Below are 144,179 nucleotides of genomic sequence, written 5' to 3'. Positions count from 1 at the left end.
CGCTGTTCTCCTAAGGCCACCGGTTGGTGGTGAGCCCGGGTGCGAGGGCCCTTTCATCGCTGCTTGCAGCTTTAATGATTATTATTATTCTCCAAAATGAATCACATTTTTGAGGGCCTAAACATGCTCGAAAAGTCACGAAACTTTGCACACACCTCAGAACTGGTGAAAATTTACATGTGATATAGGTTTCAGAAGAGGGTGTGGCAAAATGGCACAACAGTGACACCTATTCTAAAAAAAATCAGCAGCCCTCGAGCTATGTTTCACGTACATGCACAAAAATTGGCACACATATGTAAAGCATCAGTACCTACAAAAAAGACTCTTGGAGCAATATCTGAAACCCAACAGGAAGTCAGTTATTTTAAATTTTATGAGCTAATTTTGCATTATTTTTGCCCTTTGCATGCCTTGTATTTTAACGAACTCCTCCTAGCGATTTATTCAGATCAACACCAAATTTGGTATGCCTAGTCTAAAGGCCTTTGCGATGATCTTGAGTTTTAATTAAAGGGTGTGTCCATGGCGCCGTGGCAAATTTCGATGTCTCGGCATGGGAATAGGAGTTGTTGTAATTCATGCATAAAATGTCCGATCTTCCCCAAACTTCACATGTTGGAAAAGAGTCTTGGCCTGAACACATCTGAAGGTCAGTATTCCACTATAATCATAGCGCCACCTGCTGGCAACAAGAAATGGCTTGTTTTACACTAACTTAAACATGCAATGTCCAATGTGCACCAAACTTCACATATTTGGAAAGAGTCATGGCATGAAGACATCTAAAGGCCAATTTTCAGTTATAATCATAGCACCACCTGTTGGCAAACATCATGCTTTATACTAACTCAAACATTCCATGTTCAATCTGCACTAAATTTCATATGCTTGATAAAAGTGCTGGACTGAAGAAATCTACATGCCAAAATCCAGTTATAGTCATAGCGCCACCAGCTGGCAGCAGGAAGATTGGCACATATAAATGACTTTGACATATTCCTCTTATATTTACCACATTATACGCATATTTCTTGCTGTTCGCTGTTTTACTAAAGCCACCCGCTGGCGGTGAGCCCGGGTGTGAGGGCCCGTTCATCGCTGCTTGCAGCTTTAATTGTATTTGTATTTAATACTAGGCCTACCTTTTATTTTTAATAATATTATCACACATTATTATTTAGTTTATTCTATTTATAAAAAAATAAATAAATAAAAATAAAGTGCAATAATATTATAACTATTATTAATTTGTTATAGTTATATTTAATGGGTCACGCTACAGTAGGTGGCCATCCAAAACATTGGTTCTACCGCCGCACGCACCGCCGCCGCGGTGTCTGCCAAGTACATTTGCAGCTTTCGACCACTGAGTGGCGCTTTAATCACAAGTTTTCAAACAAGCGCATCAAAGTACATTTTCGCAAATAGACGTCATCTTTGCCTCACTAAAGTGTTATATTTGGCTGCAGTAGGGGGAAATGAAAGAAACAATATTTAATATTCACAGATGAAAGTTTAGTCCTTATGAAGATTTGTGCGTTTCTTAAAACGAATTCAAGCAGGATAAATATCAAGCCTATGAGCCTGTGCTTATATTTTCTCTACACCATATTTTAGATTTGACACATTTAAATAGTGTGCAGTATTATTTATATAATATGAATTATGTGTTATATTATTCAAAAGAAATTGTGGTTTACTTTGCATTGGAGCATTAAAAGTGGTAGCATAGTGAGCTAGGCTTGTGTGTTTTATAAATTATTGAGTGGAATCACTTGCAATGCAGAGGGCTTTGCGAGTGAGACGGGTTCCATAAATGTCCTGGAGGGAAGGGAGAGAGACACCAATGATCTTCTCAGCTGCTCTCACTATGCGTTGCAGAGTCTTCCGGCAGGACGCGTTGCAGGCGCCATACCACACAATGATGCAGCTAGTCAGAATGCTCTCGATGGTGCCTCTGTAGAAGGTGTACATGATCGGGGGTGGGGCTCTGGCTCTCCTCAGTTTGCGGAGGAAGTAGAGACGCTGCTGTGATTTCTTGGCCAGTGCTGCAGTGTTGTCAGTCCAGGAGAGGTCCTCTGTGATGTGCACACCCAGGAACTTGGTGCTGCTCACTCTCTCCACAGTTGCACCATTGATGGTCAGAAGAACATGCTGAGTGTGCGCTCTCCTGAAGTCAATAACAATCTCCATCGTCTTCTCCACGTTCAGAGAGAGATTGTTGTCACTGCACCACCTGGCCAGGTGGCTCACCTCGCTCCTGTAGTTTGTCTCATCTCTGTTGCTAATGAGACCCACCGCAGTCATGTCATCCGCAAACTTAATGAAGAGGTTGGAGTTGTGTGAAGGTGTGCAGTCGTGGGTCAGCAGAGTGAAGAGGAGGGGGCTCAGCACCCATCCTTGTGGGGCCCCAGTGTTCAGTGTGATGGTGCTGGATGTGGTGCTGCCGACACGTACTGCCTGAGGTCTTCCAGTCAGAAAGTCCAACAGCCAGTTGCACAGCGAAGTGTTGAGCCCCAGCTATAAAACATCTTCACGTATAAACTCAAGTTCTCTCATTATAATCAACAAAATACACACAATGTAAAAAAAGAGCTTCATTAATTGACAACTTCAGTCTTCTTTACATGCTTTCATGTAATTTAAGTAAAAAAAAAAAAAAAAAAAAAAATTGTAGACGCATTTAAATGCAGGATTGTATAATTTTCCTTAAAATATCAGTGCAAGATTTGCTTGGCGCGCATGATGCTGAGTGCACGTGCAGCATTTATTCTTATTTGTCTACATATTTAATCTTCATTACAAATCTTGTTTGGTTTTATTTAGGATAATTGCATGTAAAAAAAATAAAAATAAATAATAATTGCTTTGTAATGCATATGCAAAATGTGAATTATTATTCATATTCAAGTGTTTGTGCGGAAATTATTACGCATGCATGACAGGGAGGCGCCCTCTCGGTCACGTGATTTTTTTCCTAATAATGAAATAACTGAAAATTGTGGTGTCTCACATACATGAGAAATATATCTACAGAAAGCTTGAAATGTCTTTTAAACGAATCAATTCAAAACAAAAGCATTATGTAATCTGAGAAGGTTGTATTTCTCTCTAAAGGCGCGTCCATGTGGAGAGAATCAGCACTGTGAATTTCATCTTGCAACCAACAAGAAAACATTTGTTTATTAATAAATAATTAAAATGTCTCCTTTTTCTCAATTATTAGGCTACTTCTTCCTGTGCTTTGTGGCAAACTTAATGCATGTGCTTGAGCATGGAATATATTAAGGCTCATTATGGATTATAGATGTAAATTTAATATAAACCTGCGATTAGTTGAATAATGACAAATGAACGACTAGTAACTAGAAAAATCTTATGTGGGGGCAGACCTAATAAATACCATCTAGACATCTCTGTTAAAGTTTTTAAAGCATTTTATACGCATTTGCATAAATTCTTCTTTCAGAACCGTCTGTAATGGAGAGATGTCTTAACACTGATTTTTTTCCTCTGAAACACAAAAACGAAAATTGAAATAAAATTGATATTTTATGTTTTGAGAATGGCCAACCCTTCTCTGCAGATATTGTGCTTCTGGTTTGTGCATTTTAAATCACATAAAGTCTACACAATATATAAAAACTCTTGTGTCACGTCTGTAAAAAAAAAAAAAGCCTACAAAACATGTTCATAAACGGATACTTTACTGATGTCTGGACTCTGTTTGGGATTTAGAAAAACTTCAATATATTGTTCATGAATAGGCTACATTCTGTGAAAATTTATATTTCACACTCTAAAAAATATTGTATGGACGCAACAAAATAAAACGGCCGATGCTCCACTCAGGGCTCGTAGTTCTGATTGGGCTCAACCCTCCCCCGTGCGTTTGAGACATGCTGTAGAGCAGAGTATGAGCGGAGCGGAGTTCTGACTGGAGCGAGGAGCGGATCTTCCAGCACCGCTCCATGACGAGTACAATTCATGCCAACAGCCCGTAATATAACTGCATATTTAGCAAGAATTCATATGATAAACATATTTAGATATAGCTTGATATACATAATCTCTCCGATCAGAAGGTTATAATGAAGGCAATAGTCGAGCGGGATGTTACAGGCTAGTTCTCAAGGAGTTTGTCTTCCTTTTACTGATTTTTTTCAGGTTAAAGCATGAAACAGATACAATCGCAATCACTGTCGCAATAATGCATTCAAACAAATGTAATTTTACAGTGCTGCTTCATCTGTAACTGATTTTGAAATCTGTAAGAAATGCGTCGATCTGTAGATAAAATAACTGACTAAATGTACTGTTATTTTCAGCAATTATACCTTTTAATGCTGACAATGTTATTAGTTTGGCGTTTGGTAGGAAAAAAAGTTTGCACACAATAGCCTAATCCCCTTTGAAACTCTCCTGTTATTTTTTATTTTTTTTATTTAATTTTTATAGGCTACGTTATGAACATAACATTTCAACTTTAGCCAGGAGTGAAGGCGGATTGGTGTTTCTGGTATCAGTGAGCATGGAGCAGAGTGATTAATAACCTTTTCAGTGGTGAGTTTAAAATATTCTAGCGGTCCTCGCAGAGTGAGTTTTTTTAAGACGACCATTATTTTAGAACGTTCCCCTTACTGTTTCCATGGCGACGCGTCAGGCTTGTCACGTGACACACTGCGTCTACAATAACGCTGTATGACAGATGGATCGCTTTTATTTAGTTTTTCCTTTTTTAATTTAAAATATAACAAACTTGCATACCATTTCATGAACAATCTGATATTCCGATTCATAAATATGTGTAAATGAGTGTGTTTGGTCGTTTAAAAGCCTTTCTAAATGATCTTGATCGTAATCTGTAATGTGAGATGGGCGCCGCCATGTTTTTTCGCGCTGCAGTGCAGAGTCCTGTCAGTCGCATTTACAGCACGTGAAGAATAGAGTGAACTTTATAGTTACATACACTATGTATATCTGATATGAATAAAAAACATCTGCAAATTAAATTAGAATGGATTATTATTGTTGATTCCATAGACATATGCGTGTATTTTTCAAACTCTAAATGTATTGTTTTACTAGTATTTGTGTTTTTTTAATGTCTGAAACCTAAAATATGCATTATGTGGTTAATAATACTGCATAGTTGTGATAATATGACAAGTGCAGTGCACGTCTGTCTACGCGCGAAAACGCAGTACGCTCGGCGGAAAAACGCAGTTTGAATTTGGCAGTTATGCGACATCACCGAACATTCTAAATCCCATATGTGGGCCTATATGCCCAGGGGCACGGAAATAAGAATCCCATATGTGGGACCGTACCGCTCAAAAGGTTAAATGATTGGAGCGCGGAGGTAAATTGTTGCTGCTCCACTCACATACTGTGCTACAGAGTGAGAGAGATGTTTCCCCCACGAAATGAACAAGACACGGTTAGACAGTGTCTGCTATATTTACAAATATTTGATATAAGAAATAAAAAATAAATACATAACCTAAACCAGCGGCATAACGAGATGAAAATATAGACTAGAAAATTGATTTACACTTGCTCTGTCCTATGACGTCCATGACACTGACTCACTGCGGAGCTGCCAGTTTCTTTCTGAACACCTCTTATCGCAGAATGGATGGTTAGATGCATGATGGGCTAGTATTAAAAAATAAATAAATAAATAAATAAATAAAATAAAGGTCTTTCCAGCATTAAGGTAATAACATTACTGTTTTTTTTTAATCATCTTGTTTCAGTTATAAATTTGACTGGTAAATGATAAAGAATTATATTAAAACTTGTTTTGAACAATTTATTTGTCATTTGAATATTGATTTTAAGTAGGGAGGCAAAAAAAATAGATTTAAATCATAAATCGAATTTTTTGTGAATCTGGGATTTTTTTAGGCCATCGCCCAGCCCTAATGCAACAGTTATTTTTTTTATTTTTTTTTTTTAGTTAAGGCAACTTCCTCTGAAATTAAGTTATAATAACTAATACACTTTATTGCGCTATACAGTAGTCAACATTTGAAGTGGATCAAACCTTTCTTTAAAGTTGTTTTAAAACCAATATGTCCTAAAAACCTGTTCTGCAAGTTTGAAACCCTCATAAGACACTGTCCATATGAAAGACCAAGAGATTCACACCTTTATATCGACCCCCACAAGATATACATAACTACCCCAAAACCCCCAACCCCCTCCAGCTGAACTATATTTGGTCTGTTTTTTGGGCTGCGAGGAACGGTGTGTTGTCATGTTACTGGGTTGAAACATGCCTGCACTCACAGCAGCCCTACTCTTTTTATTAATTATTTTCTCACAGCCCATATTATTATTTTCACAAGACCATAATAATAACAAATTATCAATTGATAATTAATCATTATTTTTGAGAAAATCGTAGACGTTTGTGAATGTAGACGTTTGAGGCAGGCTTTAAGACCAAGCGCAGTCCTCCGTCAGCTGCTCCCGCTTCACAGCGCGTCTCGGGCTAACAGCAGCCTGCTTCACCGTCCGCGGTTTGATTTCACAAAATCAGTTTGAGCAAATACAACTTACTGATCATGAGCCCAACATTTAGCAAGGCGGGAAAACATTCAGTCTACCTGAAGAAAGAAGTATTTAATTGAGCTTATGCTGTTAAATAGAGAGTAAAAAAAAAAAAAGTGTAGGCTAGCCTATTCTTAAACTTGGAGCTCATTATACAAATAGTACAAGTACAAATCCAAACACCAGAAGCAACCTACACTCTCTAAGTGTTCTTTCATTGAAAAGTATGCATTTTATTTATTCACAGGCTATATGGTTGAAATAATATTTTAGTTGAAAACTTTAAGTGCCATTGTTTAAAAAAATGCATCATAGAAATGTTTCATATACCTTCAGTTGTTATGCTTTAACATCCAATGGACAGACATAGGCCTATTTTATTGTACATTACAAATATTTGGATCGTCCCTTATTTTCTTAAAGAGTAAATACTTATTTTCTTCAAGAATAAACATTATAAATAAAGAATAAAAGATAGAACATCTATTACCCCTTATTTTCCATTTCTGAAGTTAATTTGCAAATCTAATGATGATGTGACTCCCCTGACAGTGGCACGTTCCTCAAAAAAAAAAAAAAAAAAAAAAAAAAAAAACCCTTTTTAGAGCTATGTGAGTGATTAATAGATTTAAAAAAGAAAAAAAAATGTGTACTTGGTTTCTGAAATGGAAAACGAATAGAGCTCGTAAAAAATGCTATGATGAAAAAGTCATGATAACATATTATTCATTCATAGAAATAATTTAAGCAATTAAAACCTTTTTTTTAAAAAAATACCATATTCAACTTGAATTTCAATACTATTAAACTGACTTTAAAATCTTAAGAAGTTTATAAGCTGAAATGGTAAAATGTCACAGTGCATGTTAAATAGTCTAAATGAACTTGTATCTTATATAGTATCTGAAGACCTTTATTGCATGTTAGCATAAAAATAACAATATAATTTGACTTTTTTTTTTTAATGAACAATTCCTGTATATAATATGTGACAGCAACTTTTATATCAAACATTTTAAAATCGTCCAGAGCTGAGCATCGCGGGAGGCAGCTTGAGTGAATGCGCATGCACAAGTCATTTTTGGATTCAAAAAAAAAAAAATCATAATGAGCAAAAATATGCCAAAGTGGACCGCTGAAAGCGCGCATGGCTCGGTGAACGACTGCTGTTTTCAGAGGCACAAGCACGATCGAAGTCACAATTCACAGTTTTTTGGTCACACAGTAAAAGCATAATTCAAAAATGCAAAGTGTTAGCAGTTTGAAAAGTCAAGAATAATAACAGAGTGAATAAGAATTATTTGTAAATGCTGCACCGTTCTCATTTCGCTCTGCATATGGAACCTGAAGAATTTTTTTTTTTTTTTTTTTAAACCAAGAATGAACCGAAATGAAAGCATTTAGCTTTTAATCCATATATAATCCATATATAATAAACTTGGGAAAGCATAACTGACATCTCCAGATTCAATTTAGGCCTTGCGGCAGCGCAGCTGAGTCTTCCTTTTCAGAGAGCTCTCCCTCCGATGCAGTGATCGACATCTGGTAGTTGGGAGAAGCACCGAAAGATACCACTGGTACTCTCTTTAAAGAGCCCAGTGCATTCCTTTGCCGGCTCAACTGGTTGTGGAGTGCAAGAGGAGCGATGGTCCTCTGAGGGTTGGTTCCCTGGAGTGTTTGCCATCACTGTTTCCCTCAGACCGCCAGTACTACTGCTTGAAGTAGCCACCACCTAACTGCTGCCATGACGAGAACTAGATCGAGGCAGAGGCAATGGAGCACCGCCCCTTTGAGGAAACGGAACTTGGCCCGCGACTCCGAAATGATCTTCTTCCCGCAATGAGAACATGACTCATCCGCAAACGGCACCTCAGCGTGCTAAATGCCCAGGCATGTGAGGCAGCAATCATGACCAGCACCAGGTAATGACCACATGCAGAAATACTCAGGTGATATGTTGTCTATAGCAAGATCCACATCGTCTTTACAAAGACGTGACATTGAGTTTGCTCTTTAAGCATGCTGAAGCACACAGGGGAGATGGCCGCCTGCAACACAAACAGGGGGTAGTGCAGCCTGATGTGTGCAACCCACTCGACACGGGAAACCACCACCGCTGAAGCCCTGTACCGCCAACACACAGAGCTCTCAAAGAGCGCGCTGAACTCATTCAGTCTTCTTCTCTCAGTAGAATAGCCAGGAGCAGAACAATGTGATCACTCAGCTCCAAAGCGAAAAGCTGGTATGCATTGCATCTGCTACATTTTTATGCTCACACTGTGATCAGCGGCAGCTGGACGCAATAATTGCAAACCAGTGTGCATTGGTTCATTTAGTTACACTCAGAGTAGATTGGTCTCTCGAAGCGAGATCCCAATTCGTCGGTCACCGATGTGCCGTCGAGAGTGACCGACTGACAGGGAACTGAGATGTTTCACCTAAAAATCTTGGTAGAAAAATTAGGCAAAAATTGACATATAAGAAAAGTGCTGAGGGAAATTGTCTTGGGTTACATATGTAACCCGGGTTCCCTGAGATACTTTGTCAGCTGCTGACGCTATGGGGATGCATCCCAGTGTCTGGGACACGTGTCAAGTCACCTTTATTTATATAGAGCAGTGGTTCCCAAACCTGTCCTGAAGGACCCCCTGCCCTACACATTTTGTATGTCTCCCTAATCAGACACACCCAATTTAGTTCTTGCAGTCTCTACTAACGAGCTGATGAGTGGAATCAGGTGTGTTAGGTAAGGGAGACATACAAAATGTGCAGGGCAGGGATTCCTCCATGACAAGTTTGGGAACCACTGATATAGCACTTTTAACAATACAGATTGTGTCAAAGCAACTTTACAATAATAAATAGGAAAATAGTGTGTCGATGCAAAATGACAATAGAAAACATAAAATTTTCAGTTGAAGGTGCTCCATGATTTAATTCAGTGATGTCATCGTCCTGCTCAGTTCAGTTTAAATAGTATCTATGCAATCAAGTCGATGATATTGCTGGAAATTACGTGTCCCCAATTAAGCAAGCCAGAGACCACAGCGGCAAGGAGCCAAAACTCCATCGGTGTCAGAATGGAGGAAAAAAAACCTTAGGAGAAACCAGACTCAGTTGAGGGACCAGTTCTTCTCTGGCCAGACAAAACAGCAGGTTGATCCATGCTGCAGCAAAGTTAGATTGTGCAGAGGTCTCATCTAGTTCCATGGTCCCGATGGCCATCTAGGAGACAAGGTATTCACTGGGGATCCATCTCTGGGGCTCATCTACTGTCCTGGTCTCCGCTGAAATTCAGGGCTGTAGAGGTCATCTCTAGGTGCTGATCCACCATCTGGGCTTTAGATCTGGTGGCTACGGTGACCTCGGAATAAGAAAGAAACAGACTAATATTAGTGTAGATGACATTCTTCTTAGGGTGTAACAAGAACATTGTGTATTATTGGAAGTGTTCCCAGTTCCGGTTAATCAAATTAATGCAGCCTAAGAATCCTTTAATGGATTTGAGTAATAGAAATGTGTAAAAATTGAGATAAGTGGCTGGAACCCCTCTTATTCACCATGTGGGAGGTCCCGCAAGCCTCCACGGGGTTTTCTCCCTTCGAGCTTCTCTATGGATGGCAGCCCCGCGGGGTGCTGAATGTCCTGCGAAAAACTTGGGAGGACGGACTTTCAGAAAGCCGAAATGAAATAAAATAAGTGCTGAACCTGAGAACAAAACTCCACACCTTGGGCTAGCTGTCGATGGAGAATTTGTTCCAGGCCCAGGATAGACAAAGCCGGCTATATAACAGGGGAGCCAGACTACGTAAATTTGCACCGGGAGAGAAAGTTCTTGTATTGCTTCCTACGTCTAGCTCTAAATTACTCACCAAGTGGCAAGGACCCTTTGAGGTCACACGGCGAATTGGAGATCTTAATTATGAGGTAGTTCGTACAGACAGGGGCGGAACACATCAGACAGGCAGAGTCAGTGATACTAGATGCTAGTGCTGAGGAGGGCCGGGCTGACAGCCAACACAAAGAAGTGTGCGATTGGGCGCGTGGAGGTCCGGTATCTGGGCTTCCACTTGGGCCACAGGCAGGTGCGTCCCCAAATAAATAAGACTGCAGCGGTTGCAACTTGCCCGAGACCCAAGACCAAAAAGGAGATTAGGCAGTTCCTGGGGCTGGTGGGATATTATAGAAGGTTTGTACACAATTATTCGGACCTCACCAGCCCACTGACTGACCTCACTAAAAAGGAACTGCCAGATCCGGTCCAGTGGACAGAGCTGTGTCAGCAGGCTTTCACCCAGGTAAAGGCTGCCCTGTGTGGCGGACCACTGTTACACTCTCCTGACTTCTCTCTCCCCTCTCACTCCACCCTCTGCTATCATCTCCTGGGCCGGGAATTCACCCTCTGTTCGGACCATGTGCCCCTGCAGTAGCTCCACTGCATGAAGGATACCAATGCCCGGCTCAACCGTTGGTATCTGGCCCTCCAGCCTTTTAAGTTCAAGGTGATCCACAGGCTGGGGGCGCAGATGGCTACAGTAGACTTCCTCTCCAGTAATGGGGGGGCTACAGGCCAGACGGGTCCCCGGCCTGAGTCAGGTGGTGGGGGTATATGGCAAGGGGGCGTGGTTTAGCGGGGTCTGCAGCTGGAGGGAGCGGTCAGAGATGAGCGGTGAGTAAGCAGGTAAAGTGCAGAATGTCATTCACTTGCTTCTAATTACAGTAATTGGCGTGGGGAACTCGATGCTGTCATGGACAAGTATACAGCGAGTTTATGTTATTTGATGTGTGTGATCATGCTTATGTTTATTGTTTTGTCGAACTGAATAAATTGCCACGAGCCTCAGTCACGCTGACTCCGAATTCTTCCTTCTCCTTGAATGAACTGTATCACAGTCATGTAAAAAAAAATGTAAAGTGTGAAAAGCAATGGTCCTAGTACTGAGCCTTGAGGTACTCCATGCTGTACTTGTGATCAATATGATACCTCTTCATTCACTGCTATGAATTGTTGGCGGTCAGATAAGTACGATTTGTACCATGCTAATGCACTTCCACTAATGCCAACAAAGTTTTCTAGCTTATTCAAAATAAGCTTGTGGTCAATAGTGTTGAACGCAGCGCTAAGATCCATTAGCACTGATAGAAAGATAAAACCATGATCAGATGATAAGAGCATGTAATTTGTTACTCTAATGAGAGCGCTCTCAGTACTATAATACGGTCTAAATCCTGACTGAAAATCTTCATAGATACCATTTTTCTATATAATTTTGAGGATACTATCTCTTCTAGTATTTTTGACTGAAAAGGGAGATTCGAGATCGGTCTGTAATTAACTAGATCGTTGGGGTCAAGTTTTTTTTTTTTTTTTTTTTAAATGAGAGGCTTAATAGCAGCCAATTTGAAAGTACTGGGGACATATCCTAATTGACAATGATGAATTAATAATAGTCAGAAGAGGATCTATGACTTCTAGAAGCACCTCTTTTAGGAGCTTAGATGGAATAGGGTCTAGCATATATGTTGTTGGTTTAGATGATTTATGGTTGAAGTTTATAAAATTATTCATCTCCTATAGTAGAGAATGAGTGGAATTGTTCCTCAGGGGATCTATAGCACTATCTGATGCAATACTGTAGCTGACGGCTGCATGGTTACAATTTTATCTCTAATAGTATCAATCTTGGAATTAAAGTAGTTCATAAAGTCATAACTGCTGTGCTGTTGGGAAATATCATGTATTTAAGTTAATTTAGCCACTGTATTGAATAAATACCTGGGGTTATGTTTGTTTTCTTTATCAACATGGATATTAAAATCACCAACAAATAAAACTTTATTTGCAACAAGCACTAACTCGGATATAAAATCAGCACATTCTTAAATAAAGTCTGTATGGTGCCCTGGTGGCCTGTATACAGTAGACAGTACAAACATAACAGGGGATTTATCATTTACACTTGTTTCTCTGGACAATGTTATATGAAGCACCATTACTTCAAACAAGTTATACTTGAACTGATTTTCAACAAGCCAAGCTTTATCAATTGTTTATCCATATTGCATCTGTTTTTATTTGTTGAACATCAATTAAATTGTTACTGTTAAATTGGTTTGGACTCTTTTTGTATTTTCTAGTTCAGGGGACAGACACTGTCTCTATAATGTGATATCTAGGTGAAAGAGTCTCTGTGTGCTGAGAATTAACTGATTTCTGTGACATGAAGCGGCTAGCAGATGGTCGGTTTAGCAAGTCTGTCTGCTTCCTGACCTGGGCCCCAGTTAGTCAAGTACAAACTCTAAGACTATGTGCCATATTTCTAGACAGAAGAATAGCACCACCCCAGGAGGGATGAAGACCATCTCTTTTCAACAGGTCAGGTCTGCCCCAAAAACTCGTCCAATTGTCTATGAAACCTATATTATTCTGCGGGCACCATTTAGACATCCAGCCATTGAGTGACGACAGTCTGCTTTGTATCTCATCACCACGGTAAGCAGGGAGGGGAACAGACCACATTACAGTGTCTGACATCATGCTTGCAAGTTCACACGCCTCTTTAATGTTATTTTTAGTGATCTCCGACTGGCGAAGTCGAACATCATTAGCATCAGTGTGAATAACATTCTTACTGTATTTACATTTAGCATTAGCCAGCACTTTTAAATTTGCCAAGATTTCAGGTGCTCTGGCTCCCGGTAAACATTGGACTACAGTGGCTGGTGTCTCTATTTTCACGTTCCGTACAATAGAATCACCAATAACTAGAGCACTTTGATGAGGTTTCTCAGTGGGTGCGTCACTGAGTGGAGAGAACCTGTTTAATGTTTTGATTGGAATGGAAGAGCGGTGTTTTGACCCACGACTATGCTGCCTCACAGTCACCCAGTTGCCCTGCTGCAGAGGCGCTGTTACCGGAACCGAACAGTGTACAGGACTCCCTGAGCTAGTTGCCCTCACATTATGCCCAACAACATATATGCTAGACCCTATTCCATAGCCCTCACATTCTTACCTCAATTAAAGTTTGGATGCGTGTCTCTAATTCTGAAATCTTCTTTGTCTGCTTAACTATTTCCCTGCATTTATCACATGTGAATCCCTCGTCGCCAACAGAGAGAGAAAAACTATACATGTGACAAGTGGTGCAAACAACAATAGCAGGAGAAGCCATCACTCACCATGATTGATGAATGATTCTTACCACAGTTGTTTGATGAACTCTCGGAGAGAGAGAGAAAAGAAACAGACTGAGAGAGAGAAAGAAGAAAGCAAAAAAGAAATCAGCAAATCAGCTATCAAATGCAAACGTGCTGCAGGTGCGCTGCACTCGCGGATTTAGAATAAAAGCGAACAATCAAATTAATCAGATTAGGTTGATAGGTAATATCAGAAATATGGTGGGAATTAAGTTATATTTTATCACTTTAAACAACAGAGACTGATAGTAAAATAGAGATTTTACGGGAAAACAAAGCTACGCAGAGCTACAATCAACAAACCAGCAGCACGGTAAACAGGAAGCAGGAATAACATTGTCCAACAGCGACACCCTCAGGCAAATCGCGATATGGACTAGTATCTCACAAGGCAGCGAGACTTTTCCTCAAGTTCATCTCGGCTACTGTTCGTTTTTGGAAGGAGATGCGCTGAGTTAGACTATTTAGACTTTTTCCAAACCATAATTCCTGACTAAATGTATAATCAAGTGAAATATTATGAAGATGCATTCACTGCATCTAATGTCTCACGACAATTGGAGTTTATATATATATATATATATATATATATGTAAAATAGATAGCAAGATATAAAAGTTACATGCGTTATAATATTAATAATGTTAGAGTAAGAATGTTTAGACAAAACTTTACTCTAGGCTCTGTTCATGAAAATCTTTATAACGTGCTTAAAAATAATAGCCTAATTTATTTTCCCAGATATAAAATGTTTTTGTATTGTATAATAGGCCTACTAAGCATGCTTGTGTTTATGACTTACTAAGCTTCTGTTAGCCAATATCTGGTTGGATGTAAATGTTTTGAATGTGTTATACTCCTTCATTGGTATTTGCGATCATCTCTGGTCCTTTCTTATCAGTGATGCAATTTATTATCAGCTATGCATCTTCTCGTAATTTGCTAACAACTGTTTTAATTTTCATTTAGGACTGTGGCTGCATCACCGGCGTCTTGCACATGAAAAGCACGTTCAGTTTTGAATTAAGTAAGTGCACATTATAGTCATTGTACTTTTATTATGCCTAGACTACATGGTAATATTATTTGTGGTTGAAAGTGTTAAAATGTAGTTTATTTGTTATTGGCATTCTGTTTTCTCATGAAGTATGCATACTATAATGTACTGTGGAAAAAATGCTAACAATTGTTTATAAAATTCTTTTAAGACTGAGTACACCAGTCTTGCCTTCACCTGCATCTCACATGGGAAGGGGACGCAGGTCTCCTTCAGTTTTCATCTCCATTCAGAATCTTATAGTAAGTGTGCACTCACTATTTTGCAGATGATACTTTCAATTGATTCATTTACTGTATGCTAAAATATGTTTGCTATGTGGTAATTGTGTTCTTTGTTTCGATAAATCAGTACTAGTATCAGTGAACATCACAATAATGTTAATAATGTAGTTTGTGTAAACAGCATGCTTGCTTTTTCATTTCAGATGTGAGAATAACAGTGTAAAATAATCTGTTGCAAAGGGACCCAAATCAAAGCAGCCCACTTGGTCATGGAAAACAGAGACCGATGTTGACATGTACCACAAGCTCTGGGACCTCCCCGCACAGGAACCAGAACCACAGCTAAGACCATTTGATGTGCACACTCCCATGAGTCTCTTCAAAATGTTGTTCAAGTTTCCTGCCACTGTTTTGCATATTGCACACATGACGTCTTGACTCCTGTGTAGTTTTTTTGTTTGTTCCTAATAAACTGTTTAACTGCACTCACAAGTGAATATTGAATTATTTTATGTGATAGTTACATATATATATATAATATATATATAGGATATCTATATATATATATATTATATATATATATATATATATATATATATATATATAAATTTCTTTTTTCCTCACAATCTTTCTTGTAGCAATTCCCTCTCAGTCACTTACCTGAATGAAATGCTCATTATACAGCTCATTATGTGCGCCTTTGTCTTCTCAGGTGTGAATCACAGCATTATGCATGATCATTGACCCCCTCTCGCATATACCTTTTAAACACAATCACGTACATACATGCTGCTCACATATTATTGTAGCCCAGTTTGTGCTGCTTATAGTGCTATTAAACTTTAGGCATTAAAATGTTTATAAGCAACTGAAAAAAAGCACAAATATCAGGGCATGTCAAAACTTCTCTAGGGCCCCAAAACACCCTCTGACCCCAGAGGGTTAATACTCACTGCACCATGCTGACAAGTGCCTGTCTGTGTGCTGTGAAGATCACCAAGCACAGTTTCGTCAGACTTAAGTCATAGTAACCTAAATGCATTTGCAACAAATCAGGAAACATCCTGTGGCACCACAGCCTTGCTCCCTAGAAAGCTCAGAGTTACAAATGCTTGTAAAATAACCCTTGAAGCTTCCATAACAGATTCCAATATGGGGGATATAGACTAGATTAGTCCGAGACAAAGCTTCAGACTTTTCTTTAAATATTATCATACTGGTCCATAACACAAAACTTAAGGGAGCGGTTTACACAAGGCAACTTGTGTGGGTAAAATCCATCAGCTTCTATAATTGTCCAATGACTGGTTTTGACTGGTTTTGTGGTCCGTGGTCACATATAGAAAGTAGTTACAAAAGTAAAGATATGTAAACAACATATAGTCATGGATTTGAAATGGTGAAAGAAATTCACAAACTTGATCAGAAGGTTTGTGCCAACACACTTTTTTCCATTAATGGTTCTTTATTGTCCTGTATGGACAAAGCTGTACTTGGAAATGTGGACTGCAACCCTTTGGGCTGTCAAATGATTATGCATTATTAAATAAATTATTACAATTATCCTGACCAGTCCTCAAAACTATACAAAAAATTAAAATATCAAATAAATTCAGAGACATTACATACATGAAAAGGAACAAAATGTATTCAAATAATTTCAGTTCATACATCATACAGTAAGTTGACAACCAAAATGGGTAATACCGCCGCGTGTACCGCCGCCGCAGGGCCTCGGCGTTAACTGCAAGTCAGTCACATGTTAAAATCATTCGCAAAACTACCGCCAGGCGGCGCAAGGGGACGGATTTCGAACTAAATTGTAAAATGAAAGGAAGACGTAAAACAACAATAACATTATAATATACATTATAACATTCTTAAAAGCCATTAAAAAATAAGATAGTCTTAGGCTACAGTCTACTCATCAAAAAATTAAATAAAGACCTTTACACAAAGGCTCTTATGCATGCTATTGTTATTAAATAGTCATTACACACACACACACACATACATACATATATATATATATATATATATATATATATATATATATATATATATATATATATACGGATTAAAAGCTAAATGTTTTCATTTCGGTTCATTCTTGGTTAAAATAATAAATAATCTTCAGGTTCCATTTGCAGAGCTAAATGAGAACGGTCCAACATTTACAAATAATTCTTGATTGATTTTTCAAACTGCTAACACTTTGCATTTTTGAATTATGCCTTTACTGTGTGACCAAAAATTGTGAATTGTGACTTTGATCGAGCTGGTGCCTCACGTGCACATATTCATTGGAAACAGCAGTCGTTCACCGAGCCCATGCGGCAAGAGCAGCGGGCCACTTTGGCATAATTTTTGCTAATTATGATTTTATTTATTTTTTTCGTCGATACTGAAACAAGCCTATGCCTATTTTACCTAATGAATAAGAGTTTAGCTTCAAATGGGCAACATGTTTGGATTTGTCCCGAATGAGAGAGATATAAGCCCAACCTTATGTATCGCTTTAAAATTATTTTTAATTATTATTTTTGTTTTGTTTATAAGCCTATATTATTATATACTGCAATTATATTTATCCATTAGAATTATATATTTGTAATTCTTGCTCTGTTCTGATCAAATTGTTAAATTTAAAGGATTTGTTGTAAAGTGAAGGGAACTAAAAAATATCCTGTTGGTACATTAGCCTACAGCATTATTAGGCCTGCCGTTATTATTTCTGAATGTAATAAAATGCAACTATCACAAACGTAATTTATTTTTTAGCGTGTTTAAAAAAAAAAAAAAAAATTCAGTAAACGAAAATAGGCGATTAATCGGTTAAAATGTGTTATTGTGGGTTAGCAAATTTACATTATATACTTAGGAACAGAGTATGGGCCTAATCTAGGCTATGTTGTTAACTATTTACAAGTTTTGTGTAGCTATAATTTTATCCAGCTTTATTTTTCCATTGCATCCGAAAATGACTTTGTGCATGCGCATTCACTCCGCGCGCTCAAGCCTAATAGTATTGAAATTCAAGTTGAATATGGTATTTAAAAAAAATGTTTTAATTGCTTAAATTATTTCTATGAATTAATAATATGTTATCATGACTTTTTCATCATATTTTTTACAAGCTGTATTCGTTTTCCATTTCAGAAAACAGGTGTAACGCAGGTTAGAATTCAGCTATATAAGAAACAAAAAGGAAATAATATAATTTTCTAATAATTTTTCTAATAAAATACTGAAAGTATTAAACAAAAAGCTGAATAAAGTCATTGCAGTTTTAAATAATAAATTGATAAAATGACTAAATGCCTAAGTAACATATTCAGTTTTGACGGAAACTGTGAGTGACGTCATTAAGACGAGACGCGGAAGCAACGAGAGAATGATTGCTCATTGCATTGCTGATCGCGAGAGAAAAAAGCAAAGATGAATCTGAGGCAAATATCTAAATAATCCTTTCTAATATTCGAATAATATGATGTATAATATGTTGCAGACCTATTATTTAACTATATTGGGTTATTTTTAGAACGTGATTGTTGACTGAGAACCCCTGTGAAATCCAATGTGGGTTAAAAGCATACGAACCCTGGATTTGGTGAGTTTCTAAGTAATATTGGTTCAACTTACTGAAAACTGAATGTTATAATTGTTTATTGAAGTTTTGAAGTGTTTTATGGTTGTAATAGTTTCTGAAGGAGTGTGAAATGTGATGTAATATTCCAAGTAAGCACTTACATGCTATATTGCACATGATTATATATTCTTGTATGTTTTATATATGTTGAATATGAGAGACTTTTCCTTAAGTGATTATTTTGCACTATTGACTTTTGAAACAAAGCTTTCGTCTACACCAAGAGACTTTTGCACACACTAACATATTTTTCCACTTTGGATGACAAAGAAATATTCATTTATACACAGACTGAGAAGTTATTGACTGTTACATTGTTGGAATTGTTTTCAAATTGTTTCAAATTGAACTATTGTGATATTGTACTTTTCTTTTCATATTTCAATTGTTTTAATTTGGGTTAATCTTTTCTATGATCTTTTATATAAAGCGTTGAAAAGAAATTAAAAACCTAAAGATAAGAAAAGCTTTTATTAAACTAAAATGTAATAAAACTAAATATCTATAAACCAAAATAGAAACTAAACAACTGAAATATAAATCAAATAATTAGAAGCAAATAGAAAAAAGGCTATTTAAATAGTGAACAGAGCTCAAAGATACCAAAAAGAACAACAAGGGATTGAAAAGAACAATTATTTTATTTGTGTTCATTTATTTTTCTTCAATTGTTGTTGTGGTTGTATTACATTTGTTTTTTATTTATAATTTTTGCACCAACAAAATACATTGAGTCATTTCCAGCTATTATCTGTGTCCTTGTGTGCCTTGATCACTTACCCTCCTGTAACGAACCTAATCACTGGTCCAATATCAGGTGCTTAGAATGACCTGTCCCTGTGTCAAGTAAATTCTTGCTACAGAAGTGGCGAGCCAGCAGCCAGGAGTGGTATAGTTTGTAAATGTAAAAATTTTGAAGGGCGAAAAAGAAAAATCAAACTAAGTGGTGCAAATAGAGTCAAAATGGAAGTAATTGAGCTTGAAAACGTTGTAATTGGAAACTCTGTAATAATTAGTGGACTGACCGACACTGAAACTGAAGAAGAATAGGATAGCGAAGCTTAGTGGCAAAACTTTCGACGATCTCTTGAAAGAGCAGCTTCTTGCAAGCGCGACTGATGTTGCTGATAATCCGGCTGATGCCAGTGATCTTGAGTCATCTCTAATGACTGGTCATTCTTCCTCTGACATTCCGCTTCCAACCAAGCGAACTGAGCATTCGGATGAGAGACGGAACTCAGATACAGTCCGAAGAGCTAGTACAGGCAGTTTTTCACCCACACTTGAGAAAAAAGATGTGAACCCACCTGATGTCCAAAGGATGATCATTGAGCATATTGTGAAAAGTGATGGTGCTTCAACCTCAAGTGCATCATTAAGGCTAAGAGTGTTCTCAGGCAAAGTTCCCCGACCTGTTGGCGAAGTTGATTATGACACCTGGCGGAACAGTGTGGAGTTAATTCTCCAAGATTCTTCACTGTCTGACTTACATTGTTCCAGGAAGATCTTAGACAGCCTGCTGCCGCCAGCATCAGAGATTAAGCAGTTAGGTGCAAAAGCTTTACCTGCTGCTTACCTTGATGTCCTAGATTCTGCTTTTGACACCGTAGAAGATGGTGATGATCTCTTTGCTAAGTTTCTGAACACGCTGCAGAATGCAGGGGAAAAACCTTCTTTGTACTTGCAACGATTGTACACCAACCTTCTCAAAGTGATGAAAAGAGGCGGTATTCCTGTTGATGAAGCTGACCGACAGCTCCTGAAACAATTCTGTCGGGGCTGTTGGGATGACACGCTAATAGCCAACCTTCAGCTTGAACATAAAAGGAACAAACCACCTCCATTTCCTGAGCTACTTCTGCAGTTGCGCAGTGAAGAAAACAAATACTTCACACAAAAGAAAGTCGCATGAAGCAGCACTTAGGAGTGCAGAGACAAAGAGCCAGTTCCCATGTCGTCACTGCTAATCATCTTGATCTGGACCACAATGAAGTGTCAGAACATACAGAAGTGGCCGAATTAAAGAAACAAATCGCTGAGCTTCAGAGCCAGCTTGCTAAGCAGAAGAGCAAACTGACAAGACAAAGTGAATTGCCATCAAATGATGCTGTTCTTGAACTAAAGCAGCAAGTTTCAGAGCTCCAGAGCCAGATGACAAAGCTCAGAGTACAAAAGAACTCAGAGTCGAAGAGCAATTTAAGTAAATCAAAGCAAACACACACACAAGTTCGCAAAGACCCTCCTACAGCTGACCATAGGCAACCTCACAGGCCTAAGCCAGGCTATTGCTTTCGATGTGGCGAGGATGGACATGTTGTTTCAATTTGTGAAAATGATCCAAACCCGTCTCTTGTAACTGATAAGAGAAAGCAGTTGAAAGAACGTCAAGTCCTATGGGATAGTCAGTATGATCCAAGTGCCTCAGGAACTTTAAACGCCGCCCAGCCCTGGTAGCGAGACGTACGAGGGCTGTCACTTGTCAGAATAGTCTCAAGAAACCAGTGAACATCAGCAACTTGAAGTCCCATGGTAAAAACCGTCTAGTTGGTCTACCCAAAGGATACAAATTATTAATAATTGGTACAAAATGCACTGCTCAAGTGAACATTGAGGGAAAACCTTGTCCTTGTCTGCTTGACACAGGGTCGCAAGTGACCACCATTTCCCATTCGTTTTATGAGCAGAATTTGCCTGGACTAAGCATAACTTCTCTAGACAACCTGCTGGAAATAGAAGCAGCCAATGGTCAAGCAGTACCCTACCTGTGGTTTGTTGAAGTAAAAATTGTGTTCCCCAGAGACTTTCTTGGATCTGACGTTGAAGTGTCTACTCTCGCCCTGGTTATTCCAGAAACTGGAGGCACTGCTCAACCGAAGGTGCTAATAGGGACAAACACCTTGGATCTCGCATATGACAAACATCTTGAAACAAATGATTCAGTCTGTCGAGCTGTTCCATTTGGTTACCAAGCTGTAATCCAGACCATCGAGCACAGACGCCAGCAGAAAGTAGACAGCAGCATAGGAATCGTTAGGCTTCCCGATGTGACCCCTACTGTTGTTCCTGCGGGTCAAAATGTTTTTCTTGAAGGAGTGGTGAGTTTAAAGGGACAAGTAGCCGAAAAATGGGCTGTGATGGAACCTCCTTCGTATTCACTTTTTCCAGGAGGACTGCTAGTTGCCAGTTGTTTACTCAACCTACCTCAGCATCCATCGCATAAAGTCCCAGTAGTGTTGAAGAACGAGACAGAGCATGATATCATCATCCCTGGAAAAAGTGTGATTGCAGATATTCATGCACTGCAGAAAGTGATGTCGGACAATGTTGTGCAAGCTGATTGTTCAGAGTCAAGTATCCATGCAAAATCCACCAAAGAACTTTGCTTTGACTTTGGTGATTCCAGTTTGCCAGGAGAGTGGAAAAGAAGAATCACTCAGAAACTGCGCGCCATGGCCGGGGTCTTTGCATTGCACGACATGGATGTTGGACAAACGAGCAAAGTTAAACACACCATCAAATTACATGACGAAACCCCCTTCAAGCACAAAGCAAGACCGATCCATCCCAATGATCTTTAAGCTGTCCGCAGACATTTAGAAGAATTACTAGATGCCGGTATCATCCGTGAATCAGAGTCATCCTTCTCTTCCCCTATTGTCGTAGTAAGGAAGAAGAACGGCGATATAAGACTTTGCATCGACTACCGCAAGTTAAATACACAGACCATCAAGGATGCATATGCATATCAAGGATTGCGTACGCCAGTCGAGGGTTGTCGAGAAGTGAAGCCCGGTATCCTGCTCACAAGCTGGAATTCCTAGCCTTGAAGTGGGCAGTGACTGAAAAGTTTTGCGATTACCTCTATGGAAACATTTTCAAGGTGATCACGGATAGCAACCCCCTTACTTATGTTTTAACTTCAGCCAAGTTGGATGCAACAAGCTATAGGTGGTTGTCTGCTTTGTCTACCTTTTCCTTTACTCTCCATTATCGACCTGGAAAGAACAATCTTGATGCGGATGCACTTTCCAGACGACTTCATGGTGATCTGGTAAATGATCCTACATCTCAAAAGGAACAAGATCGAATATGGCAGTTTACTTTGTACCATTCACCTGAAATGGCCAATTCCATCTCAGTTTCCATGGATACAATCCAAGCAGTCTGTGAAAAACATTCCTTACAGCAAGCAGGTGGCAGTAATTGTATCACTCTCGTTGAGTCACTTTCCATGAGTCCAGACGCAATTCCTGAAGATTACGAGCAAATGGAAGGATCTTCCGTTGTTCCCTGCATGTCGGAACAGGAATTGAAAGAAAAGCAGAGAAATGATCCAGCCATGTGGGAAATAATCATTCAGTTGGAATCAGGATATACTGTCTTACCTGTACTTAGACGTGAGCTTCCAGAACTTCCTTTCCTGTTGAGGGAATGGAAAAGACTTGAGTTAAAGGATGGTATTCTCTATCGCAAAAGAGCCAATGGAGACTGTACAACTTACCAGCTTGTTCTACCACTTGACTTAAGAGCCATGATCATGGAGAGTCTACACGATAATATGGGTCACATGGGAGTAGAACGGACCCTTGATCTCATCCGGTCCCGATTCTATTGGCCCGGAATGGCCATGGATGTCGGAAATAAAGTCAAGACCTGTAATCGCTGTGTGTGTAGAAAAACCTTACCGGAAAGAGCCGCACCTCTAGTGAACATCCAAGTTACCCGGCCACTAGAGTTAGTGTGCATGGACTTTTTGTCATTGGAACCCGACCGTAGCAACACCAAAGACATCTTGGTAATAACAGACTTCTTCACCAGGTATGCTGTTGCAATTCCCACCCCGAACCAAAAAGCCTGAACGGTTGCTAAAACTCTGTGGGAACACTTCATAGTGCATTATGGTGTGCCGGAAAAACTCCACAGTGATCAAGGACCCGACTTTGAATCCAAAACGATCAAAGAACTCTGTGAAATTGCTGGTATTAGAAAGGTTAGAACTACACCAACCGTACCATCCTAGAGGGAACCCGGTTGAGCGTTTCAACCACACGCTGCTAGGAATGCTCGGTACATTGAAAACTCAAGAGAAAACCCAATGGAAAGACTTTGTGAAACCACTTGTACATGCCTACAATTGTACAAAGCATGAAACGACAGGATTCACACCGTATGAGCTAATGTTCGGACTACAGCCAAGATTGCCAGTTGATTTGATTTTCAACACTACAGTGAGTCAAGACAATCCTAAGTTCCATTCACAGTATGTGCAATCACTGAAAACTCATCTTCAAGAGAGCTACAAATTAGCTCAGAAGAATGCAGCCAAATATGCAGAGAGAAACAAAATCCGCTTTGACCGTAAAGTAACGGAGTCATCTCTCGAGGAAGGTGACCGTGTCCTGGTCAGAAATGTGAGAGTACGCGGAAAACACAAATTAGCTGACAGATGGGATCCCGTGGTACACATTGTAGTGAGTCGTGCTGGTGAATTACCTGTCTATACAGTGAAACCCGAAAGACAAGATGGTCCCTTACGGACGTTACACAGAGATTTGTTGTTACCTTGTGGATTCTTATCTCCGCTGATGGAAGACGAAACTGATGTAACAAAACCTCAGAAAAAACGGGTAACCAGACAAAACAGAGATGAGGAAACTGATGAATGTCAGGAAAACTATCAAAGTTCTGATGAAGATGACTATGTACCCCAATTCTCTGAAGTTCCAGCCAATCCTACACAAAGGTTCATCAGAGAGTACAATGCGGTCAGAGGACCTCAAGACGTTTCTTCTAACTCTGATGCTGGAATTCAATCATCTGTCCCAAGTCATGGTACAGAGACTGTGAATGTAAGAAACGTACCCAGAAGAGATGATTCATCTGAAATGGAACACTTACCTGATATTCAGTACTTACCTGAAACCCAGTCTTCATCCTGTGGAATAGGACCTGTAAAGGAAAACCTGAAAGAGAGAAGCCACTTACCTCAAGTAGAGCAGCAAACACTGGATGTACCTGGTGGAAACGAGAAGGACAATGACACACAAGCTGTGCAAGTTGAGGAAAGTGTGCCTGATGTTCCATTGAGGAGAAGCAGAGCAGAATCTGCTGAACTTACTGAACCTGTGGAAGAAACAGATCAAAGTGCAAGTGAGGATGAAATGCAGTTAAGAAGGTCCAAAAGAGTGAAGCAGAAGTCAAAAAGACTGACTTACCCGGAAATGGGAAACCCAATGATATCCATTATCCAATCCCTGCTTCAAGGACTGAACACTGCTTTTGTAGAAACTAGGGATGTCAACGATTAATCGATGATCGATTAATTGTCAATAATAGATGCTATCGATTAAGGCTGTCGATGGTCGGTTAACCGATTTAATGTTGGGCTGCGTGCGACTCATGCGCAGAACACGTGAGAGCGGCTGTGAGTGACGGTGACGGTATATAAAAGCATCATCATTCATTCACAATGTACAAATTAAGCTTTTAATGTGATTTAAACTTTAAAGTACATTAAAATAAAAACAACATAAAAGTTCTTAAGCATAAAAAGCAATAGAAATGTAGTAACTAAGTCATTTCATCAGATAATTGTTTCATATCGTGTGCTTTGCAGGGCCATGATTTAAGTGAATAAGGGAACAAATTAATCAATCGAACGAATTCTTAATTCATGAAATCTTTAATTTCCCTTCCCATGTTTACCACAATAAGAGATGCGAAAACAGTGATTAAAAGTGAAATATAATAAAATAAACCTGCGAAATTAGAGGGTTAGACTGTGACGATAAAGAAAAGAAACAATGCCTCAATGTTACTGAATTTGTGGAAATTCGTGACTAAGTGGCAAACCAGAACAAAGCCGCGTAAATGAAGGCTATGGGCTCGAACGCATCCAGATACATGGTCACTATCTAACATTTTCCTATTATTCCTCTAATAAACAAAGCTTTTATACCACACTTGTCATAATCAGAGCTTAAAATTTGTAAATAAATAATTGCTGGATTCAAAACAGCGATTAATAGGCGCTGTGACCGACACTGACAATACGTTTTCCCATGCGCATTCAGTGATGTCACTAAACGGTGACGCCATCGTTCACAAGTCTCTGCATGGACCTAACTAGTGCAGGTTCTCATGCCCTGGGACAAAATGGGATGCTTTAAGGAAAATGTATAGCCTATATAAGTAATAGGCCCAACATAAAAATAACATTGTGCAAATAATTTGTTTTCTCGATTGTTTTGTATTTTTTTAAATATGCGAAATATATCCGACTTAAATAATTAAAATAACGGATTTAAAACAGAAGTGTGGTGGTGCTCCATAAGTTCACGGGGAAAAAAAGGATGACAACGCATTCTGTTTGTTTGCTTTATTTTATTTTTATTGTGAGTGTGCACAAATGAAAGTAAACACTTTTGGGAATATTTTTTTTTATGTCTCAGCTGTTTCGATCGCACCGGAGCCTGCTGCATACGTGTAGCCTATTCTAGCGATTCAAACTTACATCGCAGTCTGTTCATTATCAAAATAAAAAAGTCAACTAAACATATAAAAGGTTACACTGGTCAGTTTAAATAGACCGTAGTATACCGGTTCACTCTGCTGTTATGCCAAGGACGGTTTTGCTCATATGAAGAGGATGATCTTTTCCGTCTCTATATGCGAATGCGTGTAAAATACAAGCCTAGTTTACAATATAAATAATAACATTCAAATAAATTGCGAATATGGAAACATTTGGATTTGTGCCGAATGAGACATGATTAATAACCTCCAAATAAATCTAGCCAAAGCCGCGCTCGCTCGTCCTCGTCTGCACGCATGCACTGTCACGAACTAATGCACTGTATGACGGATTTTTAAAAACAAATAGGCGTACCGGAACGCAAAAATTACAAATCTGACATTTTCTAGAACAGAATCCAGCCGGATCAAATTAATGTGAGCAAGTTTTGCTGCAGCAGCGCCGATGTAGTTCACTTAATGTGCAGCGCAGTCACACGCGCGCCACAGTTGCGTTTGGGATAATTTTATTTTAAATACCATAATGTCAGTTGAAAACATTGCAATTATGTTTTAAAATACAACAACGATAACCACAAAACCATTTAAAGAGGCGTGTTTAACTGTCTCCGTGCGGGATAGGAAACAGTCTACAAAGTAAAACTACCTCAAAAGTATGGCGCGCTCTCTTCATTTTATGAAATCATCATAATCACATCTATTCATTTTAGAATCCTGCTACTAGCATTTTATTCAGACTAAAACCTCTTTAATTCAAGTGAGAAATCGTTTTGTGTGTATGTGTGTGGCTTTTGCGCATCCTCTCATACCGGTGACTGCGTGCCTGCAACAGACGCATTTTGCAGCATTATGGTTAACGATTAATCGATTAATTGATCGTTAATTTAAACGACGATCGATCATGGAATTAATCGAAATTTGACATCCCTAGTAGAAACACTTGCAGAACATCCCAAACCAATAAGAAACCCAAGCTCTAAAGTCTTAGGTTTTAGCTATGCAAAGGGACTTGCATAGATTTAAGAGGGGAGGGTGTAACGCAGGTTAGAATTCAGCTATATAAGAAACAGAAAGAAAATAATATAATTTTCTAATAATTATTCTAATAAAATACTAAAAGTATTAAACAAAAAGCTGAATAAAGTCATTTCAGTTTAAAATAATAAAATAATAAATTGATAAAATGACTAAATGCCTAAGTAACATATTCAGTCTTGACGGAAACTGTGAGTGACGTCATTAAGACGAGACGCGGAAGCAACGAGAGACTGATTGCTCATTGCACTGCTGATTGCGAGAGAAAAAGCAAAGATGAATCTGAGGCAAATATCTAAATAATCCTTTCTAATATTCAAATAATATGATGTATAATATGTTGCAAACCTATTATTTAACTATATTGGGTTATTTTTAGAACGTGATTGTTGATATTGCCGCTGTTGATTGTTGATTGAGAACCCCTGTGAAATCCAATGTGGGTTAAAAGCATACAAACCCTGGATTTGGTGAGTTTCTAAGTAATATTGGTTCAACTTACTGAAAACTGAATGTTATAATTGTTTATTGAAGTTTTGAAGTGTTTTATGGTTGTAATAGTTTCTGAAGGAGTGTGAAGTGTGATGTAATATTCAAATTAAGCACTTACATGATATATTGCACATGATTATATATTCTTGTATGTTTTATATATGTTGGATATGAGAGAGAAGAGTTTTTGAATACTATTTTCATATAGATTGATGGTTGATTGATGAATGTGTAGTGTGTATATTGTGTTGCTCTAAAGGAAATGGTGTGTAAATGCTTTTGAAACTTAAGACGCTGTTTGTCTAAACAGGTCAGGTTTTTTTTTTTTTTTGTGGATTGGATCAAACCCTTCAGACAATGAGATGGCGAGCCTCCCAACCGAACTTCTGTGGATTTGAGAGATGCAGACGGAGTAATCCTGAGCGTTCCAATGGATTATTGCTTCTACTGATCAGGTGGAATCCAATTCATTGCATATATTCTGATCGGTAGTATCTGACTTTTCCTTAAGCGATTATTTTGCACTATTGACTTTTGAAACAAAGCTTTCGTCTACACCAAGAGACTTTTGCACACACTAACATATTTTTCCACTTTGGATGACAAAGAAATATTCATTTATACACAGACTGAGAAGTTATTGACTGTTACATTGTTGGAATTGTTTTCAAATTGTTTCAAATTGAACTATTGTGATATTGTACTTTTCTTTTCATATTTCAATTGTTTTAATTTGGGTTAATCTTTTCTATGATCTTTTATATAAAGCGTTGAAAAGAAATTAAAAACCTAAAGATAAGAAAAGCTCTTATTAAACTAAAATTTAATAAAACTAAATATCTATAAACAAAATAGAAACTAAACAACTGAAATATAAATCAAATAATTAGAACCAAATAGAAAAAGGGCTATTTAAATAGTGAACAGAGCTCAAAGATATCAAAAAGAACAACAAGGGATTGAAACGAACAATTATTTTATTTGTGTTCATTTATTTTTCTTCAATTGTTGTTGTGGTTGTATTACATTTGTTTTTTATTTATAATTTTTGCACCAACAAAATACATTGAGTCATTTCCAGCTATTATCTGTGTCCTTGTGTGCCTTGATCACTTACCCTCCTGTAACGAACCTAATCACTGGTCCAATATCAGGTGCTTAGAATGACCTGTCCCTGTGTCAAGTAAATTCTTGCTACAGAAGCACACACTTTTTTTCTTTTTTAAATCTATTAATCGCTCACATAGCTCAAACAAGTTTTTTTTTTTTGTCTTTTTTTGAGGAACGTGCCACTGTCAGGGGAGTTACATCATCATTAGAGTTGCAAATTAACTTCAGAAATGGAAAATAAGGACTTATAGAGGTTCTTTCTTTTATTCTTTATTTATAATGTTTATTCTTGAAGAAAATAAGTATTTACTCTTTAAGAAAATAAGGGAAAGAATAAGGGACGATCCAAATATTTGTAATGTACAATAATATAGGCCTATGTCTGTACATTGGATTTTAAAGCATAACAACTGAAGGTCTATGAAACAGCCTATAAAGCATTTTTTAAACAATGGCACTTAAAGTTTTCAACTAAAATATTATTTCAACCATATAGCCTGTGAATAAATAAAATGCATACTTTTCAATGAAAGAACACTTAAAGAGTGTAGGTTGCCTCTGGTGTTTGGATTTGTACTTCAGTATAATGAGCTCCAAGTTTAAGAATAGGCTAAAGGTTTTTTTTTTTTTTTTTTTTACTCTTTATTTAACAGCATTAGCTCAATGAAATATGTCTTTCTTCAGGTAGACTGAATGTTTTCCCGCTTTGCTAAATGTTGGGCTCATGATCAATAAGTTGTATTCGCCTCAAACTGATTTTATAAAATCAAACCGCGGACGGTGAAGCTGGGTCATTTAGAGCTCGCGCTCGCTGTAAAGCGTGAGCAGCTGACGGAGGATTCCGCTTGGTCTTAAAGCCTGCCACAAACGCCTACGTTCACAAATAACAATGATTTTCTCAAAAACAAAAATTAATTATCAATTGATAATTTGTTATTGTTTTGGTCTAGTGATAATAATAATATGGGCTGTGGGAAAATAATGAATAAAAAGAGTAAGGCTGCTGTGAGTGCAGGCATGTTTCAACCCAGTAACATGTGAATGTGCTGTATCTGTTTAAATCATGCTTTAACCCGAAAATAATCAGTAAAAGGAAGACAAACTCCTTGAGAACTAGCCTGTAACGCTCGACTATTGCCGTCATTATAATCTTCTGATCGGAGAGATTATGTGTATCAATAGCTAAATATATTTATCAAGTGAATTATTGCTAAATATGCAGTTATATTACGGGCTGTTGGCATGAATTGTATTCGTGATGGAGCGGTGCTGGAGCGAGTGAAAACCACGACGCTCGGACTTTTAAAAAATCTGCTCCTTGCTCCAGTCAGAATCACTCTGCTCCGCTCATACTCTGCTCGGCTGCATGTCTCAAACGCACGGGGGAGGGTTGAGCCCAATCACAACTACGAGCCCTGAGTGGAGCGTCGGCCGTTTTATTTTGTTGCGTCTATACAATATTTTTTAGCGTGTGAAATATACATTTTTACAGAATGTAGCCTATTCATGAACAATATATTGAAGTTTTTTTTTTAAATCCCAAACAGAGTCCAGACATCAGTAAAGTATCCTTTTATGAACATGTTTTATAGGCTTTTTTTTGCAGACGTGACAAAAAACACAAGTTTTTATATATTTTGTAGACTTTATGTGATTTAAAATGCACAAACCAGAAGCACAATGTCTGCAGAGAAGGGTTGGCCATTCTCAAAACATAAAATATAAATTTTATTTAAATTTTCGTTTTTGTGTTTCAGAGGAAAAATCAGTGTTAAGACATCTCTCCATTACGGACCGTTCTGAAAGAAGAATTTATGCAAACATGTATAAAATGTTTTAAAAACTTTAACAGATGTCTGGAGGGTATTTAATAGATCTGCCTCCCATGTAAGATTTTTCTATTTACTAGTCGTTCATTTGTCATTATTCGTTGCATAAATCAACTAATCGCAGGATTATAAAAATTTACATCTATAATCCATAATGAGCCTTATATATTCCGCACTGAAGCACATGCATTAAGTTTGCCTCAAAGGACAGGCAGAAGTAGCCCAATAATTGTGAAAAAGGAGACATTTTAATTATTTATTAATAAACAAATGTTTTCTTGTTGGCTGCAAGATGAAATTCACAGTGCTGACTCTCTCCACATGGACTCGCCTTTAGAGAGAAATGCAACATTCACATTACATAATGCTTTCGTTTTTAATTGATTCGTTTAAAATACATTTCAAGCTTTCTGTAGATATATTTTTCATGTATGTGAGACACCACAACTTTTAAGTAAATTCATTATCAGGAAAAAATCCAAGTGATCGAGAGGGCGCCTCCCTGTCATGCATGCGTATTAATAATTTTCGCACAAACACTTGAATATGAATAATAATTCACATTTTTCATATGCATTACAAAGCAAATATATATATATATATATATATATTTTTTTTTTTTTTACCTGAAATTATTCAAAATAAAACCAAACAAGATTTATAATGAAGATAAAATATGTAGACAAATAAGAATAAATGCTGCAAGCACTCAGCATCATGCGCGCCGAGCAAATCTTGCACTGATATTTTACGGAATATTATAAACCTGCATTTAATGCAGCTACAATTTATTTATTTATTTTTTATTTTATTATTTTTTTTTTACTTAAATTAAATGAAAGCAAGTAAAGACTGAAATTGTCAATTAATGAAGCTCTTTTTACATCATGTGTATTTTGTTGATTATAATGAGAGAACTTGAGTTTAATCATGAGGACTTTTATTAATCAGTCCATTCTTTAGAGTTTCAATGATTTAGTTAAATCGTGCAGGTTTAATTTATTCTGTTCTTGTTTTAATTAGGCCTAAATAATTCTTTATTTTACTAAAATAAAGAAAATAATTTATAAAACAGCAAGCCTAGCTCACAATAGGCTACCACTTTTAATGCTCCGATGCAAAGTAAACCACAATTTCTTTTGAATAATATAACACATAATTCATATTATATAAATAATACTGCACACTGTTTAAATGTGTCAAATCTAAAATATGGTGTAGAGTAAATATAAGCACAGGCTCACAGGCTCACAGGCTTGATATTTATCCTGCTTGAATTCCTTCTAAGAAACGCACATATCTTCATAAGGAATAAACTTTCATCTGTGAATATTAAATATTTTTTCTTTCATTTTCCCCCACTGCAGTCAAATATATCCCTTCGGTTAGGCAAAGCTGACATCTATTCGCGAAAATGTGCTTTGATGCACTTGTTTGTAAACTTGTGATTTAAAGCGCCACTCAGCGGTCAAAAGCTCCAAATGCACTTTGCAAACGCCGCGGCAGCGGTACGAGCGGCGGTAGAACCAACGTTTTGGATGGCCACCTACTGTACATCATACATACTGCCATCAAACCGCCAAAACATTTTGCATGTTACATTATCATCTCTGCAGTGCATTGAGAGTTGAAGCTTGCAGAGACAATAGGCAGAGATGTTACAGATTGTTTTATTCCTTCTGCATGCGCTAAAACATAAACAGTACGTTCACATTCTTCCACCAATTAATGGAACCGTCTGTGTTTTAGTGCATGTACAAGAATAAAACTAATGTTATGCTGGTTTATCCAATTGTTTCCTTCAGCGTTAATGACAGATCATGTGAGGTAAAAGGGAAGCAAAACATTCTGTAGATGATATTTGATGTTGTGCACTTTGCACAACGCACATTCATTTTCCATACAGGCCATTTCACGTTTATTTCCATGCACCGCTTATTGCGCCTATATTAAGACTTTTCCGCAATTCGCAGTCTTTAAGTCCATATAATTTGTGCTGTCATTGATGGAAAAAAAACTGTTTACATATATTAGAAGGCTTTTTGTTACAGTATAGAAAGACTACAAAGTAACAGTTTATCACAGCGCATGTCTGCTTTGGTGGCACATCTGGTAAAGTGAGTGCACATGTGTGGCAGCAACCCATGTTTGAATCCAGTCTGCGGTGTTTCCTTCAGCCAATGTTCAAATGTCTGAGTCCAATGTTCTACTGATGTTCTCTGGATACACCACTGAAAAGGTTAACTAGTCCGAACTGTCCTCTGCAGCCTTCTAAGGTCTGATTTTGTAGCTGAGCCAAACCACACAGTTCTTGAAGTGCACATGTCAGACTCACTGATGTCTGAGTAGAACTGTGTGAGCAGCTCTTGTGGCAAGTTGAACTTTCTCATCTGGCAAAAGAAGGACAATCTCTGTTGGGCCTTTTAACAATGGAGTCAATGTGATTGTCCCACTTCAGGTCCTGAGAGGTGGTAGTGTAACATTCAGCTAAACGTTCAAAATTCATATTAGACTTAAAATAACACAAAAAAACTAGGAAACCATACCCTAAATCAGTCCAAATGAGTCCCAGTGTGTTGACTGTCCCAATACAACTGTCCAACAGTGCATTTACAATCCAAGTGAAAGTCCAAAAGCTTGTATCTGGAAAGGTGAGTCAGAATAAAACTCTACAGTCCAGGATGGATGATCACCAGCGCATTTTTAAGTAAGAGATTGTTTGCTTTCCATGCTGCCTCCTTTATGCGTCTTTACTGCCTGTTTCCTGTCAGTGGCAGCAGCTTCAAAAACACTCCAATCAGTGCAGTCAAGGCAGGCTTGTAAATCCCGCTTTGCTTAATTAGTCCATCTTTTTTACAGTCTTTATTACAGGTTTAGCTGATTTCAGTTTCTACCTGTAGGTTGGTATAAAATGAACCAAAGAATGATCAGAGAGTCCCAAAGCTGCCCATGGGACAGAGTGATATGCATCCCTTAATGTGGTGTGACAGTGATCCAGTATATTACTACCTCTGTTAGGACATGTAACATGCTGTCTGTATGTATACAGGAGATATTTGCTTTATTAAAGTCACCAAGCACAATTATAACAGAATTGTTAACCATAGATACTCATTTCAGACATAATTGCTACTGTATATCATTACTGCAATCTTTACACTCTGGTCCGCAACTGAAGCATCGTTCCATAAAATGGCAAGACACAGCAGGGCCTGTCAGGTTCCAAAAAGAACAAACAGCAGCGGTGGACAAAGTTCACAAATCTGTTACTTGAGTAAAAGTACAGATGCTGTCACGGTCACTAGCTGTGTCACCTACTCTGCACTACACTTCCCATCATCCCTCCTGCTACTCACCTGCACTCCCTATGCAATCACCCACACCTGACACTTATCCAGCTCCTTATCAGCCACTATACTTAAGCACACAACCCGAGGCTCATAGTTGTCTGGTCTTGTTTGAGTAAAGACTGCTTACCTGTATTCCTAGTTCCAACAATGATATTCCTACGTATTCTCCAAGTTTTCCCATTGTGTGCATGTACCAAGTGTTCTACTTACCTCCTTACTTACCAAAATCCACTTGAGGTGTGTGTTCGATTCTTTGTCCAGAAGTCCACAATCTCAATTGCACCTGCAAAGAAAATAATGTCCATTACCATTCCATCTTCCCACTGATCCATAAAAAAGTTCTATTTACTCACCTGCATCTGTTTACCCTGCCTTGCTGCAATAAATTTGTTATTGTTGAACTGCCATCATCTCTCTAAGTCATTACATGACAGAAGACCAGACCGCAACATACAACACAGCATCATGAGCTCCATTTTATTTGATCCAGCCACTCTAATTTTCTCCACAACCCAAGATGGCCGCCCAGATCGAGTTCAATGTAAGAGATCCTCCAGCTCACCCACCAGATACCTTGGAATAATGGGACATTAAAGTCTGTCTTCTGGAGTGGTCTGGATGACCAGCTCTTCCTCCAAGCACCAGCAGCTACAGCTCCTGGTACTCTGGCACAATATATTTATTATGTGCTATTGCTTGATGGTTCATCCTTCACTGTTGGTGTGGTCAATGAAGACGCCAGTGATACTCAGTTGCTGCCACCCCAATCCCAGTGTCGGTTATTCTATCACGGTAGGTCCAATGAAGGCAAGGAAGATGAAGGTAATTCACATAAAAGCTTTTAATTATAACCCACACAATACTCGAAAGGTAAATAATTCAGGTAAAACAAACACATGAGACATCTAACAAAAACCGACAGCAAATTGAACAGACAGGAGACCATTAATAGGGCAGATAATAAGGGGCAGACAGGTGAACACAATTAAGGAGAGTAACTAATAATGAGAACTAATAGGATCAGGAACAGAACCATATAAGGGCAAAACGGGAACTGGAAGGTATCAACAAAAAAAGAGCAAAACTCAAGTCCATAACTGTGACAGCAACATAGTATCGATTTTCTAATTTAAGGATCTTGATAGAAGTGTACTGGAGTGAAAAGTACAATATTTGTCTTTCAAATGTAGTAAAGTTATAGTCATAAGTTTCCAGAATAAAATAATACTCAAGTAAAGTACACCCAGGTAGCAAAGGCTTCTGGTCCTGATTCGGCATGAAGCCATAACACCTGGCATTCAGTCGGCACTGGCATAAGGCATGTGAACTGAACATGGCCCGGTTATGGTGGAGATGGAGTCTTTAAGGTGATAAGATATGGGCCAGTTGTTAAGTGTATTATTTGGCCCACATATAGAACTGTGGGCCACAAAAGAGAGAGAAATATACTACACCAAATGTCAAAATTTGATTGATGACTTTGACCTTTTTGACCCCATCCCTCCTCCACACACATGGCTTTGACCTTTTGACCTTGAAACGGTTGCAACTGTTATGACGTGCTATGACATCTGTTTGTAATAAATCATGCTTATATGTCATCAGCCATGAAATGACTCAATATTTACAACATCGGTGAATGATCGGCAGCTGTGATATGACATCTGTTTTATAATATATCGTGTCATTAGGGATTAACCTTATGACAAGTGTTACGGTCACCTGTTTGTAATATAGATACCAGATCTCTGGTATGTGACGCGACATCTGTTTGCCATATTGGTTATGTCGTCTGTTATGGAGGACAAATGTTGTCTGTGCATGACCATCTGGCAACAGGTGTCCTCAGGGTGAAAGACAAATCTTGTCTGTGCATGACCATCCTGTGACAAGCGAACTTAGGGTGAAAGATTTTGTGGACATCCGGGGGTTTGTCTCATCTGGGGCCCAGTATGTCCGGTTGCATTCCAAGGTGCGGGGTATTTGCTCCCTCTCTCTCTTACTCTATGGTGATGTTAGAAAGATATTGGTTTAAGGACAATTTGAAAAATAAGTAAAATATGAATTTTAAGAGATAAAAATTAATGTTAATTTATTGTTATGGACATTGACAGTGTTGTCAATTCATTTTGATGTTTAAAATAAAATTACATCACCAAAGGCATCAATAAATGAGTAATAATAAGAGTAAAATACTGCAATAAAATTGAGCACTGTGCTACGTCCGAACTGGTCGTACTGTATCTTATATATAACCATTTTCTATTCTTAACTGTTTTAATTCATTTTAAATCATTTAAAAAGTTTCTACTTCCATTTATGTAATTATTTTTTTTTTTTAATTCCTTGTTTTACTGATGTGATTATTATATTTTTTATGATTATTCTACTTCCATTTATGTAAAGCACTCTGAATTATCATTTTGTATGAAATGTGCTATACAAATAAACTAGCCTTGCCTTGCCTAACAGTCCTGGTCACCCTAAATACCGGTCACGTTCAATGAGATGAAGACATACCTCTTTGGGTCATGAAGCACCCTGTCTAACACAACACACATTCTCCAGAATGGATTCGTAATTCATGGAACGAGCCGTGTACTGAAGCGGATGGGCGCTCACTGATCTTCTCGCCCCTCTGTGTTGTTGCTGACTGGATCTCCTGTACGCTGGTAGAACGGAATCTCGGATTCTGCAGTGTCAACGCTCACGAACCCCCAATTGAAGGGAAGTGATTCTTTCTTTTTCCCACGCTGATGCACGCGTGTGTGTGTGCTTAGCATTGTGTTAAAGGAGTCGTTCTTAGTTGTTCATCTCTGTAAATGTGACAGATTCTGGGGAGCCGACGGCAGATTGGCAGACACGATAGTATTGCTGATGTGTCCATTTGAAGTATAGGAAAGGAAAGTTGTTATTCCATTCATCTGAGTTTTGGCAGTTGTCGGCTACGTGCAAACTACCCAATGACTTTTCCGATTTCCCACTGACAGACGTGGGGCGGCGCTGTGGAGATCCTGGTCCTGGATTCGGTTGAAGCCGGTCATTTGAGATCCTACTGAAACAGACATTTTTTTTACCAGTGGCAGGGGAATCACTGGGCTGATTTCAGACCGGACTTTGGTATTACCCTGGGCAGAATATTGGACAAGTTATGGTTTTATTGTCTCCGCTGGGTTGAGGAGGAGATTGTGATTTGGATATTTGTTTTTTTAAAGCTTAGCTTTAAATGTAATAAAACGATTACTTGTGTCTTTCTCTCTGTCTTGGTGTGGCTGGGAAACTAAATTTGCAATTTAATAGATTTTTAATCTGTTACATGTTTTGAAGAGAAAGTCAGATATGTATATAAATTAAGTTATATATATAACTGGTTGCCGTATACATATTCAAGAGAAATGTATAAACTCAATTGTTTTAATCTAAAGCTTTTAGTCTGTAATTACAAATATCTTAGAGAAAAATATTTCATACATTCTATTTTCATTTGTCTAAGGATTTGAGTGTGGACATTAAAGCAAAAAAGATTACATTTTAAACAATTTGAACAGTAATATTGAACTTAACACATATTAAAGTTAACATCTTAACACGTCTGTATCAGTAAGATATTTATATCATCACAAGCCATCAGACAAATCAGGTGGGGGTGATAAGTTTGACTTATTGATTATCTGATTATTTCTTAGCAATTATTTGATCAAAGCTTAGTAATATAATACTGTATAGACCCTCTTGTTTTTATTTTAATAAAATAAAACATAGTATGAAAATAAATATGGTGCATTTAAACATCATGGTTAATGATACCATTTTTAGTGAGAAAGAAAGTGTAATCTGTTGTAAAGTTTCTGTGAGACATTCGTAGCGCCTTTCTAAAAACTACTAACCCCTAAATCAAACCAACAACAACTGATTTTCAGTCTAGGTCTAATTCATAAAGAAAACTCTCTGTAAGTGCCTTGCATTCACCAGAGGCTCATTTGACTACTTCTAACCTCCTGCATTAGAGCATCATGGTTTTAGGTTTGAAAAATCTACAAAATGTAATTTATTTGTTAAAGCAAAATTTATGTCACATGTTTACGTGCTTATTCTTATTTTTAATAATCATACTGCTTTTCATCATCTTGTAGAGATACACGGTGTGATGGTAAACATTTTTATTTATAAAAGGTTTGTATGAAACATCGTAAAAGTTTCAATGTGATTACTTCCACATGGGTAAAACATAGCATTCTGTTTACAAACAGAGCCTGAAGTCTGTGAAAATAACCAGGACTGTGTATTTTACAACCATGTCGTTATGGTTAAATCCGAAACATGCTCTAAGCTACCTTGATGTTATTTAAACAAGAGTGTATTCTTAAAACAGAGTGTAAGATTACGGTGGTAAAGATCGCCGCATGATATCTGTCAATAAACATTCCAACAATGTTCTCTGGACCACTTTTCTGAAAATTAGATATACTGTATAGGACGAACCGTGTCTGCACCATAGCTAAAAACACTATCAAATAAATGGACCCAACGCCAAATTCCGAGAATAAAAGCTGATTAATATTTAAAATAGATGTAATTTTAGCTAAACAATTAAAAATGTTTTGAACAACCTTTGATACGGAATTAGATACGATGAACAAAACTATCTATTGCTCCACATTCTAGAATCTAGATCATGTAAGAATACCATGATTAAAATAAGAAACTTAGTTAAAATATAAACAAGAACCACCGGACAGCAGATGTAAAGGGAGTATGTTTATTTAAACATTAAAGTGATATCGCTCTTTGAGATAGATGTAGTGCATTTAAAACGTTTTTGCCAGCTTGACGGGAGAGCGCTCTCACACAGGTGGAGAGAGAGAGAGAGAGAGAGAGAACGCACAAAGTTTAAACACAACAGATTTTTGTAAACCTCTCATTTGAAGAATTGTGACGCCTGGACGAGGAAGACTTTCTCTCGCGAAAATAATGTAAGGGGAATTTATATTTTTTTTATTGTTGAGATATTTTAATATGTTGAGATTCTTTTTATACCGTAGTCATATTAAATGCAAACACACACACGCACGCATTGTGATACGATCTCATGATCTGTTAAAATTGTTTATTCTGTTTATTCTTCATCAACACGTCCTTGTTTTTATCACAGCCCCCATACAGAGAGTGGGAGAGTGAGAGCGAGAGCAAGAGAGAGAGAGAGAGAGAGATTTTTTTGATTTTGAAAAAAGCTTTATTTACAAATACTCAAAACACGCTGCACAAATGACTTAAAACATACAGCAAACACATTAAAGAAAAGAGAACACTATGGGATTATAAGAAAAACACCAACTCATCTTCGGATATTGTGCACAAAGCACCATGACTACACCAAATTTGTTCAAACGTTAAAAGATCTTCCATGGCTCTGAAAATTGAAGTCAATCAATACCCTTGATTTGACCAAAGTCAGAAAACACAAGTAAACATCATTGCCAGACCTTTGCTGAATCTTATTTTTCCGGCTAATATACACAGCCAGCTTTGCTTGTCCTAAAATGAAATTCAACAATTGACAAACAAAATGTTTTTTCTGGAAATATTTAAAACCCAAAATAAAAGTCTCAGTTGAAAAAATTTCATTGAACCTACCAAACAATTCCTTTAGCTTCACAAATAAAGGCTGTAATCTAAAACAGTGCATGAACGCATGAAAAATAGTCTCTCTTTGGAGACAAAAAGGGCATCCAGGATCAACTTCTGGGTTCATCACTGAGATAAAAGAATTAACAGCAATGGCACCCTGCAAAACCCTCCATTGTGTATCACCTACCCTCTTTGACAATGGTGGCTTATACAAAGATCTCCATTCGGGTTTTACATCATTTTTCAACCTGAAAACCGAACGCCATGGTGTATCGATTCTGCTAACCAAAGACTTCTTGTTAAATACCAAAACACAAGTTCTATACAGTTTTTTACCTTTACATGATAAGAAATCTAAAACCAAAGATTCATGTGATTTTAAAAGAAAACTAAAGCCTATATTCTCATCAAGAATGGGTTGCACAAATAAACAGGGAAAGGGATCCTCTAGATCAGGAACACTAACCCCTGCAAAAAAATCCTTCAACATCTGGTCTTCTTCAAACGTAAAACAGAGTCTTAACTTTGTTAAAAACTGTGCGAGCAAGCGGATAGATCTAATTCCCAACCGCTTGGAAGTTGCCTCCACCTGTTCAAAGTGAGGCCCAGTTATAGTCAATAAGTGTCCCAAAGTGAAAATCCTGGATTGCCGAAGAGAGGTGCTAAATCCTTGCAGGTTACATCGTGCAGTAATGTCCAAACGGGCCCCAAGAATCAATGGCTCCAGTAATAACCAGTGAAGAGAGAAAAAATTCTCAGTCTGACGGACACGAAAAAAACTCCACACTTTGAAGAGATTCTGATAAAAAATAGGCAGTTCCAATAAATCCAACTTTGTGGGATCCATTAAAAAGAGTGATTTATCCAGTCCAAAACCTCCAACGGTATGCAGAATTGTGCAGGTAGCAGAACACCAGCTACAATTTATTGAACCATCCAAAAATCTTTGTACAAACTGTAAACGAAAAACAGCGACTCTACTTTGTAAATGAATTAAACCTTGTCCACCTTCTTCTTTGGGGAGGTATAAAATACTCTGGGGAACCCAATGTAGTTTATCCCAATAAAAATTCACATGAGTGGCTTAAACTTCAGATAAAAACTGTGAAGAAGGGTCTACACAAGCCAATCTATGCCAAACTGAGGAAGCGACTAGATTGTTGACAATAAGAGTGTGCCCTCTGTAGGACATACTTGGTAGCAACCACTTCCATTTATCCAAGCGCCCTTCGACTTTTTCCAACACCCCCTCACACTTTTTTCTGTAAAACACTATCATCTCCCAAATAGATTCCTAAATATTTTAGTCTACCCTGCCCCAACACAACCCATCAGGAAGAAAAGTTATCCCATTAGACCATTGACCTAACAATAAAGCATTACTTTTTTGCCAATTAACCTTAGCAGAAGACAACATTCTAAAATCTATAATTAATTCAAGCAAAGACTGCACATCACTTTGTTTACTAATCAACACCACAACATCATCAGCATAAGCTGACAAATGAATATTATTATTACAAATTGATAAACACAAGCTACTTAAATGTATTCTTATCTGTTGAAGAAGTGGCTCAATAGCCAAAGAGTACAACATTCCAGACAAGGAACAACCTTGTCTGACACCCCTAAGAACCCGAAAAGAAGCACATAAGCCACCATTAATTTTCAGTGCACTCCCAACGTCACAATAGAGTACTTTGATCATATCTACAATTTTTTTACAGAAACCAAAAGCAGTTAAAGTGTTCCACAAATAAGAATGCTCAACTCGATCGAATGCTTTCTCCTGATCCAGAGATAACAATCCACAATCTAGATTTAACAATTTAGAAACGTGAAAAATATCTCGAACTAAAGAAACATTATCAAATATAGATCTACCAGGGATACAATACGTCTGGTCCGGCCGGATGACCTGATCCAACACTCCAGCCAATCTATTAGCCAAAACCTTGGAAAGCAGTTTGTAGTCACTGCAAAGAAGCGAGACAGGGCGCCAGTTCTTAATGTCAGTAAGGTCTCCTTTTTTTGGAATAAGGGTGATAACTGCCCTCCGGCAACTCAGCGGCAACCTACCCTCTAACAAGCTGGCACTGAGTACCTCAAGCAGATCCTCTCCCAGTTCCAACCAAAACTGCTTATAAAAGTCAACTGGGAGGCCATCCACTCCTGGTGCCCTCCCAGACTCCATGCTTTGAAGGGCCTTAAAAAGTTCTCCCAGGGTCAACCCTCCTGAAAGCTCCACATTAAGGTAAGCTTTCAAAGAAGACACTTTCCACACAACACCTTGATTCAAGCTCGCTTCTGTACAGATTTTGATAAAAAAGAACTGCTCTCCTCCGAATGTCAGCAGGGTCAGACAACAAAAAAAACATTTTCAGATCGCAGTGCATAAATAAAATGCCTCTGCCCATTCTTTTTTTCCAGGCTAAAAAGGTATTTGGATGGTGCATCCATCTGGTCAATGATTTGAAAGCGTGAACGGACCAGAGCCCCCTGCGTTTTATACCCCAGTAGATCTGCTAACTGTGCTTTCTTCTTAGAGCAATCTTCCATGTGTCGAACTTCACCAGTAGAGTGAGCCAAATTCTGAGATTCAAGTATCTCTCTTTCCAAAAGTTCTAAGGACCGAGCCAACTCCTTAGTGACATTGTGAGTGTACTGTTGTGTAAACTGCTTTATCTGGACCTTACCAAAGTCCCACCATTGCTGTAATGAATAAAAAGAACACTTCATTGTTTTATAAACTTCCCAAAAAGACTTGAAAGATTCCTTAAAAAAATTATCATTTAGCAGCTTAGTGTTAAAATGCCAATATGCACTCTTGGGTTTAATTGAGCTTAGAATAAACTTACATTGCACCATACTGTGATCTGAAAAACTTACTGGCGTAATATAACACCTACTAAAAATATTAAGATGAAAATTAAAGCAATAAAATCTATCCATCTATCCAGTCTGGCCAAAGAAATAACATTATCACGTGTGTGAACCCAAGTGTACTGTCTTTCACTACCATTCAACGATCTCCAGATATCACATAATTCATATTTCTTAATAATATGAATAAGACGGTTACGTGAAGATAAATGAGGCTCAATGTGATTCCTATCTAAATTGAGCTCAGTACAATTAAAATCACCACCTAGAAACAAAAAATCTTCAGTGCAACGGTTTTGCAAAGTCGAACACAGTGTGTCTAAAAAAAACAATCTTTCAACCGGTACAACTGGAACATACACACAAATAAAGATCAACACATAATTTTCAAAAACTGCTCGAACTTTCAAGATCCTACCTTTAACAATTTCATCAACTACGTAAGAAACAGGACTAAAATTCTTTGCAAATAAAATGGCCACTCCCCCACTGACAGAAGTATTGTGGCTTAGCACAGCAGTGCCATCAAACTCTCTTAACCAGTCAACAGCATTTTTCACATCACTGTGGGTTTCTTGTAAAAAAGCAACATCAATATTTTTCTGTTTAATTACTTCATATATTGTTGTTCTTTTTCTCGAATCTCTTGCACCATTGACATTCACAGTGGCTAAATGCACTTCACTCATGACTAATAAGGAAAAAAAACACAAACCAAGAAACAAAGAAAAAATAGCATTCCTGCTGTTAACGTTAACAAATGTCATTGTTCAGAGCATTGTTAAGATTTCTCACGATTTTCTTTAACCGGTATACTTCCTTGTTCGTGAAAGAACCCTCTGCCATTAAGCACTTTGCTTTTTCAACAAACTGTTTCAGATCTGGAAAATATTCCTGCACTTTCACACCTCTTTTATTTTTAGTCGACCTGAGAAATAACTTTATGTCATCAAGCTCATAACTCCGTCCATCAAATTTGCATTGAGAGAGAGACACGCTAGAGTCAGAAGACTCACCATCCTGCTCTTCATCCTTATGCATGTCACTTTATTTGCTTATTTTAGCATCAAGTACTTTGTCACTTCTCAACACTTTAAAAATAATTTTAAAAATATTCCACTCTACAAACATTCACAAACATCAAACATCCTCACACATTTCTTAAAATGCAGCTGAAATATTTCCTGAAGCTCTATCATTTTGCTCATCACTACAAACTCTAGAGCATTGTGCCACACCTGCTAGATCCTTAACACCAGCACCCGAAAAACGTTTCAGTGTGAGCCGAAACTGAAGGCTGGTGTGACGAGGTCGATCCAGTCGCAGACACACTGGATAAACCTCTAGCCACCACCACCGAGCCTTCCCCCGGGGATTCCATCCGCAGCTGCACTGGCAACATCAGCCCCATCACCACTATCAGAATTATCAATTACATTCCTTTCATTTTCTGCTAATTTATCTGGACAATTCCGAATTAAGTGGCCAAAACTGTTACAACCAAAACATTTCATCTTTGCAGTGGTGACAAAAACAACATAATCAAAATCATCCGTCCGAAAATTGAATGACATGTCCAAATCCGCGATATCCTTAGTAATCATGTAAGCGAAACGCCTAAAAGAAACGATATGTTTCAACAGAGGTGACACTGCTGATTGGGATCTTTTTGATCGGAGAAACCAATTTACCATATCAAGATAAAGCCTGAGTTAAAATATCATCGCTCACAAATGGTGGGACATTTGACAAAGTGACTCGCTTAGCCGGTAGAGAAAGGGGCATAACAGGGACAAGTTCACCACTGATAATTATTCCGTGCTCAACTATTTCATTAGCCTCATCTATACTATCAAGAAAAACTACCATGGCACTGTTCATTCTTGAGGCGGAAAGCACGCTCTCATGCCCAACCACCTCTCCAATTGCCAAACAACAATCTTCCACGCTCACTGCGGACGCCACCTTTACAGCATGGCGCCGCGTAAGTGAGCTTAACGCCTGCATGCGTGGGGCCGACATGCTTCCTCAAAAAAGCAGATAGCACGCGGCCCGCGAAAAACTCAAAAACCAACTATGAACACGCAGTCGGGGATAGATACCGCAGAGAGAGGGGAAAAAAAAAGGAAAAAAGTTTCACTCACAGCACAACACTCCACTCGCACTCACAGCACTCCACCTCACCACGCTCACGCTCGCACCGGAAGTGACAGAGAGAGAGAGAGAGAGAGAGAGAGAGAGAGACTTGACTTTTAGGGTCTCTTTTATTTTACAAAAAAAAAAAATAATCCACTTCATATTTATAAAAAAAAAAGTCTAAAAAAAACTGTTTCTTTTTTTCCCTCTAAAACCAGAAAAATATTCCATAGACATAAATATAACAATATCCCATAGGGAAAAAAAAGTTTTCTACACCTTAGACATTAAATTGCAGATTACTTTCAATATCAACTTCACATACACATTGATTTACTTCCCATTTACATTTAAAAGTTTCAAGATTATCAACTAGCTTATAATACGCATACTCTATTTTAACCCGTATTTTTATCAATCCTTTCAAAATTGATAAAACATCAGTTGACCCCGTATCATTTAATTTTCCCTTACGTGACAACCATATTGCCATTTTTGCCTGTCCAAATAAGAAATTTAGTAAAACCATTACTTCTTTTTTGCTTTTAATATATTTTGGCCCATAAATAAAGTCCATTGGGGTAAAAACGATGCCTAATGTCTGGCACCACCTCTCTAATTCAGAAAAAAGCATCTGCAATCTCCCACAATTAAAAAACAAATGAAAAACAGTTTCCTGTACCCCACAAAAAGGGCATCCCTCCCCCACTTCTGGATCAAGGTGTGCTCTGTGTCTGTTTGTAGCTATTATACCATGCACAATCCTCCACTGAAGATCTCCAGTCCTTTTCTCAGTAGAAGGCTTGTACAGGGTCCTCCAGCCACCTTTATGGGAAGGGCTTGCTCCAGACACTTCTTGCCATTTAGACTCCTTTACACTGTCCAATGATTGAAGATATAAGACTTTAACACACAGTGCATAAAGAGCCTTTTTCCCAACATTACTGAACAAACCAAGTTGGGGTGTCTCAAAAGACAGCAGTCCACCCTCTGACTCATTCGATAATCCGGTCTCTGCAGAAATAGACAATTCTGGGAAGGAAAAATTTTTATCATCATCATTCGTTTCTAGAGACAGTCTGTAATCCACAGGTAGGGCTTTACTTAGCTGAGTCAGTATGATCTGGGCGAGCCGAATTGATCTTATACCCAGTTTTCTGGCCAAAACGTCTGCAGATATCCATCCTTCCTCCGATTAAAACTGTCCAACTTTTAAAAGCTTTGCAGTCTTTAGAGTCCTTCTCAGAGATAGTGACTTTAAGACGTTCAAATCCAATGCAGGATTGAAAAGAATCGGTTCTTCCTTCAGCCACATTCTCTGCACCCCATTCTGTCCTCGTGAAACTCTGCAAACTGTCCAAGCTGTTAAAATTGACCTGTAGAAAACTGTTAGTCTGGACAGGTCCATCCTATTAATGTCCATAAGGAATAAATGGCGGTCTAGTCCCATATTGCCTGCTTTCCTCAGTAGGTTACAGGCAACTTCAGCCCAGCTCACATCTTCCCCATACAGGAGTCCTTTCACGGTCTGGAGTCTGAAGGCTTTGACTCTGGATCTTATATCCACTAGTCCTTGACCTCCTTCTTGTATTGGTAGATACAGCACCGATGCCTTCAACCAGTGTTGTCCCGACCAGAGGAAATCTAACAGGCACTTTTGAAGTGCAGCAAAAACTCTGTTATTGGTAACTTTCACCCATGTGTACTGCCGAGTTATAGGGTTGTATTCTCTCCACACATCTGAGAAATGTAAACTTTCAATTATAACATCTAGACAGGAAGATGATTGTGCATGATGTTCTTCCCCATTTCTGTCTAAATTAAAATTTAAGGTACAATTCCAATCACCACCAATAATAATGAAATCATCTTCTTGCCGCTGTTTTATAAAGTGTTCTAGTTTTTAAAAAAGTTGTACTCTATCTGCTCCTATGTTTGGTGCATAAATATTAACAAACAGAAACTAAAAATTAATAATTTCAGCTCTTACAATTAAACATCTTCCTAATTGCAACTCTTTTTTTGAAATTATTTTTGCTTTAATCACAGGGGAAAACATCACGGCCACTCCAGCACTTAAATTAGTACCATGACTAAGAGCTTTCTCTCCTTTCCACCATAAATCCCAGTCATCTTCATTACTTTGGTCACTGTGAGTCTCTTGTAAAAATACAACACTAAAATATTTTATACAAATTATTTCTGATAATACATTATTTTTTCTCCCGTCCCTCATTCCATTTACATTTAGGGATCCCACCAGCATGCCCTTCATGAGGAAAATAGAGAGAAAGAGAAAACAGGAATGAGAGCTTTGTTATACAACATGATTTCTTATTTCTTTCCCCTCATTAGTCCTCCCTTTCCTTTCTTCTTACCTTGTCTTATCAAATTTATGTTTTTTAAGGCGAAACCTCTTTTGCTGTGAGAGCTCCTCATAACTGCTAACTTTTCTGGCCTTCATCACAGAAACAACAAATTTATCAATATCAGGGAAAAAAATCCCCTATTTCTACTCCTGATTTTCCTTTTGTTGCATCAAGAAAAGAATTTATTTGCTCAACAGTATTCAAGTCTCTTTCATCCATTTTTTCTAACCACACTTCACTACCTTTCATTCCATCCTCCGTACACTGAGACAAGTTATCCAACTCCTCATCCATTTTTCCCTCTGAGCCTCCTGTCTGTGATACATCATTAACCTCATGAACATTTTCAAACCTACTCTGTTCCCCTTTGTCACCAATAACATCAGTAGTTTCATTCTCAGTTCTATGTGGAGCAGCACTGCATCCAGGTTGCACATCCTCATTATTTACATTAATCTCAATCACTTCATTCTGCTCGTTTTCCTCTTCTATTACCCCTCCATCTTTCTCCTAATTTCTTTGTCTATCATTCATCTGATGATCAGCTTTTTTTATTTCCTCTTGAGTCGCGGATATTTTATGTTAGTTTTTTTCGGGCATACGCCACGTTTGTGGCCAATTTCTCCGCATTCATAACATTTCCAGTTTTCTGCACTTGCATAAACCATGTATGAATTTTCTCCATGGTTTACACGAAAAGAGACATCTAAGTTACGTTCCGGCGAGCTCAAAAACATATACACCTGTCTTCTGAAGGAAAGCACATGCTTTAGTGCAACTTTTTTACAGCCCAGTGAAATAAATTTCACAGGGCTTGCAATTTTTCCAAATCTCTGCAATTCTTTCATTATCACATCTTTCGAGATAAACGTCGGAATGTTTGAGATTATGATTTTCGTCGCCGGGGCAGATAGGGGGGTTACTGTAACAAAAGTTCCTTTTACCCATACTCCACTCATGGTTAATTTATTGATCAATATTTCCGTTTTTAAAAACACAACCACAGCTTTGTTCATTCGTGAAGCTGAGATAATATTCTCAAACTCTACCTGCTCTCCGACGACCAGGAGCAGTTCCTCCACTGTCACCCCGGGTTCTGGTACACACCTGCACCCGTTCCGAAGCGACAGACCTTTTTTGTCTTATTAAATTTTGTCTTAGTAACATGCAATACAATATTTTATTAAAAGATAACGCTATGGACTGTTTGAGTAACACTCTCATCTCTGATACTTTTTCTGTCGAGTTTTCACCGCTTACAGGCACGCAATTAACCGAAACCTGTAACTCTATCATAATTATTTAAAATAAATATAAGCTTCATACCTGACACCTATGTAACCGACTAAAACTAATATTTGCAGTTGTGAAAAATTAAGAGAATTGATAGATGTCAAAACTGCTCCCAACATGTTTTCTTAAAGAAGAAGAACCGGTTATTATAAAAACAGACATGACAACGTGCAGTTGCAGTTGTAACACAGTTTACTGTATCAGACATAAAACACAATGATTGACTAAAACAGTCAAAATCATCCCGCCTCTCGCTTAAATTAACTACTTATCATCAGAATGGACTTCCAAAGTCCATCTCATCTCAATGGTCTCATCGACTTGGCGCTCTGTGTGGATGCCCGGATTAATCATCTTGGTAAACAGACCAGTCATTCACGCCTTCACAACTCTCCAGAACGGGGTAACTCGAGTCGAAAGAACATGGTCGGTCCCATCTACGATCACGAACCCATGCAGGTGGGTAGAGCTCGACTATCCCAGGAGGAGAGAGAGAGGCGGAGGTCCCGAGGACTATGTTTATATTGCGGTGGCTCGGGTCATATCCTTTGTTCATGTCCGGTAAAAGAGCCAGCCCGGTAGTAAGTTTGAGGCTACTATCGGGTGGGATCGCCGCTGGGAAGTCCTCAACCACATCATCGACTCTTCTTCCAGTGAAACTGCGGTGGGAGAACCACACTCACAACTGTCACGCCCTTCTGGACTCTGGAGCCAAAGGTAATTTCATTTACACTGTCCTTGCACGTCACCTGAACCTTCCTGTCCTTCCCTTGTCTCGTCATATCCACCTCACCGCACTCAATGGCCAGGAACTGCCTCATGTCACTCACACCACTGAACCCATAACTCTGCTCACCTCAGGAAACCACACTGAAACCATATCCTTTTTCCTCATGCACTCCCCTGTTGCACCCATCGTTTTATGTCCTCCCTGGTTGGTCAAACACAATCCACGAGTGGATTGGGGTTCCAACACCGTCACTTTGTGGAGTGAAAGTTGTCATGAGTCTTGTCTGGTTTCTGCTTGTCCTGCTGTGTCTGTTTCTGTCTTTCAGGAGGAGACCATGGTGTTATCAAACGTGCCCGCAGAGTACCTGGACCTGAAGGAAGTGTTCAGTAAGTCCCACGCTGCTTCTCTTCCTCCGCACTTTGAATATTTGGTGATGCCGTTCGGGCTCTCCAACTCGCCAGGGGTTTTCCAAGCACTCGTTAATGATGTGTTGAGAGACATGGTAGATCAGTTTATATATGTTTACCTGGATGATATACTGATCTTTTCTTCATCTCTCCAGGAACATGTACAACACGTCAGATGAGTGGTCCAGCGATTACTTGAGAATGGTCTTTTTGTCAAGGCGGAGAAATGCATATTCCATGCATAGTCGGTTCCCTTCCTAGGATATATCGTCTCGTCTGAGGGAATATGTATGGATCCTGACAAGGTTAAGGCTGTGATAGATTGGCCAAGTCCAGATTCCCGTAAAGCCCTACAGCGGTTTCTGGGGTTCGCCAATTTTTATCAACATTTTATTCGTAATTTCAGCCAACTAGTCTCACCTCTGACCGCCTTGACCTCCCCCAGTACTCCGTTCAGGTGGTCTAATACAGCCGAAACTGTATTTACCAACCTCAAGAGCCGCTTCGTTTCAGCTCCCATCTTAGTAGCCCCTGATCCCACATGGCAGTTCGTGGTGGAGGTCGATGCATCAGAGGTGGGAGTAGGTGCAGTTCTTTCTCAACGTGCTGCCTCAGACGATAAGATGCATCCCTGCGCGTTTTTCTTCTCTCCATCGTTTATCTCCTGCTGAACGTAATTATGACATTGATAACAGAGAATTGTTGGCTGTCAAATTAGCTTTGGAGGAGTGGCGTCACTGGTTGGAAGGGTCAGGGGTACCTTTCATTGTTTGGACCAATCACAAGAACTTAGAGTACATTAGAACTGCCAAAAGACTCAATTCCAGGCAGGCTCGGTGGGCACTTTTTTTCGGTCGTTTTGATTTTTCTCTGTCGTACCGCCCGGATTCCAAAAATGTTAAACCCGATTCTTTGTCACGTCTTTTGGATCCTTCCGAACGCCCGGTGACTCCCAAGTGTATTTTACCTGAGAATATAGTCGTCTCAGCACTCGTATGGGAGGTCGAATCGAAGGTCAAGACGGCCTTAGAAGGGGTAACGCCTCTGCCTGGATGCCCACCGAATCGTTTATTTGTGCCGGAGGAGTTACGGTCCGATCTTATTCAGTGGGGTCACTGCTCTAATGTAGCTTGTCATCCAGGGATAAGCCGAACCAAGGGTTTAGTAAAGAAACGATTCTGGTGGCCACTTATGGCTCGCGACGTTCACGATTTTGTTTTGGCTTGCTCGGTTTGCGCCAGTGGTAAATCATCTAACCGACCTCCTGATTGGCTTCTTCAACCACTGTCTGTCCCTTCGAGACCCTGGTCACATATCGCTCTAGATTTTGTTACCGCCCTCCCGCCCTCTAATGGCATGACGATCATTTTGACCGTAGTGGACCGGTTCTCGAAGGCGGCGCATTTCATTCCCTTGCCCAAATTACCTACAGTCAAGGAGACAGCGGTCACTGTCATTGATCACGTCTTTCGGTTACATGGCCTCCCAGTAGACGTAGTTTCTGACAGGGGATCCCAATTTATATCCAGATTTTGGAAGGAATTTTGCAATTTGCTAGGAACGACGGTTAGTCTGTCTTCGGGTTATCACCCTCAGAGTAACGGGCAGTCTGAACGAGCCAACCAGGATTTAGAGAGAACGTTGCGATGTTTAGTCTCCAAGAATCCTTCTTCCTGGAGCCAACAACTCTCTATGGTTGAGTACGCTCATAACTAGTTACCAGTGTCAGCCACGGGCCTCTCTCCGTTTCAGTGTAGCATAGGTTACCAGCAACCTGTTTTTCCTAGTCTGGAATCTGAAGTCGCGGTCCCCTCCGCTCACGCGTTTGTCCAGCGGTGCCACCGCACCTGGACCAGAGCCCGCGAGACTCTGCTCCAGATGAGGGAGTGCACTAAGGCCAAGGCCGATCGCCACCGGTCGAAGCCTCCCGTATATGTCATGGGTCAAAAAGTGTGGCTTTCTACTAACAACATTCCGCTCCGTTCCGTTTCTAATAAATTAGCTCCCAAATTTATTGGCCCGTTTCCTGTCACCAAGATCATTAGTCCGGCGACAGTCCGCCTCAAATAACCTCCGGCGTACAGGAGGATTCATCCCACCTTCCAAGTGTCCAAAATTAAGCCCGTGTTTTATTCACGCATTAATCCGCCTACCCCGGTTCCCCCACCACCGCGTCTCGTAGATGGGGAGCTGACTTATTCGGTTAATCGGATTCTGGACTCGAGACGGAGGGGACGAGGATTCCAGTACTTGGTGGACTGGGAAGGTTACGGTCTGGAGGAGAGGAGTTGGGTACCTGCTAGGGACATACTGGATCAATCCCTGATTGATGATTACAATCAGCAGGTAGGCCCGTCTGGGAACTCCAGGAGGCATTCCTAGAGGGGAGGGTACTGTTATTCTGCCCTCCTAGTGTTTGTTTCTTCGTTGGATTGTCTTGTGTCCCCGGAACCTCGTCCACTCATCTCATCTCATCTCACCGCTGGATTCTCCACTTACCTTCTCGGCTCGCTTCCCCACAGTTCCTGTGTCACCCTCTCCTGCTGCCAACTCACCACCCCTCACCCCGGATCCTCTGTACACCTGCATCTTCCCGGACTGTGTATCCCCAGTCAAGTATCACCTGTGTTCCTGTCTTCATGTACCTTGTTTATTTTATTCATTAAAGATTACTAACTCGCACTTGCTTCCTGCCAATCCTTTCACCAGTCGTTACAGATCTACGCTTTAATGTCAAGCGCAAATTTTAAAAGAAGCAAGTACTCCAAGTAAAATGTGAACATTGTCATCAGTTATCGGAACAGGTGGTCTAAATCTTGAGCCGTAAGGAATAGAAAAGAAAGAAATTTAAAACAACGTTTATAAAAATATACCCAAATGATCACGAGCTGAATTTTCCACATTCATATGGTAATTTTCTTAGTGACTGAGTTACATAGGGGTTTTGTGTGCACAGAATTCCTTTATTTTTGTGTCTGTATCCTTTTCAAGAGTGTGGAACTTTAACAACCTCAAACTTTACTGAATTTCTAGTTTTGAGTGCAATGGTGAGATGTGTTGTAAGTGTAAAACTGCACTGAAAAAAAAAATGCTACATTTACTTAAAAATATAGTGCATAATTTTTGCATCCCTTTTCTCAAGTAAATTTGACATGGAATTTTAAGCAGTTTTACCTTAAAATCTTTAGTCGGCAATACTTAAATATTTGAGTATCCCAATGAACAAATTCATTAGTTGGTGTAACATAATATTTTAATTAGATTTTACTAATAAATTTATGTTATTTCTACAATAAAAGTCTTCCTTAACCCAATATAAAATTTAAGCTCATTTAGATTGATAATTTTAAGTTTTTGTATTTTACAAATACCTAGGTACTGCTCAATACTTAAATTAGTTATATATTACAATGAGTGGAAGACATGACTACACAGCGGTGGTGGATATTAAATCACACAATGTTTGTGTTGTTGTATGCGTGTGTGTTTGAGTGCTGTGAAGTGCTGAGTATGTAATGTGTGTTGTATGCTTGTTGACTTGCATATGTGAGTTTTGCAATGTTCCTTGGCGTTAAAAATGCATTACAGTTTGTATCGATTGCTAACATACAATTCATGAAACAATTCACCATTTTCTCACAACTATAAACACAATCTCAAAACTACACACCAACTTGTGCAAACTTCAAACTTCCAGGTCAAAATCAAATACTTTAGTCAAAAACATGTTCTCTTTTGTCAGACTCAAACATTGGTCTCAGATGATACACAAACCTGACAAATACACAAACTGCTTCACTGCCTAGAGAACACTAGTAAGATCGATACAAAACACTGTTACGAAAACCTCCTTTTAGGAAACAGGAATCCTTTTGATAGTCAATGACTCACTGACAGTATACGACATAAATAGAGGGATGCAGATACAGTAAAATACATCAATAAACTGTAAGAAAAGCTTATTTTCATTACACTAATGTAAAGAGATCTTACAGTAAATAAAAAGCACTACGTAAAAAGCACTAGAAGAGAAAAGTTCAAAGACCAAACAACTGAATATACGGTAAACTTACAGTAAACAAACAACTGAATATCACTTAAACACACGTTGGGATATACTGTCAGTTAAATATATTGTTTTAAATAAAGAATATAATATGTTTTTTGAAATATTTAAATGATAGATGATATGGATAGTAAATATACTTTTAACATAAAACATATAAAATATAATTACAGCCGTAAGATGTATATTTGATCATTTTTTGCTTTTAAAAATAAACTTTTTTGCTTTTAAATAGAGGTATTTTTGAACAGCTAAACGGAAGCCCTGCAAAATGTCTTTTCCGCTCTGTGTCAGCAAATAGCATAGATATGTCTAAGGTTTACGACCATAGCAAAAGTCAAATAATTACGATTTCAAGGCTAGATTTGGTCCATATGTGAAAACACCATTTGTGTTTACGCACACTTTTTAAATGAAGCATAACATAGCCTAAAGGCAGTAAAGGGCTCAGTTCTCGAATTACATACAAGCGTGAGAAACATTTCTAGGATGCTTGGGTCAACAGAGGCATCTGCCCAAACCATCTTTAATGACTGAATACAATCGAGAGTCTTTCTCTGACTCTGTTAATGTATCTTTTAGAAAATATTTTTCTAAAAGATACATTAACTTCATCTAAACTTCACAGCCACGTCTGTGCTGTGACAAACAAACAAGCTCCTTTGCATCCGTTTAAAGCAAAATAAATATTTTTTGTTTTATTTTTAAACATACAGAAAGACTTTTGCAACATTTCATTGTGTGTGTGTGTGTGTGTGAGAGAGAGAGAGAGAGAGAGAGAGAGGGATGGTATTAAAACTTTGAAGATCATGCTTAAAATAAGAACTTTAAATAATATAAAGTGTTTAATGTGTAATAAATCTAATCTTATATAATAATATATGAATATTATACATAATATAAATTATCATTTTGTTGAAATGTAAGAATTACCGGACATCAGATGTAGTAGGGGTACTGTTTCTTTAAACTTTACATTAATGTTATGCTTTGAAATAATGTACCCCATTTACTTAGATCATGCGGTCTGGAACTCCACACTCGCCACGAGGGTCTGTGAAGTGGCCCCTCAGTTTCACATACAGGAGAATACCCCTACGAGGACCTGTGAGATTTTGCTTATGATTCAACTTAAACATTTTTATTTTATTTTATTTTTTTAATTGTATTATTTTATTTTGGGGACATTTCATTCATGTTTGGACATACTTTTCGTAACTCTGTCTATCTCTTAGCAGTCTAAAAAATGAAAGGCATCATTTTTTTATATATTTATCGTCAGAAACATTTATTTTATATAGTATGTTATATGTATTAACATCTTTTTTAAAAGAAGAGAATGGTGAGTTTTATAAGTTCGATCAGGGGCGGACTGGCCATCTGGAGCACCGGGACTTTTCCCGGTGGGCCACTGGGCAATGTGGGCCGGCCCACCCGGTACACAAATATATATATATTTTTTAGTAGTGAAGATGGCAATCAAACTGAACCAGTAAGCTGAAATGAAATCAGTAGCATTATTTAGCTGGCACTAGTAAACTAGTTACTCATTTTAACAATGATGGTAGTTAATATTAATTCCAAACACCGCTGAGTGCTGAGAAATTAGTTCTTAACTCAACCATTAGTATAAAATTTAAATAATAAACCCTATTAAATTATATTATTTTCTTCCAAAAACAATTTCCTTGTTTTATGTTTATGTTTATATTTGATCTTTACGTTACAGTGTTTTAGAGAAATTTAAATTTGCTAATATTCTTTGTAGATTTTGTAGCTATGATCATTGCAGATAGGACCAACACATCTTACACAAGAAGTTTGCACCTTTTTCTCCGTGTCTCTTCAAGTTCAATTATTATTAATATTAATATTATTCGTCTTTTTGCATTTTAGTGCTAAGTAACAGTGTGTCATTTTCATTCATTCATTAATTCAGATTCAGGAAGATAGACCGAGTCAGAGTCAGGAAGCCATCCCCAGCTTTGATTTCTTCACTGTACCGACATCAGAAAATATAGACATATTTTTCAAGTTCCACCCTCAACAAAATTCAAGGAAAGCTTTGGTTCAAAAGGTTTTCTGATGTAAAGATGGCACCGACCGAAGGTGGTTGTCATACAGTGAGGAGAACCATGCATTACATTGCTTCATTTGTATGGCATTTGCAAAGCCCACAGACACCAGCCCCTTTATATCTGGAATGGTAGATTGGAAGCATGTTCATCAAAGAATAGAAGAGCATGAGAAGAGCAAAATGCACAGAGATTATGCTGAGGCATATTTTCTGAGGGTCTCCAAAAGTAACATTGAGGGTCTGCTTATAGGGAGTCAGTTATCAGCTCACAGAGAACAAGTACGCAGGAGAAGGCAAGTGCTAGAACAAATCATTGATGTTATTAAAGTCATTGGCAAAAGAGGACTGAGTTACAGAGGCACAAAGTCTGAAGCAGCATACACCTTTGATGATAGCAGTCTTGACCATGGCAACTTTTTAGAGATGATAATCCTGTTGGGGAAATATGACATTTGAATGAATGAGCATCTTGTTGATTGTATAAAGAAAAGCCAAGCACTCCACAAGTCAAGAGGGGGAAGAGGTGCTCTCATCACACTGTTGTCCAAAACTACTGTCAATAACGTCATTAACACCATTCACCAGATGATGCAAGCCACCATGGGCAGACAAATTAAGAATGCAGGTATGTTTTCTGTGCAGATTGATACAACACAGGACATTACAACACAAGACCAGTGTTCTGTTATTGTCAGATATGTCACTGATAACAACATCCACGAGAGACTTGTTGCAGTGGTGAAATTTGAGGCATCCACAGGGCAGTACTTTGTCCAGGTGTTGACTGATGTACTGGAAAGGATGAAGCTAGACTTGAGCTGTTGCATTAGCAACTCTACTGATGGAGCTGCAAGTACGCAGGGGAAATATAAGGGCTTCAGTGCCTTGCTTTCTGCAAAATCTCCTAATCAGGTACACGTATTGTACTATTCTCATGTGTTGAACTACAGAGAGTGTGTTGGCAAGTGGATCCCTTTTTTCCCTTTTGAATGACACTGCTGTTTTCCTTTGAGAATCATACCAGAGGATGAGCATCTGGGAGAACGAAAGTAAAGACCCAAAACACAAACGCCTCACCCCCATTGGAGAAACAAGGTGGTGGTCCAAAGACAGCAAGTTGAGGAAGGTATTTGGAGATTTTGGTAAGCCAGAGAGTGGAATGTATGTTGCTCTTCTCTTCACACTTTCAGCCATAAAAGCCCAGACAAATTTCAACACAAATGCACAGATAAAGGCACAAGGCTTCATCGAAGGTCTTCTGAAATATGAGACTATCCTCACAGCCCAGATATTCCTGAGAATATTTGATGTAACCTCTCCAGTGTCTAAATATCTGCAGTCAAGTGGCATGGATATCTTTTCTGCCCATCGTATGATTGTCTCCTCAGAGGAACAGCTGAAAAGAGTGGCACAAGATTTTGAGAGTGTCAAAGCAGCTGCAGACACATTTGTTCAGTGGGCCAACAAGAAGACACTGGAGCGGGATGCAGAAACAGACCTGGAGCTGCAGGGCACTCTGCCATAAAAAAGGACACGGAGGAAGAAAATTATGCCTGGAGAGATGTCAGAACATGAAACTTTTACTGATGCAGAGAGTGCATTTAGAATTTAGGTCCATCATTTGATTATGGATACAGTTATTGAGAGCCTTCATCAACGATTTTTGAGTAATGGCACTTTGTATGCTGACTTGGCTCTTCTGGACCCTAAGAACTTTGACCAGATTTTGGCCAGCACCAGTGATCTTCCGCAGACCGCACTTCAAGAACTAAGCAAATACTTGCTTAAGTTTGACAGTACAGCAACAGTGACCAATTTACAAAGTGAGCTCTCAAGTCTGGCTGAACAGTGGCCTAGATTGAAAAGATCAACATTTGATGAATACATTATCAGGACAACAGAGGATGTACCTGAAGGAGACGATGGGGTGGAGATTGTGAACAAGAGCTGTTCATCTTGCAAGAGCTGTCCACTTTGTTGTTACCGTATTCATAGTTAATTCAACCTATTGACCAATGCATACCCCATTTTGGGACTTGCTTACAAGTTCTTACTTACACTGTCAGTCACCCAGGTAGCTTGCGAACAAAGCTTCTCCACTCTTAAATTCATAAAGAGTATGCTCAGGAGCTCTCTCACACAACAGCATCTAGAAGCTTTCATGCTCCTGGCTTCAGAAAGAGATGTTTTAATAGCCTTGGATAGTGATCAGATCATAGATGGCATTGCTGAGAGAAGTAAGCAACTACGGAAATTGCTCACCTAATTAAAAGGAAAAGTAGGAAGTCATTTTCAGATGTGTGCACAATAAGCCCTGTTTAACCATATTTCTATGTTGTCTTGGCTACTTGCTTTACACTTTACTTTACACTAACAAATATTTATTCCAGATAATGCTGAATAATCCCTAATCTGTTTTGTCTCCTTCACAGGAATCCTTTCATCTCTCTTTCAAATGTGCACATACACAAGCCATCTATTCCTCCTCATAAAACTGCTGACCTGCTCCCAGAAGGTGCCCTGAATCTTGATGACTAGCTTATATACTGTCTTGATAGTTTTATATTAATAATGTTGTATGTCTTGTATGTTCTTCTGTTTGTTTCCCTTTGTTTTACAAATATTACCTAATATATGTTGCGTTAATTAAAATAAATGTTTAAATAGCATTTCTGTTCATTTCTCATTTATTGTATTTTGTTATATTTTTATGCTATAAGTGGTGTTAAAAAATTATTCTGCACATTAATGAGCCAATGCATTATGATGTGGTGGGCTGCTGTGGGCCAAAAAGTCCAGGGCCAATTTTTGGTCCCAGTACACCCCTGAGTTCGATAAACTTAAATGTTGAATACTTTTTTTAAATGAATGAATTGCTTTAGTAGCATGATAGTAACATGATGTCATATATAATTATTTATTTCCATATTCTTTAACCCCTGGAGTCTGAGTTGGTTTTGGGGCCCTGTAGATATTTTGGCATGCCCTGACATTTGTGTTTTTTTCAGTATCTTAAAATGTATTAATGGTTAAAGTCTGAATATACTATCTTCGGCATGAACAGGGCTACAAAAATATGTGAGCAGCATGAATGTAAATGTCTGTAATTTTGAGAATGCAGTGTTTATGCGTGGTTTTATAAGTTCAGTAAACATAAGTAAATGTTGAATACATGATTAAAATTTATGATAAATGATTTGCTTTGCTTTAGTAACGTTTGTTACTACGATGTGTTTTATGAGTTCAATAAACTTAAATGGTGAATACTTGTTTAAAATGAATGTTTTTCTTTAGTAGCATGATAGTAACATGCTGTCATATATAATTATATATTTTATTTATTTATTTTCATATTCTTTAAAATGGGTATACTGTAAGTCTCTTTTAGCCTGTAATGTTTATGTGCGTGCTTGTTTATATGATTTATCAGAACACATATTTGCATACTGGCATGGATATTACACTGATATAACAATGCAAATGTGTTTATGATGAAATTTCTTGAGTCGTCATAATTCAGATCACTTAAAAACTAAATTTAATAAAAAATGTAAGTGCATGCAGATTTTTTTTGTGTGATGGTATGTGTACAGTAAAAAATAAATAATTATACAGCTTTTTAAAATGATAAATTATACTATGTGATATTTAGAATGTTTACTGTGATGGTAGGTCTAGGGGATGATACTATATAAAAATCATTAATATATTGTAAATATGAATATGAAATTGAATTGTGTCTATGGAAACTCTGCATAGACACAACTCACCCCCCATCATGTACACCTTCTACAGAGGCACCATCGAGAGCATTCTGACCAGCTGCATCACTGTGTGGTATGGCGCCTGCAACGCGTCCTGCCGGAAGACTCTGCAACGCATAGTGAGAGCAGCTGAGAAGATCATTGGTGTCTCTCTCCCCTCCCTCCAGGACATTTATGGAACCCGTCTCACTCGAAAAGCCCTCTGCATTGCAGGTGATCCCACTCACCCGTCACACAGCTTCTTCAGTCTGCTGCCATCAGGGAGGAGACTGCGAAGTCTCCAGGCCAGGACCAGCAGACTGAAGGACAGCTTCATCCATCAGGCTGTCAGGAAGCTGAACTCGCTCCCGAACTTGCCCCCCCGTCCCTCTTCTGCCTCAGGCACCACTGAACTATGAACCCCCTCCCCTCCCCAGATCCCACATCTCCAGGTCCTTCCACCCCCCCCTCCCTCTAACATACGATGACATGCACCAGTCACTTTGTGCAGCAGTGGTCTGCTCACTGCCTCATTCACCATGGATCTGACATCATTTTACCTCCTCATCAGTCAGTTTAATAAAATAACTGCTCTGAGCCCTTTGTCACTTTGTCACTTTTAATCAGACTGAATAAGCTATTTTTTATGCACTAAAAATATTTTTATCTGCACTGTTTGTTCACTGGTTGGCACTCTATCTGCCATGTGCCTTGCGCTGCTTTTATTTAACTTTTTCTTATTTTTATTTTATTTTTTCTATTATGTCTTTTTTTACATTCCCTTATTGTATAGTTTTTATCTTATATTTTATATTTGATCTAGATTTTTTAGGCTCTACTGTTCGTGTTATCTGTATGCACCGGGGGTCTGAGAGTAACGCAATTTCGATTCTCTGTATGTATGTACTGTACATGTGGAAGAATTGACAATAAAGCAGACTTAAAACATGTCAATGACATGTCCAGACATGTCGGGTCCCCAATAGCCCTTATCGTTCGGCCTGTTAAAATTTTGTATTTTTTTGCCGATCCTGGTATTATGTAAAAAAATTTTATATTTAGTGATGACTAAAACTACTGTAAGAGAGAGCCCTTGTTCCTATAGTCTGGTATAGTCTGTCTGAGTGTGCGCCTGTGTGTGTGTGTGTGTGTGTGTGTGTGAGGGAGAGAGAGAGAGCCCTTGTTCCTATAGTCTGGTATAGTCTGGTATAGTCTGAGCGTGTGTATGTGTGAGAGATAGAGAGTAAAGTTTTCCTAAAGTAAAACATGTAAAAACTCAGGGATCCCCTCTAAGGCTGCATTTACACTGCAGGTCTTGATGCCCAAATCCGATTTTCTGACTATATCCGATTTTTTTGACGACCCGCTTACATCATCTTTTAAAAGTGACCCGTATCCGATTTTTGCATTTACACTATACACTGCTGAAACTACCAAACGTAGACGTTCTGACCCGGAAAAGGAAGTAAAACGGCACAAAATACAATGGATGCAGATGCAAATAAAATTATACAGTGTTTTGCTTTCCACAATATTTTGAAAAGTCAAAACAAAAAAAAATCAGCAAAACATTGGTCTCGTACGGCGAAGAAAAAAGCGCTTAAACCGTGCCTCCCCATATCTCGTGACATGTCTTCAAACACGGATTTATTTCTGTAACAACCCTGCATTTTTGCACTGTCTCTTCGCCCCAAAGACTTAAAAGACATGAAACCTCCGCATTGCTCCACTGTATGTATCCTTCGTACTCCATCGCGCCCTATAAAAAGTCATGTGATCTCAGTTGGTGGTGTCCACCTGAGTTGACGTCACTTTTTTAATGACGTACGACTCGCATTTACTGGGGAATATCCGATTTGTCTGCTTACATGGCACACGCAAATGCAGGGCCGGCGCTAGCCATTTGGGTGCCCTAAGCACAAATGCTTGGCGGTGCCCCCCACTTTTCGAGGCCATCTCTGAGGTCGGTGTCTGCCAAATTTGACATTGATTGAGGCATAATCGAACAGACCACTGGGAGGTGGGGAAGGGGGGGCACCAGAGGGAGACTGGCACAGAGATTCACCTTTTTCTCGACTAATTTGGTCTAGGCCTATATTACTTTTGTATTGCTTTTGTATATTAACATGCTTTTAGAAATATTTTATTTGTTATTTATACTAGTATCCTATTGTGATGATTTTTTCACGACCCAGATTTTTTGGTGCCCCCCCAAGCACTTGGTGCCCTACGCGCAGTGCGTGATGTGCGTGTGCGGAGCGCCGGCCCTGCGCAAATGCACGTATCCGATTCATATCCGATTTATTACCACATATGAATGAGGCCTGAATCCGATCTGAGAAAATCGGAATCCATGCGTTTTTTTCCTGCTTACACGTTCACCGGTCATATCCGATCTGTGCCACATGAGAGAAAAAAATCGGAATTGGGTCACTTGAACCATGCAGTGTAAATGGGGCCTAAGTCTACCTGTCTGCTGTTCTGCTCCCCCTCCCATCTCTCATTTCACTGGGGAGGTGAAACCCTCTGCACTCTGAATTCAGCTTAAACTATCAACAGGCATTGTGTAAGACGTAATGTCCATACCCTGAACCTATCACTAACCCAACCCCTGAAAAATGTAAGACATTTTTTGATTAAACTCAAAGTTTCTTATTTTTATTGATTTATTTATATTTATTCATCAAGCTAAATATTTTAAATTCAATATAAAACGTTATGTATTTTATTTAAACCCATTTTTTATATTGCTGAAAATCAGAAAAACAACTATTAGAATGTGTGTGTGTGCGTGCGTGTCGTTTTATTGCAATATTTTACTCTTATTATTACTCATTTATTGACTCCTTTAGTGATGTAATTTTATTTTAAACATCAAAAATTAATTGACAACACTGTCAATGTCCATAGCAATAAATCAACATAAATTTTTATCTCTTAAAATTGATATTATTTTACTTATTTTTCAAATTGTCCTTAAACCAATATCTTTCTCACATCACCATAGAGTAAGAGAGAGAGAGGGAGGAAATACCCTGCGCCTTGGAATGCAACCGGACATACAGGGCCCCAGATGAGACAAACCCCAAGATATCACAGCTGCCGATCATTCACGGATGTTGTAAATATTGAGTCATTTCACGGCTGATGAAATATAAGCATGATTTATTACAAACAGATGTCATATCACATGTCATAACAACAGCTGCGACCGTTACAAGGTTAAAAGGTCAAAGCCATGTCTGTGGGGGAGGGTTAAAGATCAATAGGTCAAAGCCAAATGGATGGTCGGGTGGGGGAGGGGCGGGGTCAAAAAGGTCAAAGTCGTCAATCAAATTTTGACGTTTGGTGTATTTCTCTCTCACACATATTTGTGGCCAGTCTTTTCCCACAGTTAAAATATAATTTTAGATATTTCATAATAGATAATATTTTCATAAGCACAGCTGTTTCCTCTATTGCTGTTTGCAATGTTGGTTTATTGCTCTCTATCATTATATATATATATATATATATATATATATATATATATATATATACCCACACCCTATATTGCCAAAAGTTTTGGGACACCTGCTATTTCATGCACATGAACTTTAATAACATCCCATTCTTAATCCGTAGTGTTTAATATGGAGTTGGCCCACCCTTTGCAGCTATGATATATTTATATTTAGTCATTTAGCAGATGCTTTTATCCTAAGCAACTTACAAATGAGGACAATGGAAGCAATCAAAATCAACAAAATAGCAATGACAATATAAGTGCTTTAACAAGTCTCAGTTAGCTTAATGCAGTACACATAGCAAAGGCTTTTTTTTTTAAAAAAATATAATAAATAAAAAGAAAATAGAATAGAAAAAGAATAGAGCAAGCTAGTGTTAGAGGTCTTTTTTGCTTTTGTTAATTGTATAATAAATGAAAAGAAAACAGATAGAATACAAAAAGATTAGAAAGCTAGTAAGGTTTTTTTTTTTTTTTTTTTTTTTTTTTTTTTTTTATGGAAACAACCAGCAAACCAATAGAGTGGAAGTGTAAAAGGGACAAGTGTGTGTTTTTTTTTTTGTTGTTGTTGTTTTGTATTTTAAGAATATAGAGTGCTAGAGTTAGAGGGTCAAATAAAGATGGAAGATATGTGTTTTTAGCCAATTCTTGAAGATGGCTAAGAACTCAGCTGCTCGGATTGAGTTGGGCAGGTCATTCCACCAGGAAGGAACATTTAATTTGAAAAAGTCAGTAAAAGTAACTGCTTCTTTGAGATGGCACAATCAAGCAACGTTCACTTGCAGATCATAACTCCAAGGTTTCTGGATGTTTTTGAAGGAGTTATGGTTGATGTGCCTAACTGGATGCTGAAATTGCGATGAAATGATGGGTTTGCTGGAACCACAAGCAGTTCTGTCTTGGCAAGGTTGAGTTGAAGGTGATGGTCCTCCATCCATCAAGAAATGTCTGTTAGACAAGCTGAGATGCAAGCAGACATTATGATGCCATGTAGACAGAGAAGAGAAGTGGTCCAAGAACTGAGCCCTGAGGCACCCTAGTAGTTAGATGTTGTGACTTGAACACCTCACCTCTCCAAGATACTTTGAAGGATCTATCTGATAGGTAAAACTCAAACCACTGGAGTGCGGTTCCTGAGATGCCCTTTGCCAGTAGGGTTGACAGGAGGATCTGGTGGTTAACCGTGTCAAAAGCAGCGAACAGATCAAAAAAGATAAGTATTGATGATTTTGAATCCGCTCTTGCTAGTCTTAGGGCTTTAACAACTGAGTGCAAGGCAGTCTTGGTTGAATGTCCACTTCTGAATGCAGATTGGTTGCTGTAACGGAGGTTGTTCTGTGTGAGAAAGGCAAAGACTTGGTTGAACACAGATTGTTCAAGTGTTTTTGCAATGAAAGGAAGAAGGGAAACTGGTCTGTAGTTCTCTAAAAGAGATGGGTTGAGGGTGGGTTTCTTAAGTAGTGGGGCTATACGAGCCTGTCTAAATATTGAGGGAAATACACCAGTGTGAAGGGATATGTTAATGATGTGAGTGAGTGCAGGTACCAATGCAGGAGAAATGGTTTGAAGGCTAGGTAGGAAGGCTACCTGAGGTAGGAGGCTAACTGAGACTTGTTATAGCACTTATATATCATTGATCTTTTGTTGTTTTTGATTGCTTCCATTGTCCTCATTTGTAAGTTGCTTTGGATAAAAGCGTCTGCTAAATGACTAAATGTAAATTTCCAATCATTAGAGATAAGAAGCCCAGTACCTCCATCTCTTCCAGTCAAACGGGGGGAGTGGGAAAATTATAAATTATTGGAGAGTGCTTAATCCTTCTCGTCACCGAGGGTGGCTCCCTGCGTCCGCCCCCGCGCCACATCCGCAACAGTCTCCAGCAAGCGGCGCCGTGGAGCTGGGCGTAGGCAGGCCGCCCCATCCGTCCGGGCCCCTGTCAAACCTGGTGGTGAGCAGAAGAGCAAGAGTCCCTGGGACAGGCAACCCAGAGAGGGGGGAAGCTGCTCTTGGGGGATGGTGAAGGCACCTCTCCCTTCCCCAGAGGAGGGCTGGGTGAAGAATCTGGAAAATCTCAATGAGAGAGAGGTTTTCTCTGTCCTGGGGTCCCGTGAGGGTACGGAGAGTCGCGGACTGACCAACACCAGACCACACTCGTCCTCCTCCTTCACCAGCCGGCAGCAGTGGGCAGTTCAAGGATGTCACCGAAAGCCCTGATCAAGCACCCTCTGCCAACCTGTGGAACTAGGTAAGCATTGCACCGCACACTCAGACCCCTCTTCGGTCTGCTCACAAGCTGCCCGAGTTGGGTCCCTGCATTCCACCTCGCTGCCCCACTGCGGGTATGGCGGTGGTTCCATTGGTCCCACTTGCATGTTATATATGGGTACCTGGCTAGCACCACCCATCCCATCTCGCTGGCTTCTGCGGACCATCAGCCTCAGCTATGCGATTCAGTTCTCCCAGTGTCCCCCCAAATTCAGTGGCATCTGCTTCACAAAAGTGAAGGCGTCCGATGCTCCTGTCTTGCAGGGGAAGATCACAGTCCTACTGGCAAAGGACGCAATAGAGACGGTCCCTCCAGCCGATTTGAAGACGGGCATTACAGCCCCTACTTTCTTGTACTCAAGAAAGGTGGTGGGTTACGACCAATCTTGGACCTGTGTGTTTTGAACTGGGCCCTTCACTGCTTACCGTTCAAGATGTTGACACAGGAACGCAACTTCGGGTGCGTCCATCCCCGAGATTGGTTTGCAGCGATCGACCTGAAGGACGCGTACTTCATGTGTCGTCCCTTCCGCACCACAGACCATTGTTGCGGTTTGCGTCCAAAGGACAAGCATATCAGTACGAGGTCCTGCCCGCCGAGATGTCCCTGTTTCCCCGTTTCTTCATGTAAGTTGCGGAGGCACCCATTGTTCCCCTGAGAGAACAGGGCATTCACATTCTCAACTACCTCAATGACTGGCTCATATTAGCTCAGTCTCAGGATCAGTTGTGCGAACACAGGGACTTGGTGCTCTTGCACCTCAGCCAGTTGGGCCTTCAGGTCAACTGGGAAAAGAGCAAACTCTCCTCGATGCAGAGGATCTCTTTTCTCGGTATGGAGCGGGACTTGGTCGAGAAGACAGCAACGCCTCATGCAGGAACATGCTTAGCTGGTGTTGAACTGCTTGAATACACTCAAGAGCAAGATGGCGCTCACACTGAAACAGTTTCAGAGGCTCCTGGGGCATATGGCAGCTGCAGTAACAGTCATGCCTCTGGAGCTGCTTCATATGAGACTGCTTCAGCACTGGCTCCATGGCCGAGTCCCGAGGTGGACGTGGCAATGCGGCACTCACTGGGTCCCAGTTACACCGGCCTGCCATCAAACCTTCACCCCGTGGTCAGACCTTGCGTTTCTTCGGGCAGCAGTGCCCTTAGAACAGGTCTCCAGGCATGTTGTGATTCACACGGTTTTGGAGTTAGAAGCATCTGAGGTCGCTTCGTGCTGTTCACATTCCTGGGCTGCTCAACCGGGCATCTGACGACGCTGTCTCGAGCTGCGCTTCTGGGAGAATGGCGACTCGGTCCAGCTGATTTGGAGATGTTTCAGAGCCACTCAGTTAGAACTGTTTGCCTCTCCAGAAACCTCTCACTGCCAGTTGTTCTACTCCCTGACTGAGGGAACACTCGGCACGGACACACTGGCTTTCGCAAATATGTGTTTCCCCCAGTGAGCCTTCTTGCACAGACACTGTGCATGGTCAGGGAGTGGCACCCTATTGGCCCACCCACACCTGGTTCCCGGAACTAATGCTCATCATGACAGCCCCTCCTTGGCCGATTTCTCTGAGGAAGGATCTACTGACTCAGAGACGGGGCACCTTTTGGCACCCACATCCAGACCTCTGGAAACTTCATGTCTGGTCCCTGGACGGGACGCGGAGTTTCTAGGTGACCTACCCCAAGAGGTAGTTGACACAATCACTTCAGCGAGAGCACCGTCTACGAGACACACTTATGCTTGGATGTGGAACCTGTTTGTCGAGTGGTGCTCTTCTTCTTCTCACCAAGAAGACCAACAAAGATGCCCGATCAGAGTCGTGCTGTCCTTCTTGCAGCAGGGGTTGGAGCAAAGGCTGTCTCCCTCCACCCTCAAAGCTATGTCACTGCGATCGCTGCTAACCACGACCGCTGGGGAAGCATGACCTGATCATCAGGTTCCTTAGGGGGACGAGAAGGCTAAATCCTCCACTGCCCCCTCTATACCCTCCTAGGACCTGACTCTATTGCTCACAGCACTACAGCAAGGCCCATTTGAGCATTTGCAGACAGTCGAGCTGAAGTTTCTGTCAAAGAAAACTCTGCTCCTGCTTGTGTTGGCCTACATCAAGAGGGTAGGGGACCTGCACGCATTTTTGTCGATGATTCGTGCCTAGAGTTTCGGCCAGCTGATTCCCAGGTAACCCTGAGGCCCCGGCCCGGCAAGGTGCCCAAGGTTCACAGTACTCCCTTCAAGGATCAGATGGTGAGCCTGCAAGCGCTGCCCCTAGAGGAAGCAGACGCAGCCTTAGCTTTGCTGTCCCGTCCGAGCATCAAGATGCTACGTAAAACGGACACAAAGCTTCAGGACCTCAGACCAGCTCTTTGTCTGTTATGGAGACCGGCAGAAAGGGAATGCCATCTCTAATCAGAGGATGGCCCACTGGGTAGTGGATGCCATTACCCTGGCTTATCAGTCACAGGGTGTGCCCTGCCCGTTCAGGTTGCAAACTCACTCTACTAGAAGTGTCCTCCTTGGCATTGGCTTGTGGCGCCTCGCTGACAGATATTTGTGACCCGTCACGGAAACCAGTGACACAAGTCGGCAGCACAACTTTCGAGCAAAATGAGAAAGAAGTGTTTTTTTTTTTTTTCAAAATTGGTGATTTTCGTTTTTTTTGCAGAATCTGTTAGTTGAGATCACGAAGAAGCCTCTCCGTGTTTGAGGTAGCAGTATTGGTATATTTAAAAGCGTACATTTTGAGGTTAAAATCGGCTTGTTTTTCGGAGATTCTAGCACGCAGTAGGGGCGTGTCATTGTCTGTGTGTATTTCCATACTGGATAAGCCTGCTTTTGTTTCTTTTGTTATTGCCCCCGCCCTCCAAGGGAAGCGTGGCTACTTATTATGCAGCGCTCTGGTCGGCTCTAACTGATATCAAAATTCAATGAAGATGGACGGCACAAAGATTATCGCAGACGTATAATAATGTGTTATTTCGCCAACACTTCGTGGACTATGCTTGATTTACGTTAGTTACTTGCATTTACGCGTTACGTTAAGTGTTTCCCGCGTGAGGTAATTTTTTGTTGTACGTTGCCATGAAGTTCACGCGTGCACAAAACTACTACGGTACCTCAGCGTTTCACAGACACTGTGAAATGACTGGTTACATGAGCCTAAGCTCTTTTCAATAAAATCCATGCAAAAGTTTATATCAGATCATTTTAGAATACAGTATAGGATGTACCAAATATTCTTCAGTTTTATGCAAAACAGAAATATGACGAATAGAATATCAGACCTCTGTCGTATGGCCAAAAATAAATGAAAAAAAAAAGCTTTTTGCATAGTTGTGTTTGACACATGAAAACTGTATCAATGTATTTTACAAGGTAACACAATGTAACCTTGCTCTCACTCGAAATGTGTCCTCACATTAAGTCCTTGAATTTGAGGGTATTGGACCTGGAAAGTCCTTGAAAGTTTCTTGAATTTGAAGTTAACCAAGCTGTGGGAACGCTGTATTAACAACTATCCAAACTGTTTAAGACCTAAAAGAGTCTTTGTAGGCCTATGTTACCCTTAAATGTCAGAGAAAAGAACAGAATCAGAGATTAATTTTTTTCTTATAGAAAATTGTACTTTGCATATTATACTATAAAAACACATAATTATAGTTGATTTTAGTTTATCATAGTTGATCATAACTACAGATGAAATGGCATGAAAATTTCATTTCATGATTATAGTAACCAAAATGATCACGGTTATCACAGAATCCTGTTCAAAAAGTCCTAATGCTACACAATGAAATCAATTCACCAAGTTTTATGTAGAAAACCAGCAAATAACAAATAAAATTAGCATCAATATGTACTTTTTGTTTACATAAACATTAAAATAATAACATTAAAAATGATGGCCAGATTTTAAAGGAGTGTCTTGCAACATTATCTAGAATACACAAGTTCAAATAGAGTTTTGACAAAAAAGGTTTTATAAATAGATAAAACTCACATATTTCAGCCTCTAAATCATTTTTATAAAAGTCAAAAAAGATAAATTACTGACATTTACAATGCACATTATCCTTTATTATTAATAGTATGCGGTCCGATTTTTCCCGTTGCGTCTGTCGTTGCTATGCAACCATGCAGCTTTACAGGGGGGAGCTTTACAGGGGGTATGGCTTATCTAAATGAGATGTAAATGAGCCCTATTGTCACTCCCAGCAGGTGAGAACAGGTGAGAACTGCACAATCTTTAGAGGCCATTTTCTCCCTTTTGAGCTTTTTTGAGTGCCTACCTTCAAATGGCCACAACTTCTCCAAATATACTCAAAATGCCCCAGAAATGACTTGTGTCCCTACTTTCCATGATTGGTCACATTTGTAGAGCTGCGGGCTGGGCGACCCCCAACACGTTCGCTAGATTCTATAGCCTTTGCGTGGAGCTGGTATCCTCCTGTGTTCTCACCTGAAACGGGTAGAAGCACTGAGAGGCCCCAGCTTCAGGTTGACTTGCTAAAACTGCTCCAGAGAGTCAATATCGTAGACCCTGTCAAGCTCCTCCGTCCCCTCTGCAGCCAGACATGGCGGAATGTCTGGTGCCAGGCCCTCACTCGATGAATCTGTGAGAACCGGTAGAGGGCTGGGTTCCATATGTAGAGACCCAAGTGGATCCCATATGTGTAAAGTCCACGGTATAGCCTCAGAGCCTGTTTCCCCGACAGACTTCTGCCATTTCCATGAGGATTTTAATCACCTCTAATTTTCCATATGCACCTAAATGGATGTTCATATGTGTATTTGCTTCCGAAACCTCCTTTGGAAAGGATGGGGCTTCCGCAACGTTCCTGTTCCAAGTGGAATGGGTATGGTTTCCCAGTGTTATCCAGTCTTACTGAGTAGGTAGTGCCATAGCAGCTGTAGCTGGTCCTCTTGTGGCAGGCCCTGGTCTGTGCCAAAAAGTAGGGGCGCAGGAGGCTCCCACAGGACACTGGAAGGGGCAGTATCTGTGGCCTTTTGGTAGGGATCTCAATTTGTCGGTCATCTGACGTGACGTCGAGAGTGACCGACTAAAAGGGAACAAAAAAGGAAAAAAAATAAATAATAAAATGTAAAAAAAAAAAAAAAAACTGTATTGTGACTATTTTTAGCAAGAAAATGTAGCCATGGTTGTAATATTCAAGTTGTTGAATATAGATTTAATAATACAATGGTGAGTAAAAGGGAAAAAGTTTTTAATTAGATTTGGACCTCATCATTTGACCTCAATGTATGTATGTGTGTGTGTCTCTGTTTGCATTTCTTCTCCATTGTGGATTTCGTTGTGATGTCACTCATCGATATCTGCAGTTTGTTTTGCATTTTAGCACATTTTTGTTTGATAAAATTATGTAACGAGAGCAAATGGGTTTATGTGTTTTGATAGTTTGTCTTTCAATTTGAAATTAAATAAGCAGAAATAAAAAACATCACCTTTATTCATTTTTTCCATTTGTTTAAAAAAACAAATTCTTCTATTTTTTTTTTATCTTACAATTTGGGCTGTGGGCTGTACCATTAGGGTGTGCCGCAGACCGTTTCACAAACGCTTACCGTGGCTTAATGTATCCTACTAAAAGTGTGACACTGGAGGACACACCTCATTAATAATAAACATATAGGCTACTATTTACAGACAAGCAGAATAGCCCATAATATGGAAGCAAATTGTGCTAAATTGAATGTTAAGTGTCAAAATATGAATGCAACACGCCAAGTTTCACATGAAGCAATTTCCTCCCATAAAAAAACTATGCCATACACCAGGGGTGCCCAACCCTGCTCCTGGCGATTGACTGTCCTGCAAAGTTCAGCTCCAATCCTAATCAATCCTTAAAAAGGTGTGTTTGATTAGGGTTGGAGCTAAACTTTGCAGGACAGTCGATTGCCAGGAGCAGGGATGGGCATCCCTGCCATACACACGCATAACCACCGGAGATGTAGGGTAAAGATTTATTCATAAACATCAGCTGAAAACTGTCTACATATATCTCTGTGTAATGTTTGAACTTTAAATGCTATTTGATTATAAATGATTATAAAATATTTGCATATAGGTTTTTTCAGCAGGCTACAACATTATCACGAATTATGTAACTCGGCGGCAGCTGACACTTCCAAAGTGCGTAGCAGAGCATAACAAATTACTGTATAATATTATTCAAATTTAGCTGTTACAGTTCTAACATTACCCTGAGATATATATAGGGGAAGTCGTGGCCTAATGGTTAGAGAGTTTGACTCCTAACCCTAAAGTTGTGGGTTCGAGTCTCGGGCCGGCAACACTACGACTGAGGTGCCCTTGAGCAAGGCACCAAACCCCCAACTGCTCCCGTTCAATAAATGGCTGCCCACTGCTCCGGATGTGTGTTCACTGCACGAATTCTGAGTATGGGTCACCATACTTGGCTGTATGTCACGTCACTTCACTTCAGTTATATGTAGACGGATTTTCGTGGCTGGTGTTTATGAATAAAGCTTTAGCCTATTTTAATAATGTTTATTGAGTTTGGTCATCTAAGAACTGTTTTAATGCATAAGCTACGTTAAACGCTTAACGCGTGATTAAACATGTTGCATTCTAATTCTGGATTCACCTGTTTGTCTGTACATTATATGCTTTATTTATAATGTGTTTACTTAACTTGGTCCTTTAAAAACACAGTGTTAATGCATTAAGCCATGTTACGTGTTTTAGAATGTCCCCCATTGGTTGTGTGTGTGTGTGGCAGATACTTCACGGGATAGCTTCACGGGAAACTTGCGCATTGCGTTCATATTATGGGCTCTGAGGTTTGTGTGTAAATAGTAGCCTATATGTAGGGCTAAAGTACTCGAGTCCGGTCTCGAGATATTTTTCTATCATCTCGGACTTGTCTCAGACTCGTTGGTGTTTGCACTTAGACTTGTCTCGGACTCTGGTCATTGGACTCGCCAAATGTTCAAGTTGGTCTCGACCAAGTCCAGAAAAAATTTTCTCCTTCAAAACAAAATCACATTTGCACGTCGTGTCTGAAAATGTATGGAGGCAGTAGGCGTGCCGCTTTCTCCTTTTTTCCAAAGCACTCTGTAGCCTGCGCTCTATGCTTGCGCTTCCATGGCGTCTGTCGTTGCTAGGCAACCATGACCTGCTCTCCATGAAGACGCAGAAGTTTCAGCAAAGAATAAATGGTTTTCCGGCACTAAAAATCCCTTGCAGTAGCTCTGCTAATAAATTCATTTAAAAAATGGCTATCCTTGTACAGCATGATCAGCTGTTTCTCCATCTTGGCTTAGCTTTCAATTTTGTTGCGGGAAAGGATGAAGCTGATTCATTGATTCTTGTCACATGACCAGCGGTGCACTTACTGCGTTCTGAAAAGTTTAGATGTTTCTAATTTAATTTTCTACCTGTTAGATTGTGTTTTATTAACGTCTACACATACCCCAGCCTTAAACTTATCCTTAACAATGTTGTACAGTATGACAAAAATTACGCTGTATTTATGTGTGCATGCCCAGTAGAGCCAAAGTATCCCTTCTAGCTTTAACCGTGCGCATGCATCATAACCCCAAGCTTTGCGTTTGTGTGCACTGTGCCAAGGCATCAGTCATTTTAATTTTTGACCACAGACATAATGTCTGCAAACAGCAGCATTATAAAGTAAATAAAATGTAAATAAAGTACATAAAAAATAATTTGACACTACAGCTCCAAACTCAGTCCTAGAGGGTTGGTGTCCTGCAGAGTTTAGCTCCAACCCTAATTAAATACACTTGAACCAGCCAATCAAGCTCTTACTAGACACACTAGAAACTTCAAGATAGGCGTGTTAAGGCCAGTTGGAGCTAAACTCTGCAGGGCATTGGCCCTCCAGAATCTAGTTTGGAGACACCTGTCCTACAGAGTTGTTACTTTGCACATGCTTTTTGATCATTACAAATAATAATGTAAAATGATTTTCTTAGAATAGGAGATATGCTGTCTCTCGCATCACAAACATTATCAGTAGTTAAGTATGTGGTCTTGAAGAGGATCCTTTTTTTCTCTCATTTGGACTCGACAAAGCTGGACTTGACTACAGCTCTACCTATATGTTTATTGATAAGGTGTGTCCTCCAGTGTCACTGTTTTAGTAGGATACATTAAGCCATGTTAAGTGTTTGTGAAACAGTCTGCGGCACACCCCAACGCTGATGGTACAGCCCACAGTGCAAATTGTAAGATAAAAAAAAAAAATAGAAAATTGTTTAGATTTTATTTATTCAAATGAACATTTCTGAAAACACAATTTAGCAAAAGTAACACTGAAAAAAGTTAAGAAAATGGCAGTTGTTAATTTATGAGGTAGCTGAAGAAAATTCATAATTTTATTATTTTGCATTTGCTCCATTATGTCTGAAAATTGAATTGTGAAGCGTTACACGGACCGTACACGGACCTTGTAGTTTCACCCATTCATTTATGGTTTTCTTGATTGTTTTTGTTTGGTGTGTGTGTGTGTGTGTGTGTGTGTTTGCTTTCTATATTATTAATAATTTATATAAATAATTTTACAGTTTGTAATGTTCTTTTTATTTATTTGTTTCAGGTTGAAGAACAAAAGACCTGAATAAAACCACGGTATGGAAAAGATTTGGATATAAAATCTTAGGGGCAATTCATGAAGAAGGGTGTTAAGGCTAGTCAGTAAACTGATAAAAAATGAGCACCATAGGGAAGGAAACGGGAATGATGAGACAGTCAGGATTTAGACCGTATCATAGTACTGAGACTGCTCTCCTTAGAGTTACAAATGACCTGCTCTTATCATCTGATCGTGGTTGTATCTCTCTATTAGTGCTATTGGATCTTAGTGCTGCGTTCGACACTATTGACCACACTATTCTTTTGCATAGTGTAAGGGAAACAGGTCAATTTAGCTCAAAGGGAATCATTTAAGATTTTAAAGGGAATTTGAACAGAATCACTGTTTCACGGCTGATCAATGAAACGGCCAGCGATTCACTGAACGAGCCGTATAACATCAAATCTGCGCTGGATATTAATATCCAAAGTATAGTGAAAACACTATTAATTAGCACAGTAACAAGATCGGCAGTTTAAGACATTAACTTGTGAGCACAACAACACAAGATACTTCTCTTTTCAATATAAATAAGGCTTTATTAGATAAATCTAAGACATATAAACTAATCTAACACATAAGCACACGCACTCACACATTCACACAAGTTGCAGGAGGATAGAACGTTTGGAAAGAGTGAGTTTAAGAGAATGAAAATGTGAAATCCCAAGTTTACAGCAATACGTGAAATTGCATAGACATGAACAACCATTTAATCACTTAATTAACCCTCGCACTGAGTTCTTCAATGAGGTTAAAATTATATTAGATAACACCAGTACAGATGTGAGTCTGGAGGTTACTTGCGTTGCCTGTTTAACGGGGTTCCCTTTGTCGTCGCTGAAAAGGGGGTTTCCCGAGGTTGCTGATTGGCTGGAAGTTCAGTAGTCGTTGAAGTGACGTCTTGGGAAGCCCGTGGTTGGGCGTAGGCTGAAGATGCGGAGTTGTGGGCTGGTTGAAGTTTCAGACGGGCACACGAGGTCAGACTCGGAGACACAGCGTTACAAAACTTAACTCAGAACACAAAACTCTCAAACGGAAAAGAAAAGAAGTAAAGTTTGACGAGACTAGGTGGTGTTTCTTCTCATCGTGGCTAAGTAGCAGCAGGCGTGCAGGCCGAAGCACGCTGGAACGGCGCTCGAAGAACGCTAAAAGTGATGACAAAGCATGACTAAAAGCTAAACTACAAGCAAAGCTAAAAGCAATAATTTGATGGTGTCCTGAGTATTTAAACTGACCTTTTGGCCACACCTCAAATGTTGTCTTGACCAATTAGATATTGTCTTTTCTCAGGGTGTTCCGATGTTTGTCCCACCCATTCATAAATCATATGTTATCTTATCAAGCTCGTGGTCCGAATTTTCCCGCTCTTGTAGGGTATAATTTGGACATGATTCCTATAACAAGAATATGATACATTTGACAAATAACTGATGGTCAGAAACGTTTCAAGCAAGAATATTCGAACACACACATACTAAACATGAATATGATCCCTTAAGCTATTCAAGAGTTATTTAAAAAGACATACACAATAAGTGATTAGAAACATTAAAATCAAATGTGTCGGTTACATATAATGATATGGAGTTAAGCAATGGACTGATATCCATTTAGAAGTCTTTTTTGAGTTCATTTTGGTGCATATATGCATTGGAAGGCATTCTCTGTGCCATTCTGGGGAGTAAGGATATGTCCTGTGGAGACCAGAGGGGTTAACAGGTCTCCTTAGGAATTTCAGTCTGGTTCTGCTAGGTGGGTGGAAGTCAATCCAACGATCTTGTTTTCTCGGTCATGGCTTTACATGTGAGTGTCAGACTGTCCATCTCTTCGATTACTTGCCCCAAATTAGACAATCTCTTCTTCGAATTGAAATTGTCAATAATTGTTCTAATGGTGTTAATGTTGAAAGCTGTTCTGTGAAAGAGTTGGTCGGTTATCAGACTGTGGTGCTGGGAGTTGATTTACAACATCCTGCCTTTCTGTGGAATTCGGCTCATGTTTCAACCAGGCTCCCGATCGAATCTTTAATTTGTCTGGTTCACGCTACAATAGACTAGAACACTTTGTTGGCATTAATGGAAGTGCATTAGCATGGTTTAAATCATACTTATATGACCGCCATCAATTCGTAGCAGTGAATGAAGAGGTATCATATCGATCACAAGTGCAGTATGGAGTACCGCAAGGCTCAATACTAGGGCCGTTACTCTTCACGCTTTACATGTTACCCTTGGGAGATATCATCAGGAAACACGGTGTTAGCTTTCACTGTTATGCTGATGATACTCAGCTCTATAATTCATCGCGGCCTGGCGAAACATACCAATTTGAAAAACTAACGGAATGCATAGTCGATATAAAAAACTGGATGACGAGTAATTTCTTACTGCTAAATTCTGAAAAAAACAGAGGTGTTAATTATAGGGCCTAAAAGCTCTGCATGTAATGACCTAGAACGCTGTCTAAGCCTTGATGGCTGCTCTGTCAATTCTTCGTCATCAGTTAGGAGCCTAGGTGTGCTTTTTGATAGCAACCTTTCCTTAGAAAGCCACGTTTCTAGCATTTGTAAAACTGCATTTTTCCATCTCAAAAATATATCTAAATTACGGCCGATGCTCTCAATGTCAAATGCAGAAATGTTAATCCATGCGTTTATGACCTCAAGGTTAGACTATTGTAATGCTCTATTGGGTGGTTGTTCTGCACGCTTAGTAAACAAACTCCAGTTAGTCCAAAATGCAGCAGCTAGAGTTCTTACTAGAACCAGGAAGTATGATCATATTAGCTCGGTCCTGTCAACACTGCACTGGCTCCCTATCAAACATTGTATAGATTTTAAAATCTTGCTTATTACTTATAAAGCCCTGAATGGTTTAGCACCTCAGTATTTGAACGAGCTCTTGTTAAATTATAGTCCTCCACGTCCGATCCGTTCTCAAAACTCTGGCAATTTGATAATACCTAGAATATCAAAGTCAACTGCGGGCGGCAGATCCTTCTCCTATTTAGCGCCCAAACTCTGGAATAACCTACCTAACATTGTTCGGGAGGCAGACACACTCTTGCAGTTTAAATCTAGATTAAAGACCCATCTCTTTAACCTGGCTTACACATAACATACTAATACACTTCTAATATCCAAATCCGTTAAAGGATTTTTAGGCTGCATTAATTAGGTAAACCGGAACCGGGAACACTTCCCATAACGCCCGATGTACTTGCTACATCGTTAGAAGAATGGCATCTACGCTCATATTAGTCTGTTTCTCTCTTATTCCGAGGTCACCGTGGCCACCAGATCCAGTCTGTATCCAAGTCAGATGGTCACTGCAGTCACCCGGATCCAGTATGTATCCAGCCCAGATGGTGGATTAGCACCTAGAAAGGACCTCTACAGCCCTGAAAGACAGCGGAGACCAGGACTAGAGCCCCAGAGACAGATCCCCTGTAAAGACCTTGTCACAGACGACCACCGGGACAAGACCACAGGAAACAGATGATTCTTCTGCACAACCTGACTTTGCTGCAGCCTGGAATTGAACTGCTGGTTTCGTCTTGTCAGAGGAGAACTGGCCCCCCAACGGAGCCTGGTTTCTCCCAAGGTTTTTTTCTCCATTCTCTCACTGATGGAGTTTTGGTTCCTTGCTGCTGTCGCCTCTGGCTTGCTTAGTTGGGGACACTTCATTTACAGCGATATCGTTGACTTGATTGCAAATTATTGCACAGATACCATTTAAACTGAACTGAGCTGCATGATGACATCACTGAATTCAATGATGAACTGCCTTTAACTGTCATTTTGTATTATTGACACACTGTTTTCCTAATTAATGTTGTTCAGTTGCTTTGACGCAATCTTTTTTGTTTAAAGCGCTATATAAATAAAGATGACTTGACTTGACTTGACATCAGCTGAGATCCTGGGCATGCCTGCACTGGCTCTGGCTCTCAACATGTTCAGCAATCAGAAGATTTAGCAGAAGACTTAGCAGAAGAAGACCCGGGCGGAACTGTGCGCGAGTCTTATAAGGACTGAGAAGATTCACGCCTCTCAGTATGGGCTTGTTCAATGAGAAAGGCTGAAATTCCAAGTGCAAGCTTGGAAATACTGGGGAGTTTTACGGCCCTTTGTCTGAAAGCATGGTAATTTGCATATGGAACTCTATTAAGTATTAATGCAAAATTACTAAAGATTCTTAGAACACTAATATATTGCCTATGTACCAACATATAATATACACTCTCATTTAGATCATCAGAAAATGAATTCATAGATACTAAACATGGTAAGATTACATATAGGTAAGATTACATGAACGAGTGGTTCTATCATAAGCATGCATAAAACAGTATACAATACGAAAGACAAGAAGAGTATATATAATATTCAAGAAGAGTAACAACATACACAATGACCTGAAGTATATGTGTTCATTCAAAGAAAGATTTTTTCATTCAAACAAAGTTGTTATTTTAAATATAACAAATAGTTGTTTGCCTGACTGGTCCAAATGCTACAGCATTGAGCATAAGGAAGTACATGAAAAGACTGTAGCTTCTGTTGAGGATCTGCCTGATCTTGGAGAACAGTGTAGTAAGATGGATGGTGATTTTCAGAGTTCTCTGGCAGACTGGGTAATTGAATTTGGAATATCTCTAATAGCTCAGTCAGTGCTTCTCAGCATCCTCAAAATCTATCATCCCTCTCTGCCAAAGTATGGACGAATGTTGCTGAAAACAAAAACAAGCTACAAAATAAGCAGTGTAGCTGGTGGTGTGTTCCATTATTGTGGGATTCTGAATTCTGTTCTGAAAATTCTAGATGTAATTTGGTCTAATGTGCCAGACAGACATGTTTTTAAACTACAGTTCACTTTTGATGGTCTACCCCTCTTCAAAAGTACTACTACACAGTTTTGGCCAATTCTTGGTTTGTTGCAAGGATACACCAATAAACCAATTTTGATAGGACTGTTTTGTGATACTTCTAAGCCAAATTCATTGACTGAATATCTTCATGATCTGGTTCAAGAGCTGAAAGTTTTGAAAGATGGGTTTCTGCTCAAGCAGAAATTCTTATTTTTGAATGTTGTTTCTGTTGTGTGTGACACCCCAGCCCGAGCCTTCATCAGAGGTGTGAAGTCACACACTGCTTATCATGGATGTGACAAGTATCACCAAACAGGTATCTGCAAATCAAATATAATGACATTTCCTGAGGTCAATGCAAGGTGCAGAACTGATCATAGTTTTAGGCAAGCAACAGATAAAGAACACCACGTTCAACACTCACCTCTTACAGAGGTTGGCATTGACATGGTCACTTGTTTTCCATAATATTATATGCATCTGGTTTGTCTTGGTGTAATGAGGTGTCTCTTAGACTTGTGGATCAGCACCACTGGTCCCTTGCACTGTTGCATTTCGTCTAGTCAAGCTTCCATGGTTTCGGATAGACTTCTTGCACTGAGAAATTACATTCCAAGTGAATTTGCTCGAAGGCCACGGGCTCTGGCTGAACGATGTAGATGGAAAGCCATCGAACTACACCAATTCTTGTTGTACACTGGTCCAGTTGTGCTGATGGGTGTTCTATAGCCTCAGATCTATTACAACTTCATGCTGTTGTCAGTAGGTGTGTACATTTTGGCAAGTCCAAAATATTGTATGTAAAATATACGTGTTGCAGGCGCCATACCACACAGTGATGCAGCTCATTAGAATGCTCTCGATGGTGCCTCTGTAGAAGGTGCACATGATGGGGACCGGGGCTCTAGCTCTTCTCAATTTTTGGAGGAAGTAGGGACGCGGCTGTGCTTTCTTGGCCAGTGCTGCTGTGTTTTCAGTCCAGGAGTGGTCCTCTGTGATGTGCACACCCAGGAACTTGGTGTCTATGAACAGCATTCTGACGTATGAGTCATTTTTGTCTATATGTGTGAGTGCTGAGTGGAGGGCAGTTGTGATGGCATCATCGGTCGAGAGGTTGGACCGATATGCAAACTGGAAGGGGTCCAAGGAGGTGGGGGGCAGACTTGATATGGTGCATGACAAACCATTCAAAGCACTTCATGAGAATAGGAGTAAGTGCAACTGGATGGTAGTCAATGAAGCAGAATGGAGACAGCTTCTTTGGGACTTGAATGACTTTGCTAAAACTCTTGTTGGTGTCATTCGTTGAACACTTTGGCTAGCTTTATGGTGAAGAGTTTTTGGTATACAATATTCAGGGTCTGGTGCATCTCAGTTAAGTTTTCAAAGTCCTTGACAATTTAGACCTTATATCAGCATTTCCCTTTGAAAATTTCTTAGGAAAAAAAATGGTTTGAGGGGCACTTAATCCTTTGACTCAAGTGATACGCAGATTATCAGAGATGGAAAATGGCAGCTACAGTCCTGATGTTAAAGAGGCAACTCAAAAACTGGAAAATGAGCATATGGAAGGGCCAGTGCCAGAATGCTTCTCTCATGACACGTTTGTCAATTTAAACCTCCAAATAAAACTGATATAGCAAAAGCTGTAAAATTGCAAGAATGTCCTGGAGATGAATGGAAGCCCCATAAGGCCAGAATTATTTTCACATCACGTAAGTTACATTCTTTTCCCCCTTCATACAAACTGAACTAATATTATGTATTACTTAAAATTGCCTTTTTTACTTTCCTAGATGAAAACTTCCTCAAGCTATTGATCACACTGACACTGGAAGTGATGAAGGGAACTCAACAATTAAATTTAAAGGAAGAAGAATGTGTTTTAGGTTTTTTCTTTATTTTTCTTTTTTTTAATAAATTGGCGTCGCACAACATTTACTAATAATTGCATATCTCGAAATTATGAAATATGCTCTTAGACCTAAAAACAATCTGTAATAATATAACTCCATAATAACGGGAAGAAGGAGGCGGGAACCGGCGAACACTCAAATAAAACTTTAATAACCAAAATAAATACAAAACAGCGCGACAGCCCCTCACGGGCGACTGCCGCGCACAAATAAAAACCCAACCACAAAATAAAACCCAGGCCTGGTCCTCTCTCGTCCTTCACTGTCGTCGCTCCTCTTTTGTATCCTCCCGATCTCCTCCGTGGGACTCGAGACCGGTGAGTGGAGCAGGTGTCGCTCATTTCCCAATCACTCCACCGGCCTCGCTCCGTTCCCACGGCTCTCGGCCCCGCCCCACTCGTCACACAATCTTTTCCCTGGAGACTGTAAAGATGAGATTGAAAGCAATGTGAAAGAAAAAAAAAAGTAAAAAAAAAGGGTAAGAAGCTTCTGCCATTTTAAATTATAGTGTATTTTACCATACCAGATATAGTGCTAAGATCTTGTGTACTTCTGAGCAGAAAGTATTCATTGCCCAATGCTCCAAAGATCATCAGGGAGCTTAAAAGTCCTGCCTTAGAACCAGTAGAGCAAAACAGCCCCAACCTTCACCAAAGAGGCCATGGCGCTCCTGACTGTCACTATGATGACATGGAAGGCAGTGGTGGCTTGTGGCTTTTAAAATAGAGGAGGCACAATAATTGTATTGGTCTGGGATCCCTCCTGAATATTATTATTATTATTTGCATAACCACTTTAAAATGGCCTTTTGATTGCTTTTAGTCAGAAAACGTAAAGAAAACGACACACAAACAACAAGTTCACAAGTTCACACTTACATACAATTGAGGGGGTAAAGTTTAAAGCGTATTTGGCGTGCTGTCTGGAGGGAGGGCTCCGAGCTCGGCCCGAACCCAGAGTACTCCCCACTATGTAAGTGGTTTAGGACTAGAAGTTTGGAGAAGGGTGGTGGGGGGTTGCTGCGAGACTGTCAAATGAATTGAGGTGAGACTGCTGTATATATACCTCTTACCACTGATTGCTGAGTGCTCTCCACCTGTGTTAATTATCTGCACGTGCTCCTCCCAAACTTTGTTAATAAAACCTCATTTCACGAGTTCACACTTACATACAATTGAGGGGGTAAAGTTTAATGCATATTTGGCGTGCTGTCCGGAGGGAGGGCTCCGAGCTCGGAGTTCGGCCCGAACCCAGAGTACTCCTCCCAAAAAGCTAAAGAGGAGAGGACAGCCGCCGAACTAAAGACCTCCCCAAATGAGTGCCGCGTTTGGTGGGCTGGCATCTCGAGAAAGGGTCTGGATGTTTGGCCAGGGGGCCCGTGATGGCGGCTCACTGTACCTGGACTGTCGGGCCCTGCTGGCCTGCAACAGGGAGCAGTTGTAATTTGGAGTGACCGATCAGGCGAGTTTGTGCCTTTCTCAGCTGTGAGACCAATACTCGCTGGACGAAAGAGAAAACGTAAGTGCTCTACCGCGAAAGTTCTCACTGCGTCCGATGTGGGACCAAATGCTCGCTGGACAGAAAGAAAAACCAGAAAGAGGAAAATGAGAGCTTGACTGGGAGATTTTCTCACACTGCGTCCGCTGTGAGACCCAATGCTCGCTGGACGAAAGAGAAAACGTAAGTGCTCTACCGGTAAAGTTCTCGCCGCGTCCTCTGTGAGACCAAATGCTCACTGGACAGGAAAGAGAAAATGAGAGCCTGACCAGGAGATTTTCTCACACTGTGTCCGCTGTGAGACCCAATGCTCGCTGGATGAAAGAGAAAACGTAAGTGCTCTACCGGTAAAGTTCTCGCTGCGTCCTCTGTGAGACCAAATGCTCGCTGGACAAAAAGAGAAAACAGGAAAGAGGAAAATGAGAGCTTGACCGGGAGATTTTCTCACACTGAGTCCGCTGTGAGACCAGATGTTCACTTGACGAAAGAGAAAACATAAGAGCTCTACCGGGAAAGTTCTCGCTGCGAGCCAAAATGCAGTATTTTTTTTTCTCTTCCTTCTCATTCAATAAGTGTTTGGTGAGCTTTTTTAATGTGGAATCGGTTGGTCCTGATATAGCTATGGAAAGCATCTGAGGACCATCTCCCAAGGGCTTGGATCTGCTGTTGGGAGAGGCCTTTTTGGGCTGCTGAAGTTGCTGCCCCAATACGGAATGAGTGACTTGTTGTATGGTTGGATTGGTGATGAGAGATTAAAAATGTAGATGAAATGACCTTTTTGGTTTGGTCGGTCTTACTTTGTTTAATCAAATATGAAATTGATTCACCATCTAGTACTGATAAGTCTGAGATGGTGGGGTGGATTTTTGGGGCGAATTTGGAAGTGATGGCGAGTTCTGAGCATCTGAGAAAACCAAAAAAGGCTAGGATAAACATAGCGTCGAGTGTGCGAGCGGTACTGATGGGCTGGTAGCCTGTGCGGAGTGTGCGAATACATTTGGTGAGAATGTCTAGCATTATGGGTTGTCTAGCGTCGGGACAGGTGGGCTGGGATCTTTGAATCCCTTTGATCAGGAGGGAGGTTTGTGAGTTGTTTATCTCAGGGGAAGGAGCGCCGTACATTAATTTATGGAAAAACTGGATGCCGCTCAAGTAACCTTCCATGGACCCGACTTGAAGGCCCTTAATGCTATTAAGGTAGGAAATAAAAGAGGTGACTGAAAGAAGAGAAAAATCAGGGAAAGGCAAGTTATTAGAGACATGGAATGTTTTAAAACATCTACAAGCAGTCACATAGGATTGGAGGGTTCTGGGAGAAACTGCTTGGAGGATAGTGTCAAGCGATGCGTCAAGCAGGGGTTTTAACGGGTGGGTTACGGGAATATTAGTTCTGAATAGTGAGGTACTGGAGTTGGGAATTGATCCGCCTCTGGAGCCAGCGTCCTGAATTTCTGAAACAGAAAACGAGACAGGGAGTCAGCGATTTGGTTTTCTGACCCAGGGATGTGTTTAGCAATTATGATGAATTGGTAGCAAGCCGAAATCCAGGTGAGACGCCTTAACAGTGGCATCAGAGCAGGTGAATGGGAACGGCCTTTGTTAATGCAATGCACTGTTGCGTCGTTGTTGCAATGCACTAAAATGCTACTAGCGGCCCATTCTTTCCCCCACAGAAAAGCTGCTACTACGAGAGGGTAAAGCTCGAATAGAGCTGAGGATTGAGATATGTCCTGGAGCTGCGGTGGCCACGGAGCCGCGAACCAACGACCTTGAAAAAAATCCCCCGAAACCGATTGAGGGGGCGGCGTCTGTGTACAGTTGGATATCGGTCGGGGACGAAACCAATTTTTTATAGAAAAAGGATAGGCCGTTCCACTGGTTTAGAAATGTTAACCATAGCCTAAGTTCGTCGTGACATACTTGAGTTATGGAAATGAGTTCCTCTAGAAAGTGAACAGAGGACGCGAGTGAGAGGAGATGCGATATGAAGGGGCAGCCCTGCGGAATGATGCGCATTGCGAAGTTTAAATGTCCGAGCAGGAATAGGAGTTCACGTTTTGAACAATTTGATTTTTCAAGGAAAGTAGAAGAGACGAGAATTATTTGGTCAATTTTCTCTTTGGGCAGGGATGCTTGGAATTTGTCTGAATCCAAATTAATTCCTAGGAACTCAATGGATGTTGCAGGGCCCATGGTTTTTTCCTCTGCGATAGGAATTCTTAGCTCAGAAAAAACGTTTTGGACTGTGAGGATGTGTGCAGCTGGGATGGCATTGGGAGGCGAGATTATAAAAAAAATTGTCTAGCAAGTGAATGAGGTGGGGAATGGCATAGTTGTTCGCCAAAATCCAGCAGACGGCTTCTGATAGCATGTCGAAAATTTTAGGGCTGCTTTTGCATCCGAAAGTTAAACGCACTGCGAAATAATTTTTCCCGAGCCAGCGAACTCCAAATAGGTGCCATGAATCTGGATGGATGGGCATTACTTTGAAAGCAGATGTAATGTCAGTTTTTGCAAGCCAAGCACCCTGACCTACGATTTTGATTATGTTGATAGCCTGATCTATGTCGTGGTATTTAAGCGAAAATTCATCGAGAGGGATCAAGCTGTTTATGCTTGGGAACGTGGAATTATGCGGGGCTGACAGAACGATTATTAGGCATTTTTTACCCAAGAATTTTCTTGTAGCCACTCCAATGGGGCTAATACAAAACAGATCAAATGGAGGTTTGTCAAACGGGCCGATCATGAAGCCTGACTCAACTTCTTTTTGATTAGTTTGTTTACAACTTCAGGTTCTATGAGGGCGGATTGAAGATTATTACATGTGATGTTTTGGGAGAGCGGGCATTCGAAGCCAGGTTTAAATCGATTTTTTAGGCCTGACAGCAGATGAGTAAATTCAGCGTCCGGGTGATGAGCTAGTTCGAAGAGCATGCACAAAATATTTACTGGAGTCGCCAAATAATTTTTTGATTATTTTATTCACAGATTTGTAAACTGGACATACGATGCGGGCATGAACGCCGCCACAGAAGCTACAGATGTGCATAAACCGGCAGCGCGCTCTGTTACATTTACCATTGTTAAAATGATTACAGGGCTGTTGGCTTTCGTCGAAAGGGGAGTCCTGGTTTGCGTTGGTGGTTGCTGCCCGAGGCACGTAGCTGGTGGATTTAGTGGTGTTTGTTCCCGTGTAGGGAAGAGTGGAAGGGTTAACCTGCGGGCACGATGCACTTCACTACGTCACTGACCTGCAAACTGCGCAAGTAATGTTTTTGCAACCTAAAAACACTGCTGTGGAGATCTGAGTCGAGTGCGCCCAAGTATGTGCGCTGATTCCACTGTGCAACTCACACTGCACTTTTGGCTGAAAAAAAAAAAAAAAAGTTTATGGTACGTATAGAAGTGCCCATCCCCATAGGACAACGCGAGCTCGGCTATGATTGCTTGATAATCGTTCAGTTCCTGCCGCCTGTGGGGGAAAACTGAACAGATGATTTCAGTGAAACGGGAAAAAGCAATTGCAAATTCAGAAAATGAAAGAACATAAGATAAGTGAGTGTTTGTGTTTTTCAGGGTAACTGAGAAATCACCGCAATCTATTCGGCGGTCTGGTTCCGCTGCTGGGAGTAGAGGGAGAAGAGAGGAAAGGTCTACATCCGCACCTGAGAGGATCTGTGCGCGGATACTTTGGGATATTGGTGGTGGTTCCATGGTCGACTGCGTTGGATGGAACGGGCATCGGAGTTGCTGTGAAGAGAGAATATGGTGATTTAGTTTGTATGAGAGAGCTGGGAAGGGTATAATCCGGGGCTGCGAATGTCGGCGACGGCCTAACACTTAGATGACCTGCTGAGGCTTGAAAAGGAAAGTTAGTTGGAGGATATGATGAAAAGGAAGGATTATAGGATGAAGTGTGGGCTTGAGCTGCAAGCGGAGGCGGGCCTGCGCTTGTTTGAGCTACTGGAGCCGCAGGCCACTGGAAGTGGGCGGGGTTATAACCTGGTGGATAGAATTGTTGATATTCTTGGGCCTGTGCTGCTAGCAGCGATGGCCTCGCACTAGTGTCTCCAACAGGGGGTGTAGGCCACTGAAAAGAAAAAGGGTTATGAACAGCGGGAGTATAAAACTGAGTGGCTGTGGGGAGGCCGCTGGGCCCGGCTGCATGCGGCACTGCGGCAGCAGAAACCATGGTGGAGGGCTGGGCATCATCGAGAGGTGGGTGTGGACCTGCCATGGTGGAATCTGGGGCGGGGCCCAGGCTCGCTGAAGGCTTGTTGCTGCGGCTCGATGCAGGAACACAACGGTGGTGGATGGGCAGGTGAATTTTGGGCCCTGCGGGCTTTGCTCTGCCTGTGGGTCGTTTTGGGAGTTGACTGTAGGGAAACGTACAGTTTATACAGCTCTGCTTTGTTCATTTTTCGTGAAGCCTGTATGTTTTAGTTGCCCAGCGCTTCCCTTAATCCAGCTACGGTCCATTTCCCAATAGGTGGGATCGTCGGGACGGCCGAGCGGTAGGAGGAGGCCGGGGAAGAAGGTGGAAGCCTTGCCGGGGGCGGCGAAGACTGATCTCGGCGTCTTGGTGAGCGCAGGGCTGTTCGGGCCGATGTGCGGCCACGTGAAGAAGCCTGGGGCTCAGATGCGACGTCCGGCGTTGGAGGGATGGTTGTGGGACCGGCGGAATGCGAAGGTGCATCCTTGGTGATGTTTATGTCCTCATTGGATGAAGAGCTTAGTTTAGACATGGTAGCAGAGCTGAGACCAAAGAAGCTACTAACTGCTGCGAGACTGTCAAATGAATTGAGGTGAGACATATGTACATATAACCATTAACATCTAATTCCTATCCCTCTCCACCTGTGTTAATTATCTGCACGTGCTCCTCCCGAACTTTGTTAATAAAACCTCATATAATATAATTTCACTTACCTGGCCTATCACTTGAAGCAAACATCCATCCCTTCTTAAAAGTCTTTGTTAAAAGGACAGCTGCCTGTTGTGCCATTTAATTAAGCAATTGCTGTAGCTTGTATCAGCATAGGTGTGTTTTCCCTTTTTTTAATTTGTATATATACTGTTTGAATGACACCTTGGTAAATCTGTTGGCGATCAAATATTCAATATCGCTACTCATCATAGGTACGTGGATCATTATCACCTAAGCGAGACGTTCAAATTAATATCACGTAATTTATGTCTCTATGATTGGTTGATATATCCGAAGACACTCAATACTCCTCAACTATCAACACTCCCCAAACACTAAACAGAACACAAAATGAACACTCAATGCTGATTGGCCAACAACTTGTACCAACTGAGGCACGAGAGCTTAACTCTCCCCCGGCCTCCCCCTCCCTTTCTCTGTCACCTAGCGATTATAATTACATCAGCAGATTCGGCACATTCGCGATAGAAAAGCAGTGCTTTCCAACTTCAGTAACATGTTATGGTATTACAGCTGTGAAATTACAAACAAAAAATACACATTCTGAGACATTAACTGGAATGAATTGTGAATTTTATTAACTTTAAATAGACCTCCTCTCATTTTCACCTCAAAGTTTTGGGGAGACTGTGCCTCCCCTGACGACCCGCGACTGATGGAAGGCACCCTGGAAGGAACAATGTCAAGAAAAATGTAAGAAGCTTCAGCATTTTTAAAAAATGTAATGCATTTTTTCACAGCAGATAAAGGACTAACATGTTTTGTACATTTGAGCAGAAAGTATTCATTGCCCAGTGCTCCAAAGATCACTAGGCAGCACAACACTCCTGCATTAAACCCAGGAAAGCAAAACAGGCCCAAGCTCCACCCAAAAGACCACAGCACTGCTGACATCCACCGAAAAGACCACAGCACTCCTCAGGTCCACCCAAAAGGCCACAGCGCTGCTGACATCCACTGAAAAGACCACAGCACTCCTCAGGTCCACCCAAAAGGCCACAGCGCTGTTGACCTCCACCCAAAAGACCACAGCACTCCTGACCTCCATCGAAGAGGCCTCAGAAGTTCTGAGCTTTACCCAAGTGACGAAAGCACTCATGAGCTCTACCCAAGAGGCCATAGCAGTCCTGACCTCTATCCAAAAGACCACAGCACTTCTGACCTCTACTCAAGAGGTCATAGCAGTCCTATGCTCAACCCAAGAGGCCACAGCACTCATGACCTCTACCCAATAGGCCATAGCAGTCCTGAGCTCAACCCAAGAGACCACAGCAGGCACATCATCACTGAGAGCTGTACATCAAGGCACATCAGCCCTGAGATTCATCCATTAAGGCATGCCAGCAGTAAGATCCACACATCAAGCAACACCATAGATAGGTAGATAGGTAGACCAAGTCATACCATCAGTGAGATTCATAGATCAAGCCATGCCATCTCTGAGATCCATAGACCAAGCCACGCTGCACCTTCTCTAGACCCATCAAAGCATACTGAGCCACACCAGACCAGGGAGCAGACATCTAGTTTGCAATCATGTGAGTATATTAATGTTTATTATAGTTATGTTTGTTTTTAGTATTTTTTTTCTCTCTGGCAAATTACTTCAGCTATTTTGACTTCTTATTTTTTCTTACATTCTTTCTTATACAAAAATGACTAAACGTTAAAACTTAGATGTACGTATGTTTGTGCCAACAACTTCCAAAAATTCATTTCTCAAGAATGTTTTGTTGAGATGTTGTAATTTGTGATTATACAGAATAGTGCTGATGGTGATTAATCCACAATTTTAGTTGTTTGGCATGTTAACTTGCAAATTTGACTTGACCTGGAATACAGTTTTAGTAAGAAATACCAGCAAAATGGTCAGTGTTTACCTAATTAAAGTGACTGAAAACTAATATTTGTCTTTCTTGTTTTTGTCCCTAGCCCTCCTGCGTAATATATCAACAAAACAGGAAATGATGATGGACCAACTGTGAATCATCTTCAAGACCCTGCAGAGTATGAAATCGGCTGATGAGTCAGAGACAGACCTGGATTGAAATTTGTTGCCATTTAAAGATGTCAGTTCCCTTCAGGACATGTAGGAACAACTGCATAGTAATCCTGACCTCCGGAAACAGTTGGTATGTTGGCAAATCATATGTTGGCATATCATCACATTTCCATAAACTAAGGTGACTAGCTTCAGTGTTTTTCACAGACTTGCACTTTATTTGTGGTGGCACTTACCCTGTTAAATGTGGGGACAGTAAAGACGCTTTTCTGTCCGCACACATCCAAAGCACTCACACACAGACAGCCACATCTCAGATGCACGCAAATACTGAATTGAGTTCTCTCTGCTTCTTTTTATGCTTGGATGAACAAATACAGACAAAATAACATCAAAATGCTCATCTTTTCTAACAGATGTATGCAATTTGGAATTTATTTTTTGTGTGTGAGAGAGCTTTTTTTGTTTGTTTGTTTTTTGTTTCAGTGTCACCTAAACTATTCATAGTATTTCATGACTGATTAAACCATTGCTTTAAAAAAAAAGATTTAAAAAATCATTATGATTTCAGGTAAACACACTGACTCTTAAAGGTGGGGTGGATGTCTACGAGTGCATTTGGAGGATTATGAAGGGACTGACTGCTAATTCTTTGGCCCAAAAAATCAACATGAGAGGAATAAATGGAATAATTGGTTACATGTACGTACTGTAATAATAACGGTTAATTATGATCTGTTATCAGTTTTATTCTTGTTAAAGCATTCTTTTTTTATATCAACACTTTAATATAGGTAGAGTTCGTAAAAATTTATAGTTTTGAGCAAAAAGGTGAGAAAATCACATTTTTATAAAAAAAAACTACATTTGGATACTATGCAGTATGATTATAAAAGCAGTTTTCATTTATATGCTGTCTATTGCTGATGATCGCATTATTTTTAATATGCATCTGTTTACATAAGAGATCGCTTGTTTCTCCATCTTGTTCATGTGTGTTTTTGTTTGGGAGGTTTTGTACCCATTCAGAAGATTTGTAATAGCGCCCCCAAGTGTATAGAAGTGAAAACACAAAAACCCGTTAAAACTCATCTTTGGAGCAGAAGCGTTGTCTTCTAAAAGACGAGAAAATTTGTCAATGGCAGGAAAAGAGTCAACAATTACACTGTGTAACAAGGACACCATAAAACATAGTGTAACCGACAATTCTACTAAAACTGAACCTGGGACATTCTGGTGTGATATATACATGCATAGACCAGTTTAAACCTAAAGTGTAGACATACATGACGGGTTCACATGATTCATACCATCCTTATTATTTCCTGCTGAACAAATGGTGTTGAACCGATCATAGCATTGCACTAAGGCCGAGATATATATATAAAAAAAAAAAGTGCAGTCGTATATCTGTACTTATTTAATTGCACATGGCTTTGTGAAAAGCAACTGCCTTATTGGAACCTGGTAGGAGGATGGTGCCAGCTCATTACTAAACTGATCTGCATCAATTTACAGTCTCTATGTTTAGATGTTACAGAATGTCTGTCAATAGGTTCTAGGTTCAGTTTTAATGTAATTGTCCTTTAAAATCCAATAGCCACACAAGTTTTTGATACAGAAGCTAATTTCAAACCATGTTTACATGTATGTTTCAGCAGCTGTGATGCACATCTGACATCTGTGGCCACAGAAAAGGACATTGATTACAACAGGTTAACGGACTTGCGACTTGTTTGGATGTTCAAGAGTTGGTCAGTCCTTCTTGTCCATGAACTGAATCAGATGCTGAAGAGTTGTGTGCACAGTGCCGTTTGTTCATGTACTGAATCAGAAGTTAAAATGCTGTGTGCATAGTGCCGGTTGTTCATGAACTGAATCAGAAGTTAAAATGTTGTGTGCACAGTGCTGCTTGTTCATGAACTGAAAAAAGATGTTCAAGAGCTGTGTGAAACATGGCATTGACATTCAAGCATTGCTATTGGTTTGTTTGTTTGTTTGTGTTTCTTTTTTTTTGGTAATTGTTTTGTTTAATTAAATGTGAAACAATAAATATTTTTTTTCAGAATACTGTTGTTGTTCAGGCATATTTTTTATCTGGGGCAAGGGTGTGTATAAAATGGCTTGATCAAGGTTTTATTGAGACTGACGTGGAACCAAGTTTTTGGTCCTAAATAGGACCAGAATAGGGCCAGCTATAGTCATTCATTTGGCTGAGATATGGCTATGCCATGGGCCATATGTGGCCCGAGTTCTGGCAACCAGGCCTGATCCAGTCATGTAACGTAATTCATTGGTGAATATGGGCCAAGTGAAAGTGGGTTGTGTGGCCCATCACTGGGCTGAACCAGTTTTGCTATGTGACCAGATACTCAAAAAGTGTACTTAAGTACAATACTTAAGTAAATGTACTTTGTTACTGTCCACCTCTGACAAACAGTATAACCAAGTCAACAAGTTAACATCAAGCCCCAATGAATTTAGGTTAATCTATATTGTGTTTATACAGGTCCTTCTCAAAAAATGAGCATATTGTGAAAAAGTTCATTATTTTCCATAATGTAATGATAAAAATTAAACTTTCATATATTTTAGATTCATTGCACACCAACTGAAATATTTCAGGTCTTTTATTGTTTTTAATACTGATGATTTTGGCATACAGCTCATGAAAACCCAAAATTCCTATCTCAAAAAATTAGCATATCATGAAAAGGTTCTCTAAACGAGCTATTAACCTAATCATCTGAATCAACTAATTAACTCTAAACACCTGCAAAAGATTCCTGAGGCTTTTAAAAACTCCCAGCCTGGTTCATTACTCAAAACCGCAATCATGGGTAAGATTGCCGACCTGACTGCTGTCCAGAAGGCCATCATTGACACCCTCAAGCGAGAGGGTAAGACACAGAAAGAAATTCCTGAACGAATAGGCTGTTCCCAGAGTGCTGTATCAAGGCACCTCAGTGGGAAGTCTGTGGGAAGGAAAAAGTGTGGGCAAAAAACGCTGCACAACGAGAAGAGGTGACCGGACCCTGAGGAAGATTGTGGAGAAGGACCGATTCCAGACCTTGGGGGACCTGCGGAAGCAGTGGACTGAGTCTGGAGTAGAAACATCCAGAGCCACCGTGCACAGGCGTGTGCTTTTGAACCAGAAACAGCGGCAGAAGCGCCTGACCTGGGCTACAGAGAAGCAGCACTGGACTGTTGCTCAGTGGTCCAAAGTACTTTTTTTCGGATGAAAGCAAATTTTGCATGTCATTCGGAAATCAAGGTGCCAGAGTCTGGAGGAAGACTGGGGAGAATGAAATGCCAAAACGCCTGAAGTCCAGTGTCAAGTACCCACAGTCAGTGATGGTCTGGGGTGCCATGTCAGCTGCTGGTGTTGGTCCACTGTGTTTTATCAAGGGCAGGGTCAATGCAGCTAGCTATCAGGAGATTTTGGAGCACTTCATGCTTCCATCTGCTGAAAAGCTTTATGGAGATGAAGATTTCGTTTTTTCAGCACGACCTGGCACCTGCTCACAGTGCCAAAACCCCTGGTAAATGGTTTACTGACCATGGTATTACTGTGCTCAATTGGCCTGCCAACTCTCCTGACCTGAACCCCATAGAGAATCTGTGGGATATTGTGAAGAGAAAGTGGAGAGACGCAAGACCCAACACTCTGGATGAGCTTAAGGCCGCTATCGAAGCATCCTGGGCCTCCATAACACCTCAGCAGTGCCACAGGCTGATTGCCTCCATGCCACGCCGCATTGAAGCAGTCATTTCTGCAAAAGGATTCCCGACCAAGTATTGAGTGCATAACTGAACATAATTATTTGAAGGTTGACTTTTTTGTATTAAAAACACTTTTCTTTTATTGGTCGGATGAAATATGCTAATTTTTTGAGATAAGAATTTTGGGTTTTCATGAGCTGTATGCCAAAATCATCAGTATTAAAACAATAAAAGACCTGAAATATTTCAGTTGGTGTGCAATGAATCTACAATATATGAAAGTTTAATTTTTATCATTACATTATGGAAAATAATGAACTTTTTCACAATATGCTAATTTTTTGAGAAGGACCTGTATGTTGAATGTGTTAAATGCAAAAAAGTTTTTTTTTTTACCTTGACCAGTAAGTCTGCAATGTCGGATTCTTTCCACTATATCAATGCAGATCAGAGAAAATAGAACCAATGACACTGGCAGTTCAGCAAAAGTGTCCAACCTCAGATTATGTCTAATCTGTACCTACAAAGGGAGAGAGAGAGAAAGAGAGAGCAATACAGTAAAACAGAGATTTGTACATTTTTCAGATGTATGTTTTTCTCTTTGCAATCCAGTGTTTTATTTTATTTATTTATTTATTTTTGGTGGGGGTAAACACAGGCCTTGGAATTAAAAAATTTGGAATGCTTCTCCAAAGGCAAAGTGTTTTTTTTTTTTTTTTTTTTTTTTTTATTGACTGATGACTAAAGCAAACCCAGCAAACACAGAGCATTCTCCTTACATTAGTATTTGGTTATTTTTTGAGAACCGAATAATACAATTCTAGGAATGTTCTTTTTAAAGTGCCCCTATTACTAATTTTTGAAAAAGACCTTTCATGCAGTGTGTAATGTATGTGAATGTAAACAGTCTACAAAGTTGAAAAGCTGAAAGTGCATAATAATCAGAATCAGAATCAATAAAATAAAGAATCAATAATAAAAAAAAATATTGTCTCTCAAAGAGTTGACTCTGAATCGTTAAAAGAGGCATTTTAAATTTGAATCCCTTTTCTGTGAAATTCACGTTGCATGTTACCACATTTGCATAACGCCCGCCTACGTTTTACGTGGACATCCCCACAAAAACTTGAACCCCCTCAAATGTTGACAAGACACTGTGCTCTGCGCTATAGCAGTATGTTCATTTTCACTTTCAGAGGATGAGGCTGTTTAGAACTAGTGGATAAAATTCATTTTTACTACGATACCACAGCAGTAAACCGCGAGTGCAGTGCGTTAGCATTCTGTTAGCCTGTTAGCTTGTCATTTGTGCCTAATGTTTCTTTCTCTCTCACTCTGTTTATTTTCTCTCTCGTTCCATTTTGCACAAGTTCACCAAACAACTGTGGTAAGTCAGAATCATTCAACAATCATGGTGAGTAATGGCTTCTCCTGTTATTGTCACTTGCACTGCTTGCCACATGTATAGCATAGCTTTCTCTATTAGCGGCGAGGGATTCACATGTGACAAATGCAAGGAAATAGTTTGGCTGACAGAGAAGATCTCAGAACTAGAGACACACATCCACACTTTAGCTAAGGATAGTAAGAATGTGAGGGCCTTAGATCCGGCTTTGAATGGGACTAGCTTAGAGAGTCCCGCACATTGTTCGGTTCCGATTGCAGAGCCCCTGCAGCAGGGTGATTGGGTGACTGAGGCAGCATAGTTGTGGGACAAAACACCGTTCTTCCATTCCGATTAAAACATTAAACAGGTTCTCCCCACTAAGTGATGCACCCACTGAGAAACCTGTTGAAAGAGCCCTTGTTATTGTTGATTCTATTGTACAGAAGGTGAAAAAAGAGATACCAGCCACCATAGCAGACTCAATGGCTGGATGTCTAAGTGGTGGCCACAGAATAACATAGGTTTCATAGACAATTGGATGGGTTTTTGGGGCGTGGCATCGCTCTTCTGTCTAGAAATATGTCACATAGTCTTAGAGTTTGTACTTTAACTGGGGCCCAGGTCAGAAAGCAGACAGACTGGCTAAACCGACTGTCTGCTAGCCGCCTCATGTCACAGAAATCAGTTAATTCTCAGCACATAGAGACTCTTTCATCTAGATATCACACTATAGAGACTGAGTCTGTTCCCCGAACAGGAAAATACAAAAAATGTCCAAACCAATTTAAGAGTAACAATTTAATTTATGTTCAATAAATAAAAAAACAGATGTAACACGGATAAACAAATAATAAAGCTTGACTTTATATAAATCAGGTCCCTTTCTACGAAAGCACCTTTTGTAAATGAAATAAATTACTGATCATAACCTAGATGTGCTCTGTTTGTCACGACATGCACACAAACAGGTAGATCCAATTGCAGTGTTTTATTAGGGTAATCCAGAATCATAAATCAGCCAGGCAAAGGTCACAATCCAGGTAAGCAGTCCAAAAACAAGAAACATAAACAACGGCAAGGAAACACGAAAAAGCAGGGTGACATTAAACAAGGACTCCGTAACAATGACAGAACAACCACGGTATTTATACAGCTGAATACAATGAACAGTGATGAATACAGACAAGGCTTGTGGGAAATGTAGTTCCTAAGTTGGGGTGACGATATGGGGAAGTGAGACCTCTAGCGGACACCCAGGGATACACAAACCAGACACTGTGACACTACCCCCCCTCTAAGGAGCAGCTACCAGCCAAAGTTCATCAGTCAGTTCAGGGGGCCAGGGTGGCCCCGAAAGTTCAGGGGACCACGAGGGGCCAGGCAGTTCAGGTGGCCACGGAGGATCCGTCAATTCTGGTTGTGCAGACGGCCAGGGAGGAACTCACCATTTGAGTGGCCAGAATGGAACCTGCCATTCCGGGGGCCCTGTGGAGACGCGAAGGTGCTCTGGACGGCCTGTGGAGACGTGAAGTGCCTCCGCTTCGGGAACCATCTCGGGCACCGCATCGGACACGGCCTCGGACCCTGCCTCGGTCACCACCTCGGCCTTGGGCACCGCCTCAGGAATGGCCTCGGCCTCGGGAACCATCTCGGAAACATCACCGGAAACCCACCCGACACACCCCATACCTCAGGCACTGCATCGGGCACCGCCTCGACCTCAGGCACTGCATCGGGCACCGCCTCGACCTCAGGCACTGCATCGGGCACCGCCTCGGCATCGGGAACCGCCTCGGCCTCGGCATCAGGCACGGCCTCGGCCTCGGGAACAGCATCGGGCACGGCCTCGGCCTCGGGAACAGCATCGGGCACGGACTCGGCCCCCGGAACAGCATCGGGCACGGCCTCGGCCCCCGGAACAGCATCGGGCACCGCCTCGGCATCGGGCACCGCCTCGTCCTCCGGAACAGCATCGGGCACTGCCTCGGGAACAGCCTCAAGAACAGCATCAGGCACCGCCTCGGCCTCGGGAACAGCATCGGGCACCGCCTCGGCCTCGGGAACAGCATCGGGCACCGCCTCGGCCTCGGGCACCGCCTCGTCCTCCGGAACAGCATCTGGCACTGCCTCGGGAACAGCATCGGGCACCGCCTCGGCCTCGGGAACAGCATCGGGCACCGCCTCGGCCTCCGCAACAGCATCGGGCACCGCCTCGGCCTCCGCAACAGCATCAGGCACCGCCTCGGCCTCCGCAACAGCATCGGGCACCACCTAGGGAACCGCCTCGGCCTCCGGAACCGCATCGGGCACCGCCTCGGCCTCCGGAACCGCATCGGGCACTGCCTCGGCCTCGGGCACCGCCTCGGCCTCCGGAACCGCATCGGGCTCGGCCTCCCAACGCCTCGGCATCGGGCACCGCCTCGGCCTCGGGAACAGCCTCAAGAACAGCATCGGGCACCGCCTCGGCCTCGGGAACAGCATCGGGCACCGCCTCGGCCTCGGGAACAGCATCGGGCACCGCCTCGGCCTCGGGAACAGCATCGGGCACCGCCTCGGCCTCCGCAACAGCATCGGGCACCGCCTCGGGAACCGCCTCGGCCTCCGCAACAGCATCGGGCACCGCCTCGGCCTCCGCAACAGCATTGGGCACCGCCTCGGGAACCGCCTCGGCCTCCGGAACAGCATCGGGCACCGCCTCGGCCACCGCATCGAGAACGGCAGCGGGCTGCTCGGGAACCTCCTCCGGGACAGCAGCGGCCTGCTCAGGAACGTCCTCCGGGCTTTGAGGAACGGTAGACGCCTGTCTCCTCCTCCTCCGCCCTCTATGATGGCGAGTCGGTGGCACCTTGACCGGAGACTCAGGCGTTGAGTCAGCCATCTTGTCTGGCGACACAGGTGTAAATTCGGCCATCTTGTGCAATGGTGCTGGGCTGGCGGCCAACTAGTGCTGTGGCGCTGGGCTGGCAGCCATCTTGTGCTGTGGTTCTGGGCTGGCGGCAGTCTTGTCTGGAAACACAGGTGTGGTTGATGCATCCCACTGAGCACGATGGTGCAGGTAATTGGTAAACCCCCAAAAGTCCAGGATCTCTAACCCCTTCATCTCCCATTGAGGCAAAGGGTCATCCAGGCAATTGTTAAAAAAGTCTTTCAGTGTTGCATTATTATAACCCAACCCGACTGCCATGGTCCAAAACAATTGCGCCAGGCCACCCACCTCACTCCCTCTTTGACGAAGGGTGGTTAAGTTCAGGAGTCTCCCCCTCCGTTCCTCCATGGTGGCTGGGGAACAGATTCGAAATCCCACACCGCTGGATCTAGGCATGACGGAGTCCTTCTGTCACGACACACACACAAACAGGTAGATCCAAATGCAGTGTTTTATTAGGGTAATCCAGAATCATAAATCAGCCAGGCAAAGGTCACAATCTAGGTAAGCAGTCCAAAAACAAGAACCATAAACAACGGCAAGGAAACACGAAAAAGCAGGGTGACATTAAACAAGGACTCCGTAACAATGACAGAACAACCAGGGTATTTATAGACAGGTGCAAACAATGTAAGTGGGGACAGTTGAATACAATGAACAGTGATGAATACAGACAAGGCTTGTGGGAAATGTAGTTCCTAAGTTAGGGTGACAATATGGGGAAGTGAGACCTCTAGCGGACACCCAGGGATACACAAACCAGACACTGTGACAGTTTGACAAAAACCTGGCTAAAACCTGATGATTACATTATTTTAATTGATTCGACCCCCAAAGATTACTGTTATAAACATGAGCAACATCCAAAAGGTAAATAGGGAGGTGTTGCTTCAGTTTATAACAATGTTTTCAGTATTTCTCAGAGGGCGGGCTACAAGTATAATTCATTTGAAGTAATGGTGCTTCATATAACACTATCCAGAGAAACACGTTAATGATAAATCCCTTGTGATGTTTGTACTGGCTACTGTATACAGGCCACCAGAATCAGAATGAATCAGAATGAGCTTTATTGCCAGGTATGTTTACACATATGAGGAATTTGTTTTTGTGACAGAAGCTCCGCAGTGCAACAGAAAGATGGCGACAGAACAAAAAACACATAATAAAAGAATAAAAAATACAAATAAGTAGGTAAGGAATGACAATATACAAATTGACAATTGTATGTGCAGGTATATTACAATAGGCAGTTATGTATGTATGTATATTATGTGCAAAAATTTAAGTGTACACTAAGTATGTGTGTTAGATAAATAAGTGTATGTGTATGTATGTGTATATAAATATAAATAGTATTGTTTGTTCCACAGTTATTATCAAGTGTTCATTAGATGGATTGCCTAAGGGAAGAAACTGTTCCTGTGTCTGGTCGTTCTGGTGCTCAGCGCTCTGTAGCGTCGACCAGATGGCAACAGTTCAAAGAGGTAGTGTGCTGGATGTGAGGGGTCCAGAGTGATTTTGCCAGCCATTTTGCTCACTCTGGATAAGTACAGTTCTTGAATAGAAGGGAGGGTTGTACCGATGATTCGCTCAGCAGTCCGGACTACCCTCTGTAGTCTTTTGAGGTCAGATTTAGAAGCTGAGCTGAACCAGACAGTTACTGAAGTACAGAGGATGGATTCAATGATGGCGGAGTAGGACTGTTTCAGCAGCTCCTGTGGCAGGTTAAACTTCCTCAGCTGGTGAAGGAAGTACAACCTCTGCTGGGCCTTTTTCACAATGGAGTCAATGCGAATGTCCCACTTCAGCACCTGAGAGATTGTGGTGCCCAGGAACCTGAATGACTCCACTGCATTCACAGTGCTGTTCATGATGGTGAGTGGGGGGAGAGCAGGGGGGTTTCTCCTGAAGTCCACTATCATCTCCACTGTTTTGAGCGTGTTAAGATGGTAGAACCATCACTTGTAATCTTCTTGATTCAATTCCTTAGCATATCCAATAGCTCAACTTGATGATGTAACAGAAACTATGGACTCTCTCTTTTCTAGCATTTTAGATATGGTTGCTCCTTTACGCTTAAAGAAGATTAGGGAAAACAGTTTGTCACCGTGGTATAATGAGCACACTCGCAGCCTAAAGAGAGCAGCCCGCAAAATGGAGCGCAGCTGGAGGGAAAATAAAACTAGAGGTATTTTGTATTGCTTGGCAAAAGTACTCTATCCTACAGAAAAACATTAAAAACTGCTAGATATGATTACTTTTAGTCTCTTTTAGAAGAAAACAAACATAACCCCAGTTATTTATTCAATACAGTGGCTAAATTAATGAAAAAAAAGCATCATCAGGTGTTGACATTTCCCAACAGCACAGCAGTAATGACTTTATGAACTACTTTACTTCCAAGATCGATACTATTAGAGATAAAATTGTAACTATGCAGCCATCAGCTACAGTATCGCATCAGATAGTGCGCTATATATCCCCTGAGGAACATTTCCACTCATTCTCTACTATAGGAGTGGAAGAATTGTATAAACCTATTAAATCATCTAAACCAACAACATGCATGTTAGACCCTATCCCACTTAAGCTCCTAAAAGAGGTGCTTCCAGTAGTCATAGATCCTCTTCTGACTATTATTAATTTGTCATTGTCATTAGGAAATGTTCAAACTGGCTGTTATTAAGCCTCTCATAAAATAACCACAACTTGACCCTAAAGAACTAGTTAATTACAGAATAATCTCAAATTTCCCTTTTCTGTCCAAGATACTAGAAAAGTTAGTATCCTCACAATTATATTCCTTTGTAGCATTTGGACCAATCAGACACACAATTACATTTAACAAATAATATCTAACGCCTCCTCATCTAACCAAAGGGTCTATGGACCCTTCCCCCAAAAGGAAACTATCACCTCAAAAAGGACAGAACAGGCCTCTGGTTCCATAGCAACCATAGGCACACTATCTGATAACACTAGGTTTACGATGCCCAGGAATGTGGCTAAGCAACTCCCAACTCAAGTCTCTAAAAAACAGACACATAATGCACATAAAAAGGGACTCTTCTCTAATTAAATCATAGAATAACCTTTCTTTTAATTAATTAACATATATTTTAGGGCATTGTGTATGCTGTTACTGTTCTTGTATATTGTGTATTGTATATGTTTTATACATGCTTATGATGGGTCACTAGTTACTATAACCTTTCCTATATGATGTTTGGTATCTATGAGTTTGTATTTTCATGATCTAAATGAGAGCGTATATTATATGTTGATGACTATGCAACACATTAGTTTTATAAGAATCTTAAAGATTCTTCTCTTCAACCCCCCAATCTAATTTCATATGCAAGACACCATACTAGGAACAAAGAGTTGTAAAACTTCCCTCCAAAAGGTAACATTCCTCATTGGCTCACTCAAATCCTGAGGGTGTAACACCATCCCCCTATATAGATCACTGATCACCAGATCAGGTGGTTCTTTTAGATTCAGGAATTCCAGGAGAAGATGGTGAGCTAAGAGCCTTAAAAACCATGCTAAGCTTGCGCCAGGCCGTTCGGCCTTGACTTTCCATTCATCAAGATCCTCTGATTCGAACCGGTCTCATCAACTCACTTCAGTAGAGAACAACTGGAGCCCCAAAGTGCATCAGGACTCTTTTTCAAATAGGCGAGACATGCAAATATCAAACTTAGTCTTATTACTTGATACATTAAGTATCATATGCACCTTTTACAAAAGTATGTTTGAACTAAGAAACTGATGTTTCCTTCAGGCTGTAGATCTGCTGAATATCAAATTGTATGATAGCTTCATGTTTTATTTATCCTCTCTTTACTGCTTAGGCTTTAACCCTTTTTCCTATGCCCACTGTATGCTTGCACATGTGTTTGTGTGTGTGTGTGTGTGTGTGTGTGTGTGTGTGTATTTATGTGTATGTTAGGCTAGTTTAAGTGTTTGTGTAGTTAATAAAGTCTTATTTGTATCACACTTGAGGTTGTTCATTGTTTGCTCATAACTGAAGTACCTAATCATGCAGATTTTAGCTACATGCTCTGAGTAGTATTGCACAGTAAGAAAGTTATTTTTCTTAAACAGGAAAGTAACGTTCTTAGAATTGACAGACAGTTGACACTGAGAGGTCAAGTAAATACTTACAGCAGATCTAAATATTTATAATGAATCATAACTAGTTATGTTTGATTATTCATATTCCCCCTTTGAGCTGATTCGCTATAGTATTGGTGGAGAATGCAGGCATGATAAAACAAAGGTTATGAGTTTAAAACACTGTCAACCTAAAAGTGTGTGCTTGATAGTCCAGGGAAGAATAGGGTGTGACTTGAGATACTCATTTGCATCCCTATTTGCTGGCTTGTTTAAATGCAGATAAAGTAGGGGCTTGAATTGGTACCACTATTATGATTGAAAGAGTCTTTATGCATTTCATGCTTAATGGTATCAGTGTAAGGTTAATCTGATTTTAGCAAAGAAAACCTAATTTCAGTTTTAAAGTGTAAGTCTGTCCTGACGAAGAAACCTCAGCTCAGCAGTCCAAACTGTACCATAATGCATTAATCTGCTTTGGTGAATTAAAAATCACAAAATTGCAGTATTGTTTAAACTGTTTCTGACAAAGAAATGCCAGTACAGTGTTATATAAAGGTAGATTTGAGTGATGCTCCTCTTTCTTCAACATCAAGGCCTTATAGATTATAATTAGATCGATGCAATTCATCTACACTTTGACTGTATGTATACAAGCCTAGCAACCTGGTGGTCATTACTGTGTTTCACTCGCTGAGTGAAACTAAAGGTGTAATACTGTACTTCAGTATTTATGTGTGAGACACACATAACTACATATGTTTAAACTGGCTTTAACTTACAGCAAACCTGTTTTGTTATTCTTTAAACAAGTGCAAGAAGTTTATTGTGAAATTATAGAAGCACTCACAAAAGTGCTTATTTAAATTGTGGGCAACTTCTTTGAAATAGGCAGACACTAAGCTGCTTGAATTGCACTAGCATGCATTGGTTACCATGACAACGTCACCTGGTGGTGCCATGTTCCAAACAGACCACCTTAAGCGGTCTGCCATGTTCCAAACAGACCACCTTAAGCGTGTCAGAAAGCTAACGCGACTTAGCATTGTTGCATCTTAGGCTAAGCTACCGAATAGCTTTAACAATTAGGGGTTAACATCCTTTACCTGAAGCTTTTAAATATTGCATGTGTGTATGCAGTGTGAAGTAATTTGAATTTAACCTTTCTTTGAATTTTAAACTTTCTCTATTCTCCATTTCCCTATCTTCAATTCTTCTCAGCTAATGAAACAAAATCAGATGTATCCTTCCTGAATGCTATTGCTCAGTTACTAGTTAATTCAATCTAAATTTAATTACATTTAACTGTTTATCTAGAGAAGAATTATTAAGTTATTGGGGGTTTTTAATAGCACAGTGAATAACATGCTACGAAGGGTGGGGCAAACAAGCATGGGAGCTGAACACGCAGCAGCTATGACCAACCATGGTGTGTTGCCCAACACACATCTTACAGTTAATCACTAGTGCTACTGATTATTCCTAATATCAGATTGATTACCCTGTTTTAATAATAGCAGTCAGCTATTTTCAAATCCATTTACATTCTATACCCCCTTTTGTTCCACTTTGGTTTGATGTTCTCACTGAACCTCAAAAGTAAGTAGAGATACTTTTATTTTTGATTTGTTTATTTTCAACATGTGCTCTAATTTTATGACCCTGTTACACAAGTCACCTAGACCAATACTAGGGCATAATTATAGTCCTGAGCACCAAGTAATAAGCATAATCTAAATAGAAATGCTCTCCTGTTCCTTTTCCCTCCTCTACTTCACTTCCTCAGAGATCGAGCCTGTAGTTAACTATCAGTAAGCTCTGAGTGATAATTTGACAATAAGAACAGTCTTAAGTCATCAATTAGAACTCTGCTTATGCCCCTTTCAGCAAACATATGCTGACCCAAACCTATCTTAGCATTCTGCTATCCACAGCTAAGATAATAACAGAATACTTCACCAGCTAACCACACCTGGCAAAACCTAGCTGTAAAACCTAGCTCCACATTCTGTTTGATCTTGCATTAGTCTCTCGCCCTTACTCTTAACATGAGTTTGCCAAAATGTTGTGTATGCTCAGTCTAACTGCCCAGACGGCAGACCAAAAGGACTGGCCAGGTGTTGTGAGGAACACCAGTCTACCCAGGGCTGCAGACAACCTACTGCACCAGAGCCGAAAGCGACTAGACAACAAGGGTACTACTGACTCATGACTCAAGCCAGAGTTATGACTACAAAGAGATCACCAAGAACATCATCTTCCTGACTAATGTCCTCATTAGTCTGAAACAGGAAGTTAATGATCTCAAGCAACAGATCACAGATCCCACAAGGACCCCAGCAGAATGGAGTTACAGGAGGAAACCAACAGACTTTAAAAGGCTCTGACAACTGCTGAACAACAAGAGCAGCTGGAAAAGGCAGCCAGAAAGGACCTGGGAAAGCTGGACAACACACAAGACGAACTTGACCTGGTCCAGAGAGAACTCAGGTACTCTCATAGGCTGCAAAAGGAACCACACTGGGAGAGAAACCCTACTCCCTCACCCTCGCTCAGCAGTGCAAATTCCCTCAGGCATGCTACAAGGGACAAGCCAAACTACGAGGGATGAGCCAGCACTTTCTGCTTAACAACTCATCAGACAGAACCATAATAACTCCAGCAACCACAGAGAGGAGGGGGTCCCTTCCAAGCATCCCTGCAGCAGTGCATGAGGTGACCCCCAGAGACCTTGACAAGCTAGCCAGAAACACATAACCAGGAAAATAATAGTTTTCCTACTTTACACAGTACTAGCAGTAATTTAGAATGGTGCCATCATTTTAAACATTGCCTGCAAGCAGACCCAGTAATCAATCTTATGCGTCTGTCTTGTAAGTTTTAGTAACTTCTTATACATGCATGCACCAGTTTCTGATCAAAATCAGATAAAACTATAGCTCATACGTATCATTGTATTCATAATGACCCACTCATGTGAAACATTTACTTCAAATTAATGGTATTATTCTAGCGTAGCTAACTATGAATTCACCATTGCCTGGGAATTGAACGTGCTGTTTTGATTTGTGAATGAGTTGCATGTGACGTCATGTCTGAGCCCACCTCATCTGACCACATGTGAGTTTCCTATGCATGCTGACAGCACAGATCAATCGCTGCTCCGCTTGGGTTGTGATGTGAGCTTGCATTGGTCTCCTAGCAACATGTGACCCCTGAAGTGTGAGCAGACTCTTCCGGGTTAATATGATAACAGCACTCACTTCACAGACCTTTGTGTAAACAAAGCACTGTGTGTAGCCAAAGCTAACTCTTTTAGCAGCCATACAGGCTAAACTAAGCCTTTTACCTCAACTGCTAGCTGTCAGCATCTGACTGATACTTAGATAGGTGTGCGTGTAAAGTTTAACTTTCAAACCACTCCTCTCTCATTCTTGGTTTCACTTCCTGTTTGTGCTAAAACCTGATTTCAGATTTCAGGTTTGCCCCTCCTCAAAAAGGTTGGTTCTATTTGTGTTATTTTTATTTTGACTTTATTCTACCTCTCTGTCACTCCATTTCATTTATTAACTTTTTAGCTTGAAGGTACAGCTAAATTGATTCTAATTAAATCTGAGATTTAATTAAATCTTTTTTTAATTTTTATCATTCCTTTTAGTTTCCTAAAGCTATTAGGACATTTTCATTTTACCTTTTCCTTATTTTAGTTATTTGACCATCACCATCTTCCCTCTCTGTATAGGTTAGAGCAGTTCTAGCAACTGTTGTCCCCTTTATGAGTTGTACAGGTTTTAGTAGCCTAATTCCTGTCTCTTCTATTACCCTTCTTACACCAGGCCCATAAGCAAACTAGAAACACTTCCTATTGTTTCTGTTTATTACCTTGAGGTGTTTGATGTGTCCCTGCTAGTGCAGCTAACAGTCTCCCTAGGTTTCATGACCATGCTACATTCCTTTGAACAAGTGATAATCGTTAAGTCATATCTCCTAGCTTTAACTAAATAAGGAAACTCTGTCATTTTCCCTCAATCTCTTTCTGATTTTATTTCAGCTTTGTTTTATGTGATACCTTCATAGTGACCAAACCTGTGAACCATCAGTGCTTTGAGTAATAGTTTGACCACATGTATGGCCCGGTTATTAGATGACCCCTGCTTACAGCCCCATCAACAAAGTTACTCAAACTCTCTCTATGTGTTCACAAACACAAAAACACAGCAACTTACCTCACTAGCTGCCCCTCACCAGCTATTTACCTTACACGGCCTATGCAGCCATTCCCCATACAGATAGCTTTACACCTCTGTACGTACTTGCATTTGCCTTCTGTCTCTCTCTAACTCTGGTGTTCCCACAAGTGTGCCAGTATGTCACAGAAATTCCACAGACATCCAGCCCTGCCAGCTCACCAGGACCACCTGGAAACCCAGCAGAGCACTGTGATGGACATCCTTCAGCCCAAAGCAGCCAACAACCTGCAACGGCAGAGAAAGGAACAGCGAGACTGCGAAAAATGTGGACACTTGACACCTAGCCTGAACCACCAGGATCTCACCAGCATCATCCTCTCCTTGGCCCACAGCCTTACAGGGCTCAGACAGGAGGTAAATGAACTGAACTTGCAAGTCACAGAGTTCTACAGGGAACTGACACCTACTCAACAAGAGAAAGCACTGAACGGATGCAAAGAACCTTACAGAATGGCGCAACAGAAGAAAAATCACCAGTCTTCAGGAGGCTCTAACGGCTGCTAGACACCAAGTGCAGCTGGAAAAAGCTATCAGACAGAGCTTGGAAAGAGAACTGTTTCACACAAAGTCACTGTTAAAAACAGTGTATGTGGAACTTAATGAGAGAGACACCAGAGCTGATGCCTTAGAAGGCCATCTGCATGCAGCCAGAGATGAAGTCCAAACTCTGACTTAGCAATTCTGCATCATTAAAGAGGAGCTTGACATGGCTCAGAAAGAACTGAAACAGTCCTGCCGACTGCGCATGGACTCACATAAAAGACAGCTTGCTGAACCTCACACCACCAGCAGTGCAAGCACCTCCCTCCCATAAACACCTGCGAAGGGGGGGACCAAAGCCTTCTGCTGGACACTTCAAGTTAGCTCCCTGAAAAACTCTGCAGCTGCATAATGAAAAAAAAATGAATTCAGGCAAACCGAAACAATGCCTGTGAATGCCATCTGTAAGTAGCCTGAGCTGAAATCCAAGTCCGTGCTCAACATCAGAGATTCTGAGGACATCAAAGGAACTGATCCTGAGAACGGCCTCACCAGCAGCTTAAAGAAGCCATCATAAAGGAATTCTCAGACCCTGAACTCAGAGTCTGAACATGGACTGATCGCTGCCCTACACACCAAACAGGGCAGGCATGAAAATCCCCAAGCTTTCTACCACAGACTTTGACGAGCTTACTTCGGAGCTCACAATTACCCTGGCATGGAGGAGGACACCAGCTTCAAGAGCCTTTTCCTCCAAAACCTCCATCCTATTGTAAGTCACCATTTAGGCATTATGGCCTGCCACATAATGCATATTCAACAACTGCGTGACCTGACACAAGAAGGCCTTTAACAAGCACAAGGCCTCCACTAAAGGTGTTTGTAAAACCCCACTGATTCTGAACTACACATCCCAGAATCCAAAGCAGGCACCAGAAGGCACCCAGCATTGCCATAATGCAAGGCCCTTCTGCAGAAAGCCGCTAGCCATCGGAGAACAGAGCATCACCATGACAACAGACCAAGGTTCTAGACCAACCACTGGGAGAAGATATGGAAAAGGGCATCCTCATCCTGCAAACACCACAGTATGTCCAACAGCAGTCCACCACAAACATCCTCCTCCACACCCTTCACACAGGTCCCGAACAGAGGCTATACAAGGACAGCTGGACACGCCTACTTCTGAGTTACAGCAGCTGCTGACACTAGCAAAAGAGCTCTTTGAACAAAACTCAACTGGGGAGTACTGTAAAGGGCAACACAGCATCAGACCCCTCTAAGGGAGAAGCATCCATTAAAACCAGTCGGCACCCCAGAAACAGCCAGACAACATTGGACGGATCAACGGGCCCACATGCCCAAATGCGAAACCTCTACCAACACAACTCAGGCAAGTCGGTGCTGCCACAAGAGCCAAGCGACACCGCAAACATCAGATTTTCAGTGACATTCAAGCAAAACAGAGGGCTAACAACCACCTGCTGCTCTCCTGCCATCATCACTAGGTCAGTCTGAAATTCTCTGCACACTACAGAATCTCAATAGCAATTCCCTGCCATCCCTGGAACCACCTGCACTCTCACCAGTGAGAGTATAACCTGACTGTTCCATATCGCGGGTACCATGGATAGCCTACTGGCTAACAACATCGACAAACAACCATCTTACCTAGACCAACTCACTTCAGGATGACAGGTGACACAGCCTTGACACCTGCTGCATAGGCTCAAGGAACCACACCTTCCTACAGCCTACATCACCACAGTGCACCACCGGACAGCATCCACCACGGCACCACAACCACTCCTGGAGGCACCAACAGCCAGAGAGCCACCACTGTCTCCCAGCCGTGAGTGGCAGGTGCATGTCCAATTCCTCTGCACCTTTGACATCGCTCGCTGTTGTCTATTGGACGGACAACAACGTTCGAAAGGGGGGAATTATGTAGCATTAGGACCAATCAGACACACAACTATTTGTTACATTTAACAAATAATATCTAACGCCTCCTCATCTAACCAAAGGGTCTATGGACCCTTCCCCCAAAAGGAAACTATCACCTCAAAAAGGACAGAACAGGCCTCTGGTTCCATAGCAATCATAGGCACACTATCTGATAACAATAGGTTTACGATGCCCAGGAATGTGGCTAAGCAACTCTCAACTCAAGTCTCTAAAAAACAGACACATAATGCACATAAAAGGGACTCTTCTCTAATTAATTCATTGAAAAAACTTTCTTTGAATTAATTCACATTTATTTTAGGGCATTGTGTATGCTGTTACTGTTCTTGTATATTGTGTATTGTATATGTTTTATACATGCTTATGATGGATCACTAGTTAATATAACCTTACCTATATGATGTTTGGTATCTATGAGTTTGCCTATGAAACACATTAGTTTTATAAGAATCTTAAAGATTCTTCTCTTGAACCCCCCAATTTCATATGCAAGACATACTAGGAACAAAGAGTTGTAAAACTTCCCTCCAAAAGGTAACATTCCTCATTGGCTCACTAAAATCATCCCCCTATATAGATCACTGATCACCAGATCAGGCTGTTCTTTTAGATTCAGGAATTCTGGGAGAAGATGCCGTTCAGCCTTGACTTTCCATTCATCAAGATCCTCTGATTCTAACCGGTCTCATCAACTCACTTCAGTAGAGAACAACTGGAGCCCCAAAGTGCATCAGGACTCTTTTTCAAATAAGCAAAACATGCAAGTATCAAACTTAGTCTTATTAACTGATACATTAAGTATCATATGCACCTTTTACAAAGGTGTGTTTGAACTAAGAAACTGATGTTTCCTTCAGGCTGTATATCTGCTGAATATCAAATTGTATGATAGCTTCATGTTTTATTTAACCTCTCTTTACTGCTTAAGCTTTAACCCTTTTTCCTATGCCCACTGTATGCGTGTGTGTGTGTATGTGTGTGTATGTTAGACTAGTTTAAGTGTTTATGTAGTTGATAAAGTCTTATTTGTATCACACTTGAGGTTTTTCATTGTTTGCTCGTAACTGAAGTCCCTAATCATGCAGATTTTAAAAGGAAAGTAACGTTCTTAGAATTGACAGATAGTTGACACTGAGAGGTCAAGTAAATACTTACAGTGGATCTAAATATTTATAATGAATCATAACTAGTTATGATTGATTATTCATATTCCCCCTTTGAGCTGATTCACTACACCCTCTTAGAGAAAAATGGTATTTGTGAGGATTTCCAGTCAGGATTTAGACTGTATCATAGTACTGAGACTGCTCTCCTTAGAGTTACAAATGACCTGCTCTTATCATCTGATCGTGGTTGTATCTCTCTATTAGTGCTATTGGATCTTAGCACTGTGTTTGACACTATTGACCACAACATTCTTTTGAATAGACTAGAAAACTTTGTTGCTATTAATGGAAGTGCATCAGCATGGTTCAAATCGTACTTAAATCGCCATCAGTTTGTAGCAGTGAATGAAGAGGTATCATATCGATCACAAGTGCAGTATGGAGTACCTCAAGGCTCAGTACTAGGGCCATTACCTCTTCACGCTTTACATGTTACCCTTGGGAGATATCATCAGGAAACACGGTGCTAGCTTTCACAGTTATGCTGATGATACTTAGCTCTATATTTCTTTGCGGCCCGGCGAAACATGCCAATTTGAAAAACTAGCGGAATGCATAGTTGATATAAAAAACTGGATGACGAGTAATTTCTTACTGCTAAATTATGAAAAAAAAAAAACAGAGGTGTTAATCATAGGACCTAAGAACTCTGCATGTAATAACCTAGAACACTGTCTAGGACTTGATGGCTGCTCTGTCAATTATTCGTCATCAGTTAGCAACCTATGTGTGCTATTTGATAACAATCTTTCCTTAGAAAGCCACGTTTCTGGCATTTGTGAAACTGCATTTTTCCATCACAAAATATATATCTAAATTACAACATGTGCTCTCAATGTCAAATGCAGAAATGTTAATCCATGCATTTATGACCTCAAGGTTAGATTATTGTAATGCTTTATTGGGTGGTTGTTCTGCACGCCTAATAAATAAACTCCAGCTGGTCCAAAATGCAGCAGCTAGAGTTCTTACTAGAACCAGGAAGTATGACCATAATAGCCTGGTTCTGTCAACACTGCACTGGCTACCTATTAAAAATCGTATAGATTTTAAAATCTTGCTTATTACTTATAAAGCCCTGAATGGTTTAGCACTTCAGTATTTGAATGGGCTCTTGTTACATTATAGTCCTCCACGTCCGCTGTGTTTTCAAAACTCTGGCAATTTGATAATACCTAGAATATCAAAATCAACTGCGGGCGGCAGATCCTTTTCCTATTTAGCACCCAAACTCTGGAATAACCTACCTAACATTGTTCGGGAGGCAGACACACTTTAAATCTAGATTAAAGACCCATCTCTTTAACCTGTCTTACACATAACACACTAACCGTTAAAGGATTTTTGGCTGCATTAATTAGGTCAACCGGAACCGGGAACACTTCCCATTACACCTGATGTACTTGCTACATCGTTAGAAGAATGGCATCTATGCTAATTTTAGCGTAGATGCTAAAATTAGCATCTACGCTAATTTTCTCTCTTATTCCAAGGTCACAATAGCCACCAGATCCAGTCTGTATCCAAATCAGATGGTCACTGCAGTCACCTGGATCCAGTACATATCCAGCGAGATGATGGATCAGCACCTAGAGAGGACCTCTAAAGCCCCGAAAGTCAGTGGAGACCAGGACAACTAGATGAGCCCCAGATACCCTGTAAATACCTTGTCTCAGACAACCACTGGGACAAGACCACAGGAACCAGTTGACTCCTCTGCACATGTGACTTTGCTGCAGCCTGTAAATGAACTGCTGGTTTCGTCCGGCCAGAGGAGAACTGCCTCCCCAACCCTCTACATTGCGAGAAAATCACTCGCATTTGCGACTAAATCTTAACTCTGGGCGACTAAATGATGTCTAATATTAGCCAATGGCTAATAAATTCTCAGATTTTACTCGCCAGTGTGTGAGTTTGAGGCTAAGTATAAGTTTAGCACATATATATTTTCACTTGCCGAACACTCTGACTGAGCACTTCAGAGTTTCACTTTCCATCAAGCGATCTGTGCTGTTTTTCAGTTCATCTGAATGGATGTGCAACGCACCTGTAATTGATGTACCATATACTCTAGTGTGAAGGTGCACAACTCGCCATCGCTTTGTCTTACACACATGCAGAGAAAGAGAGAGAGAGAGAGAGAGAGAGAGAGAAAATTGAAAATTGAAAACTTAAAAATTTACTAGCCAATGGCAATTCAATTGCCAAGGTGTCCATAGAGGGTTGCTCCCCAACTGAGCCTGGATTCTCCCAAGGTTTTTTCTCCATTCTGTCACTGATGGAGTTTTGGTTCCTTGCCGCTGTTGCCTCTGGCTTGCTTAGTTGGGGACACATCATTTCCAGCGATATCGTTGACTTGATTGCACAGATACTATTTAAACTGAACTGAGCTGGATGATAACATCACTGAATTAAATGATGAACTGCCTTTAACTGAAAAATTAGTGTTTACTATTGTCATTTTGCATTATTGACACACTATTTGAATTCCAATGGGGTTAGATGACATGTGTCAGGTCCTACTTATTGTCGTAATTATACTTTAGATTTAATACTGTCACATGGAATTAATATTAATGGCATTGAAATTCTGCAGCAGAGTGATGATATCTCGGATCATTATCTAGTCTCGTGTATACTCCATATAGCTAAAGCTGCAAATTGAACTCCCTGTTACAAATATGGTAGAACCATCACTTCTTCCACAAAAGACTGCTTTGTAAATAATCTTCCTGATTTGTCTCAATTTCTTAGCATATCCAGTAGCTCAGAAAAACTTGATGGTGTAACAGAAATTACTGACTCTCTCTTTTCTAGCACTTTAGATACGGTTGCTCCTTTGCACTTAAAGAAGTTTAAAGAAAACAGTCCGACACCATGGTATAACGAGTACACTCACACCTTAAAGAGAGCAGCCGGGAATATGGAGGGCAGTTGGAAGAAAACAAAACTGGAGGTATTTCATATTGCATGGTGGGAAAGTACTTCTTAAAGAAAAGTTCTAAAAACTGCTAGATCTGCTTAAAATAAAACAAACATAACCCCAGACATTTATTCAATAGGCTAAATTAACGAAAAATAAAGCATCAACAGACACATACTTTTCCCAACAGCACAGCAGTATTGAATGAATGAACTTCTTTACTTCCAAGATTGATACTATTAGAGATAAAATTATTAAAGATAAAAACCATGCAGCTGTCAGCCACAGTACTGCATCAGATAGCACACTATAGATCCCCTGAGGAACAATTCCACTCATGCTCTGCTATAGGACAGGGAGAATTGTATAAACTTGCCAAATCATCAAATCCTACAACATGTATGTTAGACTCTATTCCATCTAAGCTACTAATTATGTGGGTCCTGTAGCTAAATTTAACATAATGATTAGAAAATGTGTCTAATTTTTAAAAAGGTTTTTATTTAATGATAAATTAGCCTTATTTAATTAACTATTATTTATAAGCTTTTTCCCCCCTTCTTGGGCCTGAAATAGAGGAATTTTGGCCAATATTGATAATTAAACAATATTTTGCTAAATGTGCTTTTGTGCTGAAACTTGGCTGGTTTAGGCCTGTCATGGATAAATAATGATGACAATAAAACCACCAGTAGGTGGCAGCAAGCCCTTGTTTTGATAAATGATTTACTGAATCGTTCAAATCATATGATTCGTTCAAAATATCTGATTCAATTAGAAATTTAACAAGCCTGCGTTCCAATGTGCATAATAACCATTCTAAATTCTATGTGATATTAGTAATTTTCAATACTATTTAGGGCAGACAGACTGGAATTATGCACATTGGGATGCAGGGAAAGTGACCATCTGAATGAGCTGTTGAATCGCTGGCTCATTTGATTCATTCAAAAACTGATTCATTCAAGGAATGAAACACCGTGTTATATGCACTGTTGTATAAAATTAATAGCACATTTGTGCTTGCGCATGTAGGCCTACTGATATTCAGAAAAGTACATTGCTTGTGAATATAAAAACATAAAAACTCATACATGGGTATTTTTTTCTTTAATTGCTTGAATTATAAGGTTATTTTACCTCTATTCTAATAGGCTTCATCACGCAGAGAATGATTTTGGACTCTCAATACGTGTTTTTGTTTGGTTTTTGCAAGGTCAATGACTCGATAATGTCAGCTCTCCTATCATCTCTCAGTCCCTCACTCTTACACATACAGCACAATAACATTATGTCAGGGGAATGTTTTTAAATTCTAATGAAGGAAAAATCATACCTTTTCATGGAGAAATTAAAAAGTTGTGCTTGAACCATTTTGCGGAAAAATGACAAAAACTTGCTTCCGCTTGTGCGCAGCTTGTTACAGAACTGAGTTCTAATTGGCCAATTGCCATTATTCGTGAATTATCTTGAGTAGATAATTTTAACATTTAATTTGCCTGATAAGTTTAACATAATACACATTATTAATCCAAAGGAGATGGTAGGAGGGGATGGTGGTTTTACTGAGGGTTTTTTTTTTTTTTTTCAACCAGGGGGATGCCATCCCCCGCATTCCCCCTCAATTCGAGCCCTGGCTATGTTCCTTCTTAGAGAGAAATGGTATCTCTGAGGATTTTCAGTCAGGATTTAGACCTTATCAAAGGACAGAGACTGCTCTCATCAGAGTTTCAAATGTCCTGCTCTTATCATCTGAACGTGGTTGTTTTTCTCTATTAGTGCTACTGGATCTTAGTGCTGCGTTTTACATTATCGACGAGAACATTCTTTTGAGTAGACTACAAAATTATGTTGGCATTAGTGGAATTGCATTGTCGTGGTTCAAATCTTACTTATCTGACCATCATCAATTCGTAGCAGTAAATGACGAGATATCATATCTGTCACAAGTAAAGTGCCACAAGGCTCAGTACTAGGACTGTTGCTTTTCACACTTTACAGGTTACCCTTGGGAGATATCATTAAGAAACATGGTGTTATAGCCATGCTTATGATACTCAACTCTATATTTCTTTGCGGCCCATTGAAACCCACAAATTTGCAGGTTTTAATTATTGGACCAAAAACCTCTGCATGTAATAACCTTAAACACTGTCTAACACTTGATGGCTGTTAATTTCCTCGTCATGAGTTAGGAACCTAGGTGTGCTATTTGATAGCAATCTTTCCTTTGAAAAACATGTTTCTAGCATTTGTAAAAATTAGGGCTGTCAAATGATTAATCACGATTAATCACATCCAAAATAAAAGTTTTGTTTACATAATATATGTGTGTATACTGTGTATATTTATTATGTATATATAAATACACACACATGCATGTATATATTTAAGAAGAATATGTTATGTTTATATATTAAATATATTTATATATAATATAAAATATAAGAATATAAATATATAAATGTATATACATGTAAATATTTTCTAAATATATAATTTATGTGTGTGTATTTATATATACATAATAAATATACCCTGTACACATACATATATTATGTAAACAAAACTTTTATTTTGGATGTGATTAATCGTGATTAATCATTTGAAAGCCCTAGTAAAAATGCATTTTTCCATCTTAAAAATATATCTAAATTACAACCTATGCTCTCAACACCAAATGCAGAAACAATTAATGCATTCGAAGGTCAGATTACTGTAATGCTTTATTGGGTGGTTGCTCTGCGCGCTTAATAAACAAACTCCAGCTGGTTCAAAATGCATCAGCTAGAGTTCTTACTAGAACCAGGAAGTACGACCACATTAGCCTGCACTCTGCACTTGCTCGCTATTGAACAACGAATACTTTTTAAAATCTTGCTAATTACTTATAAAGCCCAGAATGGTTTAGCTCCTCAATACTTGATCGAGCTCATATCACATTATAGTCCTCCACATCCGCTGCGATCTCAAAACTCTGGCCATTTGATAATACCTAGAATATCAAAATCAACTGCGGGTGGCAGATCCTTTAACCTATTTAGCACCCAAACTCAGGAACAATCTACCTAGCATTGTTTGGGAGGCAGACACACTATGTCAGTTTAAAATCTAGATTAAAGACCCATCTCTTTAACTTGGCATACATGTAATACAGAATCACATTTTTATAATTCAAATCCATTAAAGGACTGTTAGGCTGCACTAATTAGGTCAACCGGAACTGGGAACACTTCTCATAACACCTGATGTACTCGCTACATCATAAGAAGAATGGCATCTACGCTAATATTAGTCTCTTTCATTCTTATTCAGAGGTCACCATAGCCATACGGATCCAGTCTGTATCCAGACCTGATGGTGGATCAGCACCTAGAGATTACCTCTACAGCCCTGAATGTCAGCGGAGACCATGTCAACTTGATGTGCCTCAGAAACAGATCCTTTACAAAGACCTCATCACCTCAACAACCATCGGCACAAGACCACAGGAACAGACAAGTCCTTTGCACCTATGTTGCAGGCTGGAAAAAACCACACCATGCTGGTATCGTCTGGCCAGAGGAGAACTGGCCCCAGACTGAGCCTGGCTTCTCCCAAGGTTTTTTCTCCATTTCTGTCACTAATGGAGTTTTGGTTCCTTGCCACTGTAGCCTTTGGCTTGCTTAGTTGGGGATGCTTGACTGATTGCACAGACACTATTGGAAGAGAGCTGAACTGGATGATGACCACTGAATCATCAATGAACTGACTTTAGCTGGAAAAAAAAATTACTCTGTTATTGTCTTCTTGCATTATTGACAATCTATATTCCTGTTTAACACTGTAAAACTGCTTTGACACATCCAGTATTGTATATAGCGCTATACAAACAAAGGTGACTTGACTTGACTATTGTTACATCAAACTGAAATAAATAAATAAATAATAAGCCAATTAGCCAATTAGTCAATCGGAGTGAGGGGCAGAAATAAAAGGAACAACAACAAACAAACAAAAATAGTGCACAGACATTCAAAACTTTATCATATCCTGGAGTGGCGGAACTTCATTTTCGCAGTTTACAGCATTCCTCGTCTCACACACACACAACACTACCAACGAACAAGGCCCAGTGCAATTCATTAACGTGTACACGATTTGAAAAATTTGCAAATGTGCGTCACTACACTGAAACAAATGCTTTTCAACCGGTGTCTGCAAAATTAAGAATTACATTAATGTGCAGCATTTTGTTCAAATAGAGACATATTTGTGAATACAAATGTTATAGTTTGTATTAAATTATCATAATTTGTGCATGTAGCGATTAAAATGTGCATTTGTGGATCAGGCAATGCACGTGCATTCATCCACGTCCCTTCTGAGTCGATACTATTTGATTCATTTGAATTTTGAGACTTTCGTTCCGCCCTTTTAGCCTTGCCCAATCCACACACACACACAGCTCACGATCCACATGCAGCTGAGCCAAATAAAATCAGCGACCACTAGATGGCACCAATCCCACTCACATGTGCGCATTTCATTGTGTACAGTTTTATGAATGTTACATTGTGTTTTCTTTGTTTCTTTTTGGTTTGGCTACTCTCCTCTGCCCGTAGAAATACAATAAAGATGTTTTATTGAACTTGTTCTAACTTACAGTAGGTAGACAACCAAAATGGGTAATACCGCTGCGCGTACCGCCGCGGTTAACTGCAAGTCAGTCGCGTGTTAAAATCATTCGCGAAACTACCGCCAGGTGGCGCAAAGGGACGGATTGCGAACTGAATGTAATTATAAAATGAAAGGAAGACGTTAAACAACAATAACATTATAATATACATTATAACATGCTTAAAAGCCATTAAAAAAATAGGATAGTCTTAGGCTACAGTCTACTCATCAAAAATTTAAAGAAAGACCTTTACACAAGGGCTCTTATGCATGCTATTGTTATTAAACAGTCATTACATACATACATACATACATATATATATAAAAGCTAAATGTTTTCATTTCGGTTCATTATTGGTTAAAAAATTTTTAAAACAAAAATTATAATAATCTTCAGGTTCCATTTGCAGAGCGAAATGAGAACGGTCCAGCATTTACAAATAATTCTTATTCACTCTGTTATTGTTCTTGACTCACCAAACCACTAACACTTTGCTTTTTTTAATTATGCCTTTACTGTGTGACCAAAAATTGTGAATTGTGACTTTGATCGCGCTGGTGCCTCACGCGCACATATTCATTGGAAACAGCGGTTGTTCACCGAGCCATGCGGCGCAAGCAGCGGTCCACTTTGGCATATTTTTGCTCATTATGATTTTTTTTCCCGTCGATACTGAAACACGTGTGAAATCCAAAGCCTGTTTTACCTAATGAATAAGAGTTTAGCTTCAAATGGGCAACATGTTTGGATTTGTCAGGAATGAGAGAGATAAGCCCAACCTTACCTTATGTATCGCTTTAAATTATTTTTAATTATTATTATTTATTTTTATTTTTTTTGTTTATAAGCCTATATTATTATATACTGCAATTATATTTATCCATTAGAATTATCTATTTGTAATTCTTGTTCTGTTCTGATAAATTTGTTAAATTTAAAGAATTTGTTGTAAAGTAAAGGGAACTAAAAATATCCTGTTGGTACATTAGCCTATAGCATTATAAGGCCTGCCGTTATTATTTCTGAATGTAATAAAATGCAACTCTCACAAACTTAATTTATTTTTTAGCATGTTTTCGTGTATGTTTTTATCCAGCTTTATTTTTCCATTTCATCTAAAAATGACTTTGTGCATCACATTCACTCCGTACACTCAATCCACCTCTCGCGTTGTTCAGCTGTGGACGATTTCAAAATGTTTGATATAAAGGTTGCTGTCACATTTTATACAGGAATTGTTCATTAAAAAAAAAAAAAAAAAAAAAAAAGAAAACAAAATCAAAATATATTGTTAGTTTTATGCTAACATGCAATCAAGGTCTTCAGATACTATATAAGATACAAGTTCATTTAGACTATTTAACATGCACTGTGACATTTTACCGTTTCAACTTATAAACTCGAGATTTTAAAGTCAGCTTAATAGTATTGAAATTCAAGTTGAATCTAGTATAAAAAAGGTTTTAGTTGCTTAAATTATTTCTATGAATTAATAAGTTAGCATGACTTTTTCATCATAGCATTTTTTACTAGCTGTATTCATTTTCAGAAACCAAGCACCCACTTTTTTCTTTTTTTAAATCTATTAATCGCTCGCATATCTCCTACAACCTACAAATAAGGGCTAATAGAGGTTCTTTCTTTTATTATTTATTTATAATGTTTATTCTTGACGAAAATAAGTATTTATTCTTTAATAAAATAAGGGACAGAATTAGGGACGATCCAAATATTTGTAATGTACAATAATATAGGCCTATATCTGCCTGCAGTTAAAAAGTTTGTTCTGATTCACCCATTTATGTAGGATACAATTATTCTAAAAATAAAAATAAATAATATCATAAAAAATGCCATCGGCCTGAATAAATTTGACTATTATAGAATTGGGGTAGTAATTTAGGAGGTGAAAATACAGTGAAATTACAAATGGCATGGGATTTTAAAGCATGACAACTGAAGGTGTATGAAACGTTTCTATGATGCATTTTTTTAAACAATGGCACTTAAAGTTTTCAACTAAAATATTATTTCAACCATATAGCCTGTGAATAAATAAATAAAATGCATACTTTTCAGTGAAAGAACACTGAGAGAATGTAGGTTGCTTCTGGTATTTGGATTTGTACTTCAATATAATGAGCTCCAAGTTTAAGAATAGCCTACACTAGGTTTTTTATTTTGTTTGTTTGTTTGTTTTTTTGTTTTTTGACTTAATGTTTTCCCACCTTGCTAAATGTTGGGCTCATGATCAATAAGTTGTATTCGCTCAAACTGAGTTTATAAAATCAACCCGCGGACGGTGAAGCAGGGACAGTTAGAGCTCATGCGCGAAGCGGGAGCAGCTGACGGAGGACTCCGCTTGGTCTTAAAGCCTTCCTCAAACGCCTACGTTCACAAATAACATGATTTTCTCAAAAATAATGATTAATTATCAATTGATAATTTGTCATTATTTTGGTCTAGTGAAAATAATAATATGGGCTGCGAGAAAATAATGAATAAAAAGAGTAGGGCTGCTGTGAGTGCAGGCATGTTTCAACCCAGTAACATGACAACACACAGTTCCTCACAGCCCAAAAACAGACCGAATTCAGTTCAGCTGGAGGGGGTCGAGATAAAGGTGTGAATCTCTTGGTCTTTCATATGCACAGTGTCTTATGAGGGTTTCAAACTTGCAGAACCGGTTTTAGGACAACTTAAAAGAAAGGTTTGATCCACTTCAAATGTTGACTACTGTATAGTGCAATAAAGTTTATTAGTTATTAAAACTTAATTTCAGAGGAAGTTCCTTAACTCCAAAAAAATAAAATAAATAATAAATAAATAAATAAAATAAAATAAAACGATGCAAACTGCTGCACTATAGCCCTTAAATACTAAAAAAAATCCCAAAATTTCACAAAAAAATCCGTTTTACAATTTAAATCATTTTTTTTTTGCCTCCCTACTTAAAATCAATATTCAAATGACAAAGAAATTGTTCAAGACAAGTTTTAATATGATTCTATATCATTTATCAGTCAAATTTATAACTGAGACAAGATGATTAATAAAAAGCAGTAACGTTATTACCTTAATGCTGGAAAGACATGCATTTTATTTATTTATTTATTTTTTAATACTAGCCCATCATGCAATCATACAATTTCCCCTCCGCGCTCGAGCATTTAATAATCAATCCGCTCCACGCTCACTGATACCAGAAACACTGCTCCGCACTCGCTCCGTGGATAAAGTTGAAATGTTATTTTCATAATGTAGCCTGTAAAAATAAAATAAAAATAAGTAAATAAATAAATAAAATTACAGGACAGTTTCAAAGGGGATTAGGCTATTGTGTGCAAACTTTTTTCCTACCAAACGCCAAACTAATAACATTGTCAGCATTAAAAGGTATAATTGTTGCTTTCTGCTGTGCAAATTTTGTTTGTATTGAAAATAACAGTACATTTTCGGTTAATTTTATCTACAGATCGATGCATTTCTTACAGATTTCTGCTCATTCAAAATCAGATACAGATGAAGCACTGTAAGATTACATTTGTTTGAATGCATTATTGCGACAGCGATTACGTGTGAATGTGCTGTATCTGTTTAAATCATGCTTTAACCCGAAAATAATCAGTAAAAGGAACAGACAAACTCCTTTAGGACTAGCCTGTAATGCTCTGCTATTGCCGTCATTATAGTCTTCTGATCGGAGAGATTATGTGTATCAAGCTATAGCTAAATATGTTTATCATGTGAATTCTTGCTAAATATGCAGTTATATTACGGGCTGTTGGCATGAATTGTATTCGTGATGGAGCAGTGCTTCATCTTCATTTAACTTGACTTTTAAAAAATCCGCTCGTCAATCCAGTCAGAATCACTCCGCTCCGCTCATACTCTGCTCGGCAGCGTGTCTCAAACGCGCGGGGGAGGGTTGAGCCCAATCAAAACTACGAATCCTGAGTGGAGTGTCAGCCGTTTTATTTTGTTGCGTCCATACAATATTTTTTTAGAGTGTGAAATATACATTTTCACAGAATGTAGCCTATTCATAAACAATAGGCCTATATTAAACCATCTCTTTAAGTTTTTCTAAATCCCAAACAGAGTCCAGACTTCAGTAAAATATCCGTCTATGAACATGTGTTATAGGTGACAAAAAAAACACCAGAGTTGTGGGAGACATTATATTTTGTAGAATTTATGTGATTTAAAATGCACAAACCAGAAGCACCATATCTGCAGAGAAGGGTTGGCCATTCTCAAAACATAAAATATAAATTTTATTTAAATTTTCGTTTTTGTGTTTCAGAGGGAAAGTCATTGTTAAGGCATCTCTCTATTACAGAACGTTCTGAAAGAAGAATTTATACAAACGCATATAAAATGCTTTAAAAACTTTAACAGAGATGTCTAGAGGGTATTTAATAGATATGCTTCCCACGTAAGATTTTTCTAGTAACTAGTCGTTCATTTGTCATTATTCAACTAATCGCAGGTTTATATTAAATTTATTTTAATTTAAATTATATTAATTTATATTAAATATTAATATTAATATTAAATTAAATCTATAATCCATAATGAGCCTTAATATATTCCGCGCTCAAGAACATGCATTAAGCTTGCCACAAAGCACAGGCAGAAGTAGCCTAATAATTGTGAAAAAGGAGACATTTGAATTATTTATTAATAAACAAATGTTTTCTTGTCGGCTGCAAGATGAAATTCACAGTGCTGGCTCTCTCCACATGAACGCGGCTTTAGAGAGAAATGAAACCTTCTCAGATTACATAATGCTTTCGTTTTGAATTGATTTGTTTAAAAGACATTTCAAGCTTTCTGTAGATATATTTCATGTATGTGAGACACCCAGATTTTCAGTTATTTCATTATTAGGGGAAAAAAATCACGTGATCGAGAGGGCGCCTCCCTGTCAAGCGCATTAATAATTTTCGTACAAACACTTGAATATGAATAATAATTCACATTTTGCATATGCATTACAAAGTATTTTTTTTTACATGCAATTATCCAAAATAAAACCAAACAAGATTTGTAATTAAGATAAAATGTAGACAAATAACAATAAATGCTGCACGTGCACTCAGCATCATGCGCGCCGAGCAAATCTTGTACTCTGACATTTTACAGAATATTGTACAAATCTGCATTTAAATGCGGCTGCAATTTATTTAATTTATTTATTTTTTACTTTACTTAAATTATATGAAAGCAAGTAAAGAAGACTGATTAATGAAGCTCTTTTTTACATCATGTGTATTTTGATGATTAATGATTAATTTTGATTGATGAGTTTTATCATGAGGACGTTTTATTAATCAGTCCATTCTTTAGAGTTTTAGTGATTTAGTTATATCATGCAGGTTTAATTTATTCGTTTCTTGTTTTAATTAGGCCTAAATAATGGGAGCAAAATTATTCAGTGCCTCACGTTTTACTAAAATAAAGAAAATAAATCATATCAACGCAAGCCTAGCTCACAATAGGCTACCACTTTTAATGCTCCAATGCAAAGAAAACCACAATTTCTTTTTAATAATATAACACACAATTCATATTATATAAATAATACTGCACACTACTTAAATGTGTCAAATCTAAAATATGGTGTAGAGAAAATATAAGCACAGACTCATAGGCTTCACATTTATCCTGCTTGAATTCGTTCTAAGAAACGCACATATCTTCATAAGGACTAAACTTTCATCTGTGAATATTAAATATTTTAACTAGCCTAAAGTGTTTTCCTTTCATTTTCCCCGACTGCAGTCAAATATAACAAAACGGTGAGGCAAAGCTGACGTCTATTCACGAAAATGTGCTTTGATGCGCTTGTTTGAAAACTTGTGATTAAAGCGCCACTCAGTGGTCAAAAGCTGCAAATGCACTTTGCAGACGCCGCGGCGGCAGTACAAGCGGCGGTAGAACCAACGTTTTGGATGGCCACCTACTGTAATTTGTCTAAAGACAAAGAATAGCTTATATTACTTTTGACAAACAAGAACTTTGTGACAATAGCCTACCATGTTTTTTTTTTTTTTTTTTTTTTTTGTAATTCAACGGCATGTTGTCAGTTATTCCTTCCTTGTAGGCTATTATTATTATTACTATTTATTTGTATTATAATACATATAGGCCTACAACATCAAACCAAACATATACTGGTGCTGGTCATATAATTAGAATATAATCAAAAAGTTGATTTATTTCACTAATTCCATTCAAAAAGGTAAACTTGTATATTATATTCATTCATTACACACAGACTGATATATTTCAAATGTTTATTTCTTTTAATTTTGATGATTATGACAACTAAGGAAAATCCCAAATTCAGTATCTCAGAAAATTAGAATATTGTGAAAAGGTTCAATATTGCAGACACCTGGTGCCACACTCTAATCAGCTAATTAACACAAAACACCTGCAAAGGCCTTTAAATTGTCTCTCAGTCTAGTTCTGTAGGCTACACAATCATGGGGAAGTTATTTTATTAAACTGACTGATGAGGAGGTAGAATGATGTCAGATCCATGGTGAATGAGGTAGTGAGCAGACCACTGCTGCACAAAGTGACTGGTGCATGACATTCGTATGTTAGAGGGAGGGGGGTGGAAGGACCTGGGGATGTGGGACCTGGGGGGGGGGGGGGGGTTTTCATAGTTCAGTGGTGCCTGAGGCAGAAGAGGGACGGGGGGGTAAGTTCGGGAGCGAGTTCAGCTTCCTGACAGCCTGATGGATGAAGCTGTCCTTCAGTCTGCTGGTCCTGGCCTGGAGACTCCGCAGCCTCCTCCCTGATGGCAGCAGACTGAAGAAGCTGTGTGACGGGTGAGTGGGATCACCTGCAATGCAGAGGGCTTTTCGAGTGAGACGGGTTCCATAAATGTCCTGGAGGGAGAGGAGAGAGACACACCAATGATCTTCTCAGCTGCTCTCACTATGCGTTGCAGAGTCTTCCGGCAGGACGCGTTGCAGGCGCCATACCACACAGTGATGCAGCTGGTCAGAATGCTCTCGATGGTGCCTCTGTAGAAGGTGTACATGATGGGGGGTGGGGCTCTGGTTCTCCTCAGTTTGCGGAGGAAGTAGAGACGCTGCTGTGATTTCTTGGCCAGTGCTGCGGTGTTGTCGGTCCAGGAGAGGTCCTCTGTGATGTGCACACCCAGGAACTTGGTGCTGCTCACTCTCTCCACAGTCGCACCGTTGATGGTCAGAGGAACATGCTGAGTGTGCGCTCTCCTGAAGTCCACAACAATCTCCTTCGTCTTCTCCACGTTCAGAGAGAGATTGTTGTCACTGCACCACCCGGCCAGGCGGCTCACCTCGCTCCTGTAGTTTGTCTCATCTCTGTTGCTAATGAGACCCACCACAGTCGTGTCATCCGCAAACTTAATGAAGAGGTTGGAGTTGTGTGACGGTGTGCAGTCGTGTGTCAGCAGAGTGAAGAGGAGGAGGGGGCTCAGCACATCCTTGGGGGGCCCCAGTGTTCAGTGTGATGGTGCTGATCCACAAATGCACATTTTAATCGCTACATGCACAAATTATGATAATTTACTACAAACTATAACATTTGCATTCACAAATATGTCTCTATTTGAACAAAATGCTGCACATTAATGTAATTCTTAATTCTGCAGATACTGGTTGAAAAGTTAATTGAATTGCACTGGGCCTTGTTCGTTGGTAGTTGTGTGTGTGTGTATGAGACATGAAATGCTGTAAACTGCAAAAATTAAGTCTCAAAATTCAAATGAACCGAACAAGATCGACTCGAACTAGACGTAAATTAATTCACCCGTGTTACCTGATCCACATATGCATGGATTCCTTTTTGCATGAGCAATTTATGATATATTAATGCAGAACAGAACATTTTTATTCGCAAACATGTCTGTATTTTTACAAATTGCTGCACAATCATTTAATCCCGAATTCCACAGACTCAAATTGAAAGGCATTTGTTTGTGGTTAGTAAGATACATATATATAAAATTTATGTGGTAAATTGATAATTTTGCGTGTTAATCATTTTGAATCTAATTTCATCCCATAGTGAAGCAGCAGTTGTGGAGTCAGTTTGTGACACAGCAAATGTGTTTGTGTTCGGCACAGAGAGAATCCGTGGCATTACTGTGTTTATCTGTTCATTGCTTAACTATTTCAAGTTAAATGTACAAACCCAATTCCAAAAAAGGACACTGTACAAATTGTGAGTATAAAAGGAATGGAATAATTTACAAATCTCATAAACTTAGATTTTATTCACAATAGAATATAGATAACATATCAAATGTTGAAAGTGAGACATTTTGAAATGTCATGCCAAATATTGGCTCATTTTGGATTTCATGAGAGCTACACATTCCAAAAAAGTTGGGACAGGTAGCAGTAAGAGGCCGGAAAAGTTAAATGTACAAATAAGGAACAGCTGGAGGACCAATTTGCAACTTATTAGGTCAATTGGCAACATGATTGGGTATAAAACGACCCTCTCAGAGTGACAGTATCTCTCAGAAGTCAAGATGGGCAGAGGATCACCAATTCCCCCAATGCTGCGGCAAAAAATAGTGGAGCAATATCAGAAAGGAGTTTCTCAGAGAAAAAATTGCAAAGAGTTTGAAGTTATCACCATCTACAGTGCATAATATCATCCAAAGATTCAGTGAATCTGGAACAATCTCTGTGCGTAAGGGTCAAGGCCGGAAAACCATACTGGATGCTCGTGATCTTCGGGCCCTTAGACGGCACTGCATCACATACAGGAATGCTACTGTAATGGAAATCACAACATGGGCTCAGGAATACTTCCAGAAAACATTGTCGGTGAACACAATCCACCGTGCCATTCACCGTTGCCGGCTAAAACTCTATAGGTCAAAAAAGAAGCCATATCTAAAAATGACCCAGAAGCGCAGGCATTTTCTCTGGGCCAAGGCTCATTTAAAATGGACTGTGGCAAAGTGGAAAACTGTTCTGTGGTCAGACGAATCAAAATTTGAAGTTCTTTTTGGAAAACTGGGACGTCATGTCATCCGGACTAAAGAGGACAAAGGACAACCCAAGTTGTTATCAGCGCTCAGTTCAGAAGCCTGCATCTCTGATAGTATGGGGTTGCATGAGTGCATGTGGCGTGGGCAGCTTACACATCTGGAAAGGCACCATCAATGCTGAAAGGTATATCCAAGTTCTAGAACAACATATGTTCCCATCCAGACGTCGTCTCTTTCAGGGAAGACCTTGCATTGTCCAACATGACAATGCCAGACCATATACTGCATCAATTACAATATCATGGCTGCGTAGAAGAAGGATCCGGGTACTGAAATGGCCAGCCTGCAGTCCAGATCTTTCACTCATAGAAAACATTTGGTGCATCATAAAGAGGAAGATGTGACAAAGAAGACCTAAGACAATTGAGCAACTAGAAGCCTGTATTAGACAAGAATGGGACAGCATTCCTATTCCTAAACTTGAGCAACTTGTCTCCTCAGTCCCCAGACGTTTGCAGACTGTTATAAAAAGAAGAGGGGATGCCACACAGTGGTAAACATGGCCTTGTCCCAACTTTTTTGAGATGTGTTGATGCCATGAAATTTAAAAATCAACTTATTTTTCCCTTAAAATGATACATTTTCTCAGTTTAAACATTTGCTATATCATCTATGTTGTATTCTGAATAAAATATCGAAATTTGAAACTTCCACATCATTGCATTCTGTTTTTATTCACAATTTGTACAGTGTCCCAACTTTTTTGGAATCGGGTTTGTAGTTCAGAGTAGCAAATATCAATGTTATCAAGTTATTCAAGTTTATGGATTTGCTTATCTTTGAATGTGTTTTGATTGCTGGTAGAGTGATGATAGAATATTGATTATGTGCGAATAAGCTGATTGTTAAAACAGTACAGCAATGGTCCAGTATATTGTTTTCTCTGGTGGGACATGTGATGTGCTGTGTATATTTAAGCATTTACTGGGTGAGATTAGCTTTATAAAAATCTCAGAGAGTGATAATGAAAGAGTCCGGATAACACTGCTCTGTGTGTGTGATTTGATTGGCCAACAGTTCCCGTGCATCAGGAGGAATGTATGCACTCACCAGAATAAACGGGGGGAACTCCCGTGGTGATTAAAAATGCTTACAGTTAATGAAGAGTGGCACATCTTCTTAAAAACTGTCATGTCTGTACACCAGCCTTCAATGATATAAAAACATAGTGTACGCTTCTCATTTTCCCAGTCGACTCAGTGACTCGGTCCACTCAGAACAGCTGGAACCCTGTTAGAAGTAACGCGCTCTTTGGAAGGGCTCCATTCAACCAGGTGTACGTAAAGCAAAGCGCAGCAGAGTTTAGAAAGTCCTTGTTTGTGAAGGTGAGGAGTTGTAGTTCATCTGATTTATTTGCTAGGGAGCGGAAATTAGCCAGATGAATGTTCGGCAGTGGAGACCTAAAACTGTACTTCCCCCGCTTACGTCGCCTGGAACGCTTGTATAGTATCGCTTGTATAGTATCGCAGCTCCTCTGACTAAAATGTCCAGTAAAACATATGGATGCTCACATGTCGGCAGAAAGTTATTTGGTGTTCTATTTCTGATGTCCAGGAGTTAATTTCTAGTAAAGCTGATTGGGAAAAGGTTGCTTAAGACAGGACAATCTACCAAAAATGTACAAGTACCAAGGAGCGACAAACTGTGGCTGCTATCTGTGGCACCATCTTGTCTGCAACTTATCTCATCTTATCTGCAACCCAATCAGATTGCACAAGGAAGTCCAGCTCCTCCAGGATGGCACATTTATTAGTCTCGTTGCAAGGAGGTTTGGTATGTCTCGCTGCACAATATCAAGAGCATGGAGGAAATACAGAGCGACAGACCGTCACACAAGAAGAATTTGGACAGGGCCGTAGGACTAGTATCTGCTTGTTTTGTTACTTTGGACTGCTCAGTTGGATTCTGATCTTGGACTGTTTCCTTGTTTTATGAATGTTTGCTGCCTGCCTTGACTATTGCCTGTTTTTTGGATTAACTTTTGCCTTGCCCTGGATACTGTTGTTTGCAAGCCTCAGTGGCTTGATGTTTTTGGCTTCTGTTTACCATTTTCACATAATTTTATTCTCAACTAATTACATAATATATAAGTAAATATTTTCAACTTGAATATTTAATTCATAGAGACCTAATGTGTGATTAAAGTGATTCTTCATTTTTATTTTTAATTAATATTTTTTTTTTCTGAGCAGTGTATAAAAGTATTAAATCACATGTTATTAAAGTTGATAACATTACGCCAGCAGAGGGAGCCCTCTCCCGAGTGAAAACTGTGTGCTGCTCCCTCTGCTTCACTGGTTACTTCCTGTTTGTGAGACTTTTTAAGCATGGCCTGGCTAACAGGCCATTGTGAAGTATTGCCAATTCAGCTGCCTTACGGAGTGTTCTACTATTATTGTCTTGTATCTCTTGTGTATGACCATTGCCTGCTCTGCTCCGTTTTTGCCTTTTGGATTATCCCTTTGCTCTGTTGTTTGGATTGGACTGCCTTATCGTGTATTAACTCTGCCTGCCGATTTGGATTTTGTGTTTAATAAAGGACTGCATATGGATTCTAATTCAGCCTCCACCTCATTAAAGTGATGAAATAAATGCATGTACTATACTGTAATGATATTCCTTATTACAAATGAATTATTATTTGTTGTATTACATTTTGAGTATTTCTTATATTCATGTGGTACATGTTGTAAAATACTATAAACATGGAAGTTTTAATGTCTAGCTGAATTTATGATTTTCTTTACTGAATCATGCTATGCACATGTTATGAACAAACTTATGAACATCAGTGTATATTGTTACAAAACATTTCAATCTTATTCAGTCTGTTTTCTGTGAATAGTCAAATATATATTTACCTCAGAGCTGGCTATAAGGAAGGCAAAACAGGGCAGTGTTGAGAGAAGTACAAAGGCCAAAGCAACAGGTCTCCTGAAAGGTGAAAAAGTTCTGTCATTCTATCATAATGAGATTTGATCAAAGAACAATTATCCTCAGAACATTTATGAGTAAAATAAAGGATTTTTTATTTATTTATTTTTTTGCCTGCTATTGTTCACAAAGACCAAAACAGCTGCTAATTACTAAAATTAAGTAATATATTTTTAACCCTTGTGGGGTCTTCGGTCATTTCTGACCAGAATATTTTACGTTTTGAAATGTTAAAAATCACAGCTTCATCGGAATGATATGAAATGCGGTGACTTTTATGGCACTTGGGGTGTGAACACACAAAAAAATTGAGGGCATAATTCGAAGTGGGTGTAAAAAAAAAAGGTCTTTGGTCAAAAATGACCGGCCATAGGAAATGAATGGGAAATAGGCAAAAACACAACAATTCAGAAATATTTGTGTAAACAATCTACAAATCGATCACAAAACTGAAATAAAGTGCACAGTAGTGAAGGGATGACACTATAAAACATCAAGAGTGTGATACTGACTCATCCAATCACACACAGATGCACACACACACATACACTTACTTACACATAGACATCTATGAACTACTTTGTCTGTAACACAGAGCAAAGTTTTGAGAATGTGAAATCCATTCAATAATTCAGTCATAATGCAGAAAAATCTCACAGCATTGAAGGTATGACGCTCTAAAATGCAAAAATCCAGTTTGCAAGAGACATTCATAACAGTTAGGCTAGCTGTTATGTAGAGTTAGTATGCAGGTAATATACAGTTATAGTAGTTAGTATATGCAGCAGTTACATAGTAGCCCGCATATGATAAAGTTAAAATAGTATTTATAACTCTCTCTATATATATATAACTAAAATAGCTTGTTTGTTATTGTTGTTTCCTTTTGATTACTATTCCTTCCTTTTGTTAGTGTTCATTGACATTTCAAAAATAGTCATGTTCATTGCAAAATGTTTACATAAACTGTTATGTTTGAATGAATTGCATTTTTTTAATTAAATTCTAAATCAAAAAGGGTTAACAAAATGCTTACTTGTGTTCTCTTTCTAACATAATGTTCAGCTTTGATTGTAATCATAATGCAAATTATGCATGAAATCATTATTTATAACAATATATATATATAAATAAATATATCTAAAACTATACAAAAAGTACTCTTTAGAATGTATTAATATATATTCAAGTCCACTACTTAATATGAGTAAGCAATTATGTCTAAAAACAATAAGGGAATTCACAAGCTTCTCTATAGATTCCCATACTGGCAATAAGTGGTTGCACAATGCACTTACAAGTTTTTCTTTCTTTGCTCTGACCAGGTGGTGCTAAAAAATCTTCAAAAAAAATTTATTTGAAAGGCCTAGTCTCTGTTTTAATCTGAAATACAACATTTATGCATAATTATTGCATAAATATTCATTAATACCTTAACATTTTCTCAAAATACAAAATAAAAAATATTATTATATAAAGATATATATCGCATTGATTTTACTGGGGGGAAAAAGTTACATTTCAGGTGTCCTGTCACTTTTGACGGTGAAGACCCTGAGTGTGACTCCCAAATGAGGGCAGCCCAAGTGTTAAACATTTTTAGTAACTGAATACCATGTTAAATCAATATGATATTTTCCAGGCTCTGAGAAGTAATATGTTAATACAAATATGATAAACATTCAGTACCATGGTACTGTAATGTTTTTATTGTACTACTTAGTATCATAATAACAAATTAATCTCATATTTAGGTGGGTCTTCAAGATTCTTCAAATAATACCACAATATTATGTGGTAATAATTTGGTACCAAGTCTCTAAAATGTGATTTTACAATGGTAACATATCTAAAAGAGACAAATGTAAGCTAATTCTTCTTCTTCTTTTTTTATTTTTATTTTTTTACTGCTCTCTGTGAAGCTATTTGTATAATTAATGAAATCCAGAAGAAAAATCACTCCTTTTTTTCTCACCATTTCTTCCGAGCAACCAGTGCCTTCTTCTTCATGAACACCATATACTTCATAGGTAGCCAAATCAGCATTGCCACTGATGTTACATAGGCCACAGATGAAGCCACAATTAGCCAATATGCTGTCGTAGAATTTCCACCAGTTGGTTGCAATTGACTTTTTACTTGAGCTACAATAAGGGCAAAACGTTGCATTATGATAAAAAGTGGAACACAAAAACTGGCAAACTGCAGCACCTCACAAACAGCAAACTTTATCCTGCTCCCTGAGCCCATGATTTGGAAGGGATGCAAGGGGAAAAAAAGAAATAAAGAAAATAAATGGGGGAAAGGGGAGTTGTTGTTGACCTCCAGTCCCTAAAATGGAAGGGCGGGGGTGTATTGTGCCAAAACACTGGTGTGTTCCATCCACAACAATGGAGCAGAGAGCAGCTGGTGAGGCTACTGCTTACTCTGCACTCACCATTGTGTAACCAGCACTTGAACACATTGCATGCAGAAATCACACAACAAACCAACTACCAGAAAACATTTATGCACAAACTACACTGAAACCATACAGAAGCTATACATTAAGCAGATATTTTAAGTGGCAAACATTACTTTATAATCAATACAATACTTATTTTGCATCACCCACACAATGTATTATGAGGGGACACTGATTGGTGTTATGGGTGGTTGTTAGGGCACTGCAGCACAGTTGCTAAAGGGAAGGGTTTCTGAAGGGTTTTAGTGCCTAACTAGGTAGTTTACTAGGCTGTTTTACCTAGGGTCTTGTCTTAGTGGTTTGTAGGATATTCTGGGTGGCTGCTAGGTTGCCAACATATAACCCAAATCCCCTCCAAGTCTCTATGATATTCAGGTCACTAGGTACAGTGGGTATAGAAAAGAATCACCCCCTTTAAAATAATCACATTTTGTTGCTTTGTAGCCTGAAATGAAGACAGACACCGTTTTTGTTTTATCCAGCTGCATTTACTCAGCATAATTTATAACATCCAAGTGAAAGATATAACACCACGATGTCGGAGAAAAAAAAAAAAAAAAATTCACCTAGTTGCAAAAAGAATTATCCCCCCTCCTAAAAAATGATTTGAAAAATCAATCTATAACTAATCTATAACTGGTATAACTAATCACCTTCTCAAACAGGGGCGGACTGGGACAAAATTTCAGGCCGGGAAATCTCACACTCATTCAGGCCATCCCATAGACCCACAAAAAATTCTGAAACAAGGACATTTTTTTTTTTTTTTTTTGTATGGCCATCACATAATAATAATAATAATAATAATAATAATAATAATAAATATAGCTGCAAGCAGCAATTACAGGGCAAAGCACTCCAGCTGCAAGTTGAGGAGCTAAGCATGGCATGGAGCATCAGACCAAATGCAACAATGAGCAATAAAAGCAATTTTAGGATGATTGTAATTGTAATGGTGGAAAAAATCATAAATACAACCTCTAGTAGTGTGATTTATTGGCTTATCAAGTGTGACCAAAAGTAAGAAAAGTTATCAAATCAATGTGGTGTGTTCTGTGTGAGTTGACAATGACACATACAGCTACAAGTGCCATTTTGGCATCAAGCCTCAAATTCATTGCTGTGGTATGCAAAAACGGTTTTGTCTATCGACACAAAATCCATAACTTTTAGTCAGCACAGTCTGAAGATCATCTGACTCGATTTTAGTGAAAATCGAACCAACAGTTGATGAGAAGCTTGAAAAAGTAGGTTTTCAACATAAATCAAAATGGCGGAAAGGAAGTTCAGCTTACTCTGGCATATTTTGTATCTATGTTGTCGGCATAATCCACAGAATATTTTGAGACCAGTTTCATTGCAATAGGCTAATGCAATAAAAAGTTATTAGCATTTTTATAAATGTAATTATTAATGGTTAATGAATGGTTTATTACTCTTGACCAATAGGTGGCGCTGTAACCAAATTGATGTGGCATGGTCAGTGTGAGGTGACAATGACAAATACAAAGTTTGGTGCAAATATGTCAAAGCTTTGCAGAGATATAGCCTCAGAACCATTTTGGCACCGTGCCTAAAATTTGTAACGGTGCTGTATGAAAACGGTTTTGTCAATCAACACAAAATGCATAAATTTTTCTCAGCACAGTCTGAAGATGATCTGACTCGATTTTGGTGAAAATCGAACAGTTGAGGAGGAGTTAGAAAAAGTAGGATTTTAACATAAATCAAAATGACGGACAGGGAGTTTAGATTTCCTACTAAAAATTTTATATGTCTGTTGTCGGCATGACCCAAGGAATATTTTGAGACTAGTTTCATTACAATAAAAAGTTGCAATCAAAAGTTATTAGCATTTTTGGAAATTTTATACTTAAAAAATTAATGAATGGTTTATTACTCTTTGCCAATAGGTGGCGCTGTTACCAAATTGATGTGCCCTGGTCAGTGCGAGGTGACAATGGCACATACAAAGCTTGGTGTAAATATGTCAAACCTTTACAGAGATACAGCTCTCAGATCATCTTGGCATTGGCATCTTTCCAGCAAATTCGTTCATGTGCTAAACGAAAACCGTTGCATGTAGCAACACGAAATCCATAACTTTTTGCCAGCTTTGTCTGAAGATGATCTGAGCCAAATTTGGTGAAAATCGGACCAACGGTCTAAGTGGAGTTCGAAAAAGTAGGTTGTCAACATGAATCAAAATGGTGGACAGGAAGTTTAGCCAATATTGGTAAAATTGGTATCGGTGTTCTCGTCATGATCCAAGGAATCTATCAACATCAGTCCGATTACAATAGGCTAATGTAAGCAAAAGTTATTAGCATTTTTTTAAATTTCATCATAACTTTTGACCACAAGGTGGCACTGTCCCCAAACTTTTTGAGTACCATGAGGGTATGGAGCTGAACATTTTTGTAATTAGTTTCGTAAAGATACGCTATTGCGTTTGTAAAATACAGCATTTTAGAACATAATTCAAAATGGCCGACAACCAAAATGGCTGACATTGGAAATTCAGCATGATGCACCAAATCTAACAAGACCAGTTTTGTGATTTTTGGCCAAAGCATTCAGAAGTTATGAGCAAAAATATGCATTTTTCATATCTCCTGACCACTAGGGGGCACAGTGCCGAAACACTGCAGGTATTCTCAGGTCATGCTTGTTATAACACACACCAAGTTTGGTCTCAATAGGCCAAACCATTGCTGAGATATAACCTTACAAGCATTTTTGCGTGCTTTTCGTAGAATTTGTTCGTGTGGTATTTGAGAACGGTTGGACGAATCAACTTGAATTCCATAACTTTTGGCCAGAATGGTCTGAAGATGATCTGATCCAATTTTCATGAAAATCGGACTAACTGTCTAGGACGAGTTCGAAAAAGTAGGTTTTTCGAACAATTGAAAATAGCGAAAAAACTAAACCTTGTGATTTCTGAATTTTGAGGTCCATTCGACTCGGCATGAGCCAAGGAATCAGAGAAAAAAAAAGAATTTTAATTTTGTGGCTTATGGTTCAAAAGTTATTAGCATATAGAAATTGAAATTTTGGACAAGTGGTGGCGCTAGATAGTAGGAGTTAGAGACTCCAAATTTGCTATGATTAATGTTGACACTGTCCTCTATCAGTGTGCCAAATTTCACAACTTTCCCGCAAGCGGTTCTATGGGCTGGTTTTCTATGAGGCGGAAGAAAAAAATCACGCTAACGGATACAATAGGTGCCTAAGCACCTTCGGTGCTTGGCCCCTAATAATAATAAAAGTTTAAATCCTTAGGTTGGGGACATGCAAATACTTAAATGTTCTCTCCTAAACTGCACCTTCACTTCCATTTTCCTTTTCAGTCTCTTCATTTCTCAAGATATTTTCTAAATTGCCTTAATATCAAAAATATTACAATAACAAAGACATCATTACAATGTCAAGGAAAACATCTTTCAGCAAGGAGCGCTACTTGCTGAAAGGACCTCTGTTTAATAGTCCCAGAAGGTGCTGTTTGTTTGGGTTCAAACTTTTATCTATAGAAAACAAGAATCCAAGGCACTTCTTCCGGTTCCAAAATATTAAAAAGCCTTTATTCAAACATGGCTTACTCTAGAAACATTAAAAAATTACTAAAACACTGCACACTGAGGCATTTCAGCCATCCAGCCTTCCTCAGAGTGTGTCAGGTAGTGATGTTCGGTTCTTGAACGACTCGTTCTTTTGAGCCAGTTCTCAGGAAGTAACCAGTCGAGCCGGTTCACAAATCAAACTGAATCGAAATTTAGTTCCAGGTTGATGACACAGGACGCAGGCCGAAGTAGCACATACAACTCAAAAAGAACCGACTGAGCTAATTCAACCAACTGTCGAAGTTTGCAGAGGATTACCGAGGTCTGCAAAAACCTTTCTGTAGAGTGATGTAAATACATTTTACAATAGTTTATTGTGCATGCATATTATATTTAAAGTTGCTTCAGTGAAATGTCATGGTTGGTAAACCGCGATCTCTGGGTTTTGCACTTTGTGGTGAAGTCGGTGTGTTTCGCGTCTGCACTGATTAGTTTGTGGGCATCTCCGTTAATTGTCATCAGCAACAGCTGTCACTCATTACTCACTCTCTATATAATGGCTTGTCTTACGTCTTGTGTTTGTGAGATCGTTGTTTTATATCGCTTCCCCTGTCTGTTGGCTTCAGTGTTGTCTGCGTTTGGATGTTCGTGTTTTCCCGGAACCTCATCCACTCTCCGCACTATCACTCTGCCACAAAGACTTACCTTCGGTTCTATTCCCCGCAGTTCCTGTGCTATCCTCTCCTGCTGCCTTCTCACCGTCATCATCCGGATTCCTCACCACCTCACCACCATCTTGGATTGTCATCTTCCCAGCACCATTGTCTCATTCCTGTTTGTTTGTTTGTTTATTTTCATTAAATGGTATAACTCGCTATTGTTTCCAGTCCTTCATTCACCCCGCCATCTCATGGACTCCCCTGTTGCTCCCATTGTGTTAGGTCACCCCTGGTTAACTAAACATAATCCACGAGTGGAGTGGGGTTCCAACACAGTCACATTGTGGAATGAAAGTTGTCATGAGTCTTGTCTGGTTTCTGCTTGTCCTGTTGTCCCTGTTTCTGTTTTTCAGAAAGAGAACATGGTATTGCCAAACGTGCCCGCAGAGTATCTGGACCTGAAGGAAGTGTTCAGTAAGTCCTTGCTGCTTCTCTTCCTCCGCATCGTCCCTACGACTGTGCCATAGATTTAGTGCCAGATAAGTCTCCGCCTAAGAGCAAGTTATACTCTCTTTCTATTCCTGAGAGGGAGGCCATGGAGAAATACATTTCTGATTCCTTAGCATCTGGGTTCATCCGTCCTTCCTCTTCTCCAGCGGGGGTGGGATTATTTTTTGTGGGTAAGAAGGATGGTTCTCTGCGACCTTGCATTGATTACCGAGAGCTGAACAACATCACAATAAAGAACACCTATCCATTACCACTCATGTCTTCAGGTTTCAAGAGGTTGCAGGGAGCATCTGTATTCACAAAATTGGATTTACGTAATGCTTATCATTTGGTCCGCATCAGGAAGGGGGATGAATGGAAAACCGCCTTTAATACCCCCAGAGGGCACTTTGAATACTTGGTGATGCCGTTCGGGCTCTCCAACTCACCCGGGGTTTTCCAAGCACTCGTCTGTTCCCTTCCTAGGGTATATCGTCTCGTCCGAGGGAATACATATGGACCCTGACAAGATTAAGGCTGTGATAGATTGGCCATCTCCAGATTCCCGTAAGGCCCTACAGCGGTTTCTGGGGTTCGCCAATTTCTATCGGCGGTTCATTCGCAATTTCAGCCAACTAGCCTCACCTCTGACAGCCTTGCCCTCTCCCAGTACTCCGTTCAGTTGGTACCTCAAAAGCCGCTTCGTTTCGGCTCCCATCCTTGTGGCCCCTGATCCCACACGGCAGTTCGTGGTGGAGGTCGACGCGTCAGAGGTGGGGGTAGGAGCAGTGTTGTCCCAACGTGCTGTTTCGGACGATAAGGTACACCCTTGCGCGTTCTTTTCTCATCGTTTATCTCCTGCCGAACGTAATTATGACATTGGCAATAGAGAGTTGTTGGCCGTCAAATTGGCGTTGGAGGAGTGGCGTCACTGGCTGGAAGGCTCAGGGGTACCTTTCATTGTGTGGACCGATCATAAGAATTTAGAGTACATTAGAACTGCCAAGAGACTCAATTCCAGGCAGGCTTGGTGGGCACTTTTTTTCGGTCGCTTTGAATTTACTTTATCGCCCGGGTTCCAAGAATGTCAAACCCGATTCTTTGTCACGTCTTTTTGATCCCTCCGCCCGCCCGGTGACTCCCGAGTGTACTTTGCCTGAGAAATTAGTCTCAGCACTCGTATGGGAGGTCGAGTCGAAGGTCAAGACGGCCTTACAAGGGGTAACGCCTCCGTCCCGTTGTCCACCGAACCGTTTATTTGTGCCGGAGGAGTTAAGGTCCGAAGTCGTCCAGTGGGGTCATTGTTCTAATGTAGCTTGTCACCCAGGGATAAGTCGAACTAATGGGTTGGTGAAACAATGATTCTGGTGGCCACGTATGGCTCGTGACGTCCGTGATTTATCTTCAACCGCTGTCTGTTCCTTCGAGACTATGGAGCTATTCTTGTGCCAATAAAAATGAACGTACCTTTTCAAGAAACTAATGAAAATATAAATTGAAACTGAATAAAATATCTTTGAAACTGAAAAAGAATAACTCGCTGGCAAATTTATTGACTTCGTTTTTAATACACTGCATGTTTTGCTAACTATTTCTCATATTTCATTCGCTGATCTGAACTTACAAATGCGCTTCCAGAGTTTTCATTTACGCTTCTGATTTTTTCGTTTACGCTTCTGAAGTTTTCGTTCGCAATTCTGACACAGACCTACCGTGTGGGCGGGCTTAACAGCGGTTCGCTCTCATTGGCTAGTGAGATTTAGATTGACGGCTCCTTGAACCGGAAGGAGAGACTTCAGCGGCACAAATTTTGGGTTCTGTGTGACAGTCTAACAACAGTAGAGTAAAACACTATATTAAAGCACATCAACAATATTTATAAAACCGAGATGAGTAATCAGGAGCAGCACGGAGCGTCATCAACATCCTCAACCGCAGGGCATTCGAGGCAGCCCGAGGTAAGTTTAATATCAAATCAATAGACAAATCTAGAAACAAGTTTTTTCTGCTCTCTATCCAAGTTAGCTGCGTGCTATGTCTTTATGTCTAGTAGATCGATCTTGACGTGTTTATTCTTATTATTCACATGACTGCAGTGCAATTTTTGTAGTTTGAGTACTTTGATTGCTACCCCCAACATTTTTATTATACCCCAACATATGTGATGCATTCAAGGATGATACATGATGTAATTTAAGCAAAGATCTCAGACTGATCTTTATTCTGCAGCAAGGCTCAAATGTTGGTGCAGCAGATGCTGCATCAGCTATACATAACATCATAGAGGTGCTCAACCAGTCGCTGGGTAAAACCAGCACAAGGCAGAGTCAGAATCAGGGGCAGCGCTCAGGACAGTGCCAGACTGTGGACCAAGAGATGGCCAGGTTTCAGCTTGCAGTCATGACTGAGAACAATGACAGTTACTATTTGCAATGCAGTTTTGTTCACATGTAGCCTATGCATTTATCAGATACTTTTATCCAAAGCAACTTACATAAGCCTACATAGAGTAGCATAAGCAATCTGTCACAGAATGTATATATTTGTTCTACTGTACATATTTTGAGTTACTAACTTTTGATTTAATCATCTCTTGAAGGTCTTTCCCAGGATTTTTTAAGCGGGGGTCCAAAAGGCGTTTACCCAGCTGTAGTAAACCAGCCAAGTTCATAAAAGCTTGGAAACCATTTGTGTTTTCAGCATTCCTTTTAAATAAAAATGTAGAAATGACCCCTTCATCAGCAGAGGAGCTGCAACACATGCAGGCTGGACTGGGGAAACGACATCTGTCAATGACTGATGATTTGACTCATTCAGAGGTAATGCATAAAATATCCATTCATAGGTGATGCATAGAATAACTTTATTTGTAATAATAATTTGTTGTAATTGTGGATTTTAGGTTTCCAGCTTGTTTTGTGATACCTACCCCAAAATGAAGTCAGCATCTGGAGGATGTCTCCTCTACAAGGCATCTGGTACTATTTGGACACCACTACAAGTTCTAAGTGCAAGTTACAGAGATTCACTAACTTTTGATTTAATCATCTCTTGAAGGTCTTTCCCAGGATTTTTTAAGCGGGGGTCCAAAAGGCGTTTACCCAGCTGTAGTAAACCAGCCAAGTTCATAAAAGCTTGGAAACCATTTGTGTTGTAATTGTGGATTTTAGGTTTCCAGCTTGTTTTGTGATACCTACCCCAAAATGAAGTCAGCATCTGGAGGATGTCTCCTCTACAAGGCATCTGGTACTATTTGGACACCACTACAAGTTCTAAGTGCAAGTTACAGAGATTCACTAACTTTTGATTTAATCATCTCTTGAGTCTTTCCCAGGATTTTTTAAGCGGGGGTCCAAAAGGCGTTTACCCAGCTGTAGTAAACCAGCCAAGTTCATAAAAGCTTGGAAACCATTTGTGTTTTCAGCATTCCTTTTAAATAAAAATGTAGAAATGACCCCTTCATCAGCAGAGGAGCTGCAACACATGCAGGCTGGACTGGGGAAACGACATCTGTCAATGACTGATGATTTGACTCATTCAGAGGTAATGCATAAAATATCCATTCATAGGTGATGCATAGAATAACTTTATTTGTAATAATAATTTGTTGTAATTGTGGATTTTAGGTTTCCAGCTTGTTTTGTGATACCTACCCCAAAATGAAGTCAGCATCTGGAGGATGTCTCCTCTACAAGGCATCTGGTACTATTTGGACACCACTACAAGTTCTAAGTGCAAGTTACAGAGATTCAGAGAATCACACAATGCAACTAGCTTCATGTATATATTTGTTTATGTACGTATAAATAGGTTGGTATAGTCAGTATTCATGTTTTCAGCAATTAAACATCATAATTCAAAGTGAATACCTGAGAATGAACAGCGAAATAATTAAATATTACAAAAATGCTGATCATGTCCATATAATGAAATACTTTTTTTGTTAAAAAACAAACAAAAAACACATTACTCCTCTCACACTTTTGCTATTTGGACAAAAACAAAATCTTATTTTGCATTTGACTATCAAAAAGTCTGGTTAAGAATGCTACGAGGAAGTAAATACGTGTTTTTAACCTCCAGTATCATCAAAATGCCTTTATTATTGTATGTATTATATAGTATGATTATCAGATTAATTCATTTGATTAATTTATTTCTTTTACAGTTTATTTTCTGTTTGTGAGGGTATATTATTTTTTTTTTTCCATAAAGCAGTTTGTAAGACTTTTAAAGGTTGATGTAACTTGATGATGATGTGTATATATATATATATATATGTATGTATGTATGTATGTATATGTTATTTTTATTCAGGTGGACAGGGAAGGAGGCGTTTGAATCTTGTTCCCCCGGAGTCTGAAGGATACAGTGGCAGTACCATCAGATGTGCAACTGGAGGGGGGAAAACTATGCTGTATATTGTACCGTTACAGGATGAGTTCGATCTTTCTCCTCTTCCCTCTGATGCACAGGAATTTTCGCTAATGCCAAAAGCAGAGTGCAAGAAATGTTTTAAAATGATGCCACTTCAAATTCTTGCCTTGCATGTGAGGGAATGCGATACTCTGGAATATGAGACACTCTCAGATTCGGAACCAGAGGTAAAATCTGTTTGTTGTTTTTTTAGGTTACCTTTTAAGTACCTTATGTAGGCTGCACAACGATACCCTCATGTTACGACTCGATACATATCACAATACGATATTATTGCGATACTCCAAAACGTATGGTAAAAGGTTAACAATGAATTAACTGTTGATTAAAATGCTTAATATGGTATTACATTGTGTGTGAATGAATATCTTGGACTTGGTGCTAGAAACCCAATGAACAGGACAAAAGTGACACCAGAATAAAAGTATTCATGATTCTGCATCTGAAAATACAGAATTAAATTAAACGAATATGCTTGCACTCTTTCACTGACTAACTATACACAATACATATTGTCACTATCCACAATACATATTGTTGCAATTTTGGATTGCGATACCCCTATTGCATATGGAAATGTTTTTTACATAAATATATTTTTTTGTCTATAACCAGGTAACTAATTCACCACCAGCCTTCGAGGAAAAGGTAATTTACTTCTGGCATGGGATAACATCCTTCTGACTGCTTTTAGTATTTTACATAATTACTTGCTTTTTAGTCGACAGATGCAAAGTGTCCTGTGTGCATGAAAACATTTCCTCTTCTGGAATTGGAGTTCCATGCAAGTTTTTGTGGTGACTTGGAAAGGTAATGCAATACACATAGCAGTGTAGAAACTGCAATCTAATTTTATGATGCGTGATGTATATTTTGACATTTCTTGTTGAATCAAAAGCATGTTTTAGGGCTGTGCAAAAAATCGAATGCGATTTTCATGCATTCATCAGTAAAGACGCTCCTTTAATTAGAAGTACATCTCCAGGACGTGTGTTCAGATCAGGGTTGCCAGGTTTTCACAACAAATCCTGCCCAGTTGCTTCTCAAAAGTCCAAAACTAATCGCGATTCCAGGAGGTTCCCAGATAAAAAATTGCTTCCCGGGGTTAAAATATACGTTTTTTTTTTTTTTTTTTTTTTTTTTGGCATGGTTGTCTTGGTAAAATTCACATTTTAGGGGCTAAATATCACGTTATTGGTATTGGGGTTGCTTCGAACCGCGGACATGAAAAACAACCGCAGACTTGGCAACACTGGTTCAGGTGGAGCGGCAGTTACTACACAGAGCCGTAGTCTACCGACAACTAACACAAAATCACTTTCAAAATCGACAAAGAATCGCCACCGATTTTAAAATCGATTTTGTGTAGATTGTCAGTGAATTACGGCTCTGTGTAGTAAATGCCAACCAGTGTTCCCAAGTCTGTGGTTGTTTTTCATGTCCGCGGGTCGAAGCGACAATACCAATAACGTGATATTTAGACCCTAAAATGCGAATTTTACCAAGACAACCTTGCCATAAAACTTATATTTTAACCCCGGAAACCAATTTTTTATCGGGGAACCTCCTGGAAACGCGATTGGGCTAGTTTTGGACTCGTTTTGAGAAGCAACTGGGCAGGATTTGTTGTGAAAACCTGGCAACCATGATCTGAACGCACGTGCTGGAGATATACTTAAAATAAAACTAGCTAAATAACAAACGAAACTACCATTAAAATCGCATTCGATTTTTTGCACAGCCCTAGCATGTTTATATGGAAAATTAGACTTTAATGGAAATTAGCTACATATAAATGCACTGAATTAAATATTTTTACTTCACATAAACAGTATTATATTTTCACAGTTGCTTTTCTTCCTAGTTCAGAGTCCCTTCAGACAAGGAGCCCTGATATAATGAAGCCACAAAATGAAGAGATGTCATGGTACTTTCATTTAAAAAAGTAACATTAATATTGTTAAGTAATAATTTACTTGTAAAATTTATAACTTATGTATCAAGCTGTCTAAACCATTCCGTGCTGAATATTTAAAAGATTTAACAGTTAAATATAAAAACAATTTACAGTGAGGAGGATGTCCTACGATGGCTAGCTGCTCAAGTTGACACCTCCAAGGATTTCAGCATCTGTGTGTCCAGAATTAACCTTGTGGAACGAGGTCTGTTACTTTGGAGGTGACAAAAGATCAGCTCCCCGGTCAACACTTTAAAGATTACTTTCTTAGGAGAGGCTGGAGTTGACACAGGTGCTCTACGAAAAGAATTCCTGACAGGTCAGAAGTTTTGTTTTTTTTTTTTACTTTGTAACATATCTTAAACGCTACACCAAAAAACATTTGATTTCTTGTTAATTTGTTATGGTTAGATATATAATTTTTTTTTGTATATGTGTATATATAGAACTGATTGGTGGCATAGAGACCAGACTCTTCGAAGGAGAGGAGGGCAAAGGCAAAATGCCAAAATATTCATTGAATGATCTTGACAATGGCCTGTTTCGGTAAGTGTTTCTCCTCAAAGCAATAGGTCACCCAAAAATTAATGTTGTCATTTATTCACACTCATGTCATTCCAAACTTAAGTGTGCTTTTTTTTGTAAAAAACAAACAAAAAAAAAATTCTCAGCTGTTGTTGTCTGTACATTTCTGGGTCTAAATAGGAAACATTTGTTTTAGGCTGAACAATCCTTTCAAAAGCAAATGTAATTTAAACATTTAAAAATGTACATTTCAAATATACACTAACTGGTAAATTGTAAAATTCTACTATACTGTGTTTCTTGTTTACTTGTCATTGCAACAGAGTTGCTGGGGAGGTCTTTGCTGTTAGCCTTGCACAGGGTGGCCCAGCTCAAGATTTCTTCAGGACTGGTGTTATGATTTTCTGTTGAGTGGAACCCTTGAAAACGCTAACAAGGATAACGTTTACGATGCTGAGTTTTCACCACTGATTAAAATGGTATCAGAAAACAAATTATCTTAGTTTCTTTCTATTGCATGTATTTTTTTTTGAAGTGTACACTTACAGATTTTCCTCTACTTATAGATTGAGGAGACCTCAGACTTGTCATCTTACAGTGAACAGATTGTCAACCGTGGCTTCACGGGGCCTATAAATGAGGACAACAAGCAGAATATAACAAGGTTTTACTCTGCAATATTTTTCAAATGAATTAATTTTATGTATCTTCCACAGAAAATACAATGTTTAAACATTAACACTGAAATTTTTGTTTTATTTCTTTAAAGAGCGATTGTAATGCATGCTGCTGCTCGGAGAACACTCATGCTTCAGCAGCTCCGTGAAGGTTTACAGCTTTACCGTTTAATTGACACTATGGAAAAGAACAGGGAAGTGTGCCGCAGCCTCTTTGTTGTGCAAGGTGGTAATGATAAGGTGAAGTGATAGGATTTCAAAAACGTACCAGTTCTATTTTGCATAGCTGTTTTAAAAGATGTTACAGCAGTAATCCTTAAATTATTGTTTCTTATATTGCATGATGCTGTTTATATAATGTTTGTCATTTTTGTTGTGTTTCAGGTGGACTCTCATTACATTGTATCCCATCTTGCTCCACAAATGAGTGAGAGTGGCACTCTAAAACATACCAAAGAGGTCCAAATACTGAATCACTTCCAGGATTTTCTGATGGAGCTCGAAGGTAAGTTTGTATTCATTTCAGGTGTTAATGCAGGTGTTTATTATATTTCTACACTGGTAAAACATTATTAGTCAAAATATGGCTGATAACTGATTGATCAGATCATTACTCCAGTCTTCAGTGTCACATCACTCTTTAGAAATCATTCTAATATGCAGATTTGATGCTTAAGAAACATTTCAGATTATTATTGTTGGAAAAAGTTAACATAGCTTAACATTATTGTGGAAGTAGTTATGCTTTTTCATAATTCTTTGAAGAATAGAGAGATCATTTATTAATG

At 39.6% G+C, this 144,179-nt stretch overlaps 1 protein-coding gene across 1 annotated transcript; it reads right to left on the bottom strand.

The window, feature by feature from the left end:
• Positions 1-80,844: 80,844 nt before the first annotated feature.
• Positions 80,845-130,952, bottom strand: LOC122145679 (transmembrane protein 236). Its single transcript, XM_042760926.1, has 4 exons — positions 130,596-130,952; positions 128,548-128,620; positions 93,134-93,257; positions 80,845-80,987 (listed from the first exon to the last, which is right to left on the bottom strand). The coding sequence occupies exons 1-4, from the start codon at positions 130,868-130,870 to the stop codon at positions 80,965-80,967; spliced, it is 495 nt and encodes a 164-aa protein (XP_042616860.1). The 5' UTR covers positions 130,871-130,952; the 3' UTR covers positions 80,845-80,964.
• Between the last annotated feature and the right edge of the window lie 13,227 nt (positions 130,953-144,179).

Source organism: Cyprinus carpio, chromosome A7 (genome assembly GCF_018340385.1).
Source record: "Cyprinus carpio isolate SPL01 chromosome A7, ASM1834038v1, whole genome shotgun sequence".
Classification (NCBI taxonomy): domain Eukaryota; kingdom Metazoa; phylum Chordata; class Actinopteri; order Cypriniformes; family Cyprinidae; genus Cyprinus; species Cyprinus carpio.
Note: the sequence above shows the minus strand (reverse complement) of the source record. Positions and strands in the feature narration are given on the sequence as shown.

Coding starts and splice junctions, on each gene's coding strand:
- LOC122145679 (XM_042760926.1), bottom strand. CDS start 130,870: ATGGGCTCAGGGAGCAGGATAAAGTTTGCTGTTTGTGAGGTGCTGCAG. Junction 128,621..130,595: donor CTGGTTGCTCGGAAGAAATG/GTGAGAAAAAAA, acceptor TTCACCTTTCAG/GAGACCTGTTGCTTTGGCCT. Junction 93,258..128,547: donor TCCTTATAGCCAGCTCTGAG/GTAAATATATAT, acceptor CTCCCTTTGTAG/GTACAGATTAGACATAATCT.